General features: G+C 29.1%; 7 protein-coding genes, 1 long non-coding RNA gene and 1 other non-coding gene across 10 annotated transcripts; 5 read left to right on the top strand and 4 right to left on the bottom strand.

Annotated features, from left to right (window-relative positions):
* Positions 1-8: 8 nt before the first annotated feature.
* On the top strand, positions 9-973 carry LOC112694225. Its single transcript, XM_025569634.1, has 3 exons — positions 9-489; positions 559-731; positions 812-973. Exons 1-3 carry the CDS (start codon positions 299-301, stop codon positions 886-888), a joined length of 441 nt encoding a protein of 146 aa, XP_025425419.1. The 5' UTR covers positions 9-298; the 3' UTR covers positions 889-973.
* A 3607-nt stretch (positions 974-4580) lies between these two features.
* LOC112694223 (cytochrome P450 4C1-like) lies at positions 4581-35794 on the bottom strand. The gene is made up of 11 exons (XM_025569633.1): positions 35397-35794; positions 13426-13532; positions 13206-13296; positions 12956-13144; positions 12633-12702; positions 12433-12559; positions 12286-12346; positions 5792-5973; positions 5334-5502; positions 5044-5223; positions 4581-4972 (listed from the first exon to the last, which is right to left on the bottom strand). The coding sequence occupies exons 1-11, from the start codon at positions 35578-35580 to the stop codon at positions 4809-4811; spliced, it is 1524 nt and encodes a 507-aa protein (XP_025425418.1). The 5' UTR covers positions 35581-35794; the 3' UTR covers positions 4581-4808.
* On the top strand, positions 19123-33984 carry LOC112694224. The gene is made up of 3 exons (XR_003149548.1): positions 19123-19210; positions 19501-19610; positions 32762-33984. It is a non-coding gene; the product is annotated as an uncharacterized LOC112694224 (long non-coding RNA).
* Positions 35795-38205: 2411 nt separating the features above from the next.
* On the top strand, positions 38206-44552 carry LOC112694220 (rab3 GTPase-activating protein non-catalytic subunit). Of its 2 annotated transcripts, none has more exons than XM_025569632.1 (23): positions 38206-38517; positions 38601-38690; positions 38756-38837; positions 38984-39113; positions 39184-39388; positions 39794-40115; positions 40176-40250; positions 40326-40454; positions 40525-40704; positions 40771-40911; positions 40998-41236; positions 41298-41443; positions 41505-41703; positions 41768-41968; positions 42045-42158; positions 42249-42443; positions 42503-42889; positions 42959-43140; positions 43198-43431; positions 43491-43631; positions 43892-44044; positions 44116-44271; positions 44341-44552. In XM_025569632.1, the coding sequence occupies exons 1-23, from the start codon at positions 38433-38435 to the stop codon at positions 44482-44484; spliced, it is 3930 nt and encodes a 1309-aa protein (XP_025425417.1). In that variant the 5' UTR covers positions 38206-38432; the 3' UTR covers positions 44485-44552. The 2 variants fall into 2 exon arrangements, with proteins under 2 accessions (XP_025425417.1, XP_025425416.1); XM_025569631.1 differs by having other exon boundaries at positions 39788-40115.
* A 177-nt stretch (positions 44553-44729) lies between these two features.
* On the bottom strand, positions 44730-47850 carry LOC112694219 (uncharacterized protein C1orf131). The gene is made up of 3 exons (XM_025569630.1): positions 47812-47850; positions 46024-46231; positions 44730-45220 (listed from the first exon to the last, which is right to left on the bottom strand). Exon 3 carries the CDS (start codon positions 45207-45209, stop codon positions 44739-44741), a length of 471 nt encoding a protein of 156 aa, XP_025425415.1. The 5' UTR covers positions 45210-45220; positions 46024-46231; positions 47812-47850; the 3' UTR covers positions 44730-44738.
* Positions 47851-50193: 2343 nt separating this feature from the next.
* On the bottom strand, positions 50194-50265 carry Trnad-guc. The gene has a single exon. It is a non-coding gene; the product is annotated as a tRNA-Asp (tRNA).
* Positions 50266-53187: 2922 nt separating this feature from the next.
* LOC112694218 (mitotic spindle assembly checkpoint protein MAD2B) lies at positions 53188-55772 on the top strand. The gene is made up of 5 exons (XM_025569629.1): positions 53188-53848; positions 54117-54235; positions 54807-54991; positions 55065-55233; positions 55522-55772. Exons 1-5 carry the CDS (start codon positions 53827-53829, stop codon positions 55684-55686), a joined length of 660 nt encoding a protein of 219 aa, XP_025425414.1. The 5' UTR covers positions 53188-53826; the 3' UTR covers positions 55687-55772.
* A 1254-nt stretch (positions 55773-57026) lies between these two features.
* On the bottom strand, positions 57027-59088 carry LOC112694217 (electron transfer flavoprotein subunit alpha, mitochondrial). Its single transcript, XM_025569628.1, has 6 exons — positions 58897-59088; positions 58680-58826; positions 57851-58115; positions 57508-57726; positions 57293-57444; positions 57027-57223 (listed from the first exon to the last, which is right to left on the bottom strand). The coding sequence occupies exons 1-6, from the start codon at positions 58942-58944 to the stop codon at positions 57044-57046; spliced, it is 1011 nt and encodes a 336-aa protein (XP_025425413.1). The 5' UTR covers positions 58945-59088; the 3' UTR covers positions 57027-57043.
* Positions 59089-67652: 8564 nt separating this feature from the next.
* LOC112694215 (coiled-coil domain-containing protein 124) lies at positions 67653-69817 on the top strand. The gene is made up of 5 exons (XM_025569627.1): positions 67653-67887; positions 68077-68245; positions 68934-69062; positions 69125-69261; positions 69375-69817. The coding sequence occupies exons 2-5, from the start codon at positions 68087-68089 to the stop codon at positions 69565-69567; spliced, it is 618 nt and encodes a 205-aa protein (XP_025425412.1). The 5' UTR covers positions 67653-67887; positions 68077-68086; the 3' UTR covers positions 69568-69817.
* The last annotated feature ends 54472 nt before the right edge of the window (positions 69818-124289 follow it).

Below are 124289 nucleotides of genomic sequence, written 5' to 3'. Positions count from 1 at the left end.
AACAACTCAGACCGAGATATTAGACAAGTCTCACGTGTCGACTGAGACCGTTGTGTTCGACCAGTGTCACGCATCGGTTCAGACCGAAATATTGGACTCGTGTGATGTGTCGACTGAGACCGATGTGTTTGACCAATGTCACGCATCGGCTCAGACCGAAAAATTGAACCCGTGTCATGTGTCAGCTCAGACCGATGTGCTGGATTTAGACCAGTGTCACGTGTCGAGCCAAACTGAACTTGGATATGACCCTTTACTGATCGTCAACGAAAGTGCAGTTTCTCCCGGAGATGTTCCGATGTGCGAAAAAATCCACAGTAGACCGGCGATGGCATCAAACAGAAATGCTCATGAGTTATTGTCCTTTCCAAATGGTGGACCAGAGGCTGGTGACACGGACGACGGAACAACCGTATTGAACGTAGACCGTATGAGTTCGAGGACAGAACTCACAAAAGAAATTACAATGACGGCCAAACAACGGATGCGGTATTAATGTTTTTATGATAATACTAAACAAATAACCGATAATAATATCAACGTGTGCCCTCTCACCAGTAAAATCAAAGTAGAGAAGAACATCGCGTTGAAAGTGAACACGGATGCCGTATCTGCGCTACAAGAATTGTGTATGGCTCGATGGTGGAAAATACCGGAGTATCATTCATGCGTTAAAATAGCTGATAACCATTTTCAAATAGAATGCTCTTTAAGAGGGTACACGGTCAAAGGTACGGTCAGCTTTCTATGTGTTTTCACTTGGCGTTACGTGTAATCACAAATCGTTATGTAAAAATATGTGCTTATACAGGCGAAGGATGGTCGAAAAAAGAGGCTAAACGTCAGGCAGCCTACAATGTGTATATGGTCGTTAAAAATCAAGATTAGCTTCGTTGTATTGAAATTGAACGTGAGATGAGCGAGGATGTGATTTTTCGGCTGCATCCGAATTGGGTCCCGAATTATTTTAGGTACACTCAGAAAAATATCTTTCAATGTTTTAATGAAATGGAATCATTATTTTGAAGTTCAACGATTTACCTAGAATTAATACTGAATTATATTAAATTAATAAAATTTTCTTTAAAATAAATACATATTCAATACATTAATATCCATAATTTAAAGATGACTAAATCAAATTAACGAAAAAAAAATGTTTGAAATAATGAAATCTATAGATTCGTTTCAAGCATACATCCTACTTAAATGTAAAAAAAATATAATTAATTTAAAGAATAGTTTGATAGGTTTGAATACCTCTAAGGCTCTATGTTTTAATGATAATAAAACATTATTTCTAATAAATGTTTTATTCTAGATTAATACTAAATTTATGTAAAATAATGATTTTTTCTTTCAACCAATAACCAAATATATCATTAGTTTAATTAAATGAGTATTTATTTGTGAGCACTAGATTTGTCTTAAAATCAATACAATTACGTCTAGTGATGGGAACAATCGAGAAAAAATAATCTCGATTACTATTCGCTCGATTATTTTAATCGAGTGAATTACTCGATTACTATAATATCTCGATTACTAATCTCTCGATTATCGAAATCACTCGATTATTCCCATCACTAGAATATGGTACAATATGTACAACAGAAAGCGAAAAAATAACAAACACGATCACAGATATAATGTATATCTGTGAATGATATATTAATATGGATATAGCTATTAAACGACTGTAATACCTCTTATCTGAAGCGATAAAATAAAACGAAATAACACAGTATATTGCCTGTTGTATGTACATATAATTAGTAACTAATTCAATAACATGCAGGTTGTCACAGACAATTTTTCAAATGATTAATATGATTTTATCTTTAAATAAATATTGTTAAAATCATATGTTTCTAATAATATATCTATAACCATAGAAAAGCTGCAAGCCCATATTATTTTTATGCGGGGCCCTGGACTATAGCCCGTTGTATATTTAATAAATGGTTTAAGACAATAATTGTCTTGTAAAATCAGATGAAATATCATCTGGATACAAATTTATAAAATCATATGATGACACTGTTATGTTCTATTTAGCACATAATTATTTCAATATCTTATCATAATTATTCCTTAATTGATAGATTTGACAAATTGATTCATAAGTGTAGAAGCCCAGTGGCGTATACTTAAATTTTGTATGAGGGGGGGGGATTAGTTGCAAACAAATTATTATGAAAGGAAAATTTCTAAACCTAAGTACCTGCACATTTAAATAATAAACAGGGGCGTCATTTCAACTTTTAAAAGGGTGGAACAACGGATTAAATTTGCCGACTTCATAATATTTAAAAAATTATGGTTACCTATGTGTTTAAATATTTAATATTTATGGACGATAGACTATCAATAAAATATTTTTTTGGGAAAAAAACATGTAAGGATTAGTAATGAATAATGATGTCACGATGATAAACAAAGAACATGAAACGTTTCAATTTACCTTATTAAATAATAACATTAAAGATAGTCATTTATTTATTTACTTATCCTATCTAAAGATAACTTATAAAAAAAAATTAAAAAAATTATAATAAAATAAATACTTATAATTTTATTATTTGTATATTTGATTCTTTACAGAACTTATTTATAAAAACATAAAATTGTATCTCAAATATAATGCACCGTAGTTTGGGGTGAATAGAAACGATTTTAACGGTAATCTATAGATTATGAGCTCAATTTTTATGTTATATATATCATGATAACTATTTTATTTCGCGTAATAACGATTGTCATAAACTGGGGAGGAGCCAGTGTTTCCCAACTTTTAATAAACTGTGAACGTGTATTTAAAAGAGAATATTATCTGATTTCCAAGTACAAAATAATAAATAAAAATTTACTATTTACCGATTTTAGCATTTGATCATCGACAAAAAATTGCCGACTTTTTAAAATTTCTTAGAGTGGGGCATTAGTCATATTCTGCCCCCCCCTACAAATGACGCCCCTGATAATAAATAATAAAAGATATATATATATATATCTTAAGGTGTATGACCGTAGTAGGTGAATATTGACAGTCACCGGTGTATGTTGACATTCAGCAAAAATCGTAGCAAATGTTGACAAAATGGTCTTAACGCGTTCATACACCGGTGATTATTGACATTTACAATCAGATATATATATATATATATATATATATATATATTGAATGTGTCAAAATAATAATTTACAATAAATCCTTGCAATATTTTTTGTTTCCTTATAATTTCCTTACATTAAGAACACTATTTTATACAATTTTAAAAAGGTCTATGGGGGGGATCTGACCCCCACATCACCCCTTGTATACGCCCCTGTAGAAGCCATTTTACTGGAAAAATTAATCCCTTGCTTAAAAGGCCGTATCTGGGAGTAGTCCAGGGTGTCTGGACCCCTCCCCTAGAAATTTCTACAATGTTTTAAGAATGTTTAAAATAATTATTCATTTTTAATATCAACATAAATATTTTCAGTCAAAAATGACATTTCATTTTTTTTCTAATAAATTTATAATTTTTTCAAGTTAAATGCATATTTTTTGATTTTTCGTGCATATTTTAGAGTTTTAAGCGTTTATTTAAGAGCTAATAAGTAACATTTTTAGTGCTAAAACTTCCGAGCCCTGATTATTACGTACATTTGATGCTAACATTTCTATAAGCTCGTCTTGAATTTTTCAACTTAAGTATGTTATGTGTTTTTTTTTGAATCATTTAATAAATGATCAATACTTCCGATTGAAACATTTTCAATTTGCTCCAATTTAACAGTAGATGTAAAAAGAAGCAGGAACGTACCCAGAAATTTTTCGGGGTGGGGGTCCAAAATTTTAATTTATCTGTTCTCTAATTATAATTATAGTTTAACTCAATACCAACAAATTACTGTTAATATACTATAGTATGGTTTATAATTTATAGGTAATATAATATAATCAATATTTGTAATAATAAATAATATTTGTATATTGAAGATAATGAGAAATTAAAATATACTGTATACTATTATTATACTATTTACTATTAAACCGTTGAGTATATAAAAATTTTAATGCTTGGGGTCTGGACTTGAACTCCCCCCCCCCTTGGTTATGTACTTGGAGAGAAGTTTCTCAGAATATAAGAATTTACTATCCTATTAGATAATCGCCGATCATTCAATTTAGAAAATATCAAGAATGCCTACCTTAATTGTTCATTGTAATACATTTCATTAGGTTTAATTTTTATTTTTTTAGGATAATGACGTTTTATATTAAATTAAAAATTTTAGGGTATTTTTAAAGTATTAAAAACTAAAAAGGAATCTTTTTTTCTTAATAAAAATTATTTTACTTTTTTTACAAATACAATCATTTTATTTTATTATTTGACAATTTTCAGGTAATTTTTAATTATAATTTTTCATCATTTTTAGATCATTTATTCATACTTTTTTAAGCCATTTTTAAAGGTTTTTTAGTTCATCAAGTTTCGAGTCCTAGTTATTACTTATTATTTATATTGTCAAGTCTTATTGTAATGGGATTCAAAAAGGGTAAAAGAAAATAAATAAAATATATTATAGCTATAGAATCACGTATATCAATTATAATTTAAATAAAATACATTAGAAAAATGTATGGAAAATGTATAGAACCGACTTAATCATCGATCTCTACATATAAGTTACATCTACAGTGGTACATCACTAAAGGTATTTCTATGAACAGATTCATCTGTAATCAGTTCTTTCAATAAATTGTCTCTTCAATCTGAATTACCACAGTGGAAAAATTAAACGATAAGAAACTACTACTTTTTAATTCTGGTGATTTTGATGCCCGGTAATGATTCTGGTCGTAAAATCAATTGCGAAACTACTACAATGTCGTCCATGCTGCCTAATGTTTCGATTTTCATTTGTCTAATAACAGCCGAAACTACTGTTTTCATCATGTTTACAGCATATTTCTGTCCTATGAACAAAGATTTGTAAAATAAAAATAAAATAAATTATTTATTAAAATAAAACCCATCGATTACCTACCGATACAATTTCTTGGTCCAGCGCTAAACGGTATATAGGCATAAGGATGCCTACTACAATTATTTTCGGGTAAAAACCTATCGGGGTCAAAAGCTAATGGATTTGGAAATAATTTTTCTTCCCGGTGGAGTAAATAAGGTATCACTCCAATTACTGCCTGTGATGGAATCTGATTTTCTTCTTCAGATGTGAGAAGATTTTCCAATAACAAATAATATTGAAAAATAAATAAATTCGGTTAGGTTATAAAATAAACGTATATATGTATTTATTAATAATAAATAACTTACTAATAGTAAGATGCTGTCTTAGCTTTCTAGTGATAGCAGGAACACTTGGATATAGTCTTAAAGTTTCTTTTATAACTCTATCTAAATATATCATTGATCTAAGATCTTCTATTGTAGCCTCTCTTTCACTATCTCCAAAAATTGAGTACAATTCTTCCCTTACAGAGTTCTAAAATTAAAATTTTTTATACACACACAGACTTACATATTTTTACAAATAAGTATATGTCTTGAAAGCAGGCCCATAGCCAGACCAAATCATCAGATGGGACAAACCAAATTTTAGGAAGAAATTAGAATAAAAAGAACATAGTGTATAACATACCACTACATAGTATCTATGCAATTTTAATACTTGTAAAGGAGTAACTATTAGGTCCAGGAGGGCCATGCCTCCTTGTCCCCACCCTCCATAGGTACGGGCTTGTTTGAAAATTACAACATTTTTATTAATTTACTTGTATATCTTGATGTAATCCCAAAAGAATTAATGTCAATGTCATAGTAATTGACGAAGTATCGTGTCCTTCAAAAAGAAAAGTGTCTACTTGTTCTCTAATATCCAAATCAGTCATTACTTCTGGGTTTTGCATTGACAATCCAATTAAAAGCTCAAGAAATGATTGCACCCTTTTTTTCCCTAAAATAAAATTAATAAATAATTAATTAATTACCACGAGCGAGTAATATTTTTTTTGCATATATTTCATACGATATATATATATATATATAAATGTATGTATAATTATGTAAATAACTGTTTTTTTCGGAATAAAATATGTATGTTCTTATAATGTATGATAAAAGAGAGGTACCTAATAATTATTTTATAAAAAAAATACCAGTAAAGAGCGATCCCGCAAAATTCGTGGAATCGTGTACCTACATTTTCATAACCATTCATAAACGTAAACGATTCAGAAAATTTCGTATATATATAAATATATACTTGTATATGTATGATTCCATATGATCTCAAATGCAGCGTTGCCGTTTATAAATGCTTGTTAAAACATATAGACCAGGGGATGGCCACTAACCTTAACTTTGGGAGCCGCAAATTTGTAAAGCTAATTCGAGGCGAGCAACATTGTAAGGTGATGTTTATAAAATGAAGACATTATAGCTACACATACTAAGAGCACCGCCGCCGTTCCAATCTATACCTAATAATGACTAATGATAACAAAATCGACGGCAGTAAAAATACTATCTAATGTTTCTAACGATTCTAACAACATTTTATATTTATTAATTTTAGTCTAAATTTGGTTCAAGATGATTGATGGTAATAATGATTGAAAAAAAAAAAATATAAAAATGTTAATTTAATTATTTTGTTGCATGTGATATTTAAATGTTATGTTTATTGTTTATTGAAACAACATACTTTAACCATAGAAATAAAAATACAAAAACTGATCAGTATCACAATACGAATATTAATTGAAAAATGTAAAAAAAAAAATATTATTAATATTAAAATAAATAATAATAGTAGTGTTATATTGTAGAATACATTATATATATTACATATATTATATATTTATATTGTATAATAGGCTGTATGACATAAGTGTCAAAAGGTACAAAAATGACCTATTATTTGCGCCAAAATCTGTAGGATATAAGCGCTAAAATTAATATTATATATAAGTAGGTTCCGACGTAGGGAAAGTGGCGTGCCCATCGCCCAGTGTACTTAGTAAGTACACTGCAATAGCCCTATTCTGACCTTAATTGGTTGGAGTACACTGGTCCTCCAGGTTGGGGGTTTAGCGTAGGGCTAACAACCCTACCTTAGAAAAAAAAATATTGTTCAGGAACTAACAACAAACTTGCCTCGGAACTGTGAAGCTTTGGAAAATAAGAAATGAAAATGGAAAAATGGATTATCCTTTAAAACATGGAACGTTCGCACACTTTTTAAACCTGGAGCAGTACAATGCTTAGTTGAGGAGATAGAAAAATATAAACTAGGAGTGGTAACCCTACAAGAGATAAGGTGGGATGGTAATGGAACGATAGAGATTCAGGATACAACGATTTTCTACGGCGAATGTAATAAAGATCGTCAATTTGGAACGGGCTTCGCAATACATAAAAACTTAGTACATTCAGTAAGAGAATTCAAAAGCATTAATCCAAGAATATCAGTATTAACGATAGAAGCACTATATTTCAACATCTCATTCGTGAATGGGCATACACCCACGGAAGAAAGGCCGCAAGAGGAGAAGGATGAGTTCTATGATAACCTGGAACACACTAAACGAAATTCCACGTAATAGAATTAGAATAGTTTTAGGGGACTTCAATGCCAAACAAGGGAAGGAGATAATACTTCGGTCAACGGTTGGTATCCATAGCCTTCACGATGTAACTAATGAGAATGGATTCAGGCTTATAGATTTTGCAAGTGGTGGAGGGCTTATTGTAAAGAGTACGATGTTCCCGCATAAAGATATTTATAAGGGTACATGAAAGGCACCAAATGGTAGATATGTCAGTTAGATAGACCATGTTCTGATAAATACTAGGTTCAAAAATTGTATACATGATGTTAAAACAGTAAGAGGTGCTGACTGTGACTCAGACCATTATCTAGTTAAAGGAAAGCTGAGAGTTAAACTCAAGAAACTAGTACATAGCAAAGGAACGTTAGTGGATAGATTTGATGTGAATAAGTTAAAGAACACCAATATATGTGAATTTTTCAAGCAACAATTACATGAAACAATGAACAGCTTAAGCTTAAACATAAATCAAGAAGAGACAATTGATACCAAATGAAAAATGTTAAAGGATACTATAAAAACGGTTACAGACATGGTAATAGGAAAACAAAAGAGGACAAGGAAACCGTAGTTCAACAACCCCTGTAAGGAAGCATTTAATAGAAGAAAATAAGCCAGGACTCAATTGCTCAACGATCCTACTAATAGAGAGAAAGCTATGGTATACAAAAAACGCCAAAAAGAAGCTAGTAATGTATTTAGATATGAAAAACGGAAATGTACAAAAGATGTACTAGAAGAAGCTGAGTGTGAACATAGAGGAAATAAGACTAGACAACTATACCAGAAGATAAATTCAATTAGAGGAAAATACAAAAAACATAATAAGTTCCTAAAAAATGACGATGGTTCTCTAGTAACAGAACAGGACAAAGTACTTGAAAAATGGAAACACTATTTTGGACGACTACTTAACTGCGAAAACCCAGTAGAGACATTTGCATGGATGCCAACCTAATGACACTGAATGCCCGCCTCCAAGCAGAGATGAAATATTACAACAACTCGACAGGCTAAAAAACTATAAAACTCCTGGGGAGGACGGAATCCAAGGAGAAGTGCTAAAAAACCTAGATGAATTAACGATAAATAAAATACATAGTATTATAGAGAGCGTTTGACATGAAGAAAGACTTCCTTATGACTGGGGCATCTGCCCTATTCATAAAAAAAATGATCCACAAGAGTGTAGTAATTATAGGGGTATAGCATTACTAGATACAACGTACAAAGTTCTAGCATATTGTATACTGGATAGAGTAAGACCTATAGCAGAGAATTTACTAGGTGACTACCAGGGAGGATTTAGGCCCAATAGATCCACAACAGATCAGATTTTCGTTGTAAGACAGATCCTCCAAAAAAGCTGGGAATATAACAAGGATGTACACATATTGTTTGTAGACTTTAAAAAAGCTTATGATTCTATTCATAGGGAAAGCTTAGTGAATATACTCAAAGAATTCAGATTTCCAAGTAAAATCGTAAACCTCATTGGAGCTACCATCAGCCAGACAGATATAAAAGTCAAGATAGCAAACACAATATCAAAGCCCGTGGGAGGGTCAACAGGTCTCCGACAAGGCGATGCACTATCTCCAGTGATGTTTAACTTGGTACTGGAAAAAATAGTTCGAGAAATGAATATATCGGAAGGAATTGAGCTTGGTCAGGTGAAAATAGGGCTCATAGCATACGCAGACGATATTGCTCTCTTAGGAGATAATATTGAGGTGATAAAAAGTCTGGGAAAGAAACTTATCAAGACCGCGGAGAAAGTAGGCTTAACTATTAATGATGATAAAACAGAATATTTGGTTGTCAATCGAAGTAACAGAAATTATAGACTAGAACAACATATTGAGCTAGAAGAACATAAATTTAAGAATGTATCACAATTCAAATATCTAGGATCGATTATCACCCAAGATAATGAACTCAAGACAGAGGTTTCGTCAAGAATACAATTAGCTAACAAGGGATATTATGGATTAGAAAAAATAATAAAATCGAGGACACTCTCTAAAAATTTAAAAATAAGAATGTATATGACATTATTACGACCTATTGTCCTGTATGGCTCTGAGACGTGGGCCTTGAGGAAAGCTGAAGAACAGAGACTAGGGGTTTTCGAGAGAAAAGTTTTAAGAAAAATTTATGGACCGGTCTTTGACAGTGAAACAAATGAATGGAGAAAGTTACATAACGATGAACTCAAAAGACAGTTTCAGAGACCTGACATAGTTAAGGAGATCACAAAAAGAAGACTCAGTTGGGGGGGGGCATGCCTGGCGTAAGCAAGGATCCCTAGTTAGACAGGTAATAGAGAATGAACCAATAGGTAAAAGACCACTAGGAAGACCCAGACTGAGGTGGGAAGACTGTATTAAAAAGGACTTAAAAATGATAGATCCAGGAATCAGATGGAGAGAAGCTGCAGAGGATAGGGACAGATGGCAAGATTTGTATTTAGCGGTATGGTCTTAAAGGCCGAAACCAAGAAGAAGAAGAAGAAGATATAAGTAGGTAGTTAGGTATTTAAAAATTCCTATATCTTATAAAAATTATATTACATATTATATTAATGTAATTATGTCGATAATAAATTATAATATAAGATTATATAATATTATAATGTATAAATTGGTTAATTTTTCAATACCACTCTTTTCACGTATTCTATGTGACAATCTATTGTAATCAGATAATATATTAATTGATGATTAAGATTAAGCGTTAGGAGTTACAATATAGTTCTAAATTTAATATCTAATATTTAACCGTGGTTTACAGGTACCAACGATTTTGGCGCTTTTGTACGATATAACTTTTTTTTCTTATCTCGTTTTGGCGCTTATGTCTTTTACTGGTATATTACAACGAGAATCTCGTATTAAGATCCAAACAACTGAATGTAATAATTCATCGTCGGTGTGCATAAATACAAAAGTGATTACCAGTGCTACAACTACAAAATAGGAGGCCTGTGTGCGGTAATTATATTGGGCCACTTCCTTGAATTTATTTTTGTTCAGTTTAAGTATCAATTTTTTTAGGTTTTAAGACACGTTTTACATCAGTTAGTGTTTGATATATATATATATATATATATATATATATATATATATATATCAAACTAAATACCTATAACCAGTGGTGTATTGGAGGGTATACGGCGTATACTCAATACGCTATTTTTATCCATGGCGTATAGCTTATAAGAAATTGATGATACGCGGGTATACAGTCGTATCTAGCGTAAGCTTGTAATTTGACAAATATAAATAATAAAACATTTGGTTATATTTATGACGTGATTTGGTATCGGATATATTATTATTTTTTTATTTTTTTTTTTATGAAAAATTCAAATTTGTTTTCATTTAACAAGTTTTCATTAGAAAAGTGGGATCCCAAAGACTATGTGAATTCGTGGATGATAAATCATAGATCAGCAGAAGACAATAGAAGTAAATTATGTCACCCAGATGTAGATCCGAATAGTGAAAACAAAACAAGTCTTTGGAGAATACTAACTTAAAAAAATAAGTAACTATGATATATTTTTCTTTGATTACATTTTTTTGTCAATGTGACAGTAATAAACATGTATATATGTAAAGAAAATCATGAACTTTTCAAACGCAAAAGCAAGAATAAAACCATTTTGTTAGATAAGTTACAAATTTGTTGAATTTTTGGGGGGCTATAATAATTCAATGTAAAATAACCCGCAAGGGCTTTGCCCCTACACCTCCTTCCCATATATAAGTAAATATTGTTACCATTAGAAATGTAGATATGTTTAAATTGTATTAAAAAAACTCTAAATAACGTATATTTAAAAATAATTAATATTTTATTTTAATGACAAATAACTATTTGTATTAGCAAAGATACTTAAAATATCATCGCTTTTTATATTTTTCGATATATCTTTTTTAATATATAGTATTGAAAGATTGCTGAACCTATCTTGAACCAAAAATGTCCTTAGCCGAGTTTTTATTTTTATCATTACACTGAAACTTCTTTCGCAAGTAGCCAAACTATATAATTGGTATTGTTAATGCTATTGTAAATAGTTTTATATTATTTCTTATTTTACGATTTTCAAAAAAAATGAACAGATAATTATAAATAAATTACAAAAACAATGAATAAAATTTCTAACAAAGTTTCGATTTTGGGAGGGCTATTAAAATATTTGGGGAGTCTAAGCTCCCCCAAGCCCCCCTGATATCCGCTTATGTGACTGAATAGTTCAAAATTATGGAAAACACGAGTTCAGGTTTTAACAATCGTGCAACACTGCATTTGAAATCATGCAGAATCGTATGTAGCCAAAAATACTGTGATTATGTAATTTTATCTGAGAAAGTCTCTTGGAACTTTCCTTAGTGCTTTTGATAATTACACCGATATCGTTTTTATACAATATAAGCTATAACAATTTATATAAATTAATGTTATTCTACTAAACATTGTATCTATTAAACATAACTGTACATTATTATAATTTTCATTTCCAAATAAATGTATTGCTTTGTTTTGATTTCTAAAGTACATATACAATTCATTTGGTATATTAATTTAAAAACAATTTATATGTACGTAAAGTATGTTAATATATCCATTATTAAATTATTAATTACCTAAACTTATTTCTTCCATTACCAATGCATTATCAAGTTTTTCTCGTTTTTTTTTTATAACCTACAATTAAAAACAAATTTAAGATTAGTTGATGATACATCAATATTATGTTTAATATTATATTATATGTAAATATTATCACTGACATTTTCGGTAAATTCGTGTAGAATTTTAAGTGATTTACGAAAGTTTCTTCCGTTTTTACACATTTTAAAAATATAATTATTCCAAAGCCAAAATTTAAAAATTCGTTGAACCATAATATCAGTTACTCTAAAATAAGTGTTACAAATAAATTAACTATAGTAAAAATCCAAATTATTATTATCATGTAGAAATATCATACGTATATATAGCTTGAACATATTCAACAGATTTCCCCTCTTGAGACCGTAATTCAGTACCCATTATTGTTTCTAAAATATAAAAAAAACAATATAGTCAATATAGTTACAGTGCAATAATTTATATAAAATAACACTTCAAAGTGGACACCTTTAAATTTCGAAATAAATACTCTTGGGTAATATAATAAAAAAATTATTTTTGATTTTTTCAATGGTAGACGTCTTTAAATTTTCTATGAATTTCCAATAATTTAGAGGTTTAATTTTCACTTAAATGTGTATATATATATATATCTATATATTACACTTATTATAAACTTACCGCAAACCATGTCTAAAGCACAAAGAGTCATATGTGGATAAATAGACACTTGTTGATCGTTTCCGATCATCTTTTCAAGTTTTCTCATTAAACATTGAGCATGTTTATTAAATGTGGGAATATATGTTTCCAGTATTTGAAAATGAAATGTATTTGTAAGCAGTTTCCTTCTCGAGTGCCATTTTAAACCTATATAATTATAAATTAATATAATTTATATCGAATTAACAGTAAAACATCTGATAATTACTTCCACTTGTTAGAAGACCTTTATTCAACCATGGGTGAAGCATTGTATACTCCGGACCTTTGTTTATATGCTGTGAGCTTGATAGCAGAGCCTGAAATGTACATTTTATTAATTTAGTTAGTAAGTTATAAAACTGAACGATAATGATATGATTATTTTTTTGTATCTATATTTAAACATCAAAAACCAAAAACAATTTTAAATAAAAATATGCAAATACTTTTATATCATCAGGATCGTTTAATAAGACGTACGAATGGCCCAATATATTTAAATAAACCACTGGTCCATACTGTTTTAGGATTTTACCAAAGTATGGAAGAAGATCTAAAAAAAAAAAAAATTGAATGATTTAATATTAAAATTAAAATTAAAAAGGACAAAACTCTTGGGTGAGATTCAGAATTGAGTGAATGATATTGCTACATTTGTTTTTGTTCAGTTTTGCTTCGTTCATTACACCTACATAAGAAAATATTTAAAAACGATTCAAGTCATAACAAATTCTATTAATAAAATATTATTTTAATTTGTACATTTTATACTTATTATTCATACCTCAATTCTCCAAAGAGACAAATGACATCACGTTTATGATCAATGATTAAATCATTACTACCATATTTTTGCTTTGCCAATAGACTAGGACGAACCCAATATCTCTTTTTGGAAGCTTTTTTTACTTCTAAACTTAAAATTACACTAGCAGATGCAGCAATCACCACGTCATTCTGTACCACATTTTGTACAAAACTAAAATGTTTATCAAATATGTTGCTTTTGTGTGGACGTGCTTGTTTTTAAATTTTGTTGGTAATATTTAAAGAAACCTTTTGTCACCGATATTAGTGAAAAAGTCGACGACAAATTTTTCTTGGTCTGGACGCGACATTAAATTCAAGATTTTGTGTTAGACTTTTTTTTTAAAAAAAAAAAAAAAAATAAATAACAATTACTGGAACGTTGAAAAAAAAATTTACAAGATGACATTTTGATAAAATAGGATATTTCAAAGAATTTCCATTAGAGAATATTAGTTATTTAATTAAAGACATTTTATAGTTTTGAAATATTTCAAAGATGTTATTAAGCTATTCAATGCTCTTGAAATGTTTGATTTTGCCAAATTTTAGATGGTTTCTAGGGAAAGTTAAATTTTAGTTAAATATTGATTTTTTTTTTTTTTTTTAATTAGAGAATACATAATCTGTAATTTTTTTAATTTTTTTTTTACAATAAGCGTATGTTCGGGATGTTTGTTTATTTTTTTTTTTTTTTTGACATGATTAATGGTCGAAAAAAGAATCTACCCAGCGATGACACTTATACTTTATACTTGCTTAGTTATTAAAAACATAATTATGGTTCATGAGGTCTCTACATCACTGGCGAGCTAGTCGTCTAGGAGGATTTCCAGGAATATCATTTGAATTTAGTTGTCTGATTAGAGGTTTTTGGTGTTTGGCTAAGTGGAACCGAAATCGTTTATACAGTATGTCCCATAAGTCTCGTACCACCCTTAATATCTCCACGGGAAATCAATATATTAAACGCGGTTTTTTTTACAATACTTAGTGTGGAAATTTTGATTGAATGGCATAGAATTTAATTTTTTTTTATTAAAAAATTCAAAAATACAAAAAAAAAATGTTTTATGCATTTGAGAATTTTCAATCTTTAAGATAGCCATTTTCTTAAACATAATTTTTAAAACAGTTAAAAAAAAAATATTAAAATTAAATAAAAATTGACCAAGTTAGAGCAAGTTATATTTTTGAATAATTATAACAAAAAAATTAATTGTTTCACATTTCAATAATCCAGTGCTTTGGCAACCTAGGTCACCCAATTTAACACCAATATATTTTTTTTTAGTGGGTTATTTGAAAAATCTTGTGTATTCGCCGTGTTTATTGCCTGATCTCCGTAATAAAATTGAATAAAATATTCAAAATATTTTACCTGAGAAATAGAAAATGTTAAAAACGCTTGGGTCCTAAAACATCAGCTCTGTGTTATGAATAATGAAAGATACTTCAAAAATTCTTAAATGCATGTTAAATGCAATTTTTTTTTATTTTTGAATTTTTTTAAAAAAAAACATTGAATTTTATACCATTCAATCAGAATTTCCATACTAAGTTTTGTAAAAAAAAAACCGCGTTTAAATATATTGATTTCCCATGGAGATATTAAGAGTGATATCGGACTTATGGGACATGCTGTAGATAATATTAACAATATTAAATTTTTGTTGGTTTTTGCCATTTTCGAAGAAAACTAAATCATTTGAGTCACTTTGTGTGCGATTATATTCCTGTGCTATTCTGTTATTATTTATAATTAAAGGTGGTACAGTTTTCTTTTTCTTTTTATCGGGGCTATTAATTGTTGGTGCCATTTTAATATGATATGATTCTTAATTAGGGGAATTTAGATAAAAAAGAGTTGGGCCTGGCAATCGGTTGCCACGATGTTGCGTTACTGGTTAGGTGCGTATCTGAATAACTTACCAAAACGACAATGAATTATAGATTTATTCCTAATTAATTATTTTACTTTTTTAAGTACCGAAGGAGCCGAAGTCCTTAAGATGCGGTTTCTGTTATTTTCTAATATACGTAAATACAGAGGTTCGTTTGGTATACAATTTAATCTAATCACTTTGTATATAGTAGAGAGATAAATTAAAATTTTCGGATTTGCAAGAAACGTGCTCACGTGACGACCGTTCAACCGACAATAAAAAAAATAATAAAGTATAAAAATAATAAATTAGGTATATTTTTTTTATAAAAATATACGTGAGTAAATTCCTTTGTGCATCAATGTTTTCACTCCGATATCAGATATTGAAAAATGTAGGCAGGTACTTTTTTTAAAAAAAAATTATTTCTACATCATATTAAATAAAGCTGAATAAAAGATTTTTTTTTAATTTCATTAATTAATTAAAGCTTCTTTTCTTGTATATCGGGCCTAATCATTGGACCTCGAGTCAATTATTTCAGGGAGTAAAGATTCCATGTAAAATGTTGTAGCATATGGTTTCATTTTCGATGTCCAAAATTCGAATCTTTGAATATTTTGTCTACTATAAAACCTGAGGTAAATACAGAAAGCAATACATTTAAATTCGAACATATAAATAATTATATATTAGATTACTGCTATGTAATAGCCAGCTGGCTATGTATACAAAATCAATATCTTATAACCCATAGCGAGTGTTATCAACGAGTATAAAACAAGTACGAAATATTCATCGAACGTTCATTGTTAATAAGACTATACAAACGGAAACACTGTGAACAGGAACAGAATAAAAAATAAAAACGATCAAGAAACGAGGAATTCTCGACACCATCACGTAGGCGTTGTATCGTCGATCACACTCAAGTACTACAGTTGATGATACCACGTCAAAGAATCGCAATGATGAACTGTTCAGAGAGAATTTTGACCACCAATGACAACAGCCAAAAGTGCAGGCTGTTCATGGGCAACCTGCCCAAGGTGAAAACGGAAAAAGAGATATTCAACGAAGTAAACCGCATAACGCGCGGTCATTTGGTGCGTGTGATCACGTATAAGAACTTCGACGACCCTTCGATGCACCGGGGCTTCTGCTTCCTGGACTACGGATCGGTGGCCACGGCTTCGGACGCCAAGCGGGCACTGTCGAAGCAGAAGGTGTTCGGGTGCAAGACGTTCGTGGACTGGGCGGACCCGGAACCGCAGGTGGACGCGAACACGATGGCCACGGTCCGCACACTGTTCGTCAGGCAATACGGTAGCGTGCTGGACGAACGCATGCTGACCAAGAAGTTTGGCCGGTACGGGGTCGTGGAGCGCGTGAAGAAATTGAAGAACTACGCGTTCGTGCACTTTGAGCGGCGAAGGGATGCGCAGTTGGCCATGGATGCGCTGGATTGTTCCAGGGACGTGGTTTCGGGCGTGTGCCTCGACGTCTCGTGGGCCAAGCCGCCGGTGGACAAACAAACGCGACAGCGGATGTTGCGTAACCGGGAACGCCGGGTACGGAAATCTGCGGTCGCGGCCATGGGTCAACCGGCTTGCTACGCCCCGCGGCCACCGTGCCGCGCTCCCGGAGACAAAGGACGCATTGGCCCCCCTCCCGCCCTCGCCGCCGTGAAAGACACCAATTACGACCATCGCGGTTACGCCTTCGGACCGCTGCAATCGTGCAACCGATGCACACCCTCCTCCACAGTGTGCATTCCTGTGGCCAGGGCCACGTCCGACAAACGCAACAGTGACAGTGCACGCCGGTTCCGCTTCAACTTCGCGCGCACAGACCAGTGCAGAGCGGTTCGTCATGACGATGGTGATTGGAAGAAGGGTTGCATGAAACGTTGGACCAGAAACTGTTGAACTTGTCCATGAGAATGTTCATGAGCTACCCCAAAAACCATTGACGTCACCATAGTGTTCTCTAGCCGTTTACGATGTTTAAAAGATTCAATCTTTGTTTTATGTTAAAAAAATCCGCATTTTACGAAAAATAAAAATAAAAATGAAAAAAAAGTTGTTTCAAATAATTTAATCAACATGATGCTAGTGTTCAAACAATTGAAACACGAAGTATTGCGTTTTCAAACGTATTTTTAAGAGGCCACTGATCGATATCATGGCACCCGAATACAAAAAGCGCATCGGATCACAACGTGCGTAAACGATGTTTACGTGAAATCTGATTAGACATAATATTTCATTAAAGCGCGAGTCACGACTAGGATTACAATTCTAAGAGAAACCTTACTCCTACTCGAAACCGTTAACTTAAAACAACCAATGTAGGGCTTCGCACTTCAGTGGCGTATATAGGGAGGGCCTAGTGAGCTACAACCCCCTCGCCCTGAATTTATGTTTCAAAAAACTTAAAAATGATTTTAAATGTTTGTTATATTTATTAATGATGCTTTATGCTTATTTAAAATTTGCGTCCGACGGCAAATATAACCATGTTCCGCGTGGTCTGTAAAATTATTTTTGTTTTCTTGATATTCTTTTTTTTTATTTTGACTACCCAGAGATTAAATGACAAAAACCATTTAGTAATATCAAATATGTAATAAGTTATAGCATTGATTATAAATGGTATTTATAATTAATGGTAATAGCCTTAGATAATATTCAAATTTAAAAGGTCTTATGGCAGAATATATGAAACATGTAATATATGTTTCATATATTCTGTGGTTTTATTGTATGATTAGATGCTATTTTTAAATTAGTTTGAATTAAATAAATTAAAATAAATAAATTAAATAATAAAATAAATTAAATTAGTTTGAAATAAATTGATTATAATACACAATAATACATGGAAAAATAATCAATACCAATATTTATGTTGATAATCAAGTGATGTGCCCAATAAAAAAAATTCCAAAATATGCTGTAGATACTTTGAAAATTTGTCAGTCTGATTTATTTCCTATATATTATTAAAAATGTTATCTATCTTAACAATAACTACTGCATCAGTTGAGAGGAGCTTTTCAATTCTTAGGAGATTAAAAACCTACGTACGAAATCAATGCGGAAACATCCGATTAACTAGATTAGCCTTAATGACCATCCATCATAATATAGTACTTAACATTGATGATATTCTAAATAATTTTCGAACAAGATATTTAGTTTACTTTTTGATTTCGAAAAAATTACTTATCGTTGACGAGACAAAGTGGCGATTATAAATGTTGTTATCGACAAAAAATATTTAAAGATATTAAGGGGAAAATAATATTTCCCTGTATCGTATTTCTATTTGGCTATTTATATTTTATAATATCGCAATACGGCCACACCCCATATCCCAGTATCTCACGTACTCACACACTACAACACTATTCGTTATTGATCGTTAAAATTAATTTTTTAAGTTAGTCAATACTCACTACTCACTAGAAATTAATGTATTTTTTTAGTAATGTTTTAAGAATTAAGAATCTGACAACAACAAAGCTTAAAAAAATGTATTTAAAAGAATTTGATATTATTTGTATTTGTATTTAAATACATATTTATTAACAAAAGTATTTAAATAAATATTTTATTACTTTTTAATTGAAGTATTTAAATACCTATTCAAAATACTTTCAAAAATTATTTTTAATAACATTGCTTATTTTTATTATAATTATGATTATCGCTATTATTTTAATACGATCGGTTGTTTTTGTTGAGTAAATAAATAATAAAAATAATTTATAGTACATTATTAATTGATAATTGGATTTTATCGTTTTTGGGGTGTGTTTTGCAGGCGGACTTGGTGCAAATGATCGTTGTACCGGACCCAACGGCCGTTTCAGACCAGTGCACCGTGTTTCGGATAGCCGTGCTGGACACGGAGATTGTCAAAACCAAAATAAGGTCAGTACATTATTTTAATATATTTGTACAATAAATAGCGTGTGTACTCGAAAAAAATTAGCAGGTATTTAAATATTCATTAGATCCCGTAGAGGCGAAACCAGTGTGATTATAATCGCCATCATTATTTTAATATTGCCTACGGCCGAGGACTTATTTGTTTTTCGATGGCACAATAAGTATTATGAATGGTGACGACCAAGTGGAGTCCGGTTTAAAACGCGTTTTCATTCCCCGGGGTTATCGAATAGTCGCTATTTCGTCTAAGCGCAGTTGAAAATTGAAATATTATATACTTTTCATGCGGTGTATGGTTGTAACGAACATATTTAAATGTATCGTACGGGCGTATTTATTACGCACGCCAATTAAGCAAAAGAAATATTTCCAGGGGGAAAAAAACATTTGAGATCATTATGACTACGGATTTCGCAATGTTTTATTGACTACGATGATTATGTCCCTCAATCATTACTTATTGAGGAGATAAAAATAAAATGCTTGGAAAGTTATCCGCAACGACTTGAACTTGAATTTGAACTCAAACTCCCATGTTAATAAAATAAACAAGTCAAATTTTCAACAGACTTCTAGGAGTTTTCGAGAGATACGTAAAAAAAAAATCTAATGACCAACTCGTTGTTTTCGTAGCAAAATAATGATTCGCATACAATTGTTTTAATTTTTGTCTACTGGCTCTCGTCTTCAGAAAGTCTTTGAACATATGTATATATATATAGTCACCATTTACTAATGAATAATGAGTAAAATTCGAGAACATTGGGAATTCACACTTTAGTCAAGCCAATAACAACAGACGATAATGTGCGAACAACAAACGGTAGAAATTTCATTTAAATTCATTTCAATTCAAATTTGATATTATAATGAATTATAATTATATGTTTCCTCGGATATACATACATACATATATATATACTCGTATATATATATTAATACATCTAATTAGTTACGTTATATATTAATAAAATCGTAAGTGCCATTTTTTTCTAAAAATAACCCATATTAAAAATGTATTTTATTAGAAATATATGAAATCTTACAAAGTTAAATTTTTTTCTTCTTTTAAATGGTTACTTTAGTTTTTCGAAGCAAATTTGTTTCTGTCTGAAAAAAATAAATGTAATCGTTATAAAATAATGATTTTCTTTTTGTTTTTGAATTAATAATAAAGTAAAAAATATTAAATTTGAAGATAAATTTTATTATAAATCATAATTTGACATTGTATTCGGCTGTACCAGAGAGCTTTCTCTGTAGTTATTTTAGTTTAATTTATTTATATATACTTGTATATACCTAACCTGTGTATATAAATTAAAATGTTTAAGTTCTTATATTTTAAGTTGATATTAATAATAAGAGAAGTAACTGATAATCTCTTTGCTCTTCACTTTTAAAATTTACACGCAGAGATTGTAAATCGTACCCATCCGTTAGTACTAAATGAAAACTAATTAATAAAATCAAGCTGATTCGAAAATTTTCATTTATATTTGTAATCTTATAATTTTTACGCCGTCTAGACGCAGAAAAACGTGTAAAATAATTACTCGAATACTTTTAAACACTTGTTATTTTAAAGCTAAATGTAAACTTTTAATCTTCAAAGTGTAAACCGTGATTCAGTGTCGTACCTAAAAACACTATTTTCGAGATGTCAAGCTGTTGTATTTGATTTCATAGTCACGAGGGTTTTCGCTACACTATTGTAAGGAAAACGTATATGAAAAACGTAACCTTTCCACACCGTTAAAATTATTTAAGTACTAAACACTAAACGAAATAATATATTATATTAATATAAATTAATTGTAATTTATTGGTAGATGATATCGAACAATCAAAAATAATTATATTCCTGGATGGACATTAAGTAGGCACAACAACGTATGTGTAATGTAGTGATATACAAATTAATATGTATACGAATAAAAGTATAATAATGATATGTGATTTTGCCACGAATAAAAATCACGATTTCAACGGTTATGTAGTTTTTATAAATTTAAAACGTTTGGTTTAACTGTTGCTGGTGCTAATCTATAAAAACTGTGGTTTTTAACGCCCCCAAACGCTGTTCTAGTCACACCACCGGGTCATCCTACCGAAAGAGTTTTCAATTACGAACTCGATACTTTGTTATATTTAAAGCTGCGATTTTTTACGTACTCTAGAATATTTGTATTTGTATTCAATTTATCAATAAAATAATATAATAACTGTTGTATTTTACATTAAAGTTATTCGTAACAATTACAAATTAATATTGCATTTTTCTTAACGATTTGACAATGTTTTTGATTACGTTATATTTGTACGATGCATAAATGTACTGATATTAATACAAAACGAAAATTGTCCAGACAAATTGTAGTTTTTTCATCATAATATACGAGGTTGTGGATATTTTTTCCATGCATATGTGCATTTATACTAGAAACATACGCATTGGTTACGCGCAAATTCACGTATTTTAAATTGACATCGCTCAAGTGTTATTTTAAGTTAAGGTAAACATGCAACTAGTGTAATAAATCAGAAAAATAGTCATATACAGAGTGCGGAAAATCGCACAGTGCAAATTTTAAAGCTTGGTACTTATCAGTGTGGTGGGATTATAAACCTTGGAGGGGTCTAATTTTTTCGGATTGTCCTTGCCGTTTTCAATCGTGACCATAGTTTGGTCCGATAAATATCGGGGCTTTGCCTTCTTTACGTTTTTTGAAAATGGCCTACTGGTTTTACTGTACGTTCACTGGATTTAAGCATATGTGGCTTATTTTTGCGAAACTACTAGAAGGAAAAGATTTTTTTAAAACAACCTCACACCGTAGAAAAGCTCCAATGCCTAATTTAGGAAGAAATCGTTGCAATCAAAATTTGTCAAAATATGGCCGAAAACTTTAAAAATTGCCTTCATTAATACATTATAATTTTGATATTATTTTCAAGACGTAATGCATATAGCGGTATAATGTATTGAATAAAATAATAAAAATCTCATTACTTTAAATTTCATGGTTTTTTTTTTTGTTTTTTAATAGATATTCAAAACTTTTCTGTCTATTTTGTCGCACCCTGTACAATATAGATATATATTAATATATAAATGTATTATCGGTAAATATATCTGCAAACCATTCTGATAACAAATAAAGGTTTTAAAGCCATTTATTACACTAGGGCGTAACTTCTAAATTGACATTTTCTAAAATTTAACTATTTATGTTCATCACCTGTAGTATACAATAAAATGTACGTACTTTGTCTAACACTCCTCATTATTCATTATTTTGCGTTCACTATATATATGATACATATTGAATAATTTGAAGGATTGAAAAAAAAAAAAAACTGATCGATTCTGGTAGTTATCAGCACGGTAAAAGTATAAATTAACATAGATCAATCCATTATAATACGAGTACTAATGGTATTAATATTATTATTAATCTACTCGTATAAATTACAGAAAACGATAAAAGTATAGTTTATAAATTATTTTTGTTTGGATTCATTACGGTCCGAGCATATATATTTATGGTAGTTGTGTACAAAGGTCACTGAAAAATTTCAACCGGAAGTACTCTTATTAACGAGAACAAATGTACAATCCCTCAGAGAAAATATCGACTGTCTTTTAGACGTGATGCGAGACTAAAAGTATCTAACTAAAAAGTTTTTCATTATTTTTAACTAGAAATGGACTCAAAAATAATCACCAAAAGAGAGCAGAAACTTAAATAATTCTATTTATTTCTTTTATCATCCACCATCGACGTAACAAAGTTTTGATGAAAATTCGTCATCAACTCTGTGATACATTCAATTTAATTTGTGCTGCATACCATTTTCTGGACGACTTGTTCCTTTTTTTTTCAATCCGCTTTCAGTGGGTCCACCTATCAATTCACGGGAATCGTTAAAAAATATAAAACAATCGCCGTCTTCGAACCGTATAAACTTCAATAATAAATTAATCGACCATTGATTGGATCGACATGCAAAACTGTTGAACTATGGTCGGATAATGAGTTCTTACACTATACAGAAATTTCAGTTGCAAAACGTTGTCAATCGAAAGTTTAACTGCTAACAGGGTGGAATATTTTTCAGAATACCGTTATCAGAAAACAATGAGTGGTACGGATGCAGAGAAAAAAAGACGTTTAAATTTATGATCCCTATGCACTTCTGATAGCTACACACCTATTAAAATTCGTAAACCCGATGTGGAATACACATGGCGTTTAATTCTAACGATGTTGGTTTTCGAAGGCTCTCAATGATTTATACGTTTTATTTCGTAATACGCGTTGTATGAAACAGCCCTAGTATCTCGTAATCGAAGTCGAGCATTTCAAGTTGTGTTATAGAAAAATTATTTAATAATATCCCTAATGGTAGAATAGGGTATTTTAAAAAGAACGCAGAATTTAAATCTGTTATAAATTAAATTTGTTTCTTTAAAAATTATTTTGTTTAATATTATATTATTTAATTATTTGTTTCTTAAACAAATATATCATTCTCTTCAGGATAAGTTAAGGTTTAACAGCGAAAAACAATATCGGACATATGACATCTTTCTACTAGCTCTACAGGCGATTATTCGTTCTATAAAATTTACCATCACTGGATAACACATTGCCCCATCAAGTTTGTTGAGGACAGGATGAATTTCTTGTTAAAGTTCCAAGTCATTTTGAACTTTGTTCTGAAAAAAACTCGTGACTTAAGTGTATCCCTAAGAAAAAATCACACAGCGTCAAGTCACAAGATCGAGGTGGGTAGCTTTGTCCATGCAACGAGATTAGTCTCTCAGGGAACTTCTCACGCAGCAAACGGATTGTTTCTCTCGAAGTGTAACAAGTTGAAATCAAACATTTCTGATTTTCATTTGGTTCAAATAAGGCCAAAGAAAATTGCTGGGCTCGGTAGGTGTTCTTGTATGGTTACAAAAGACGGTGCAACTTGTTTCACTTCAAGAGAAATAATCCCTATATTGCGTGAAAAGTTCCTGGACAGACTAATCTTGTTGCGTGTCCAAAGCTACTCACTTCGATCTTGCGACTTGACGCTGTGTGATTTTTTTCTTAAGGATACACTTAAGTCACGAGTTTACCAGAACAAAGTTCGAAATGACTTGGAACTCAAACAAGAAATTCATCCTGTCCTCAACGAACTTGATGAGACAAAGTGTTATCCAGTGATGGTAAATTATATGGAAAGAATAATCACCTGAAGGACTAGTAGGGAGGGTCATATGCCCGATATTGTTTTTCAGTGTTAAACTTTAACTTCTCCTGAAGATTATGATGTATTTGTTATGTTTTTTTAAAAGAAATAAATTTAATTTATAACATATTTAAATCCTGCGTTCTTATTGAGACATCTAATATCTATTGAAAATAACATAACAACTCCGAACAAATTATAAAATGTTTACCGCAAAATATAAAAAAATAATCGTACATTGTGCTGCATTGATTATACCCATTCAAAAGTTATAGAAAATTAATTTTAATGCAAACAAAAAATATTTACCGCGTTAAATAATATAAAGTCGCACGAGCAATTGTACTGTATTAACTGCGTAGATCGAAAAATAATTAAATTTAAATGTTTATTTTTTTAACTTTTGATACGCGTTTTCCTTGTCGTCTTTCGAAAAGCGTAGTAACCGGGTTTTACTGTACATGTAATTTAAATTCAGTGACGTGGAGATGGAATATTCTAAAGACAACATTCGGAAAGGGGCTTGTGTAATGTAATGTAAACTCTTAAAGCCGAATGATTAGTGACTGTGTTGCTCGTGTAGTGCAGTGTGAAGGTCCTCGGTAGAGCGAAAATGGGTATTAGAAAATTAGTTGAAACGATCGACCCTGACAATTTCTTCGTTAGTCGCGTTACCGAATTTATTTATCTAACGATAAAATGCTTATCCGGTATAGGTTATTATTATCTGTACACAATGTATTACACGTTTTACGTATATTTTATTATTATTTATACACATATATATATTTTAACTATGATGAATTAATAATGTTACATAAATACATTACACTTGTATAACGTCATTAGCCCATTGAAAAAAAATGTATTACATCATCGTTTCATTCGCATAAAATTTGTATTGGACGGTTAAAATTTCTCATATGTTGTTTGAACGTTACCTATATATAGGATATATCCTATACAAGCGTGTTATAGGCAAACAATAATTTTTAGATGTTGCGTTTTGTTATTTTCGTAGAAGAAACGTGTTTAGTTGTGTATTTTTCAAAACTTTTATAACAAAAGTTTAATTTATTTATTAGGGACATTTTATTGTTTTTCTTTTTAATACTGTTAAAATTATAAAAAGTTTTATAATGTACATTTTAATCGTATATACACTTATGAGATTTTTTTTTTTATTTAATTTACCTTTGTCGTCAACATTACAACAAACTTTATGATTTTGTACATGCAATTGATTAAATTTTTATTAAAACAATAAATTAATAATATACAACATTTTACTTAAAATATGCTCAATGTATAAATTTCTTCTTATGAATATAATATCAATATTTCAAACAAGTACATTTTATATACAATTTTACGACGTAAAAAATCGTACTAACAAGAATAATTATAAATAATTAATAATTTCAACGTTATATAAATTTGAATTTCTATGGTTCCTAGTCCAAATTTCAGAGTGATATTTTTTCAATTTTATAATTAAGTCAATCTATTATTAAGTCAATCACTCTATTTTTCTTTCTAATAGTTCTTTCTAATAAATTTACAACAAAATGTCACCTTTGAGTCAATAATAATAAACTCTATTGAAAAAATGAAAAAATGGTATTTCTATAATTTATTCACAACTATTGATCAACGAATACAGGAGCATTTGAGTCAATTTTTGAGTATCAAACACACTAAAAAATTCATAAAATTGTTATATGTGATTACTTAAATAAGATTCAAATAATAAAAAGCAACTGTTATGTAATTCTTTTCAACTTTTTATAATTAACACAAATCGTTTAGAAAAATATTTGATTAACAACTCAATGATCCTTTTGAAGGTGTTCCGCCGATTAATCCGGTTGGTATACAATAATGGAATGCAAATTAAATACTTGATTATCATTACTGATTCCTACAGCATTTTAAGCCTTTAAAAAAAAATACAGTTGTATTCATTAAAAACATTTAAAATTGTTTCGTGAACACAAAATATAAAAATAAATACAGTATAACTCAGTTCATTATTTTTCTTTGTAAACCAACGTTTTTTATACACTTTTTCATTTATATACTTTTTATTTTAATCATACAATTTTTGAAGTTTATCAGACTTTCGAATCATTAACTGTTATTAATTGTAAGCTGGATCTCTGGGAGCCATGAGCATTTTACTGCTATTTAAACAAACAATGTTGTTTCAGAAAACCATTTTATATTTGATTTATTTTACATAACTTTCTAAATTTGAATTTTGATCCAATTTTCGTGTAAATTAATTAAAAAGCTAGTGTTTGACATTGGTTAAGTTCTCAAACTGTGCTCCGCGGAACCCTAGGGTTCCGCGAGAGTAGTCTTGTGGCTCCGTGGGCATATATTAATTATCAAAATTTAAATATTATTAAATGTCTTAATTATTGAGGAAAACACTGGTAACCTGAATTGCGCAACGAGTTATACGTTTTAGTGACACCAATTTTATTTACAACTAAGACTTCTGATAAAATTTGGTTATTATGACTTCATAACTTGGCTGATATTTTTACAAAATTAAATGAAGTAAATTTATCAATACAACGTATATGACCAAAGTTTTCACAGTAAATGCCAAAATCCGAACTTTAAAAAAAAATATAATTTTGAACTGTGTATTTTTCAAGGCTTTGCACCCGAATAATTTTTTTGGGTTTCGGATTTCGGGTCTTCAAACACCGCATACAACATTTAAACAAACGTTTGGTTGTTAATAACCGTTATTATTCGGGTTAATATTGTTTAATACAGGTGTTAAGTAGTCAAGGAAAAATATTATTTTTTATTGGTGGAGGGTGGTGGGGAGACTGAGCCCTCTCTCCATTAATGAAATATTTATATTTTTTGTTACCTGCCTATGTAATGAAATATCAATTTCTTATACAACTGTGCAACAGTATTTTAGACCAAACTATCATTATGTTGATTTCAAGCAATGGCGTAACTACGATTTATTTTCGAGGAAGAGGGGGTTATTTTATATGTTTATGAAGCTTATAAATTATAATATCTATTAAAATTAAAAATACTAACACTATGTCCTCCTCCAAGTTAGTGCGGGCATATCGCATTCGACAAAAAACAAACTATTTTGTATTTTGCGTTTGTGTTTGTGGCATAGGTGGAAATCGTTGGGGGAGAGCTTGAGGGGACTAAGCCCCCCAGAAATACAAAGTACAGGTCTTAGCCCCTAGCCCTAAAAATTGTTAAGTGACTAAAAATACAATAATTATTATAATTGTAAAATGCATTTTTAATAACTGAATTAAAAAAAAATATACTGTGATAAAAATCAAATCAAATTCGTAAGATTTTAAAAACTTCTTGTCATGACTTAGAACGATCGCAATTAATGTAATATTAATAATATATAATAATACCCGTATATGTTGTTTAATTTAATTAATTAATAATTTCTGTTTAGAATACCTACTCCAAAAATGTTTAAGATAAGGCACCTAATTGTTTTTTGTTTAAATTGTTGATTAAAAATGATATCAAATTGTCAAACTTCGTAAATTGCCTTGTTGAAATAAATAACTGCGCATAGTGGTATCTATAGGTGTAATAAGCAAATAATCCTCAGCCCCCCACAAATTTCACCAAATTTCCCCTTATGGTTTGTGGTGCGTGCACACACTAAAAACGCACTAGCTTAGACATAGACGTAATACAAAAATAATAATAATTTGTATTTATGAATATTACGATGAAATTATAACACCAACAAAAATTGATCATTCACGCCATAGATATGTGTACTACACGCTATACACTGAATAAATACGAATAACGTTGTTATAATACAATTGTTATAATTTACAGGAAGTATATAAATAAAAATATTTTAAATTCATATTATATAAATATGTGACTATAATCATAAAACTACTATTAGGATGATATTATTCGTAGCCATGTAGGAAATTAATTTCAAGAATAAATGTATATACAAGGTCAATAAAATATTATTATTCTTATGAGCGCATTACATTTTGTTATAAATTATTTACTTATTTTTACGTGTCTTGTAATATCGTACATATTACAGAATCGTATTTATCATTAAATTAATTAATTCTATAGTATATAGGCAAATTTTACCAAAAAAAAAAAAGAAAACAAAATTGTATATCAAATCGTTTAATTCGAATTAATATGTTATTTTTATTGTTTATGTGATAGTTGATTTTTCTGCCGACATTTTTATATTAAACCAAATTATAAGACGTAATGTATTAATTAATTTACTGATCGTTTTATTACTTATTTTAAAATAATATTTTAAAGTTAATTTAAAACCCATTTATCAGCAATTTATAATATAAGCTACCTATATTTACACATATCCTTGATATCTTTAAAAATGGACCATTAGTTAAAATAATTTAACGATGTTAAATTCGTGTAAGTTATAATAGTTGTTAAAATACATCTGTGGTAAATTAATAGTATTGTACCAAAAAAATAAATATTATAAGATAATATGATAAAATAGTCTGGTGATATACAATTATGAAACTCAGTTAATCACATTAATCGTGTACTAATATGAGACTCTAGTATTCAAAGTAGGTAACTTCATTGGGAGTCCTCCTAAATCGTGTCAATTTCCATGATAAAAAAAAAATATTTTATTCATTATAACTTGTTGTGCTTAATTGTATAGTTGTATAATCTATTGTTAAATAAAAAATATTATTGAAAATAAAAAGCTTATATAAGTATAACTAAATATGTGAACTGACGTTCCTTATAATTTTGTAACTCGGTGAAAATAGATAGGTATAATCTATTTATTTAATTAAATATCGAAGTGAAGTTTAAGAACCGAAGTATTAACTATAGTCAATAATGAAATTCCCAACCATTAAGTCAACTAAAAAGTTCTTAATATATTTGTTACTTAATAATTATTTATATTTGAAACCAAGTCAAACATTTTCGTAATGCTGAAAAAATGTATATCATTATTGACTATATCTAGATCAACTATCAAATATATAAAACCTTAAATCTGAGAAATCAAGGTTAAAAAGTATTGTGAATTATTGTTATAATTCGTCAACTATTTCTACCGATCAAATCTCAACATTTACATGAGTTATCAAATTTATTTATTAATTATATTAATCTATTATTACATCTGTGATAAAAATACTAACAGCCGAAGACATTAGAACAAAAGTATTTAGTTAATTTCATAATACTTCATAAACTTTGAAACTTTGGTGGTTATCAATACGTGAAACAAAAAAAAGTAAGAAAAAGTATGAAAATTGATAAATAACAAATGCAATTAGGATTGCAATTGAGAAAATTATTATACATTTTGAAGTTTGTACAGAATTTAATACAAAAGCAATAGCTACCTAAAGGAGAATTAGATATATATTACCTACATACATTTAAATGACAAAAATCAATCTACTTATAATAGGTATATGCAGTGCCGCATTTAGACATTTTGCGTCCCGGCTAACCCGGTGCAAAAAAAAAAATGGCGTCCCTCTAAGGGGCCTACCCACAGAAAATATAGGAGATAGATCCTCATGAACCTTTTAGATCAGTGATTCTTAACCTTTTTTTGTTCAGCGCCTCTTTATCGTCAGAACTTACTGCTAACGCTCCCCTCATTTAAAATTATATTTTCTTACTATAAATATAAATATTTATATTTATTTATTCATCAGTTTACTAAATTAAAGTAAAAACTCTTATTTTAAGAAAATAGTAATGATATTTTAATATATATTTTAATTCACTTAACAAAACAATTTTACTTTACTTTACAAAAAAATTTTACTTAACTTTGAAAAAAAAGTTATGAAATAAAAATTATGCCCCTCAATGATTGCTCTGAGTCTGATAAGTAGTTGCTAATGTGGGGATGTCTAGTTCGATATTAGTCAAAACTAAACGTAGATCAAACTTTGTTGTAAATGTTTAACCGATTTCTTTGTTTAGTCAAAAGCTAACAACAACGCTGAATTCTTTTTCAACTAGATACGTTGACGGGAAAGTTAAATGTTGGCGATGTATAACACAATGAACACAAATAATACCTGGAATGGCTTTTTTTAGGTGGGTTATGAACACAACATGACGACCGGTCGCATATAAGCATAGTGTACATTGTTAGAGAACCCAATGAATATACTGTTCTACGATTGGCTCTAATCCCAATGGAATTAGATAACCTTCGGTATCAATTATCTATTATCAGTTATCAAATTTGATTAATCACGGAAATTATATTTCCAAAAAAAAAAAATTTATTTATTAAAATATTTAATAAGTTATATCTAACAAAATATAAAATAATAAATGCTTTTATGTATTATAAGACCCTTAAGGTATATATAAAATATCTAATATATAAATTGGTATCTTTATTTGGTAGATAAATTTATATATTTTAAATTTAATATCAAATTTTTATTTGAGGATAAAACATTGTTTCAAAAAAAATATGTTAGTTATGATAACTAAAAATAAAAAGTAATAGAAAATAATTGTAAATCATATAATCTTATCAACAAATAATATTAATTAAAATTTTGTACAACTGTTCAGTCTGTAAAATCTAAAAAAAAAAAACTATAAAAGACTTTATTAGCATACAATTCGTTGGCCATTCGGAATACTGAAATGGTAGTTCCAATGATTAAAATTAAACTCCCCAAATTCAGAAGCCTAATTATTGATATCTTCCATGTATGATATGTTTGATCTGATGTTAACAGTATTTCCAATTTCTCCAACAATGTCATTTATATATTTTTTTGGAAATATAATTTTGTCAAATTTCAAATCCCAAATAAAAGTTAAAAGTTTAAAAGCATTAAAACGTCTTTAAAATATTCAAAATTCAGAAATTTGATAACAGATAATTTTCGTGATTTATGAATTTCAGATAATTGATAGCGAAGTCGTTATCTCATTGGGATTATAGCCAATCATAGAACAGTATTTTCATTTAGTTCTCTAACAATGTACACTATGCTTATAAGCCGACCAGTCATTGAAGGAACGCCATCCATGCAATAATATTAGTCAAGGAGACATTTTTTCTGGTAAAATATTCCTCCACCGTTTGAAAAATCGACTACCCTTTGGTATCAATGATCAAACTTGTATCAAACAATACTTCCTCGTCGATTTATTATTATTTTTAATCTTAGAGTTTGAAAAAGCTCACCACCCCCTCAGCGACCCCTTCAAAATTATCGCCCCCGGAGAAACCGAAATGCCCCTAAGGGGGTGGCATCGCCCCCGTTAAGAACCACTGTTTTGGATATTCTAAAATCAATGCTATTTTTTTGTAGTAGACACGCTACTGCACGCCACACGCGATAACATAATACGCCGTGTTATTATAAATAACTTATGTTTATTGATATTATTACAACAAATTTGGGAACTAATATTCATAGACATAATATATTATATTATATTATAGCAATATAGCTATCAGCGATCCAGAATATTATTAATAATATAATTATATTATGTCTATGCTAATATTAGGTACATTAATAATATTCTGGATCGCTGATAGCTATATTGCTAAAAATAAATTAGTTCATAGTTGTTTAAATTCCAAACAGCATAATATATTAACATTAATTTATGATACTATTATTAAAAATAAAAAATAAATAATAATTTCAAAATAATTTTAAAAGTTCAATAATTCACAAATAAGCAAATTTCCGACCACAACATTTTGGCACCCCCAAAAAACTAGCACCCGGGGCAGTTGCAGCTAGTGCCCCCCCCCCTAAATGTGGTCCTGGGTATATGTTAAATAAAATCCCGTTAATACAATTATTATTTATTCATTACAGATACCTAACACAAGTATTTGTTCATTCATATCGTCGAGAAGAATGTTTTCATCAATAGTAGGCTAAGCCGGCATCACACGATGACAGTTTTTTCATGAAGCAATTTTGAACTCGATGACATTTATGTCATGAACATTTACACTAGTGATATAAATGTTGCGACAGTTGCTGTCATGAAACAAAAATATTTAGGTATTATACAAAAATGTACGAAACTGTCTTGACAGAAATATCTCGAGTGTTCACACGATGTGTGCAAAATATTTCTGAATACGAACAACAGTCACATAACAACTTGTTTTTATAGTGCGCAGTAGTTACTTTACAGTACTCATATTTTGTATTTTATAATTATTATTATAAACCATGGTATCGAAGCGTGAACGAATTGCGGCTGCTATTATTATTATAGAAAGTTTGAACAAAAAACAAAAAAAGGCTAGAAGTGTGTGGGAACGCAGATGGCTTGAAAGAAGAAAATGCTATGGTGCATATGATACATTATCCCGAGAGCTGAGAATGGAAGATCCTTCACAGCTGAGAAATTTTATAAGGATGTTTGTCGAAGATTTTGAGGAACTAAGTTCGTGGATTGCACCAATTGTCCAAAAAACGGATACCAATATGCATGAGGCGATAATATAATGTAATACAGTTTAATGTTAGTAGTGAGTGATATTGAATGTTCTTAAATTTACTTTTATATATTTTTGGCTCATTCACCCGGCTTGACCCGAATTATATAATAATTTTTTATTAAAATATTAGAAAATTCAATATATATAAATTTACCACTTGAAGCTAGAAAAAATATTCAGCACAATCAGTAAACAGATAGTAGTTTTATGAATTACAATACTTTTTTGTACGTATAATAAAAACTACAATACTTCTTTTTATACTAAATTCACTGTTAGTTCTTGATTAGGTGCATGAATATATAAATTGTTTTCCGAGGTAACTGGTCACTCGATAACATGCGATATTAAATTGGCCATGAATAAAATAAGCATCTAAACTGTCCGGCATTTTCCATTACCGCACAAACATGACACCAAACCGCTTAAAATGCATAACACAGTACCGTTCATAAGTACGATACCGTATAGATATGTAGAAGCATAGAAACTAATTTCGCATTCAAATATTGTACGATATTAATTCGAAGTACAAATTAAAATCGTTAATTAATTATTTCACAGCATTTTTTATTATTATTTTTTTTTTTTTTTGCACACATTGTCAAATAATATTATATTATTATCAATTTGTTCCAAAATAACGAAAATTATTGTTGTCCAAATTAGGTAGTTGAATAATTCCCAAGATTATTTATATACAATATAAACATTGAAATTTAACGTAAAATGTTACGTGCAATGGTTCAGAGATATAGTTCATTCAATAATTTCAAAAACACTCGGTTCGCAATTTTAGTTGGCCCTACTAAGTATGATAACAGGTTTAACTATTTATTTTAGTTGAAATAGCTGTTATTTTCTAGTTTTGAAATTCAACTATAATACATATTGCTACTTCAACTATAATTGTTCAACTAAATCATATTAGTAACTTGAGCTAATTTTATAGCTGTCCCCCAGGCAACTATTTTTTTTAGTTGAAATAAATATAATTTCGGTTGACTTAACTAAATATTTTTTTCCATGTGGTTTGATGCAAAAAATTTAGAATAAAAAACTATTAGCATTTATTTTATTATAATTAATTATTTAAATGATTCAAATAATTTGAAGTAAACGTAAAACACGATATACTCTACATTCAATACAATCCTGATAACGATTTGATGAGTAGTTTTGAAGATTACCCTTGGCCAATAAAATACCACTTTTCATTTTTACCCTTATACAAATAAAAGTTAATATAATTATAATAATTAATAATAGTTAATTTTAATTTTAAACTAATTTCATCATAATTGTTTTTATTTAATTTATATTATTATAGATAAATTAAGAAATATAACGATTTTTTTAAAATTACTTTTAGATTCTGCTATTCAACGTATATTAAGTATCTATGTATTAAAATAATTAAATAATAGTTTAAAATATGGTATGTTTATATTATTTTACTATTAAAATTTATATATTGATTTAACCAACTTAATTACGAAAGTTTAAGGCATATGCTTATACTAGTAATATAGTAGTAAAAATTATTTTTAGACTTAAATACTGATACTCATCACTTAAAATCGTTTTTAGATTTTTCGAGACCAATGATACATTTATTTCAAATGTATAAGAACTATATATTTCATCTATATGACTATATTAGTCATCCGTCCCTTCATAACTCATCCAATTCCTGTATCTCATCCTTCGGTTAATAATATTTTTGTGCATTTGTTAGGTAGTATTGGCAGCTCATTATTTTACCAAAATACAAACACCTTTTTATAACATCGAACTATGGTAATTTTTCAACGTTACTCGGTAAATAATAACATGCTTCGATGTTCATCTAACAAAATATAATATCCGAACTAGTGAATGTTAATACACTTTTAATCAAAACCAACCAAACGTACACATTCTAACTGCAGTATTACTCAAAAAAAAAAAAAAAAAAAACGTTGGCGATCCGTTCTAGTACAATCCGTATTACTGACCTTTGGGCTTGAGCGTAGCGAGTCGAATGGACAATTTGAAGTCGGCCAGGTAACCACGGGGTATGGATGGCAGTTTGGCGCACATGCGATAATGCACCGCGGATCTGCGGACGCGGAAACACACGGAAAACAACAACGCTATGAGAACAACCAACACCGAGCCCAGCAACAATACCGCAAACATGGTGTCAGTGAATACAATATATTACAGGCTAAAACGACCGATTTGGTCGCACTCGAGCCGGCACTATGTTTTATCGACTGTACGCGTCCAAGTGGACCGACGGCGTAGCAGTAAAATTATTCACCTGAAACGGTTGTCCGCAGCAAATTACGACGGTCCCAATGTTGTGTCTACATTTTAAAGGAAGTGCCACGGTGGTGCTGTGGCGGGGATTGGCAATAATCAATCAGGAACAAAACATGGGTCGATCGCTGTGATCCGCGTTACATGGCCTATCGCCGCGCACCAGACGTGCTTGAACGCCATGTCCACAGGAATAGGTAATACTGGTAATACCTGTAGATTTGGATAATTTTTACATCAATATTCTCGTCGTGGAACGGAGTGATTCGCGTTTTTTATTCCGTCGAGTCGGTTCGATCACACCTACACTGATTGCTGAATCGTAGAATAATCTGAGTTAGATATCAATTTGTTTTAAGACGCAACGGATTGTTTATTTGACAAAATGTATATTAGACAGATTTTTGAAATTTTATAGTTATTTAGAGTATATTTACTCATTTTTATGTTATATGTGATATAAATGCATTCTAAAGGTTAACTTTTTTTGTTTTACTTTTTTATAATACTAAACTTGTTTTTATTGTAGGAAAAGACGAAAAAATTGAATTCAATTAGAGTAATATTATAGTTTTAGGCTTAAAAATTATCTACATTTAAAATTGAATAAATCAAATTAGAAAAAATAAACTTTAATTATTTCTATAAAAAAATTCACTTGCATATTTTTGCGCATATTTCATTTATATTAAATGCATATATGCATGCATATTTATTACGATTTGTTTGCAATAAGTCCCGAACCCTAATTATAAGCAATGGATTTTCTATAAATTTGCTAATATTTAAATGTATACCGATAAAAGGATCTGCGTTCGGGGAAAAAAATTGCACTGAACCCGACAAAACGTTGCGTCGGTTCTGCTCCTAGGTTATACAAGTGAAATTGTAGGTATCATTTTTATAATCAAAAATTATTTGTTTTTCTTTGTGAACTTTAGGGGAATGAAAATATGAAATATCCAGCAATGATGATATAAAAATTACTCATTTTCTAGATAAATAAGCTATTTATTTATAAAAAAATGTATAAAATAGGTACTATATTCATTAATGACGATTGATATTTTATAATAATTAATAATATATCAATATATCATAATTACAGTTCGGAAGTCATAGGAATTGCATATTGTTCTGTATGTTCTCGATTTATAGCAAACCAAGCTAAAAATCTGAGCTATATAATGTTGAGTTTAAAAATTGAAAATTAAAAATGCATATTTTGCGTACTTCGTTAATTTTAAAGAAAAAGTGCATATTTCGTTGATTTTCATTGATTTTCGCATATTTAATGTTTTTTAAAAAAATTAATTTTTTTCATTCTTAACCGATTTATTTTAAATAATGTTACATAACACAACGCTAATAACGAGAAAAACGTACATCATAGAAAACTCAATATTATTTTTCGTGGTTATTGATTGTTATTTTTTAATACTAACGAAAATATTGATGGTTCAATGCAATAACTTAACAAGTACTATACAACATATATTTATTTCGTATTTCACAAATAACGAAAATATATTTGTTTAACTATTTTTTCAGTTCAATAAAATCTCAAACGCCAACTAAATATGCGCCATGTTTTAGTTTTCAATAATACAATTTTTTTAACTATAGTTTTTTAAAATTTATTAATTAACTTAAATTAAATAAATATTTTTTTTTGTATATTTCACATTTTTTCATGTATATTTTATCATTTTTTCGTGCATATTTTGCCTTTTTTGGATCCTTTAACTTACGAACCCTAATCATAATACTTGGCTTTGTAAAATAGTTAGCTTAGTCCCAAGGGGAGGGGGGCTAATCAGGGGCGAATCCAGAGTCGGAGAACTGTGGGTTAAGCCATTTCAAGAGGCCATTTACTAGGAATGAAACTGAATTAGAAATGAATACCTTGTAAAAAAAAAAACAATATGCTCATAAAAGTGTAAAAGTATATTTATATTACATTTTAGAATTAGTGATACCACCGATAATGACTTATTTACGATTAATAAATATAATCTAATTTTATCAGCGCAACAAATGTACTGAATAAAATATGATTTTCTTAACTTTCTACTAAAACAATATAATTTAAAATATAAATTATGAATTGAAAATTTTGAATATACATGGCATTCAAGTAACTTTGATGGGCCAACTGTCCAAGAGTCCAAATCAAGGTCTAAAAATAGAAAAATATTACCAAGAAGCCAATTTTATCATCAAATATTAACTGTGGGTCAGCTGACCCCCTGAACCCCCCCTAGATCCGCCCCTGAGGCTAATGCCTCCATAGTCACCCTTGCTAGATTTACGTGTGTTGAACACCGCGAGTCCAATTCTAAACGATTTGTTTTCTTTTGTTAATCGCGATCAAGGTTTATAGATTATAGTGTATAAACCTTGAATCGCGATAGCCAGCTAATGTGTTATCTTTGAAAATATACATGTTGATTGTGGAACATATATACAATCAATGATAATAATAATATTTATAACCAATGATGTAAGCAATCGTAGATAACAAACAAACCAAAACAATAGAATCATTGCGAAAATGTTTCACGTACAACCACTGAACAACGCACTGTTACTATTCGTTAATTCAATGTAACGTTTGTGTGCGTTTTGCTCGCTTATCGTCGACCAATGTTCTCCACGTATAGAAAGAATCCAAAACAATAATAATTGTTCGAACTAATGTTCCCAATGTTCGTGTTAAAATATCTAACATGTCGGTTCAACTAAAAGGTTTTGCAAAAGGCGTTGATCTGACGAAAATTAAAAAATTTTTATTTGGATCTGATGATGCACAAGGTGGGTACTGACGAAACGACCTGTGCAATTTAAGAATAAATATTTAGTACGAATATTTACATTTATCTGTGCATTTCTTTCAGCCGATATACTCAACGACACTGTAAACTGTGTATCTCCCGGTGGTGAAATCATAGTATTTGGACACGTTGATAAAATAATAACATTTACATGTATGCATCTGGACTTATATTTAATTTAATGAGGACATATTAAATTAACTGTTTTCGTTTTATAGTAAAATGGATTTCTAATCCAACCACTGATGTATGCCAAGTTTTCCAAACCGTTTGGAGCAATACCATTACCGAAGCCAACAAGTGTGTACTTACATTTATATTATTAACATAATTTAGTTACAGTTGTATAAGTTCCTAGTTTGATTCTAAATCTAAAACAAAAATTATATTATTTTGAATTTACATGCTAAAATTAATAACACAATTAACTGATTATATTGTTTTAGCGAACAAATTACTTCAGTTATATGTCTCCCTATAGCAGAAGTCAATACAAAATTGTCTACACATTGTAGTCCTGATTGGTTTTGTATTGCTATTGGATTTTCAAGTGGATTTGTCAAATTTTATACTGAAGTTAATTTCTGATTAATTCCTATAATTTATTCAACTTCTTAAATAATAAATTATCTATTTTATTTGTAAGGATGGAGACTTACTGCTGTCACAGTTATTTCATAATAGTGCTGTTATGAAATTGCGTTGTCAAAGTCATCAGCCTGCTAAACTCAATCCACCAACTGTAGAACAACCTGAAGAAATTGCTATATTATACAGTACAGTTATTTGTACAATTGTTGGCACAGTTTTTATTAATAGTTTAAGATCTTGTAAAAATCAATTGGCAAGAAGTGAGTAAACAATTAGAAACTCATTTTTATGATGATGCTTTTATGAATAATTATTAAATGGGAGGTAAAATCCACTTATAAAATTTACTCAATTATTTAACTTTTATAATATAATAATATTGTCATACACGTGTATATTTTGTCTACCCAAATGGTTTTTGAAGATTGACATCAAAGAAAATTACTTACCAACCATAATAATTTAAACTTATTTTTTATAATCTTTACAATTATTGTACTAAGATTTTGATATTAAAGTTTTATTTGTTATGTAAATGATAAAGTGTACTTTTTTGTAAAGAAAAAATTCATTATTTTAAACACAATATATATATATATATTAGTAAATATTTTAATATGTTTATAAAATTTACTAATTTATTTATTATATTTTTTGAGTTCAAGAAAAATGTACAAATAATGTCAACAGCCTCACATTATCATTTAAAAAGTGGGCTTTCGACGTACAGAAAAAAATTAATGATGCTGCTGTTGGAGCAAGATATGATATCACTAGTTTCCAACATGTAGTAGCGGCCAATATATGTAAAGGTATTAGTGGTGATAAACAAAACTGTTTACCACAAATGACTCAAATCATAGCTGCTGGTCAAGAGCCTTATTTAGCATTTCATTATACGATTGGAGGACATGCTCAACCAACTTTAGGAAATATAACCAAAGCAGTTACTAGTAAATTGAAATCTTCTTTTACACAATCGTTGCCGTAAGAATGTAATGTTTTTATAATATTTTATTAATTTATACAGCATATTTACATTTATAGTGGTTGGTTGTCCTTTACTTTATCGTCAAATGAAACATTTGATACACTAGAACCACCTGAACAACTTGGATGTCGGTAATTATTAAAATTTAAATAAATTGACCTATAATTATATATTATGTAAATTATTAATGTTTTAATATTAATTAGATTTAGTTTAAATGATGTAGAATGTGAAGCTTTGAAAATTGAATTAAGTCCACAATTATCTATTGGTGTTCTTTCTGATAATCTAGAAAGGGTGATACTTTTTGAGGTCAATGCTGGAGGAATAATCCGGTAGTTTATTATCAATATCTAATTTGAAGCTCATCCTGATTTTTAAGAATAATAATTAAAAAATATTTAGAACATGGGAAGGATACAAAGATGTTCAATTTGGCTGGCTTGTAGTTAATGAAAATAAAAGTTCTAATTCTAAACAAGCATTATGTTTAGTAATATATATACCAAATAGAGAAGTAATAGAAATATGGTCAATGCAAAACTATGAACAAATATCGATAGTCAAAGTATCCAAGTTTGGGAGGTATTTTTTTGCAGTTTCTGTGTCAAACTTACAATCATTGCTGTATTTTTTTTATTTATATTTCAGATTATATTATACAAATTATGGACTACTTGGAGCTCTCAGTACTTCAAGAATGAACATATATAATGCTAATTACCGTTGTTATTTTGTAGATGAGACAGAAATTATTACAGAAATTAATGTACCTTATCACTGTATAGAAAGGTAAGTTAATTATATTATAAATTCAATAGATCATTATTTAGATTTTATAATATTGAATATTTTTTTATTGTTGTTTCTGAATTTAGTGGCTCAAATAGTCAACTCTCACGAGATATATATGCATTTAAAACGTTTAAGTCATTATGTAAAAGTGAAAATGTGAATGATGAAAAACTGTGTGAAGAAGTAGTGAATTTAGCTAATCATTTAATCACTGATAAAGTAAGACAACAAGCATTTGATTATATTATTTCAAGTAAACATATGACACAAAATGCTATTATTGAATTTTTAAAAACCTTACTGATTAATTTAAAAGAAAAAGGTAATATATTGAATGTTAATTATAGTATTTTAACCTAGTAATAAGTTAAATATAATTTTAGGTTCAAGTGAATCTCAAAATAATGAAAAATTATTGAAAAATGTTGACCGTCATTTAAAACTTATAAAATTTTTGACGTTTTTATTCAATTTCCAAGAAAAACATCGTTTTCAGCCATTATCAATGTCAACTGAAGACAAAACACAAGTATGTTTAGAATAACAGTGTAAATATGTATAAATTTATTACACTCTGACTTTTGTTCCAGGAATTATGTAAAACACTCCGTTTAACTGACCAGGATATGGACAGAATAATTTCTTTACTCCCTATTGAACCAAAAAAAAAAACAATTGTTATGTTCTGTGACAATATGAAACTGCTGAACTTAGTTGAATTAATTGCTTGTTTTGACACAACTGGTGAAAATGTGTCTTTAAAAACTGATAAAAATATTGATGAGTTGTGTAAGACTTATTTTAGTTGGTTTTAAACAAAAATTGTTCGTCAATAAATAAAAATATATTTTAGGTAAACGGTTATTTGAACCTGTTATGCATGTTGATAATGATATCGGTGAGTGGAATTTAGCATGGATAGCTAGTGGTATACAATTGCCAGATATGGTTTATTTAGCTGTTCAATACTGGCTATCAAAACCTCTCACTTTAACTGTTGTAACAGAGATGTTGAATTTTCACAGAGTAATTGATACAATTTGTAATACAAATGGTAAATATTATTAAATTATTTATTTATTGTTGTATTTTTTAGTAACAAAAAATATATATTTCTGCTTTAATTATAGAAAGTAAACTTGATTGGAAAAAAATACAACATCAGTTTTCAAATAGTTCAAATACATTTGCTTGTTTAACTGGAGCTATAATTTGCAAAACTATTGCATCTAGTAAAAAAACAGGTGGGATAATGATTGTAATTTAATTTGCATGGTTGTTGGCATAAAAATTTATGAATTTTGAATTCATACTTGTTGTATTTTTATTTACAGTTAAAGTTAATAACGAATGGGAATGTGTTTCCGGAGAAGATTATCAATGGAATTTATTGATAGAAAGACTTGAACAATTGTGCCATCTTAATGCAACATTGAAATATTGTTCTGAAGAACCTTTTGGAACACTTCATTGCATAAAATATGAGTATTCATCAATTACATTAACAGATTTACTAAAACATGGAAGAGGTAATCCTAGTTATTACATTCATAATAGTTGTATTATTTAAGATTTTTGTTGACTTTAGGTGGAGTGTCAACATTAGTTAGTAAATGGTTGGCTAGTTTAGGCCTTAATCCTACTTTAGTAATTGATGAGTTCCTAATGGAATTTGATAAAGAAACATCCATATCTTCAGATAAAACTCAAGTTATCATGGGTGTTCAGGAAGGTATAGCTATAAATACAGAAGCTGCAATTGAAGCTAGAGCTTTATCTATGGCCGAAAAAGAAACATTAGACATATTAAAACGCCTCAAATACTATTTTCCATACAGCTTGGGTGGTAATACATTACTGAGTAATATTTTTTGGGAGTATATATCTGTTTGGAAAAATTGTGTTTCTGATCTTAGACCACTATATGCAGCTTTAAATGTTGTTGATAAAATACCTTGTCCGCATACAAGACAAAGCAAGTTGTGTTCAATCATTATACTGTAATTATTGACTAACGTTATAATTATTCATTTTTTGTTTTTAGGTGTTTGTTATTTAGTATGGTCTACACATTTATCACCGGTTTTTGTGTCAGCAATAAAGCTCATTGATCGAGTAGGAAAAGTTCCTAAGGAAAAATTGTGTATTCAAGATGTTGGAATGCCAGATCAACACATTGTTAAATTATTCGACTTATGTGAACAATTTTTTGAAATCATTATTAAGGTGGTATTATAGTATACAAAGATTTATATTGATTTTTAATAAATTTGAATTATTTAGTCATCTTTATCAGCTGAAGAAGCTGAACTTGCTGAAATTAAACATGATTTATTTTGGGAAAATTGGAAAAATAATAACCAACATACACTTACTTTAGTTCAAATGGCATTAAATAAACCAAATCCTGATCAAAAAACTTTGTTTTTATCTCATCAATTTACACGAGCATTTCATATACTAGCTAAATTTTCAATATACATAAATAAACCACTTAACAGTTTGTTTGACTGCAATGTAAGAAAATACTAAGTTACCCGTGCTGTAGTTATTAATAATTATATATTTATTTATAGATACAAGAAATTGATTTTTCTAATTTGGATCAAAATACATTTAGTCAAGAAGAGCCAAGAACCAAAGTTAAAAAGACTAGAACTGAATTCCTGGCAAATTCAATTTATACAGCTATTGGTCTTGTACAAAAAGATTGTCAGGTATACTTAAAAATTCATCTTAAATAAAAAATGTTATCCTAAATAAATGTATAAACCGTTGTTATTAATTCGAAGTAAGGTCAATTTAATTTTGAAATTTTAATTTTAATATTGAATTGTTTAAAAAATAATAGCTCCATATTATATCATGAATTTCTTTGAAAAGAAAATCTTCAAAAATATATCCCACTGTAAAAAAAAAACAATTGTTTTCAATTAAATTGAGTCAATCTTATATATTGTGATGCAATTATTTATAGGATGGCCAATATGAATTTGATAGTAGGGAGTGTACATTTTGGATGAGTAAAATATTTCAATTAGCCATTGGCTGGCAATTAAATTTGGATGATCTGAGAATACATCAAGTTATGTCACTCTACTCAAAAGGGCATGATCGATTAGCGGAAGAAGTAATAAATATATTTAACTTAATCGTTCAAAATGCAAACTAAAAAATTATAATATAATTTGATTCTAATAGATTATACCTATTGTCAATAATAAAGAAAAACTTATAAAACATCTACTAAATGTTATAAGACACAGATTAAAATTTGAAGTATGCATTAGTGATTTAGACTATCATAACAAAATTGTACATTTTAGTCCAGAAATAGTTTCTTGGCTAAATGGCCCCGTAAGTTTTGAATTATAAAATATTGAATAATGAATTAAAAATAATCTATTACAAAATTTATGATTTTAGATTACAATTGATGTTGAAAAGTCGTTGCTGAAAGATACTCTAGAATTAGTACAAACTATAATAAATCTACTACCTGAAAATGACAGTCAATACGAATTTGTTACTAATTTAATGGATAGTATAATATCTTTAACTAGCAGCTGATAAATATATTTTTTAGTATGTACAGTGTTAAAAGTTGAACTATTAAATATTACAATGTAATTACTTATATCAACATATAAAATATGTTTTTTGTTTTTGATAATTTTATTTTTTATTAACAAGAGTTAGCTATGTGAAAAATTATTTTGTATTTTTATTTAATTTTACAATTGTAACAAAATTTATACTTCAGACATAAAAAAAATTATAAATTATAAAATAACTAGATTAACATACACCTAGTTTTAAAATTTTTATTTTTTATTTTTTATTTTTCCATAGTTTTTTATAATATCATTAGATAATTTATTTCTTTTCATTATTGGTCTCTTATTAGTTTTTGATGTCCTCACCATAGTTTTCGGCAATTGAAAAAGTTTTTCTTGATTTTTTTTAGTTTCAGCATCTTTACGTAGTTTTTCTTTCAATAGTTTATAATTTATATTCTCTTTTTTTCTAGGTTTTGCTCCTAATTTAATAGCGAGCTGTTCTTTTGCTTTGGAATTTCGGCTATCAAAATTAGTTGTAAATTTAAATATTTCATTTTGCAATTTTCTTAAGTTCACGTTTTCATTGATTTTTGAGTTTGAAGAATTTTCATTTAAACTTTTATCTTTGACAACTCGTTTTAATTTTTTCTTTGTTTTAAGATTAATTATTTCAACAGGTGGACATTCGCCTTTCAGTTTTGAGCATAATGTTTCCACGCCACAATTTATATCCATTATTATAAAATCTAGAAAAAAAAAAAATTTAAATCATATTTTAAATTATATAACATTTCTTGTAATAAAATCAAGGCCATAACTAAATAGTAAATAAAGTGTTGACTACAAAACATGCAATTCAATTTTGTAAAAAAAACTGCATTAAACAAATTAAAAAAATAGTAAAAATGAGGTACTATTTATTTTAACCAAATAAGTATCATACTTATTAAAACTTAAAACTATCTAATAACCCATTGTTTAAATTCATATATACTCGGTTTTTATGTGTTTAGATAATATTTTTAAAAATAATTTAATAAGGAGTGTTAGACCACATATTCACTTGGTGAAATTTTGTTATTTTGTTTATAATAGGGTTTACTTCATGATAACTGTAGAAATGATAAGAAATTTCAAAATATTTTCACAATATGTTCCTTTGATTGCCCTATATAATCAAGTCTAGTATTGAAGTCAATGATTCTTAAAGAAATTGCTATACATCAAGATATGGTACAGAAAAACAAATTGTATTCATGATGGGATTATTTAGAATAACAACAAACAGACAAAAATCATACTATATAATACATGTCTAACTGTAATAATTACAGTTGGAGTGTGTCGTCAATTCAAAAATGATTCGAATCCATACCATAATACAACACACGCGTGGTCAATAACTTGTAAGAAACTTCAATAAGACTACGATATAGAAGATTTATAGAAGCATAATGGATTGCATAAGAATTGTCTTCTAGACAGCGACTAGACAACAGGTTGAAAATCATATAAGCTGTGGGGACATCATAAAATAAAATGTACTTACTCTGAACCGATAGAACAGTAACAGGAATCGTCTGTTCGTTTATAACAGTAGTTTCGCAGCCACATTTATTGTCAATGCATTTGAACCGTTGTTGTAATACGAAATTGAAACGAAAACCTTTTGAAATCCAATAGGTAACGGCCAAGACGTGTAGAAGAGTGAGAAATGCCCATGCGGATTGCAAGTCAAGCTCATCGATAACTGATAACTGAAAATTGATAAGGCTATTAAAATTATTATTATTACAACACAGCAATTTCGTGCCGATGTGTTTGGGATTGCTCTCAGTGAAGTTAACTTTGCCAAATTATAACTTATGGAGTAGTTAATACTATGTACAATGAACTCCACTTTTATGTCATATTTATTATTTAGTACCAAGTGAGAAACAGGGTCATCTAGAGGGGAGGGGACTTTGAAACTATTTTTCCTCGGGCCCCAAACTTTTAGTGGCCACAACATCCATTGTTTTTTTTTTTTTTTTGATTATGGTAGAGGAAGCTAAGTTTCAAGTTATACATATTTATTAATATTTAACAAATAATTGAATTATACAAATTGGTAGTCACAAATAGTTTTTTTTTTAATATTTATATTTGCGAAGTAGCATTTGCACAAAAAGTACTTATAAGTTATAATTAATGATAATCCCTAGAAATGCGGCGCGTAATAGATATTTTATTAAGAATAATAATTGTTGATTATTAGTGCGACAGTGCGACGTAGCATCGTCGTGAATCGGCCGCGATAACCACAGATTTAAACAATAACATCAAACGTGGTATTTCTCCCATAGCAATATAAAATATTAATTTTGAGTATTGACTGCTGTTTTTGTTTCACTTTTCGATTGAAGACTAAACAAAAAAAACCGTATAATAACATAACTAGTATAATTTATACTAAACATTGTTCTTACCTAAAGTACTCATACAGTTGTACATTCTATGGTTGTACCTATTTAAAAAACTTAAGAGGCAAGAGTTTATAATGAAAAAAACGATATTAAATTATACATTTATAATTAAAGTTATGAGTTTTTCCAACAAATTACGTGGATCCTCTGAATTTTGATTACGTGTATTCTAAATGCGCAGTTTAAATAATATATGTGCATTTATAATATTTTATTTAAACCAATATAATTTTATTGTATTGAAAAGGGCTAAAACCCCACAACCGCCTCTGGTTTTCCACTGTATAGGCTTTAAGTTGCTTCAAGCCCCATTAAACTTAACGACGATCTTGGAGAGGAATGTACTTTTTCTCTTTCGCCTTTCTCCAAACTATTTGGGGTCAATTACCATTGTCCTAAACCTCCACTCGTCTCAATTATTTACATCCCCTACACACACCACAAACAACCCTCATATAATTCTCAATCGTATCGAAGTGAGGATTGTACAATTATATAATATTGGTTTTTTATAATCGAATTACTTATTGCTCTTGCAGTTCGATCCCATACAATAGAATTAAGTTATTAATTCTTCAGCTCAGTCCAGATGATTCAAATTGTCTAAAAATTTGATGTGATCCTGGTTCAAATCTGAACTTAATTATTATTTTCAACGAAAATTGTTGAATTATCAAAATATTTGTATGCATTTTGATAGTTAGAGGCAGTGGCGTATTTAGGAATTTTGCTAGGGGGGGGATGAAATATATAATAATACATCCTAACACCCATAAATTCGTACATAATATACATTTTTAAAATCCCCTAACTTGTTACCTATTGAGGTTAGTGTGGATCAAGGCAAAATAAGAATTAATCTTTATAATTACCTCATAATTTTCCAAACAAATTTTTTTATTTGTACTAAAATAAGAAAATAAAGTTTATTTTTGTTTTTGAGTATTACTCATATTGTCTTAAAACTTCACAGTTACAACTTACAAGACGCAAAAAATAAAGTCGAACAATAGTCAATTCGGCAGTAAGTCAGTACTCGGAATGGCGCGGCGTCGCTATCCGTCAACGTCCAACGACCGTACATATCTACTTTTAACGAATCACAATATCATACGATAAAATATATATATATATAGCTATACATTAGCCATAAATCTACTAGTAACAAATTTTCTAAAAATAAACCCGCCCGGCCGCCCTATGGTTAATCCACGGTCCTCATGGTCATTTTGTTTTGTTTACCGATTGCTTATCGGGTTTATTATAAACACTCTTGCATGAAAAATAATTCGCAGAAACGTACAAAATACAGTACAGCATAATATAGGTATAGTTTTTGTTGCCTGATAGTCGTACATGCCGCCAACGATAAACAATTAGTGGCGATTAGTATATCAGACTATCAGAGCGGTACAATTACCACGACTAGAACATTTAGAAAACAGAAAACATACATGCTTGAAAGTAATATCATATTAAGAATATTAGAGAAAATGAGACAACTTATAGCTACCTAGGAAAAAAAAAAGGTCAAGGGGGGGATCTATCCCCCATATCCCCCCCTGTAAATACGCCACTGGTTAGAGGTATGAGATATGAGTATGTATAGAGGATAATACTCATAGGTTAGAGTCATTTTTGATGTGTAAAAATATAAACATAATATCTGAAACATAAACCGAATTCTTTAACTTGTATTATATAGGTAAACATTTTATAATGATAGATGCAATTTTTTATTCTTATTCGAAATGTAATTATTCATGAATTTATATTTATACAAAGTTAAGCAGTGCTCGACTTGGCATAATTAAAAAAGGGGGACTCTATTTACTTTAAAAAAAAGAACGTCCCCAAAACTGGCTGAGCATTATGATTATAGCGTAATAATAGTAGGGGGACGTTAACATTTCTAAAAATTAGTTGGGGTACTCCGACCCCCTGCGTCCCCCTCAAGTCGAGCAATGAAGTTAAGTAATTAGATACCTAAACACTGGGTTGTTCTTAAGATTTGTGATTAATTCAAATCAATTGCCGACACAAAAAAATACTTGAGATGCAATATCATAATAAGTTATAAGTAACGTCTAGATTTTTATGCAAAAAATATTGTTGAATATGCACAATGTGCAATGCATTGCACATATTTATACATACCTACAAAAATTCAAAAAAGTTCTTTATTATATGTTCAAAAAATTAATTAAAAATAGGTTTTACGGAATAGTAAATTATTAAATAAATAATTATCAATCAACTATATAAATTCAGAATTAACAACAACAAATATTAATTTTGGAACAAATACCAACACGGAGTTACAAAATTTGTTTTCAGATTTTTAAAATGGAAACTTTTACGATTTTCACGTAGCATAGATTTTTACTAAGAAAAACTTCTATCTATGTCATAAGACACTATTACTGCATATTTAAAATAAGATATGTCTCAGATAACAATTCTACAAAGACTTCATTTTCGTTACTTATTTCTCCGCTTAATATTCTACAAATTGTTTTATTTTGAAAATACCCTGGATTTATGGACAATATTTGTAATAGTATATGTTTAGCATAAAGCATATATATATTATGCCTATTATTATGTCTATTACTCATTTTTTTTCAATAGACTTAGTTAAAATACTTTTTATTTATTATTTAAAAATATGGATTTTTTTATGCAATTAGTATAAAGAAATATTCATTGTCATTTTTACTTAAATATGCAAAAACAAAAATCATCCATAGGACTATATACAATTTTATAATTACAATTATGTAATCAAATTATTTTAGATGAATTGTAGAAGAATATGCATTCGCATAAAAATCCGAGCCCTAGTTATAAGTAATAACTAAATATATATAAATATTTGAATCATTTTCAAACCAAAAAATTAGTGATGAGTCAAATTGAATCGAACCAAACACTAGATGTTTAATAATAAATGTTTAAATTATGTTTAGTGATACTATTATAAGATTAGAATCACCGTTTATCTTCAATTAAAAATGTAATTGAGCTTAAAAAATAATAGTCAAGACACAATATCGTAAGATGCATTAATTTTTAATTTTTATACCAAAGGCTTTAATATTGTAATATTAATATTAAAAACATTTTTCGTTGTAACTTTCAAAATTTATCATTAATTTCATAATGATGACATTTTTGAGAATATTTTGAATATAAATATTTACGTGATATACGAATAATGTTTATTTAATTTAAAAAAAGCTCAAAAAATTTTCCTCCCCGGCGGGGAATCGAACCCCGGTCTCCCGCGTGACAGGCGGGGATACTTACCACTATACTACCGAGGACTGTGCTACTTTTTAGAAATTTTGTACGTTTTGTGATCAGAGGCTTTTACTGATAAAGTATGATACTATAATTTAAATTTTATACTACATAAATAAATATACATATTAATAATATTATCTTAAAATATTATTTTTTTTGCAAGAAACTAACGATTCGCTACACCTAATAAGAAATGTAAACCTATAATTCTAATAAAGTGTAAATATACGTAATAGCCATAGAGTAATACTATTATTCTATGGTAATAGCTTAACCTAATTAGGTTAGGTATAATAATTGTTATTAACTGTGTTTCTAATAAAAGTATTAAGTATAATTTAATAAGTATTTTTTTTTAATTGAAAATAAAATTTACAATAAAGAAATTGTGAATAAATTGTAATATAATAAATATAATAATATACAACTTATTAAGATACATATGAAAATAACAATTATATTTTAAAATTAAATTTATACTAATTGTAATTTTTCACTCGTAGCAGTATTAACAATTTCATATTATTCATTGTTGTTTAATAATATATTTTTAAGAAAAAAATTCGTCAAAATAAATAAAAATTATTTTTTTCATTGTTATACAATTAAGAACATAATATTATACATTTTATGGTACCTACCGAGATATGCGTACAAATTCAAACGCAATGGCTATTTAATATAAGCATTGATTTTATATTACACTATTATTTATGTATGTATATTATAAAATCAATAGTACAAGGTACAGCAGTAGCCATTTATTTGAAATCTGATAACCAATAGGGATGTGTAGTTCATGAGCTAGTCGACTTAGTGAGTCGACTCTTAAAAAATGAACTGGACGAGTCAAATCAGTTTTACAAGAGTTGGGACTCAGTGACTCAGTTAAACTCACAACTCATAATTGCATTACTGTAGATACACAAATCTCGACTCCCTTGATAACGGTTTGCGAATCCAAACGGAAAATGTAATACCAACTTAAACAGTAGTTCCCTTTGGATTTGCTTATTAATATTTCTATTGTTTCTTAAAACAAGATTTCTGACTTTCTGAGAAAAATTCGTAACGTTTACGCTTATAGTCATAATTAGTTTGTGAATCGAATCAAGAGTCGAGACTTGAAGAGTTGATTAGAGTAATGGTAATCTGATTCAAACAAAGAGTTGAAGATTTAAGAGTCGATTCTTTGATTCAACTCATTACACTAAACTGAGTTGAAAGATTCAGTTCAGCAGAATGAGTTGGAATTCCTATCTCTAATAACCAGTGAAACGAAATAAATCTCATATGGATTCAATGTAAAATTTATATTCCCAGCGGATAAATTATTACATTAATTAATTAATAACTTTCGTAATGATTTCATGAATAATAGTCGTATCTCCAATGAAAATACTTGACTGTTGATTGGATTTCCTTAAAATATTAAAAATGTGGATATTATCAGAATAAACGATCCAACATAAATAAATGAACAATATCTAAACCATTAAAGCTAGAGATCTCTAGTCATCATGGCCCAAATTATTCATGGGTACGACGTTATTGACGGTTTAATTTTTTTTCGCTAGATAGCGCTTATCGACATTGGTCAGAACATTCTAGATTATTATTGTTTAATCATAACCTATTAGCTGTTCGATTTGTAATTTTAAATTTTCTCATATAGTTGCCCATTATAAATAATTATTAAATATTTATATTATATGCAAGACAAATTTAAGTTATTAAAAATTGTTTGGTATGATGTAGTTTAATGTTACGCTCTACTTTTTAGGATCTTTTCATATTTATTATATATTGTGTGGATATCTCCTAATGAACTAGCATCAGTAGTGGTTATAACTTAACCATTATTACTCATATGATGAAGCACGTTTATGAATTAAATTTGATTATTCTAAGGTGCGCCTTGAGATCTTCTCCAGAGGGTCTCAAGTAAATTCTGATGCTCCTACTGATGCTCATTATTGTTAAAGAAGTACTAACTACAATTTTAATATCTACAACCTATCTTTTTTATCATCATTATTAGAACAAAAATTGTTTTTTATTTTCCTCTTGGTCATTATTACTTTATACTTTTTTAATTAACATATAGACATTGTATTACGACAACTCAATTTCGCGTTAAGTTTTATAATTCACAATTTATTTAGGAACTATAATTTTTACCAACGTGGCGTAATCTATAGTTGATTATATTATTACAATATTATATAATATATTATTTATTAAAAAATATAATTGTTAATTACGTGTATTATGTAATAAATGTACTTGTAATAAATTATAATATTAGAAAAAAATTATTCATATTATAATTGTACGAACTTTGGCAAAGAGATTAAACAAGTATAACCAGATACGAACAAGAAGGTACTCAACCAATAATCAATATCATATTTTCACACATTTCAAATTGGTAACAGAATACAAAAGAAAAGTATTGAAATTGTTATGTTTCAACCACTTGTAAGATCTGAATTTGCTATCATAGAATTTATTGAGTTGAACATCAGTTAAACGTTTTGGGTAAAAAAAATTATACCTGTCCATAAGTTTTTACTCAGTACTTATCATAAATATATAAATATATTATACCTTAGAACTTCATCATGATAATATACAGTATACACTACAGCAGCGTTTCTCAAACTGTGGGTCGCGAGTCAATTTTTGGGGGGTCGCAAGAAGTTTTTTTAATTATACAGATTTAAAGAAACAAGCATATTTATCACATACGCCTAATTATTAATTAAGTATTATATTATTATTATTATAAAGTAGTGAATAAGTAATAAAATAGAAAAAATTTGTTTTTTGAAATTATTTTTATTGATTCTGTAAATGTAAAACTATGGGGTCGCGATAGATTTTTGGAAGAAAATTTGGGTCGCGGTCCTAAAAAGATTGAGAACCACTGCACTACAGTTCTTTTTATTCTTGGTATACAATATTATGTAGTACAATAATGATTTAAGCATTACTTATACAATAACAATACATTAATAAATTCAAACTAATAATGTGATAACAAATAAAAACATTGACTACCATGCATATGGCTTTCGAATGAATAGTAATAATTCGTTAGTTAGTTGCTATCCAATATTAATGCATATTTTTGTGGAACACAATTATATAGTAGTCACGGTCTTAGAATAACATAATCTTAGATTGTAGATAAGAATGTACGAAAAGATGATCAATACTATTATCTACAGATCAGATTATGAGTTATGGCTTATCTTTATTCTTCATGGTTAAGATATTAAGTATTTTAAAAGTAAATTTTATATTAAATCACTAGTCCGTGACCACTGATCACTGCTAAGCTGAAGAGCAACTGTGCTATATTTTTAAAGTTTTGTAATTGTCATAGACAACACATTTTTTTAATTGTTCTCAACCATCTAGCCAGTAGACTGAAAGTTTTGTTAATTATTCATATTGTTTCAAAATATCCATATATTTTTTTGTTAAATGAGTATTCCAGGAAATACCGTTCCTTGTTTGAAGTTTTCATTCGTCAGGATTCCTATGTTGCAGTTAAAAAACAAGTGAGATATGCAATGAGTAAAGAAAAATTTTCAGGTACGATTTATTAATTCACTTACAATGATAATATATGTATGATCCTATATTTGTTACGTACCTACTCCCTTTAAAGTTGTTTTTCAAGCTTAGCTGTTTAAATTTATTAATTATGTTAAGTACAACAGTTTATTGTGACATACATTTTAATGTATGGTTTAGTTGTTTCATAATTATACGAAAAATGCATCATACCTACCAATAATATTTTTATTTTTTTTTAGTAAATATTTTTGAATCTACTACTTTAACTCAACTTTTGTTATAGATAGCGCATCTGTACTTATAGAACTTTTAGAAGTTTCAATTCACTGTATACTGTATGCTAGGAAAATTTATCCTGAAGGTATTTTTGAACTGAAGAAGAAATACAACGTTCCAGTACATGTAAGAGTTTTGTTTTTATATATAAAAATGAAGTGTTTAATACCATTTAAGCTTTAAATAGTAAATTAATTGTATGACAATTTTACTCAAGGACTAGACTGGTTGTGAAAAATTTTCAAAAACATTTTTAAATATATTGGCATATTTAAATTTTAATACAAGTTTACTGTTATCCAATTCAAAAAAAAAAAATAATTAAAAAATTACATAAATTGTGGTTTGTTATAGTAAGAAATAATTTCAGTTTTACTTGAAGTCAATCAATAACAATTATAAGTGAATAATAATAAATAAATTTGAATCATTGGTACAGTGAACGTTGCTTATATGACCCACTCTGAGACCAACATAAAGTGAATCTTATAATCAAATTAATCTTATATGTAAGGTGGATAAATTATAAACAAAAATTTGAATTAATTATTAATTTTATTTTGCTTTTACTATTTATTAGATATGACATATGTATTATAAAAAAATATATTATTATATACATTTTATAAATATTATTATAATTTATTACAATTTATATTATTCATTAAAAAAAATTCTGATTTATTTTATTTTTTAGGTTTCTATTTATCCAGAATTGAATTCATACATAAATGGGACTCTCAATGCTGTTAAAAAAATATTATTATTAAAAAAGTTATGCAAATTAGATGTTTGTTTTTATAACAAGTTTGGAGTTGCAGTTGAACGCTTTGTGTTCAAAATTCATAATGTTGAACTTGAAATGGATTTATCAGATTTTTCGTAAATATTCTTTGTTTAATTGTGTTTCTAATGAACAATTATGTTTTTAGTGATTATATATTTTTAACTTTAGGAATCTAAGAGATCCATACTTGGTAAAATTAGAACAAATGTTGAGAGCTTTCTGTTTAAAATTAACAGTTAGTGATACTCTCTTAAATCCTTTGCCTTTTGGTTGTACATTTCAAATTCATATTCATACAACTGAAACATGTTCTATTGAAATCCAAAAGGATACAGAAGTATGTATTTATAATATATTTAATTAAAATTATAGATTACTAAAGTGTAATGTGGGCCAGATAGTAAAATAGTTCAAGTAAAAATTGATTTTCTTTTTGTTTCTTTATACAATGTGAATAAAAATAAAAATTGATATTATAATGTTATTAGAGTAATTTATGTAAAAATATATTTTTGTCCTATTATTTTATTGTAAAACAGTAGGTTATATAATAATTTACAAGTTAAAAAAAATATTATCAATATATTAATTAATGTAATCTGACAAATTATATTTTAATTTTTAGGAATTTCCGTTGATACCAAGTGAAAATAAAAACACTTTGTTGATATCACCTGTGGTAGTACCTTTGCGTAGTATTGAATGTGAGCATTTGAAGTTGGAAATTTATGCTGAAGAAGGAAACAAGGAAGATAATTCAAATTTATTTACTCCAAGTCCATTAATTTAACTCAATATTCAACAATAATGAGTATTATACATGCCAAACTTAAATCTTATTTTACCCTTATGTGTATCATATAAATAATAGATACAATTTTTTTTTAAATTAATTTAATTTATAGATAAATATTTTTCTGTATTTAATGTAGTACAATTTTCAAGTTAATAAAAAAAAAAAAAAATTTAAGTAGTAAGAATTACAGCAATGCATATTAATTGTTTATCATATTATAATATTTTAGGCCTATTATGTTTGTATTCATAGTGCCAATGCTATTATCCTGAATTGGGTGTACACATTGTAAAATGTCTAAAAACGTATTATAGTTTAAAAATATAATTTTTATTATTATCTAATTTATTATTTCTGTATATATTATTTTTCTTAATATATTTTATTACACATTTGAAATGTATAAAGCTATTATTGATTATATTATTATATATTATTATAATTGATAAATATATTTATAAATAAAATAATATGTTATTTCACTTTATAATACACATTGTAATACACTAATACACTATTTTTTTGTAGTTGCTTGGGCTGTCATTTTATTCTTCTTCATTGTTATAATGAAAATTATTTTAAATGTACCTAATCTATTATTTATATACATTGATCTAGACAAAAAAAATATATGTATATATATATATATATATATATATAGTAACAAAACAGGTTATATTCAATACTAATTTCAAGTCCAAATATGATCAGAGTGAATTTTTTTAGTATAGATAGAGCAAATAAGTTGAATGAATGTTTCAAAAAATATTCAATACAAATTTTAATTAATAAGCGTAAGGCAGTATTAATATTAACTATTTAAAATCTAAACATATAGATATGAAACCATTAAAAATTAAATCATCTTTTCACATTAATTATTTCGAATTCACAAGGAAAAGATTAATGACAGTCTAAATATAAATATAACATAATTTTTGATATAAAGATTCATTGAATTTTGAAAAAAAAAATTTAAGGATAAGGAATTCCAAAGTTCAAAAGTAGTTATTGTGAAGAACATATCATTATAAAATCGGTACATCTGTTTTATTCAATAGAATCTGAAATTAAAAAGTTTAAATAATAATTTTTTATTTTTCCATATTCTATAATAATGAATATAAAAACTAAGTTTTACTAATATGGTTGAAGGATTTGTTAAAGTAAATAATATAGGATATTCAAATAAATATGTATTTATAAAGTAAAATGTATATAATTATTTTCTCTTATTTATATTTATATTTAATGTATTTTAGTAATTTATCACGACACCAAAATATAATGATTTTAACAGTTAATAAAATAAAAACAAATTATAACATAACATAAAAGCAGTATAAAAATGTTATTTAATTTTCTCAATCATTTCGGGAACAGCTTTGAATAAATCAGCAACTAATCCATAATCCGCTACTTGGAAAATTGGTGCATCAGGATCCTTATTAATGGCAGCAATGGTTTTAGAATCTTTCATACCAGCCAAATGTTGGATAGCACCAGAAATGCCAATAGCCAAATATAACTCCTATGATAAAAATTGTTTTAATTCAATATATTTTGATTAACATTATCTAAAAAGAATATTATAAATTACTGGAGCAACAATTTTTCCAGTTTGTCCAATTTGCATGTCATTTGGAACAAATCCAGCATCTACAGCTGCTCTCGAAGCTCCTACACCTGCACCCATTTTGTCAGCTAGATCATAAATCATTTTGAAATTTTCCGTAGATTTAACACCTCGTCCTGAATAAATAAAAAATGTTATCATTTTACTAAGATTTATAATACATAAGAACATTAAAATACCTCCTGACACAACTATTTTGGCAGATGCCAAATCTGGTCGGTCATTTTTACTTAATTCCTGGCTAATCCATTCGGAACCAGTTCCTTTTTCATAGCTACTTGAAGGTACAGCGTCTTCAACAGTACCAGAACCACCATCAGGAGCAGCTTCAAAACTAGTACTTCGTACAGTAAGTACTTTGACAGAATCCAAAGACTTTAAAGTCAATACAGCATTTCCTTATAAAAACATAATTTACAAAATTAAATTAAGTTTTTATTTAATCAAAAATATAATACAAATAAGTGTATGAAAATGAATCATGTAAAAACATTATTTTAATTCAGAAATGATAAATAATACCTGCATAAATTGTTCGCACAAAGGTATCAGGAGATTTGATGTTAATAACATCAGTAACTGGAGAAACATCTAATAATGCAGCTACTCGAGGTAAAAGTGATTTGCTTTGGGCACTGGAGCCAGCTAATACATGGGTAGCATTAATTTGTTTTTGTGTGGCTAATACTAGGGGAGCTACAATTTCTGGTAGAAAACCTTTAAATTCTTCTCCTTCAATTTTAAGTACTTTATTAACACCAGATACTTTGGATACTTCTTCTACTACCTATTAATTAATAATATAATAAATAAACCTATTGTTGAAAATTTATAAAATATAATGTACATTTTAATTTTAAATATACATAATATACCTAGGTATTGAGTATGTAATCAATTTTTTTTTAGAGATATGTCAAAGATCTTAGAATAACTAAGCTTATAATATATTAATGCTTAATATGATAAGGAATTTTGGTTCTATATATAATAAAAACTAAAAAATAATTAATAGTATTGTAAAATTAAGATATTAAACGTGTTATAAAACAGTATAAATGTAACAAAAAAAAAACAAAAGTAGAAAACATTACAATACAAGAATGATTACATAATAAACTTTTTAAAGTATTTATAGATGAAATACATAACCTAAGAACTTAATATGGATTTAACCTTGATACAGTTGATCACTGAGGTTATTATGAAATATAAATAGATATAAATTTGTATTGGAAAGGTATATTAATTAATGTTGAATTTAAAAATAAAATGAGAATTGACATAATTTAGTAAAAAAGTTAAAAAGCCAATAATTTTAAAAAAAATTTAAATTTATATTCAAACATACAGATCCAATTTTGGTACCAGCAACAAGTACAGATACTTCACCACCAAGTTTTTTCGCAGCTGTCAGGGCGTTACGCGTTACTGCAGCAAGTTTTTCGTTGTCATGTTCGGCAATGATCAACGTACTCTGAAATCTATGACCATTGATCTTGACAAGAAAAAAAAATTAACGAGTGTAAGTAAGTATAAAAGTGTTAATAATCTAGTTAAAATATTACCTTGGAGCTAATGTTTTTCGAGTTCCTTAAAATTTTATTTAAAATCATTTTTACCACGGTAATTGCTGTAAGATTAGAATGAACTAATTGGGTTTGTGAAAACAGAGTAAAAAAATAAAGCGAGGGCACAAGACTAGGAAATGTAATGACTTGGCTATCACAATAGGAAACGTTAAAGATATTACCTGATCAAAGGGTATTGTAATTATGATTAGCGTTATCATAACAAGGGGTAACCAAAGTAGTCATGCCATCGAATAAGTTTATGGAATATATTACTCTATATCACCGTAGTATAGATTAAATATGACTGAATATTTTTTTAAGTATTAAAATTAATTTAACTATATTTTCATTCCTTTAATAAAGTAAAATTTATAATTCTTATAAGCTGTGATTATTTGTTTTTTCAGTATTTAATACATTTTTATGAAAAATCATATTTCCCCAAAAAAAAGAATATTTATGTTTATTAAATATTGTTTTGATGAAATTATAAAGCATAAGAACATCTAATTTTTAAAATCTTAAGCGCATATTATTTCGGTCTCTAATTATAACTGTTGGTTAGGCAAGGGCGCCTAAATGGGGGAGGTAAGGGAGGGACATGTCCCCCCTGGAAAATGTTTAATATGATTAGAAAATATTTATTTAAATAGAATTTAAAAATTTAATTTAATATATGAAAATCAATAATTTGATTATGAAAAATCTATTTATTTAGTTTGAAAAATCAGGTTATCAGCTATAAATAACAATACGCTTTTTTGTTTCTATTCTATGGATAATTATTAGAGCAGAGGACTTGTAGCATTTGCATATTTTTTTTTGCATAGTCACAAAAATAGCAGAGTGCGAAACAAATACGTTTCATGCTTTCACAAAACTAGTTTTGAAATTTTATTTTGCATATAAATGCATATTTTGTGTTTTTTTGGTTTTTAGGGCATATTTCTTCCATTTTATACTTTTAGATGCATATTTTAAATAATTTATCATTTTATTAATATTTTTTCGTCGACATTTTTATTTATAATGTTTATACAAACAAAATAACGTTGAATTTAAAATTATTTTAAATTTTGATCATAATATTAATATGGTTTTTGAGTTTTCCCAGACCCATCATGGTTTTACTAAAAACACGTCTCAAGAGTTGTTGTGTGGTGACGTAAACAACGCACCGCGAATCGTCCAAGTTGTTTACAATATTGTCAGTGGATAAGGGGAAATCCCATGTTCTAGAATATGCGATGATTATCTCGTTAAGGTAATTTCGAGAATGTTCTAGATAATCGATGCCGATATATATATACCGGCTGATTAGACGCTCATTCAGTTAGTCAGTCCGTGAGTACAATCCGCGACACACCGTGAATTACACTCCTCGATATATTCGGCAATTCCTCCGCAATTGTAACGCGTATCGATATTTGTACAAGATAGTAAGCTTGAAGAACTCGCTGTCCATGCAGACAACATCGCGGATGCATCTGGTCCTTTGCTACCTCAAATAGCAGAGACATCGAGAAGTGACACTCTTGAAACCATGTTGAATCTTAAAATTTCTCAGCTTTTACCTTGAGTATAATTCAGGAAATTGCGACGTTGAGAAGTGAAGTGGCAGCGATCAATACTCGTCCCTCGCGTAATCCGGACTCAAGTACTTACCGCTCAAAATCTCGATCTCGGAGCCGTACTCTCCATGGTGCAAATAGATTATGCTGGTATCACTGGCATTTTGGATCACAATCGCGAAAATGCAAGGAACCTTGTACCTGTAATTCGGGTAACGTGACGAGTCATCACTGATGACGGCCAGTGAAGCCAGTCCGTCCCCGCGCCGTATATTCATTACTGATCGAACTTCTCAAATTCAATTTCTCATCGACACGGGTGCCGACCTATGTGTTTATCCACGCAGTGCTGTTCCAGACCGTCGAGTAAAATCCGATTACGTCTTATCAGCAGCCAATGGCACGCCTATTAACACCTACGGTACTATCACGCTCAGCCTCAACTTCGGACTTCGTCTAGATTTCACTTGGACATTTGTGATTGCGGAAGTATCCTAACTCATCATTGGTGTGGACTTCTTGAGTCATTACAATCTATTGGTAGACGTGCGTAATCAATGTTTTTTAGACGGTGTTACATGACTCACCGCTCATGGTCACGCTGCTGAATCCTCCATACCATCCATAAAGATTGTCGTGGGAGAAACGAAATACGACTGTTTACTACGGAAATTTCCCGAGATCACTCGACCATATGGAGCGCCTAAAGACATTAGGCACAGCACCAAACACTATATTCAAACGACACCAGGACCCCCAGTATCTTGTAAACCACGACGCTTAGCACCTGATAAGCTCAAGGCAGCAAAAAATTAGTTTGAAGCTATGATCCAATTAGGCATTATTCGACCGTCCCAGGGACCTTGGGCATCACCATTACACTTGGTATCAAAGAACACAACGGACGCCTGGCGTCTTTGTGGAGATTACCGTGCTCTAAATGCTCAGACTATTCCAGATCGGTACCCGGTTCGTCATATTCAGGACTTTGCACACTTTCTCCATGGTAAAACGATTTTTTCAACAATCGACCTAGTCCGAGCATATAATAAAATGCCTGTAGCTGAAGAAGATATTCCTAAAACCGCAATCGTGACACCATTTGGACTTTACGAATTCTTCTTTATGTCTTTTGGGCTTCGAAATGCAGCACAATCGTTTCAACGATTTATTGACGAAGTACTTTTTGGACTTGATTTCTGTTACAGCTACATTAACGACATATTGGTGGCATCTGTTTCTGAGGAAGAGCACATCAAACATTTACAGATAATTTTTGAGCGTCTACGCGAATTCTCTCTGGTTGTCAATCCAAAAAAATGCGTTTTTGGACAGTCAGAAGTAAAGTTTTTAGGCTACATGATTTCTAGAGAAGGAACACATCTTCTACCCGACAGAGTCACTGACATTTTGAGCTACAAGAGGCCATCGTCCGCTAAGGGTCTACGACAGTTCTTGGGTATGATAAACTTCTATCGTCGTTTTATACCTGGAGCTTCAGACGCACAAGCACCACTAAGTGATCTTTTGATACCCAATTTAAAAGGTAAGTCACCTATTAACTGGACACCAGAGGCTATTTCGGCTTTTGAAAAATGCAAGGAGAAACTCGTCACAGCCACGCTTCTCGCACATCCATGCGAGAACGCTCGACTGGCTATTGTAAGTGATGCTTCAAACACCGCAGTTGGTGCAACTCTCCAACAGTTCATCAATAATGAGTGGCAACCTCTTGCCTTCTTTTCCAAGAAGCTCACAGCGACCAAGACGAAATACGGAGCCTGCGATTGAGAACTGCTCGCGATCTACCTTGCTGTCAAGCATTTTCAGTATATTGTGGAAGGACGCGATTTGGTTATATTCACTGATCACAAACCCATCACTTTTGCATTTCAGCAGAAATCGGATAAATGCACACTACGACAATTCAGGCACTTAGACTTTATCTCACAATTCACCACGGATATTAGGTATGTTCCAGGTAAGCAGAATATCGTGGCTGATACCTTATCTCGCGTTCACGTCTTGTCAGAGACAATAGACTACACTGCATTAGCGATATCACAACAGGGAGACGATGAATTAAAAAATACGAAAAAGAAAACACTGGACTACAATTCAAGCAAGTTCAATTACCAGGTACAAATGTCTTGGTGTTCTGTGACGTATTAACTTCAACCGTCAGGTCTTTTGTCGCAAAGCCATTCCGACGTAAAGTTTTCAATAATATACATCGCCTTGCACATCCAGGCGTCAAGGCCACGACGAAGCTTGTTAAACAGCGATTTGTGTGGCCAGCAATTGACGCAGATTGCAGACATTGGGCGAGGGCATGTGTAGAATGTCAACGAGCCAAAATCACGCGCCATGTCACAGCACCTCTTAGTTCATTTTCTTTACCGTCTCAAAGATTTGAACATGTTCATTTAGAATCTAATTCATTATTCTAATTCAATCTAATCATTATGCCTTATTCTGAAGGATTTCGCTATTGTCTCACGTGTATCGATAGATTTACTCGATGACCTGAGGTAATTCCATTGGAAGATCAAGAAGCGGCAACCGTAGCACGAGCTTTCTATACGCTTTGAATCGCAAGATTTGGTAACCCTCTTCGTATCACAACAGACCAGGGAAGACAATTTGAGTCATGCCTTTTCAAGCAACTTAATAACTTGACTGGCACGAACCATCTTAGAACCACGGCCTATCATCCGTCAGCAAATAGCATGGTGGAACGAAGCCATCGGCAGCTTAAAGCCGCCATTAAATGTCATCAAAATAATCGATGGACAGAAACTTTTCCGACAGTCTTATTGGGCATCCGAGCAGCTTGGCGCGACGATCTTAAATCCACCTGTGCAGAATTAGTCTATGGAGAGCCACTTAGACTCCCTGATGAATTCCTAACGTCAAAAGATAATGCTTCCAAGTTCGACGACGCAGCTGAGTTTATCAAAGATCTTCGACATCACATCAGCAGATCCGATCTGTCAATGGTACACGACATGGCGAGAAGAAAAACTTTGTTTTCAAAGACCTTGCAACCACAGAGTACGTATTCATTCGACATGACGGACCCAAAAATGGAATACAAATGCCCTATGATGGTCCCTATAGAGTCATAAGTCGAAATAAAAAAACTTGTCATTGATATAAAGAAGAAAAAAGTTAGAGTAACTATTGATAGACTTAAACCGGCCTACATCATAGTAGACGACCATTCTAAGGAAGATATTTTGAGAGAAATTCAGATATTTACACCGAATACCATTACAAAGGAGGATCAAAGGACACGTTCCGGAAGAAGAGTTCGTTTTCTAGACCGTCTTCAAGTAGGTTATGCTTGACTCCGTCACTTGTAGGGGAGTGATGTGGTGACGTAGACAACGCACCGCGAATCGTCCAAGTTGTTTACAATATTGTCAGTGGATAAGGGGAAATCCCATATTCTAGAATATGCGATGATTATCTCGTTAAGGTATTTTCGAGAATATTCTAGACAATCGACGCCGACATATATTTATATATACCGGCTGGTCAGACGCTCATTCAGTCAGTCAGTCCGGGAGTACAATCCGCGACACACCGTGAATTACACTTCGCGATATATTCGGCAATTCCTCCGCAATTGTAACGCGTATCGATATTTGTACATACATATTTATATAATATAGTGTCAATTTTAATTAAATTAAATTGCGAGTGGTTTTTATTACTTAAATCCCACAGTTGATTAGATTGATTGTCGGGTTATTAATTTTATTTATACAAAAAAATAGACAGATGAGATAATATTGTTCAACGCACAAATGTTGATTGGGCCACTGGGACGGCGGTCACCGACATCGGACACATTCATATTTCAGCAATCGCTGTGTTTCTCAATGGTTGACAGTCCAAACACGTTCTATTTACTATTTATTATAAAAAATGCCTAAAGTAAGTATCCAGATAATAAAACTCATAAAATAAACCCAATTAATTAATTGTAACTTGTAAGTTGTTAAATAAAGTTATGAATAAAATATTCATTATAATAAAAACATACAGAAAAATGCTTATTTTTTGTTCAAAAAAATTCATTTTAAAATGCATATTTTTTATATTTTAGTGCATATTTGGTGAATTTTTAGAGCTACAAGTCCTCTGCCCTAATAATTATCAATTCTTAAAATATTGTGTATTTCCAGAAATACGGTAAGTATATATGTAAATACGGTGTGTGTACACAACCATAATATTTATATAATAGTTGTAAATTAATATTTTAATAAATATAACTAATGTGTCCAATTTATATTATTAATTAAATAAAAATTTCAATAAATTACTTTCGTGGTAATTTGGTTAAATAATTTTTATTTTATAGTCTTTCAGTTTAATATATATAACGTAATAGTATAATGTAAAATTGTAAGCCCCTCCCTATATCGTGGGTTATTCCTATATATGAATAGATTGATAAATTAAAATGTTGTCTCCCCCCCCCTTGAGAATTTTTCTATGAGTGCTCTTGTGGTTAAGTCCAATATTATTACTAACAACAACAGGTGAGTGCACGACAACGAACAGGAACACAGAAATAGATGCTGACGACATTCAAAGTGTTTTAAATTAATTAAATTTGTCCGTTGGGCTCTTATTGTAATCTTATGCTTTTTCTCTCTCACATTTGCCATGATTTAGCGTCAATTCGCTATTGTAATTATGGCAAATTTCAAAATAGCCGTCTAGACGACCAATGAATCTAGTTCTAGAAAATTCGATTTCGACTTTCTACTACTGTACTACATTTTTGTTATAAGACTGTAAAATTATAACTTGCCCCCCCTCTTCCCATCCTAACCAAGGCTCTAGAGCCACTCCTGAATTCTTCTCTATCGTCTCTAAATATTTGCTTGCAGCCAGTCAGCCTGATGAGTCTGCCCTTATTGCACTTTACTTGAATGTACAATTGTTTCAACAATTTAAATAACAGACTCGAAATTTGAAAGCGTATTGGACGTATTGGCGTGCGCATGGGGTTGCCAGGCATCTTCCAAAATGTTGTAAATGACACCCTACAATTTAAGTCTTAAGAGTAAGGGGCCTGTATGTCAACTGGTGTTGCTCAAATTAAATGCAATTTTTTTTAAAATATTTGGTAAATAAATAAATTATATTTCGTAGTAAAAAAATAAAACATTATGTAGAATAATTTAAAGTAAAAACTTTTTATGATAATATAACAGCTAAATTGACTAATAAAGTACAAATCATACAAATTGAAGCTATTCAAGAAAAATGTACAAGATTCAAGAAAAACATAATCACTAGGACTATATATATATATCGCATATATCACTATATATCACAATATTTAATAAAAAATTGAAGTTATATTTATTTAATTATTTATACATTATAATTTATTAAATATACCTACACGTTTTCACTGACGCAACTAGACACTCGAGGGTCCTTAAGTCCTGGCACGGATCCAGAGTAAAGATCTGGGGGGGGCCTCTACAATTTTTTTTTATAGGTATTTTATTCATAATTTAAAAATTCTGTCATAATAGTAGGTAGGTATAGGACATAGGTAATCAATGTAATAAATAAATTAATGATTATTTAATTATACAAAATAAACCAATTTAATTAAACCAAAATAATTCTAAGAACTATTTTTTTTTTTTTTTTTTTTAATATCAACTTTTAATATAAAATCAGTTAAACAGGAATAAAATTGGATATTCCAAGTATACTATACTTGGCTCCTATTAATTATTTAGCCATAGTAATAATTTTATAATATTATTAAATCAATAATTTGTAGTTTAATATACCCCATAGGATATTAAAAATAATAACAATAACAGTATAATTATAGCAGAAATATATAATTTTAAGCAACATATAGATGTTTGAAGCAGAAAAAAAAACAATCACTTGCATTATTAAGGGGCTCCAAAGTTTCACTTTGCCAACTTATTCGCTAGTTGCGCCACAGCAAATAAGTTATGTATTACATTGTACGTATATTTATACATGCGGTTGTGGTTAAATAAAACGATTACATTCAATTTGTACACAATCGGTTTATTCGATAGTCGAAGTCGATTGGTGAGATTGGTATTTTCAGTAGAAAATAACGTTTGTACGTATTTATTAACGGTAATCGATTCGTTTATTTTTATATGGACATTATTAAGGGGCCCTCGATAAATCAGGGGCCCCAAAGTTCTATTTTGCCAAATTACCCGCTAGTTGCACCACTTCACGTTTTGTTAAGATAGGACCCGAAATAATTGAGAAATCGACGACGAGCAACCATTAGTCGATATGCGCACAGAACTAAATGCGCTAAAGTGGGCTAAAGTGGGCGCTAAGTGGGCTAACTCTTTTCGCCCAAAAATGACATTCCTCTTTTTGCCCACGTCCTCTTTTCGACCAAAAATGAAAAAACAGTTTCCTCTTTTCGCCCAAAAAAAAATTGTATTCTTTTCGCCCATGGTTTCACGTTTTACATTTTGGAAACCATTTTCTCAAAATTAATAATTTTTAAAAAAATCATATTTGATATTCGATAAAATCACGTTTTTGATTGTTATTAATATAGTCAGTCGAGAAAAGTGTATAAAGGTGCCGACTCTTCTATCGAAATATATAGTTTAAAACACTTTAATAAACGTCATAATTACTTAAAAGTCATAATTAATATGAATATTTGTATTATTTTACAACAACAAAACAAACTATTTAAGTAGTAACCTGATCAAATTACTTATTAGTTATTTTACATCGATAGCACTATTTTAAATACTTATTTTTAACACTTATTAAATTATTATTAATAATTATATATTTTTCTATTTTTTTATTTGATTATTATATGATTTTTTTAAAAATTGTTAATTTTGAGACAGTGGTTTCTAAAATGTAAAACGTGAAACCATGGGCGAAAAGAGGAAACTGTTTTTTCATTTTTGGTCGATAAGAGGACGTGGGCATAAAGAGGAAGGTCATTTTTGGGCGAAAGCAGTATCGCCTGCGAAAGTAGTATGCTCTTTTTTTGTGTATAATATTTATTTTTTTCCGTGATCCGGTGGTGGCACTGGTGTTCCTTTAGCTCATAATATTATTATTCTGATCCCGTAAGAGCCTGTGCGATTTCTTATCAGTGTCATTTTTGATCAAACCACTAAAATATTTAACAATATATCGTTATCTATAGCTAACTCCGGTAGACTTACTCAATCTATTATCATACTATCAGTCAAAGTAAAATACAATCCGATGTTCGCAAAAAAAATTTGTTAAGGTTGAAAGTCCAACTACAGGACTATTGAATTAAGTACAGTTTCTAGTCTTTACATAGTTTCATTTTCAAGTTGCAATTAGTGCAAAGAATCTTCTAGGAGACAACTTGGTACGATTGAAATAATATTTATATTGGTTATTAAAGTTAATATATAATTAGTTAACTCAGACATTTAAATTAAGGACCATTACCAATTTAATTTATGAAGTTTTACATTTTTTCCAATACTATTGTGGGTTATACAAATACATTTTAGACAAATATTTAAATGTCAATATTTTTATTTTCTAATCGTAGTGTGTTCAAAATGCCTAAAAAATTTGTTGGTATGAATTCTAAAGCCTTGGAAGCCAAAGCTCGCAAAGATGCTATTAAGCAAGAAGCAGATTTAAAAAAAAAAAAAGCAATTGAAGATGAATTGTGGAAAGATGATGACAAAAATGCTGCCAAAAAACAAAAAAGGAAGGTAGGTTTCTGTATCAAAGAATAATTCATCGTTCCTTCACATGGGTGTCTCCAGAAATTTTTTTAAGAGAGGGGCAAAATTAAATGAAAACTTTTACATTTTATACTTACATTTTATTATACATTATTCTTTTTCCTCAATTATAAGATATACAATAAGATAAAATAATCCAATTATTATTAAAGATAGTTTTTTCTATGTACCTATAATATATATCTTATATTAAAGTAATCTATGTTTATTAAATTGGCGCATTACAAATAATGCTTTGGAGAAAACAAATTTAAAATTCTAGGGGGAGGATAAGTTCCATATCTTGACCCCTCCCCTCCCTTGGGAATGCCCAAGATTATATAACAACCACTAAAATTACATATTATTGTATGCATGTAAAAATTATTGATCGATAAACTAAAGAACTTATGGAAAGTATGTCAACATAATTTTTAGTTGGTGATACGTATTTATCAAGTTTTTGATTTTGCATAAATAAATCAATTTATATCATATATTATGTTTTAATCAAGTATAAGAAATTATTTCACATAAAAATAAATATAATTAATATTTTTATTAATTTATATATAATATAAATTAAATAAAAACATAACAAATCTACCTTACCAAATTTAATTAGGTAAATGTATTTATTAACTATAAACTTACCATAAATATTAATTAAAAACAGGAAGAAAAAGAAAAGAAAAGAATTGATCAAATAGAAAAGAAACGAGAAGCACAATTACTTTTGGAAGAAGAACTTCGTGAAATCAAGACAAAACAAATCAACCAAAAAATTACTAGACACGAACTTATGGTATGTAGTTTTAAAATTATAAAATTATCATATGAGATTTTTATGAGTAAAAAATAATTTAGAAAGAACTCGATACTCCATCAGTTCCTAAGATGGAAATGGCTTTAAATGATGAAAGTCCAATTGAAGAAAATTTGAATCGTTTGACAATGCATGACGAAGAAGCACGGACAGTTGATGAGGCTCTTAATATGTTAAAGTAAATATTAATTTTATTTGATTATTAAGATTGTTTAAAGATTGTTACTAATTAATAAAAAATATGCTCTCTATATTTACTCACCATATTTACCTGTTGATATATTGTTATAGCCCTTCTCAAAAATTTTTGGACAAGCATCCTGAAAAAAGGCTTAAAGCAGCATATACTGCTTTTGAAGCAGAAAATTTACCAAGATTACGTTCTGAAAATCCATCCATGCGTCTATCTCAAGTAAAACAACTGATGAATAAAGAATGGATGAAGTCACCAAATAATCCTATCAATCAGAGATATATTAATTAAAACCAAGTTGAATCATTTATGATGATATTTTTTATGGTTATACTAAGAAAATTACTTGCAATTGTTTTGTAATACCTTGAAGTAATAATTGGATTAATTTACTGACTGAGAATGTAAGTTTATTCAATGTTATTGAAAGTTGTGGGTTTGAGATTTTAGTTCAAACTTCCGTAATAGCTATTAAGACACAAATAAATAAATTTAAGAAGAGTATTAATTTGTGATTTTATTTTAATTATGTAATTTTAGTCATTATTATTTATACAATATAATATATGTATTTAATATATATATATATATATATTTTATTTTATATATGATATATATATTATATAGTATAGTTATTCTATCTTGATTATTACTTGGGCTTGTTGCAGCATTTACATATTTGTTTTGATGATTCTGATTATATCTATGTATATTATAAATTCATATCATGCATTTTCTAAAAAAATATATTTGACTATTTTTATATTTTTAGGATTGTATTATGCGTATATTGTCACTTCAAAGTAGATAAATATTAATATAAAAAATAGTCTTTTTTAATATTAGTTATTTGTATTTTTACATTCAATTTGACTTTTTTTTGTATATTTCAACATTTTTTATAATCAAAGAAGAAATTAGTATACTTTATATCCCTACTGCTGATGATTTTTTAACAAAATTTTGTTAAATATATGTATATATCAAAAAATTATAACAATATTTCAGTTGTATATCATGTACATATCTTGATTTTTTTATGTTTACAAGTTATGATCCCTAGTCATTACATACACAATTTTGTTTTGTTACATGATTGCATAAAAACAATTAAAAAAATATCTATGTTACAGTAGCAGTTTTTAGGGAGTGCGAAGGAGGTGCTCCCCCTTTAGATTTTTTTTACGGTTTGTATATTCTATTATTTGATAACAAAGGACGAATAAAAATTATCAAAAAAATACAGACCTACAACTAGAATTAATAAGGTTATGCTAGTCGGATTTAAGCGGGTTTTTCAGATAATAGTCAAATTTATGGACTTTTTACTATATTTTATACTCCAATAAAATTAAACTATTTAAATTATGAAATAAAAATTAAAGTTATGTCATTTATAATAGAATTATAAACAAATTGCATACCTTGTTTGATATAGATATATAATTATGGTGGGGGAAACAAATTGAAAATAGCTCCTCTCCTTGATGTTTTAGGTTTAGGTAAAAGAAATAATTATTGTAATAGAATTCTCCCAAGAGTCTGTGAAATAATTCTTTAATATTGATTATTATCTTGGATAAATAAAATAGGTTTATCATACATAAAGTTATAGCATTGATATAATGAATCATGGATATTTAATTATATACTCAAATATTACTATATTACAACTATTTATAATATAATTAATTGATTTTTAAAATATTTAAGTGATAGGATACTGATAATTTTTATTATGTATATCTGAGTTATTTAATAAGTTAATAGTACCTAAGTTATTAATTATTTATCAACATAAATACTAAAGAACAATTTTAAAAACTAAATAATAAAGAATGAATTACTTTTCTTGATAATTAATAACTAATGTATAAAAAATTTGAAGAAGACAAATGCAGCAGAAAAAAAGGAGTATATTATATTTATAAATGATCACTTATATTTTATATTTATTATTTATTTACATTTTGTATAAGTAAAACGCTCTAGAAAAGCAAATAACTACCTACACGCAGTGGTGTATCGGTAAATATATTTAAGGGTATATGCACGAAAAAAATGGATATTTATCTCAAAAAAATGTTCTCACTTCATTGGACATTTTTCTTCGCTACTTTGAAACAAATTAAATGCAGTGGCGCATTTAATATATATGCGCCCCGGGGCAAAATCATTTTTCCGCCCTTCCTACTTACCAAAAAAAAAAAAAAATATATAAATAAATTCAAAGTTAAGCAACAAAAAAATTAATTTTATGAAACAAATTATAAATCAGTTGTTTTGCTATATTGTATTAGATAATTTTATAGTAATACATATTCTAACGTTAACCTAATTTTTTTTTTCAGTAAATATTCCTTTCTTAAAAAAAAAAAAATATATATATATAATATACATAAATAATATATATATATATATATATTAAATATAGAAAACGGAATTAATACTTATTGTATACACAATGATTAACAATACATGGATTTTATTAGATTAAATATATTATATTTATTATTAATTATATATAATAAAATAATCGATAGCTTATAATTTTTTTCTTGACTTTTGAGAAGAAAAATGTTCAATAATATCAATAAAATTAATAGTTTTCGTTAAATCAGCTTAAAGTTGAGGGTTGTTAATTAATTAAGACGATTTTCTTTCGTTGTTGATGTTAAATAAGTTTTGTCCTTTTTTAATGTAGAAAATGATTTTTCTGTTGAAGGGGTACATATATAGTAGCATTTTTAGAGCAATATCAATATAAGGATATACTTCAACTAAACTATTCTCTTTTATAAATGCTAATATACATTGAACACTTTTAGGTACAATATTACTTCATTTGTAAACTTTTTAAATGTGACCTTAAGTGAATATCGCGTTTTGTGTACCCGAGTATTTATTATAAACATTGAACGAAAATATAATATCTTATCGAATAATAAATCTAATATACCTATTTTGCTATTTCACTATTACCTAGGTGACTAGGTATAGTATAATTTTTTTAATTTCTTATTAGATGCTCAACAATATTTCTTAAAATACTAAACAATACCGAAAAAGGTGTGAAAATTAAAAAAATCATGAACACATCAATAATAAAAGTTAGAATATTTTGCCATTGGGGGCATTTGCCCCTTAAATACGCCATTGATTAAATGAATCCCTTACATGTTTATAACTTCTATTAAAACTATAAAATACAACCTTACGAAATACACATTTGTCATGTGTTATAAGTTACATGCAGAGTTATGATGCAGAGTTAAGAACCATGGGCTGAATGTCCATACTTCACATATTTTATAAAATGTTATTTACTAAATTGAACCATTGATTTTATAATATAAAGAAAGCCATCTTATAGTTAATATTGGTAGCGGCTACGTGCATTTGGCCGCTAGACGTCGTTGTTTTTCTCTACATTCAAGAAGGGTATTATATGGGATGGGTAATAAACAGGTTTATGCGGGTATTGATTGTGTACTGTACAATATATTTTCATTGATAAATATGATATATCATTTATATACATAGGCGCAATTTGGGGGGGATTGGGCGTGCTTAGCACCACCGAATGTGTTTTTGTTAATTTACATTTAAATACTTATTACTCATTATGTATAGAAAAACATAATAGTTTTTGAGTTTTTTTGTATAAATATATACATTTTTATACAACACAAAAAAAAATATGTACTTTATAATTTTGTAAATTTAAAAAAATGATTCATCATTAGTATTGTACCATAGTACAATACTATCTGTATATAATTAAATAACTTACTAGGTTTTTGTCAGTATCACTCAAATCACAATTTACAAACAATCAATATCATTTTTCCGTTGAAACCCGATTGAGCACAGTCCCTATTTTTGAAAAACCCGATTGAGCACGGTCGATAATATTTAATAGCCCAATTGAGCACAGTCAAACGAATGCAGCGTTGCCAGTTTTTCTATCCGACTACAACCGAGCTACAAGCGTCTTTTGAAATACTCGTATTCAATATATATTCATATGGGAGGTATTTAACCGTAGAGCATGGTGATTATTTTCATTCGTGGTTTCCCATCTCTTGAAAAGCGGCACGAGTCTAAAGAAAATCGATAAATAATATAAAAGTTGTTTAGGAAACGACATAATCGTAAAATCAAAATATGTACATCTATACATTGACGATTACGATTTTCTATTAAATTGGATATTATTTGTTATCTACACAAAATATAGAAGCGAGCTTTTGTATTGTTAGCTGTAGAACTTAGACTCAGTACTATCAGGTGTTAGTAGTTAGTGGTTGTTCGTCGTTACAAGTTACACCGTTTTATTTTAGACATTTTAACTTTTTTTATATACATCGAACGCGATGGAAAATAATGAAATAAAAGTTATTGTATCAGAGCGAGGAAAAGAATTAGCTAATGTTGGAGCTTTAAGTATAGACTTATTGGATTCATAAAAAAAGGCGAGTTATTAAAATGGCGATGCACGAAAAATATTTGTACAGCTATGATTTATTCTGGGCCAGATAAAAATATTGTTATTAAATCAAGTGGACAACATAATCATGTAGGAAATTCACCTAGTAAATTAGAAAGGCAAGTATTACGTGAAAATTGTAAAAGACGTGCTGAAGAGTCACTGTCAACTCAACCTTTAAAATTAATCAGAAACGAAATTTTAAATAATTTAGAACTGTCTTCAATTGTTCATAAAGATTTAAAAACAGTTCGTAAGGCTATGTATGATAGACGACGAAAAATACTTCCCGAATTGCCGAAGTCACCGGAAGACGTTTTTTTACAGTTGAATTTAATGAAAACTCAAGAAGATTTTAAGTTCCATGGACAACCATTCATAAATATTCCTGCAGACAATAGTTTTGTATGTATTACTTGTGATTTCAACCTACAATTTATAATTAAACATGATTGTATTGATTACTATATACTATTCATGGATATAAAAATGGTTATTATTTGTCATTGGTTTATTTTTTTTTATTTGAAAAATCAAAATATATATATATAAAAAAATGTGGATATTCCTACAAGACATATGTATAAAATATACAGGAAGTCAATTCATATTAAAAAAATTATACGTTGACTTTGAAAAGGCTGCTCACCAAGCCGCATATGAAGTTTTTGAAAATGTACAATTAATAGCTTGTCGATTTCATTTAGGCCAATCATGGTGGCGAAAAGTAAGTACAAAATAATTTCAAATCAAATAATCATACATTAATTGTATTCTTAATTACTATAGATAAACAGCGATTCTATTCTCAGAATAGCCTATAAAAAAGAAAACGGTGAACTAGGAAATTGGATAAAGAGTTTTTTTGGGTTAGCTTTTCTTCTCAGTCATGAAGTAGCTGATGCATTCGTCGAACTCATGAGTGTCTGTCCAAATGATAGAGTCTGCTCAGAATTTAGCGATTATATTTTTAATAATTATATAGATGACGAATCTCCATTTCCCCCAAATATGTGGGCTAAAGAACCTATGTTCGATCCAAGGTAGATCATCTAAAATCTAATTATTAAATACAAAAAAAATGTTAATTTAATTTCAATGAAATGTATTTTTTATAGAACAACAAATGCGGTTGAACGTTTTCATAGAACTTACAATTCACAATTCTACAAGTCTCACCCACACATACACTTGGTAATTATGGTTTTACAAGAAACTCAAGCTGAAACGATGACGAAAATTCGGTCAATTGAAACTGACTGTTATAAAAATATGAGTTTTATTGAAATGCAAAAAATTAATGCAACTATTATGGCTTACAATGAATATTTAAAAAATAAACATTCTAAAGATTTACTAAAATATTTATTAAAAGTGGGAAATAAGTATTTAGGGATACCAATTTTAAACGTTGACTTATAATAAAAATTGTATAACATAATACAAATATTATTTATTATATTAAGCATTTTTTATTTTATCATATGAATTGTTTTTTTTTATATTCATTTTTATTTGAAAAAATGATATTATGAATTACATTTAAAAATTAAATTTTAGATTAATCTGTGTTGGACATAAATTATATAAATATATTTGTAAAATTATTTAATTTTATAATTTTATACTCTAATAAATTCTTTGATGATTATTATAAAATAATTCTCGTAAATATTTCAATAATTTTTTAAATTATTATTCTATTGTGTGGTACGGGAACGTTGAACGTATTTTTATGCTCAATCGTGTTACATTTTGGATTTCTATTGTTTAATTGTATCTGTGCTCAATCGGATAGTGAAAAAGGTAAACTGTGCTCAATCGGGTTCCAACCCATTTTTCTTTGCTAATGAACATGTCGTCTTAAAAAAAATTATAACATAATATTGTTTATAGAAACATTAGAAATCCATAAATCGGAGACTTAAAGACTCAGATAAGTCAAATAGTCAAGCATACAATTTTTTTACTGACCAAATTTACTGTGTCTGTATGTTTTTGTTGAGTTGGTGCAGGTTGTGGATCATCTGGATCTGAATCGACAACTGACTTTATACTTTTATTGAAATATGAAAGTAGAGTATTATTTTTTCTTTTATTACTCATGTTTGATTACTATATAAAGTAATAACTAAATAACTAATATTATAAGTTATAACAATGTTATAGTTACCAATAGTTCAATGTTTAATAACTTTATTATTTTTATTCACTGCCGCGTGTAGCTAGATGCTAGTTGGTTTGAATATATTGTGGACCATGTTTATAATCATGCAGTAGAAGTTATAATTAAATTGTTTTCAATTTGACGTATTATTTGTATTCAGTCCGCACTGACTGCAATAAGTAATAACGTAAATTTGATCAAAACTGGATTAATTGATGTAGTGTTTTATACTCGGTACCTAATCGAAATGTTGCATTGATGTCTGACGGCTCTGCTACTTTTGTAAATGTAGGTACAATTTCTCCACGAATCCATGATAGGTTCAATAAATTATCAATTATCCCGTGAATTTTTTTTTTTTTTTTTAGATTTCAGATAAATAAATATAATGTACTATGTATACGCGGTGAACTAAATTCGTAACGATAATGATCTCATTTTCTTTTGTCATAACTTACAACGATAGTATTCGATAATATTTTAATCACGGACATTCAGTGGTTTCCCATTAGCCAATTTAGTCTAGGTTATATACATATTGTTATATACATAGTATTGTCTCTATAAATAATAAGATAAGCTATAATAAAATATAATCATAGTCGTCATTGGTATTTCGACCAAAATACCAAATAAACATTACTTTGCTATAAATAAATGAAAATAAAATTATAATGGTTTTCAGTATTAACTAAATTGTCAAAATTCAATAGCTCGATAGATTTATATCATAAAATATTTTTTATAGTGCTTACTATATAATATAAGGAAAAACAAAAAACAATTAAATAATAAAAAGCTAATGGGGGGATCTGATCCATACGTCCTCCCTTGTATACGCACTGAAGCCCAGTGTTGTATTGAAGGGTATACGGCGTATACCTAACGTGACCATATTTTTTTCTTCAAAACGGGACACCTGTAAATTTTAAGAAGAAAATCATATCATTTTGCGAAGAATAACAATTTTTTTATTGGAAAAAAAACAAACTATTTGTATAAAAAATGGCAACAGAAAAACGGAACTAATATATTAATAAGTATAATAATAATAATAATAAATAATAATGTAATATATTATTCGGCTGGTTTCCTATATTTGTCGGATCCACAAATCTGCTTTTAAGTAGCCTGTTTGGTTTGTATGTAAGAATGGAACTCTTGACATGATTTGTTTATGTTACCCTTTGTTATAAAAATGGCTTTTAATACACAGACTCCCAACTGAGTTTTTTCACTTCTCCATATTTTATTCATATGAGAGAACACTCTTTCAACTGGAGCGTTACTGCCTGGCAGACACAAAATGTATTCAACAATTATAGAAAAATTCACGTGTGAGAGATCATTAGCATTAAAGTGCGTAAATACTTCCACCTAACGATTTTCAGTAGGTATATTCCCGGTGTTCCAGTCGTATATTTTTTGAGCTGTTATATACTTAGAAATTAGTGAAAACTCGTCAAACACTCCTGTGTCTTGACTGCTACTTATAAATTTCTGTTCAATAAGTAAGTCCATCACTTTTTGTACGTCTTCCCACGAGGGAACCTTTCTCAGATTTTCCCATTCAAATTGTTTTACTTCTTCGTTGAACTGACACCACTGCTCCAAATATTCTTTGCTTGTTTTATAAAAATTAGACGCTGCAGTTTTTACGTTTTCTTTATTTATATCACCAGTTTCTTGTAATTTTACCATTATATTACGGGTGGCGTGGGGTAGATAGCATGAATTTCGTTTTTGATCTAAATTATTTTGAAGTTGATTAATTTCATTTGCGGCAGCTATTGCAGACACGTTTTGGCCCTCAATCTTTAATACAGCTTGATGAAAAGTAGCTGATTGTGCGTGCATAAAATACAACCATAATTCAGAGCTGGGATTTTCAAAAAATTCTTTCAGTATATTTGGGCATTTATCAATACTCAAAAATAATTTTTTAATGGCTGAAACATTTTCAAAACTCTTTCCAGTGCAGGCATCAATGCAAGCCATCTAGTTTTACTATAACCAAGAAGTTTTTTGTATTCTGTGTTAGCTTCATTACAAAATTCTTTAAGAGCTTCAACACAAACGCTATAAATGTAAAAAAATGAATATATTTTTACAATTATGCATTCAAAATCAACAGGTAAACAATCTGCAGCTGTTTTAATTGCATTGTGGATTATGTGAGCTCCGCATCCAATTCCTATGCGAGTCCTTCCAAGAGAAGTGTTCAATTTTGCATAAACGTTATTAACTCCTTTTCTATTTTTTCCTTAAAAATTGCAGTTAGTATTGTCCCCACAAAACGCCACAATTTTTGACGTCAGTTAATTTTTAGTCAATACTTGTTTTAAATAATCCACAATTATATTTGATGTTTCACCCGGTTGCTCTTGAAATTCTAAAATCTTTACTTGCACTCCTTCATACGGTAAAAAGTAATGAACTAAGACAGGGAATAATTTTATAAAACCATGGTTTGAAGCATCCGTAAGTAAAGTAATGCAATTCGCTTTACGGAGATGGTCATTTAACTCATGTATTGCCATAGGCGCCAAAACATTTACAACAATAGCCTCGGACTTAGCGCGAGCACATCTAAATTTTTGCTCAAAATATGTCTGTATTAATCTTGACGCACAATCATTCGAACGAAAGCTATGACTTTCCTGCACAGTATGATAAGCCCAAGTGGCTTCTGCCGCAGCAACTTCAAAATCCTTAGAAGAAGGTGAATCCGTTTTTTTGAAAAATGTGTGCATTGATGAACTTGAAGCAGCACCATGGTCGGATAATTTGTGTTTTTCTGACCGTAAATGTTTTTCAATATCACCAGCACCACCATGTGCAACACTAAAATCTGTACGACACTTTTCACACGTGACGTCGGAAGGATCACTTCTTTGTTTCACAAACGCATAATTGGTTTTTAATTTATCATTAAATGTACACTTGCGTTTGGGTATTTTAAAAACTAAAAGATCACGTAAAGTCGTAAAGAACGTCAACTAACTCGAGGTACAGGTGTACAGCGCGTGACAAGGCAACGGAACAATAAGATAATAATATTATGTGTAGGTGTTCGGCCGTATTCCATTTATCGCCGATTCCCATAGTTGACGCGGTGGCAGCGACAATAACAATAAGATAGTTATTTTTGTACCATTTTTATCTATGGACTATGGGTTTTAGTGTTTTACGTAATACATACATATATATATATATATATATATTACGTAGTTATACTATACGTCTATAAGGCTATACAGTATAATAGTATAAATAATGTATGATTGTGATTTGTGATCAATAAATACTTACCAGAAGTCGACTTTTCTTAAAGCGGGACATTTTTAGGTTCTTTGGGGACAGCGGGACACTTAATTCGAAAGTGGGACGTATGGTCACGTTAATAAGTACAAAAGTATAAAATTATATCAGGTTTTTAGTGAATACAAGCAGTGCCGCAAAAACCGGGTGCGTAGAGTGTACTGCGCACACGGGCCCCAAGGCTTACATAAATTTAGGGTCCCCCTAGTCCCAGCCTGAAATAAATTACACTTTACAAACATTTAATTATTTAATAATTAAAAGAAAATTTTTTAAAATTCAGGTAAGGTTGTTATAATATTCTAGAATAATATAATATTTATTTAACAATGAGTCCATTGAGTATTTGAGTTGGCATACAACATACCTACCTAAACTATTTAAATAAATTTACTACATAAATATGTAGTGAAGTATAATATACAATAGTTACAGGTATTTAGTTTGATATGTATATACATATATCATACACTAACTGATGTGAAACGTGTTTTAAAACCTAAAAAAAATTGATACTTAAATTGAACAAAAATAAATCCTAGGAAGGAGCCCAATATAATTACTGCACACGGGCCTTCTATTTTGTAGTTGCGGCACTGAATACATGTAAAGTGAATATTGTACAAGCGAGACGAGAAAAATTTTTTTTTGGTTCCTACCATATGATAATTACTACATGAAATAAGTCGTATACCTATGATTTATTTTAGCAATAGATCACTATTAAATACTACGAGACACTCGATGTGCTAGATCAGCCAATTGATATTTCTTTCGCGGATGATTTCATAAATCTTGCGAACTGTTCGCGGCGGTAGCGTACCGTTAACTGCGTATTCCTCGAGTGTTCTGTACACTTTTCCAGCCGAAAACTGTTTGGACACCTTGCCAACCTGAAAACAACAAGCAAAATTATGCGACACATATTTCCTGCAAACAATTTTTTTTTCTTAATCAGACAATAAGAATGACGTTATGAATAAAATTAATAAAAAAAACTTTGAAGACGGTTGTTTTCCGAACCATTTCAAATCTTGGTCCGATTATATGCAGCAGATCGCACAGGCACTCCAGACAATGCGCGTCGCGTGAATCGAGTAAATCGTTGACTGTTTTCTTCATGGTGTGGTACATTTTGAAATTGTTCAACATAAACAGTCTGCCCATAAATCTGCGTGGAACAATACGATGGTTTTGGTAAAAAAAGGTCAAAACATTTTTTTTTTTATTTAAATAGAATTTACAATCTATACTACTTGGGCACAATAAGTAAATGTGGTATAAATTAAATTACATACAAATTATCAAGAACACATTAATACCCCTGACAACATTTATATAATACATGAAGAAATCAGTGGAATGTAGCCATCCATTAGTATAACTTTCATATGGTTTCCATTTTTTTTTTCAATTAATTGATTAGTTAGTTAGTTATTAGTTTAGTAATAGGGTGGGTATCCCTTCATGTATTTACGAGCATATGATATTTAAACAATTCAATTAATTAATTAATCGCATGCATTGAAAAATTATATAATATACGTATATGGAAGACAGGTAATTGAAAGGAGAAAGTAAAATTCTATAACAGGGGTGGTGAACCTATGGCACGCGTGCTAGAGGTGGCACGTTGACCAAATTTTAATGGCATGAGCAAAAATTAAAATTATTAATAATTTTACAAAAAAAAAAATTATACTGTTTAAAAAATGTTGGTTATAAGAAATTCAAAGAGACAAATTATATATATTTTTATATATAATTAATTATATAATATTATAATAATTATAATTATATTTTATGTATTTTAAAAATGACAATATTCCTTATGCTATATATTATTTGTCTTCAGCTGATGTTTGTGAAAGCCATAACGAATTAAATAAAATTGAAGGAAATACATTTTTTGATCAATGAAACGATTGTTGCTTGTGTTTCACTAGGAATTAAAAAAATTTAATAAAAATAATGTAATATATCTGTAATTTTATTTTTATTCTTAGAAAATATTATTTTCTTTGGGCACGTGGACAATTTTCAAATCCTTAATTTGTAAAATTTGGCACTTGAACCAAAAAAGGTTCACCACCCCTGTTCTATAGTAAAATAGAATAGTTATATACATATATAACATATTATGTAATAAAAGGAAGGAGGTAATGGGTTCTTTAAATAATTTTCATAGGATTTGAAATATACTTGCCACGCTACCGATTACAATACCATTTACATTTTAACCATCTAGGAAGGGAGTTATTGAGTGGGATAGCAAGATTTCTGATAAGAGGATTGGAAAGTGATAAAATGCGCGTATGGAAACGTTTGTGTAATATAATTTAGTTTCTTTATAAACTAAGGAAATTTTGAAATCGGAATGGATTGTGTGGTTTGAAACGTAATAAGAGGCATTTAATAGTTTACGAAGAGCAATGTTTAGGAATGATCGAAAGATTTTTTCTTTGCGTTCCCCAGAGCTGAAGGTCGTATAGGTTCAAGGGACGATTTATAAATAAAAGTAGTTTAGCATGGATATGTGAATATATGGTATTGATGAGATTTTTTAGAAGGAGTAGGCTTAAGTTAAGATTTAATCCTTTGGATTTGATATGTGCTGAGTCCGGGTGTGAAAAAATAAAATCGAACCCAACAATGGACTGCCGCAAAGGGTACGGAATCACCTGCACGTTCTCAGGGTGCGGACGCGGACCTTCTTATTCGCGCTGTACGATCGAGAGGCCGTCGGTGGATCGTAGGTCCAAGGCAAGTCGCTCAGAGCGCTGTTGCACGACATCTTCAACTCGTCCCTGAACGTGTCGCGCACCTCTGCCAACCTCGGTTTCTCGGACGCCATCGTGACCGTCTCGAAGCACAGGGTCGCGTACAGATCGCTTAGGGTTGGGTCACGGATAGCCTACGAACACAGTTGTTGAGGTTTTGTGTAATATATTACATTCGCGTTGTCCCAGGGCTTATTTTAACGTACGTTTGAACATATTTTGTGTAACTCTTAATGAAAAACGTACTGCTCTAGTTCAAAAAATGCGCAGTTGTAAATAAATATAATTTCTCACAATAATAAATTATAGTTATCGACTTCATGGCCGAGTGCAGGTAGAGGGTTCGTCCATCATCAGATTAGGTTTATTAAGACTGTGTTATTATTATTATTTTACTTTCACAATATTATTGCATGACCGCAGTGGGGCTTATAATTATACAGAGGGAGTAATATTTTTGAAATTATGGGGAGGGGGTTGAGTTAAAAGTTTTGCGCACTTCTAAAAAAAACATTAAAATAAGCCTTGTGTTGTCCTATGAGTGCGTTTTAGCGTAGGGCCGCTTTGAGCTCCGCTCGGCGTACCGTTTCGACGATCGAGTCGGTGATCAGCCTCAAGTATGATTGGTCGGTCTCGTACGCTTGCACCAGAATGCCGAGAAGCACGTCGGCGTGCTTGGACAATTTTTGCTCCGTAACCGTTGATAGCACGGCGGAAACTCTCCGAACAAACATCTGAGAACAAAAACGGAACTTTTTGTTAAATAAACTGAGAAAAAAACCATCACCACTACTACCACCACCACCACCACCACCACCACCACCACCACCATCACAACCTCAAACGTACGTAATAAATATAAGACTTGGATTCACCAACGTTTGCCTATATCGTTAAAGGATACTCATAAAACTGCTGTATACATTTGTTTTATGCAACGGTGATTTCAAGTATGAAATTTTACACTGCAAATGTGTGCGTATTTTTAGAGTTTTAATTTTAAAATTCTGTTTGACTTGAAATGAAAAACCCTTATATTTCTCATAGTTTTTTTTTTTTTTTATATACTCGTATATTTACTAGTTCATAAAAAATTATTTAATAAATACGAATTTTTAAAATTATTTACAAAAGAAAAAGTACTCCGAGTTTTAACGGTATTTTTTGCTTTTTTCATGTTTTATTTTTGAAATATATTTCATAGTACGCATTTCAGTAATTTTTAGAGCTATAAAATGCGAGCGTTAATAAATGATCCGCAAAAAGATTTAATCACCTCTTGCTCTTCGAGTTCGTCGAACAATTTGTTTGGCAGACCACTCGATTTCAGTGATGCTGCCGCAGAAATTTTCGTCGGATTCGGAGCTTTGACAATTCCGCCTATTCCTCTCGTTTCTAACAAGTATATTTTTCCACTCCATGGACTTTTGCTCGGATTATTTTCGCGGAACGGCTCATTTTGAATAACGTCGTTCTGCAATTATTGTATATAGTATGAATATTTGGTTTTTCTTACGGATTAGTAAGATATTATTTATATTATATAGATTTGAATAGAAATTACCTTGATAGCGTCAATGGTATCATTTGACGTAATAATGGTGGTCGACTCGTCACACGTTCCCGTTATGGTTTTCAAACTTTCTTGACATTGATCTATCACTATCAATGGTGACCCGTTTGATGCGTATTGTTCCTCATTCGGTTCGTTCTGCGGTTAAATATAATGTATTATTTTTATACATAAGTTTGCATAAATTTCGTTTGTAAAATGATTATGGTCAGGCGTTATAAATATTTAAACGAATACAATGTTATGTTTTCATGCGTTATACGAACGTTGACTTTAATTACATTTGTGTCAGTTTCGAAGATTTCTTGGAACGTGATGTTTGCAATGGTTGACTCATCGCTTGGTGAATCAGTTGACTCGTTGTCCGAAGAATCCAAAATATCGAAAACAGATTCTTTAGGTGTATTCATGGTGTGATTTTTTTCAACATCACGCAGTTCAAATTTTTTGATTTTGTCCTATTTTAAACATATTAGACACACTTGAGTATCTTAGTTACTTGACAAATAATATTTGTTTTACTAACTTCAGGTTCTGTAGTATTGAGAACCACGGCTTCTCGATCGGGTGTATTCGCATTTGTGATATCGTCGAGGGGGCGGAGAAATGCTCTTAATAAGTGTAATAATTTAATTTTGCACAAATGCATACATGTCTATAACACATGTGTAATTATATTATATTATATTATATTTATAACATTCTTATATGATCTATAATAGATGAGTAGTGTTGTACACTTACCAATTCTGTGGGACCATTGAGCGAAGCACGATAAGAATCAAGTTCGTAAGTTATTTTTACTTCGGTTTGAAAATAGCATATTTCTAAAATCAACGGCTTTTTGACGATATTCAATAAGTTAATTGTTTCTTCGTTTATCGATATCATCCCAAACGGTTTCGTTCGATCAATGTCTTGGTCTACTAAAACTATTTCATTCGGTGTATTCATACCTGTTCTAACTGCTTCACATTCAATTCCTTTGTAAAGTTCGTTCTATGAAATATGTGATTAAAAGAACAAAGTTAGGACATTATATTTATTATCATGTATAGCATGTGATAGGGATTTTTCTTACATCGGAATAAATATCTTTATTTTGACGTGTCTCAATTTGATAATTTGAATAATTACAAAACTTTTTAAGATTGCGCAAGATGTTTCGCTTGCATTCAATTACACATTTCTAAGAAAAGAAACGTGATTTAATTGAATTGTATTTAACTATGAGTTATATAAAATAGCTAATCGGTGTGGTTTATATAATACATATTGTACATACAGATTCGTTCAATCCTTTGACCGTCGCATATTCCGGCCCAATAGTATACGTCACTTCCAGTTCAGCTTTCTGGTATGTGATTTTAAGTTTCAGTAATGTATTGAACATATTCGAAAAGTCACGTAATTGTTCATCAACAGTTCGGTTTTGTATTGTATATAAACAGTACCGTAATGCCATACTTTTAATTCGTTGATAGTCAGTCAATTTGTATCCACAATCATTGCTGAGTGAATCCATTGTGGTGTACAAAAATGGCTTTGTATTAATAAACCTAAAATATGTATATAAATTATATGTTTATTATATACAATTTAGTAATGTTTTTGGTAAATAAAATAGTAAAAAGTAAATAAATAGATAGGTATCTTGTATGGCTATGTTTTACCTAGTTATAAATAGATATTGATATTAACGATTATTTTATTTATGTGTTACACAGTGGTGTAACTATAAATTTGGTTCCCCGGGGCAGTATCAAGTGTTGGCCCCCATATATTTATATTACCAAAATTAAAAAAAAAAAAAAGAATAAAAGTCATTATTTATTATAAATATAGTTTATTTACGTCATATGTACAAAACTGTCAAAATTACAAAGTAGCTATTCAAAATTTTTTTTTTTAGATTTCATCTTAGAAAATGTTTTTATCAGTTCTTTAGTGTCTATTTGTTCTGCTTCGTTGGCTTCTATGGCTAAGACTGCTAAATCACTGAGGTGTTCTTCTTCTTGGGTGTTTCTTAAGTAATTTTTTATTAATTTTAACTTTAAGAATGATCGTTCGACATAGGCTGATGTCAGGGGCGGATTGGCAATTATTTTCGGCCCAGGAAATATGAAATAAACCGGCCCATGAACCACAAATTAAACTATTTTACCCCTCCTCCCTCTCAAAAAAAGTTTGCATAAATTTCAAAATTTGTTTAGTTTCACCCCTAAATTAGTAAAATTTACATTAACTTTACTATAATTATAGCTATAATAGTTTTGGGTAAGTTACATGATTAATCAGTTCCAACTTGAACTTGAATTTTGATCTTAATACATTTTTAAATATTTATTTTTTTAATGATTTTCATTTATTTTATAAAATAAAACTTTTTTTTGGTAATTATATAATAATATAGAGCGGCCCAAACAAGAACTGGCCCATCGAGAAGATTCCCGATTTTCCGATAGGCCAATCCGCCCCTGATTGATGTTACTGGTAATGTTAAAAATAATATTAAAGCGGTTGCTACTTCTGGAACACTTGAAGTTAGTAATGGTTGTTTAAACTTTAAAAATTTTAAATTTTTTAAAAACTTTAAAAAAAGAACTTTAAAAATTATTTTATCAAACTTAACTTGGCTTACTCTTCTTTTATAGTAGTCATTAAAACTAGCATAACTAATTGTAGGGGGAGTTCAGCTGATAAATTGTTACTATATTTTAATTGTAACTTTTGTGAATATTCCATTATATCTTTTTCTGGAAAAGAAATTAATACACTAGGGCTCAAAAAATTAAATAAATTACACACTTCATTCATTTCTACAAAACGGTTATGAAGCTGACAACAAACGACATCTAAAACTTTATAGAACACGTTAACTTTGAATAAATGTTCATTATTTTCAAACCTAAAATCTTGAGCAAGTTCGTCAAAATGGTTTTTTGTAATTTTTCTCCTTTTATTAGAAAATTCTGGGTTGACATTCCATTTACTAGCAATATTTAGAGCATTAGATTTTGCGTTTTCATATTAATTTTTAAATTTTTCTAAGTTATTTTTAGCATTTTTTAAATTGTCTGTAGCTTTTAAAAGATCCACGTTTTTTGACTGCAGGAGTTTTGATACCAAATTAAGTTGAGACAGAATTTCAGTTAAAATTATACAAATGAAATATATTTTCAATTAATATAATACGATAGGTACATTTTAGCTGTTTAGTTGTACTTTTTTTTGTCTCAATAATAGTACCTGTCTCGTCAATTTTAAAATAAAATTCAAATGTTTGTATATAATTTTTGAATAATAAAAATTGTATTTACGAGGGTCGAGGGCCCCTCCGGGGTCATCCAAGTCCAAGGCCCCGGGGCATTTCCGTGCCTTGCTATCCCGTAGTTACGCCACTGGTGTTACACTAAAGTTGGTAATGGTCCCATATACCGATAAGATTGTGTTGATCTACATGTTGTGTTATCTCGATTATTGTCGTTATGGACCGACCATATAAACTAAGTTTATACTTAGTTATATTACTTAGATTTTATGGTCGAAGGTTATGAGCATTTAATTTAATTTTAATTTTATTCTCCAATACTTACTATCATTAATACTTGTATTTATTGTTCTCTATCAGTTCCGATTTCATTCAAGTGCGCTCGTTTTGTGAATTTTGTGAGTTTTATTTTGTACGTGTGAATTTTTACTCAACAATCAACATGATATTTATTATTAGTTACCTATATAGGCACATTATTAGAGAAAGGAAGTATAACTGTGGTCGATTACAAAGTGGGGACCATCTGCCATTAAGAAAAAAAAAAATAATTTCAATAACGAAGATTCTGACAAAATGAAATAGTACACACAAATAAAAATTACATGAATCGTGTAGTAGGTCCATTGGTATTTAGTATTTGTTGGAAACGACCAGATTTATTATTAGAACGGCGATTTTTTATCGTAGAAAAACGGGATTGAGAAACTCTTTTACAAATTATTAAAAATGAAATAAAAATTGGAACGACAATTTATAGTGACCCATGGAGAGCATATTCAACATTAAATCATCATGGATGTATTCATCAAACAGTTAACCATTCAGAATTTTCTGTCAGCTGATCGCACACGGAGGCAAAATGTCATCGTCGACCGAGTTATGTTTTGATATTTTGCATCGATGTGTCGTGTTTTTTTTTATTTTTTTTTTTTTTTTTTTAGAACCTTTACTTTTAGTTATTAACTATTACAGTTCAACAATTACAGATAGTGATTACATAAATTAAAATAACATAGAGGCAATAGCAATTGGTGATAACTAAATGTTAAGTATACAAAAGGTGTTGATAAGAAATAATGATTATTAATTTGGATTCGGGAAGATATAATTAAGGAGAGACGGTATTCTTAGATAGTAATGAGTTTAAGAGTGTAGATAAAAGTAAAATTAATGGAGTAATGAGGGAATGTAATTGTGTAACATATTGAGATAAAATATTTGATATAGATTCGTTATTAGAATTGTTTGAGTTGCTTGAAGTTGCTTCTGCGTATGTCTTGGCCCTGGATTTTTCTTTGTGTCTAGTGTGCGTAGACAGGGGTTCCACTGTGACTGGCAAGACCATTTTTGAGGGCACTAATGGTGGTACAGGTGGTGTGGTTTTGAGGTGACCATTCTTATGATTCTTATGATAGGTGTTCATAAATTTCTTTAATGAAGGACAACCTTTAAAGTTCGTGGTATGTGCATCAGAACATAACGTACACTTTGCAGGTAGTTCCGAAGATTTGACACAGTCCTTGGTGAATTGGTTGTTACCACATTTGACACAACGTGGTGATTCGCTACAGTAGGAGCGAGTGGGACCGTATCGCTGACATTGTTTGCATTGAGGAGGGTAACGGGATTGATGCGAATTTTCGAAAACTATTTTGGAGTTAAGGAGGGAGGATATTTGGAAAATACTCTGGTTAAAATCCCTTGCTTCTAGGACAACGGTGAATAGTGATAGAGCTTGTTTGCTAATACGGTGGCGGACGTTTAACACACTTATGATTGAGAAGCCCAAATCAAAACTACTATAAAGGACTAAAAACCTCGAGTAGGTTATTAGCCACGGTGAGGGAAGCGAACCGATTTGACGACTCATAAGACTTACTTTTCTTTAGACTTCAATCGAGATTTGATGAAGAGGAGGACGACAAATTCCGTTTGTTCGATTTCAGTGTAGTAGCGCGGGACATGACAGACGGGTCTGTGTCATGTTTTAATTTCGATGTTTGCTTTATCTCCGATGTTCAAGGATAATACACAAAATATTTTTAAAATTTTTATTATTTAACAATTATAGACATATTAAGATCTTAATAGGAACACAGTTATCAATTTGATATGGGTTTTTCGTAGACAAATTAATAATTATTTTATTAAACATTTTTATTATTTTATTTTATTTTATTAACTACCTATATTAAGTTGAAGTAGAAAAAATGGGTTTCAAGTGTTCAATAAAAACTTGCAGAGAAAGCACACAAAAAACAGAAAACATAAAAATGCATGGGTTAGTATTTATTTTAAAATTATGTAGTAAATATTTATCAAATACTTATCTATAGTACTTGATATTCTTAATTAAGAATACACATAAAATTTATGAAAAATTTAAGTTATACAACCTGTTTTTTACAGTATACCTAGATCATTTTGTATGATGGAGAAATGGGTGAAAGCTATTCGTCAACATCAATCAGACTTTAATGCTACAGATCACTTTAAAATATGTAGAATAATATCTTAATATGTCTATACAAACAATAAAATGTACATATACGTATAATTATCATTTAATATTAATTTGGTAAGTAATAAAAGTCAGGATGACTGTATCTTTATGTTAATTCATAATAATATAGTCTTATCGCTAGAAAAATAATATATTAGCCTTGTATTTCTATAATACCTAATTATAGAAATAAATTAAAATGTTTCCCAAAAATAAATAAATAAAACCGGTTATGTGGAAAATCGGCATCAAAATTGATTTTTTTAACAATTTGGCCGATCAATTTTGGCTTCGATATGAATGACAACATTGGTTTCAATTTAAAATAATATGTAAAAAATTTTGTTATAACTTACGAATTTATTATGATTATACTTGTCTATGAACTGTATTTATTTAATTTAAATTTAATTTTCTTGCACAATATACGAAATAAATAATCTTATAATACTAGAAAAAAAATGTGCGGAAAATGATTAACGGAAAAATAATATTTTTTTATATTTATACTCGTGTAATAAATACGGTAGGATTTTGGGAAGTTCAATGTTCACCGGAAACATAAAAGCCCCGAGTTTCTTTTCGCTTCCTTTTCTCGATTGAGTTTGATTCGTGAAAAATAAAATATAAAGTAATCAAAAACATTTGATAATTTATTACAATTATCAATAACAAAAATTAGTAAACAATGTACCCAATTTCATTTTTTTTATTAAACTGTAAAAAATAGAATAAGTAAAATTAGGTAGGTTAGTAAATATGAATTGTGTATTTTTTTTCCATTACAAGTTTTATATTGAGTAATCAGCCTATAAATAATATTTTCAAACAAAAAAACACCAAAATAATATTATTACAGACTTTCGTTAAGAAAAAAAAATGTCTAATTACTATGGTAAACTACGATATTATTTTGTAAATTTTAATAATATACTTTGAACAAATGTTGATCAGATTAAAAAAAAAAAATATATCATGACAATCTTGACGTGAAAAGTTTTTTCCGTTTAAGTTTAATCTCTTGTCTTCTTTATTATTTTAATTTAAAAAAATATTTGGTACTTATCTGTTATAAATAAAATATTATAAAATATTATATATTGTAATGTTAATTGAAAATAAATACTGATTACTTTATTTTCAGGAATAGTTTTAAACCATCGAGTTTTACTGCAACGTTATATTTTACTTAATTATGTGGATTAGCTAGATGTCTCGTCAACAAATCAAGCAAATTATATGAAAATGTATAGAAATTATCGTCATGTATAACTTGCTAACTCAGGGAATGAGTTAGGGGGGGGGGCGACCTAAGTCTCAATGATATAATGTTAAAACTGAAAAAAGTTATAGGAATATATATAATTCTAATATTATATCTATTATATTGACTATTATTTATTATGATAGATAAATAATAATTTAGTCCATAGATAATAAATTATTATTATTATCAGTACCTTTTCGTAATAGCTATTTATTTAAAATTTAGATATTAATTGCATTAGATAATAATTTAAAATAAAATTATTACTAATTATACAGGGAAGGGTGCATATTTGTTTATTCACCCAGGGCGTAAATAATCCTACTGCCGGCACTGAAACAACCTATGCTGTTTTTAAATTGATAGGAAAACGGTGAAAAATATTTCTAACACGTCGAAAGATCAATGAATAGATCATAACAATTTTGAACCTGCATACATATCTAGTCGTTATATTTAAAAGGGGCCGTATAACTTGGCAGATCTGGAATGGCAATGTGTGGAAAAAGTATTTTATTGTGACAGTCTAAACTATTGACCATATTGTATGAATAGGAATGCCATGACAAATAAAATAATTAAATTGTTTGTGTATGGTCCAACAATGGAACACGATAATCATTAAGCTCGAAATTATTTTGTCATTATATTTTTAGTTCTCAAACAAAAGTTAATGGTGCTAAAGTAACGGATCTCTTTGATTATTACATTTGTTTTCATAAATCAAATGGTGTTGTAAAAACCCTCTTAGGCGACCTATTACTTCTGTAACTTGTGAAAGTATTCAATTATCGATTAGGTTACGTTCACATATAGTTTATTTTCATGTCAGTTGTCATTGATATTATTGTTCTGAACAGTAAATCGTACATCAACTATATACGGGAAAATTATGTTCTGGTGGTTACGAATTCTATATTTAATCTCAAACCAGAAGGTTGTGTATCTAACGCTTCTAAACTTAGATTCTGAACTTGGAGATAGGTACCACATTTCATCCTTGTTCTTTGACTTGACTATTTTATCCCATCTATTTATTTACATGGTTATCCATTTAATTTTGTTAATACAGCTATTGATTATTTTATACTACTGAAAATAATTGTTCATGAAACAGATTATACGGTAAACGCCCATATTAATGTAAAACAAATAACGGTTAAGTGGTTTAATTTTACTTAAAGATATATACATACTATAAATTTGAACAGTACTGTTTTACTAAGTACGTATGTTGTAATGTAAATATATAGTTAAAATAATGTAATTGTTATTTATTTCATTATTATTCGTTTTTTTTATTTTCAAATTATTGGTAAATAATCTAATAAATATGAATAAATCGACGGATGCATTTTGAATCTGGTAAAATGAAGCACCACGTATAAGTTGTATTAATAGTTATGCCACTGTGGACACCTGTATAATAATATTACATTTACAATGGTATTATTATTATGGTATGGTATTATTATTATGTCCCGTATTTAATGAAAATGATTTTGTTACTCAGTTTTTAATGTATATCTAATCATATTAAAATAAAAATATTTTAATAATAATAATAATTTTACTATAATATGTAAATATTAATAAATAATAATTAAATATCATAAAAAAAATCTTGGGGGGGGGGGGAAAGTAGAAACCCCTTACACCCCCCCCCCCCCCCCCCCCCCCCCCCCCCCCGTATCTACGCCACTGCATGTTCAACATAAATACTATAGTATAGTACATGCTCATAATAATAAACTATAAATTAATGGATAGATGATCAGATTAACATTTAACTTTTACAAAACAATAACAGGTATTTTATTTTCGGATATAAGCATCGCGTCTTAATTCCATTGTTACCCAGTGCTGGCCCGATGTTTTTCGGACCCGGTGCAGAATTTTGAAGTGCCCCAAATATATTTATTTAATTTCCTTCATTTTCATATAGTTTTATAAAATTTAAGGTCTTATAACAATAAATAACCTTTTTGAGGTGACAATATTATTATGAGATAATAAATAAATAATATTATATGAGTATTATTATAGAAAAAATGATATATTCGTGATATATTGTATACGGCACTAACTATGTTGATGAGAAATTATACTGATATAGTTTCTTCTTAATTACCTTATTATTTTTTAAAAGTCAAGACTAAACTTGAACGATGTATTTTATTATATTATTATGATCATTGCAGTTAATAAACATTATTATGGCAATTACTTTTTTTATGTTCTAAGTTAAATAATAAAAATAAATTTTTTGTGATTATATCTATACACAACGAGAGTTTTTACTCTTAAAATTAATAATAATATGCGTTAAAACTTTAAAAGTTGTAGATAATCACAGTATCTTGTTAGATTACTATTTTTTATTTGATTTTATTGGTGAATAATTCAAGAAATAAAAAGAACCTGAGTTAACCTAAATAATTTTAAAAGTTTTTAGAAAATTATAGTTTATTGTTATTGTAGCAAAAATAAAACAATTTTTCGAAAACATCTACATTCATATTGTGAACATCAATGTTTTAAAAATGTTTTTTTAAGGTGTATCGGTTGTAATAAAAATTAATTTAAATGTATTGATTACATTTAATAACTTATTAGTATAAAATAATTGACAAAATATTAGATAAGAGAAAATAATTATATTCGTTTGGTTCACCTTATCTAAATTATTAAGTTCTTTTGGGTCCTCGATTTTGTCAAAAACTAATCTACTAGCGGTACTAAGATAAAGAAATTTAAAAAATGTGTTTATGAGGTATTCATAGGTATTGATTTCCTTTCTTGCGTAAGGAAATTTAAATACTTTGGTGGTTTTTAAATTAAAATTTTTAGCCGAAATACTGTTGATTTAAATTCCATTCCATTCCTTTAAAAAACCTTTTAAACCATGACAACTTTATGTATTCAATTTTAAATGAATAAGGAGATTTTACATTACAATAAAAGGTGGGGAAGACTTATTTAATCAAACATGTAAATTATCACTTAATAAGTAATCAAAACAATTGGTGGATTATAATATTTATAAAAAACAATAATAATCGTCTCACTTTACTCGTTTACAGACTAAACATTTAAAATGTACAAAGACGTAACAGATATTTTTGGTTCGGTAAAATATTATATTAAGTTTATGTGATCACGTTGTACATTTTGGCATCACATTAAATAGCGAATATTCAAACTCAAAAGACCGTATCTTAAATAATAAAGGAAGAAAGATATATACGCATTGATTATAAAATATTTAAGTTAGCCATATTTAGTATATTAATATGCATATCAATTTATCGTCAGTTATAATATGGCATAATTTTTAAAACAATTGATAAATATTTTCTAAATAATTATGATAGACCTATGGTTGGCAACTATTTTAAACTTTTGGGTTTTACATTCACAAAAAGATTTTTCGGTCGGATGGTTGGCAGTATTTCCGGGCGGTCTGGTGTTCACTGGCCGGACGTAGTCCGTGCCACGCTGGAGGCGAAGCGGCTGGGCTTTCCGGGTCTTCGATCGTCAACTCCGCGTTCGGGCTTGGGGTCAGGCATTGTCCGTTGTTGGTCAACCGTTAAGTCCGGGGCCGTTCTTAGGTCGAAGAACCGTTTGACGTCACACCGAGAGGGTACGTGGGTGCACTTACCTATACCTATATGTATACGCGATTGCACTTCGAGGACGTTCGCTAAATAGTGTTATTTAGTAATCAATTAACCCTCAGAAGTGTAATCCAGCAGACGAAGTCGTGCGGTGTGACGTGTATGCAATATACCGTCACGAATGATTGTGGCGGCAGGTCATGCAAGTTCGTTGTAGTCGGTGGGCACTGTTTGCTTCCGTTGCGGACGATGCTTATAATCGTAAGTAAAGGTGTTGGGCTTTCAGCTGCGGCGGCAGTTCCGGGCCTCTGATTGGATGTACAGGACCGCATGTAGGATCATCGCGGCTGCTGGTATCTTAATAAGTCTCTTCCTTTTTAAAATTCAATTCAGTTCTTTTGTATGGTTTGATTGATGTCTTGAGAGTTGATGTGGAAGTTGAAGAAGTTGAATTGGTCGGCGGTGGGTTAACCCCGCGGGGTGCCGATATATAAATATATTATCGTACCGACTAGTGAACTGTTCGCGTAATCTGTTTATTCGGTGTCTGGTCGCGTCTACGTTTCTGGCGGTAGCTTCTCTCCCCTTATTTCGATTAGGTCGTAGGTGGTGTTTATGGATAGGTATTTTTATCCCCTATCCGATGGTGCCAACCCCGATCTCTCGTTATTTTATATCCTCTTCGTTCTTTTCCTCCTTTCCTCTCCCTCGGTCCGTCTCATATCCTCCGTCTTATGTTGATCGCAGTATCCTTCTCCTTCAGTGAATTTGGTGGTATCCCTATTTTCCTCCCCTATCCATTTATATCACCTCCTTCACCATAAGTTGTACTTTGATGGTTTTTAGTGTTTTTTTAATAACGGCCTGTGATTGGTCGATATTTGTTCTTGTTGTTTGTTGGTCCTGAGAAGGACCGTTTTACATTTGTGTATGTGAAAAGTGTTATAATTACATTATTATGCTTACAATATATAAGCCATATAGAATAGTCTAAATTTATATTTAGTCTAATTAAAGTATTATTATATATACAATTATTATTATTTTAATTATTATTTTAACATAAATTTTGAATTAAATATCTTTAACACAATATTATTATATAATAATAACAATTTATTTACAAATAATTCTAAAAAAAGCAAGGGTTCCACGATGAATGTGGACATCAAAAAGGGTTTTACGAATAAAAAAGTTTAAGAAACGCTGGTTTAGATCTTTTAAGCCTGTAAAATGCATGAGTATGTATCAAGTTATCAAGTAAGTATCAAGGTTAGATAGGAAGGTATACCGTTGGTATGCACTTTTTTATACTTACAGTGCAGTCACCACCCTAGCTGGATGATGTCTCCGAAGTAGCACCAACAATATTGCGATCGGTATAGCTGTAAAACGAATACTGAGCTCCACAACGTACTAAGTAGAATTTTTCTATTTCAATAATAGAGATTAAATCTTTATTATTTTTATTATCTTTTATTATCTTTTCATCTTGAAATTTTCAAGATGAGATCGTTTAGTGTAGAACCTAACATATAATTATTTTATATATTATTATATAATTATATCGCATACTCGCAACAGTCTCTTTTTCACAAATATAACGCATAATATATAACAATACAAATCTATATTCATTTAGTTATTATTATTTCTTATTTCATCCTTTTACATTGTGACGGAAACTTGATGATTTTACATCCTGAGTGATATAATATTATAAGTTTTAACACTTATTTATATTTAATGATTTCCGAAAGTTATCAAGGATGTCTCTATTTCCTTGTCTCCGCAACAAAGTACTTGCTCAAGAAGCGTAGAAAAGAGGTACAGTTAAAAATATAATATTATTTAAAAAACTGTTAATAATTGACCAAAACTCAATATATAAAACATGTTTTATAATTTAATAAATGTTAATATTATTATACTGATCAATTTAATAATCACTCTACATTTTATTAAACGTCCGAAGGAATTTTTGTATTATCTTGCATTATTTGTTATATTATATTGTGCAAATACTTAAAAATTAATGAAATCAGTTAAATTGAAATTAATATAAGTCAATAATATTATATTTAAAAATAGGTGAGACCTACGGTCGGGTGAGGTATAGGGAAAGGTGCACGAACTTGCTGTATGAAGTATTATTAAGTTTTTTAAAATTTGAAATCAATATACCGTTGGAAGAAGTCGGGTGGATCAATTTATTTTTCTATAGAAATTGATTGGTATTAAAACCAAATTTCTTAATAAAGTAGGTTAGAGTTTTATTAATAACTTTGTAGCAGATGATTGACCAAAATGTAATAAAAAAATATTTTCAGCCATAATGCATACAGTAGTGTTATTATTGTTTATATAATGTTATGCAGCGATCCACTTATAATGGGTAGACATATATATATATATATATAAGAGTGAGATGTTTTACTGCAGCAGAATAAATAAAGTACGTAATATATTGAAAAGAGTGTTAAATTTGTGTTGTCTGTGCACGGTTTTCATGATGACAGTTAACAATACTACCGGATGTTAATGGTGAGGTTAATAATAGATAAAATTATTGCCCCTTGTCCAATCGACCTGACAGTTATTGAAAATCCTGATTTATCCGAGTGTGATAGACTCTTATTATAGAATTATGATTTTTAGTATGTATGGATAAAGTTTGTTAACATGTAAGTATATATATATAAAAAAAAAACTTTTTCCATTTCGTATTTGTTCTGTTAATTGTACTTGTACACTGTAGTTGATATTGAATCATAAGTTTTCGTTTACTTCTTAACTCTTTACATATATTTACAATTGGAATCTACTTCTAAAGTCATAAACTTATTCTTTCAACGTTCATTTGAAGTGAGTTAAACATTCATGAGTCGCATCTTCTTAACTTTCATGTATTGTTTCCCCAAAACCAAAGATCGTCAATGCACGAGAACTTATTGTAAGATGAATAGTTGTAAAATATTTTCTTGAAAATATATTGGTAAAAGTACGGTAAAGTTGTATGAATGTATGAAAATTTAAAGCTTGGCATAATGTTAATCGCTAGTATTGAAGTAGTGCAAATGTCATATTTGAATGTTAGCCGTTATTTTTCTACGACTCTTTTAAAGAGTTGGACACCAGAAGGGATGTTAGCAAACTTAAATCTTTAATTTCCTGTGAAAGAATAAAAACAGTACACAAAAGCACTGATGCAACTAGACAATTGGGAGCCCTAAAGTCAAATATAATCATAAAATCCAAAATAATTTTATAAGCTAATTTCTTTTAAATATTATAAACTTTTAAGGTAAAATCAGTACTAATATTTCAAGAGCTCTTTGTAAAAAACCTTTAAAAAATGATTGATCTAGGTTTAATTATTGCTAATAGTAACCGTCCTAGTGAAATCACTCCCCCTAGTTCGCAATAACGAATTTCTATAAATAGGAATAAAATTAGATATTTCAAACACTATACTTGGCTCCCATTTATTATTTATTTTTTTATATTTCATGAACGGGGAAAAACGCTCTTTATAATAACATTATTTAATAATTGCAATAATTAGCAAAAGAACTTAATTATATAATAAATATTTAACAATTTTAAATGATATGGCTAATGAAAATATTAACAATTAAATAATAATAGAATAGTAACAATACAATATAAACAACATATTTAATACAATTAGGTACATTATTTATGAATTAGAGCGTAGAACCGCTATAACACAATTTTTAAATCGTTCACGAGACATCAAAAAAATTAATATTTATACAAACAGAATTAGATAAGGATAGAGCTCTGGGGAAAAAAGTTCCTGCTGCAAAATTAGTTTTAAATGTAGGTACAAAGAATAATAATGAGAATCTAATAAAATGAACTGGAGCATATATAAGATAATAATTTTGGACAGTCAATGTTGTAATTAACAAGGTCATAAATGAACATTACGTCTGCTAATTTACGCCTAATTTCACATGAATTAAGATCAATTAGATTCGAAATATATGTGACTGTAACCATAGAAATTGTAAGTTTCAATTTAAACGATAATGTTTTTAAAAATTTATACTGAATATTTTCAATATTTAAACGATGAACTGAATAATTAGGAGACCATATTTGTGACCCAAACTCTAAGTGTGATTTGACCAAAGAATAGTACAATGATTTTAAACAATATTTATTATTGAATTGAACAGCACTTCTATTTAAAAAATCTAGCATTTTAAAAGCTTTGTTGACAATTATATTAAAATGAAAATGAAATGTAAAATTAGAACTGAAAAAAATACCCAAGTCTCTGATTGAAGAGACTCTATTTAACTGAATACTTGATATATTATAATTAAAATTTATCAGATTAGTATTTCTAAAAAAAGAAATTATGCTGCATTTATCAATATTTAAAGGGAGGAAATTCATTATACTTCAATCAGCAAAATAATTTATGTTATTTTGCAAAAATTGACAATCATCAAGTGTATTAATATTTGTATACATTTTAGTATCATCTGGAAATATTAAAACATTAATACTATTATTGAAAATAGAAGGTAAATCATTTATGAAGATAAGAAATAATAAAGGATCTAGATGAGAGCCCTGTGGTACACCAGAACAAGCAATAAAATCCTCAGATAAGGTATTCAATAATTTTACCTGTTGCGTTCGATAGTATAGATAAGACTCAATCAATTTTAAAATAACACCATGAACACCACAACAATATAATTTAATTAATAACAGCTTATGATTAACTTTATCAAACGCCTTTCTGAAGTCAGTATATATGCAATCAATTTGATGGCCTTCATTAATACTATTTAAAATATCAGTTTGAAATATTACAAAAAACAAATCACCAAATATAATAATTTAGAAAATACCTACAATATTATCATTAATAATTATCATTGTGTTTTTGATCCATAGTTGAAATAATAGTTTTGAAATATCCTGGAAAACAATATAAATGTTCTGTGTTTGTTTAAATACTGGTTATTTGACAAGATAAGTAGTGTAGTGAGCCGGTCTGATCAAAATTCACTCAAAACGTTTTATGACGAAGTCACCTCTTCTTGTAGTTAATTACATGTCCGTTGAAGTAAAATAAAAAAAACACTGTTTAAGTTATAAATGTGAGTTTATTATATTACTGAGAAACAACATAACGGTAGACCGATAAGTTAACAGTTGTAAGTTTAACCGTATCGGTCTACTCTTAAATCTGGTTATATTGTATCTGATTAAGTATTGGCACTACGTCCCTATTTGTACATAGATCTTTAAACATAATGCGCAATAGTAATTTAGGACAAGAAAAAGACTCAAGACTTTTTGTTGTCCGTTAAAAACAAAAATAATATTAATTTTTTAAAACTTATATACAACTATTCCTTTCTAAGCGGTTAGCTAATAACAAAAATAATATAAATATTCTTAATATCTAAAACCCATTTTAATCTTGTTAGCTAAACCCGTCTCCAAATATAAAAATATGTTAGTAAATAATTGTTTACGACCACGCTCAAGGAAATAAGTAATGGAAAGGACTATAAAATAACTAAGTCGTAGTGGTGACCTCAGTTACTACAGTAGGTTAGGTAAAAAATCCTAACCTATTTTATTTGTAATATTATTGTTAACAGTAATTTTTGTGTATTGTTTTACTTAAATTATTTTGCATGGTGCCCCGCAATTTTTAATACTGGTCCTGGTTTTAGTAGACACGTGATATTGTTCATGTTTTGGCAACTTTTTTTTCCAAATCTCTTAAGCCCTACCTGACTACACTTATCGATATATACCTGGGATATATGTATGTATTCATATGTAATTTATTTTATTTACTTACATGGGTAGTTTATTAATTTTTATTGTGATATCCAAGAGATATGGTAGAGCGCTGAAAGACAAATTAGAAATAGGATATATGTTAATTTAAAGATGATTATTAGATCGTGGACAATATACGATTCTCTAGTACGCGTAAATAAAAAAAAAAGAAGAGGAAAATTGGTTGTGACTATAAATTCTGTCATAGATTGATACATCTATTTAAAATTCGAGATTTATGGGCAACATACGTTTGAGGTAAATTGTAATATGACATTTATTATTTTACCGGACTCAAATTCCAATGCTTGGAATAGTTTATTTGGGTTGATGTGGATTGTGTTTAATTTTTAATTTTTTGTTTAAATTGCGGCCTGTTAAAATTATTTTTTGTTCATACGTATATACGCACTATATATAAGTTCAAATTCATAAATTCTACCCTAAAACTATAATACATACTTGAGAATTAAAATGATTCTTCAAAATATACTATATTCAACTATATTCAATATAATATTTATAATATACATAGCCACCAAAAATATAGACATGTTCCTTATCTTAAATATTAACTACATGCTAGTATTAGTCAACTTAACTTAGTTTCAAGTTGAATAAGGGCTATTCAAAATGTTGTTCAAAATCAAATAATTTGCTAAATTGTTTATAAGTATATTTGTTAATGATTGGTTCTATTCGTGATCAATAACAGTCATTTAGTAAACATAAACACTTTTTTATAATTTTTTAGTTCAAACGAGAAATGAAACTAAAATAAAATAAATTTTCAATATGATCAAAATGTAGAATTATAATAATTTTTGCCTAGACTAATGAAAAAAAAATGCTGTATTAACAGTCGTTGGAGCTCCTTTTGTAGCCGCAATTTTTCGTCGACGACAGCGACGGTTTTTGCAATTCGGTCGATTACACAATCTACGATTTGGATTTACCGATGGTGCGGCAGTTATGGCCATTGATCCGGTAGTTATGGTCAGTGTTGCTATGGTTTTAGCCAATGATGCTGTAACTGCGAGCGATGTTAGTATGGCTAGTGTTTTCCATTCAATGGCCAGTGGTGCTTTTAAAATGTTCGTTGCGGCTGCGGCAATGGTGGTAGCGGTGTTTGTTGGCTGAATCGTTCTTTGAAAAACGATTGGAAATGGCCAACAGTCCACCGTTACCGCCGGCGACAGTCGTATGTACAGTTTTAAAGTACCAGCGGTCATCCAAGTAATCTTCAATTTGCGGTAGGACCGTTGGAATTGGTTGAGATGCGAAAACCATCCATTGACCTTGTATGCAGTGACAGCCTTTTCCATTTCCATCTTATCGTCCACTTGATCTTCGTCTTTGTTCGGAATGACTAGTGGTTTCCATTCAATGGCCAGTGGTTTCCATGTAATGGCCAGTGGTGCTTTTAAATCAATCATTGCGGCTGCGGCAACGGTGGTGGTGGTGTTTGTCGGCTGAATTGTTCTTTGAAAAACGATTGGAAGTGACCAACAGTCCACCGTGACCACCGGCAACAGTCTTCTGTACAATTCTAAAGCATTAGCGGCCATCCAAGTAATCGTCACTTTGCGGTAGCGTCGTTGGCAGTGGTACTGGTTCGAAAACCGTCCGACGACCGGTTCTGTGGTGATGACGGACTGTTCACCTTTTTCCGTTTTAACGTCCTCTTGGACCACCACGTGTTCGTCTGGAATGGCTTTTGAGAAAAACACAGCGTTTTTCAACCTTGGCCATTTCACAGGTGCAACCGCTACCGGCCAAACGTTTTTCGTTTTGGGAGCTACGGTCGGGCGAACGGTCAACGGCCGCATGTCCGGCGTAATGGTCGGCGCATCACCGGCGTTTTTCGTTTCGGGCGATTCGACCGAGCGAGCGATTGCCGGCACCGAATCCAACGAGGCCTTCAGTAGTGGTTGGTCGTTCAGTTCCAGGACACAACCGGTTGTCCGACCGCGGCCCGCTTTGCGGTAGATCCGTCGGCAGGGGTGTTTCAAAAATTTCCCGACGGCCTGGGCTATCCTGACGATCGAGTTATCTCCATCTGCGTTCACTGTAGCTGTGGTTTCGATCGTGCATCGTTCTACCGCGCGTTCGTCGACTTCGCTTTCGAATGGTCGACACCGACGGTGCCAAACTTTCATGCATTCTGCAAGAGAAACAGAAATCAAAAACGGTTAGTTCAATTGGTATAAAAACTTTGAGCACGTGCGGTAACAACCGTGCATACTTACTGATGCAGCCCACAGCCTTTCACCATGGCCACTTCAACTGTTTGCATCTACAGCATTTGCGAGTCCACTTCAATGTTCTAACCAGAACGTGTTCGCACGGATTTCTAAAAATGAAAACACGAAAACGATGTTCCGTTAGATTAAATAACTACTACAGATTATTGTGATTATGGTGTATACACATAACTGAGGCGCATTCTTGTGAATGCAGTAATTGTATTCATTTTGAATTATTTTTAACTACTAATGTACAGCACGTGATTTGCGAGGCCTCTATTACCGTATTGGGGGTATTCATTTTTTTTAATTAGGTGCAAAATTATGCATTTTTAATGTTTTTGAGAACAGATTTTCATCATTACCGCTGTTTAATGACTATAGAGTGCATATAAAACCTACAATGCATCACAATTTTTTTTTATTCAAAGAGTGGTTTGTTTTTTCGTGTTTATAATTAATAAATTTAAATAAAATACCTGTTGGGATGTTTGAACAATTTATGAATAAAACAAAAATTTAAGATTAAGAGTAAAATTTAATATTAGCACAAGGTACAGTATGAATCTGTATTTACATTACAGTTATGGTTACATATGCTTTCAAAAATAAACTCTTCTATTTATTTCTGACTTAAGTCTTTTATCAAATACTCAAAAGATGTAACAAAAGCGTTATCACCTTATAATACAAATAATAATTACCATTTTTTTCATTTTCTTATCAATAAAAAATGTTTGGTCTAAGAATTATTTAGAAAATTATTTGATATGTATATGACTAAATGTTCTCAAGAAGTACAAACTCATTATAAAAATATTTTAAATTCTGAATGAAGCCAAAGATTTTATGGTTTTACAATGATGTTAATTATTTATTTTTTTCTGAAAAAATTCATTACGCGCTATCGGCGTAATGTTTAATTATTATCTAGCATGTCCAAGATTACGACTACTTCATGATAAAATTTAATTTTAAGTATTTGACAATAATAATCGGTGTTCGAGTTCATACTTGTAAATTTGACTCCGGGGCCCCGATTTTTTTATAGTTAATCGTGAATTAACTACTGATTTTTACTCGACGTTTTGTTAACTGTGGGGCCTCAGAAAGCGCGGGGCTCTGTGCGACCGCACAACTCTCACACCCCTAGCGCCGCCACTGCCTCTATGTCTATTGTGACTTAGGACTCGTGTGGTCGTTTAGTCTGTAAAAATGTTACAATATACTGTAGCATGATAAAATGATATCCGTGTCTTCGTTGTGATTATATTTGTATTTATGTTGATTGTTCGGGTTGATTGCATGTTGCAATACATGCATATACATGTACTCATATGTGGTTTTATTGATAATTATTATCTCCTATGATCTATATGAGGCAAATATTATAATTGCGTTTTGTTGGTGTGTGTTTATGTGCGGGATAGCATTATTTTTTTCTAGAGAGAACGTATCTTTTAAGAATGTAAATGTTATTTAAATGACGTTGGCCGAGCCGGGCCCCAAATTTTCTTTGGCCTTACGGGACTGGTAACGTGTTGTTTGGTTAGATGTGCGAGCCAGAGCTTATTATTATTATTATTTTTATTATTGTTCTTTTTAAATACTAAATCCTATTGTGGTTCGACCTGATGGTCTCGCCCTGTAGGTTGACGACCCTCCTTAAAAGGGAAAGTCATGTAAGTTGATGACGCTTCGGGACCTTACAATATCCACCTATCACAGTTGTCAGTATCAAGTACAAAATATTCTTAAATTTCTATTTTAAACTAATTGAAATAAAAAATGAGATAATCTCAAGTTATATTTGGAATTATATTTGGTCAATATAACCTAAAATAGTAATTTAAAGTCTAATTAAAAATTATTAAGTAGTTACTTAAAAGCATTTGATTTACAAAATTATTACTATATATTTTTCATATTTTATTATTATTTATTTATAAGTGTGAAATTTGTTAACTTTTTGTTTTTTAAATAGGTATATAAAAAAAGTTATAAGATATTATAAACATACATTTTTGAATAAAGTATTTGAAAATGTTTGTATTGTTGTTTTATTAAAACAATTTAAATCTTAAAATTTCTTATAGGAGAGCGAAGTAAAATGTATGTAAGGAGATGCTTTTAATAGTTTTTACGATATGATAAAAATGTATAGTAGCAATGTATTTGAAATTATAACTATGTCTGTCATTTCTAAATTATTTGAACTAATACAGTTTTGAAAACGTAGTATTATAGCTACAAATATGTAGTTAAAGGTACTTACCTCACGTTTAAAAACAGTGGTATTAGTATTTTTAAACAGTCCAATTTGCAATTAAAATATTTTAATATTAAAAATATAAAGTTTTCATCTCAGTACATTGCAATAATCATTATATTTTTAAGTTAATTATTTCAGGAGAAATTAACAGTTTAAGTCGAACTATTCAAAATTGCATCTCAATTACCCTACTTTACTTTAAAATATAAAATAATATATTATTTTATGGAAATTTAAAATTTATCAAAAAAGGACAATGAATGAATAGACTAAATAAAAATAAGTTAAATTTATGAAAAAACTTTTGAAATATGTTTATTTAAAATTTGAATGTGTAAAAAAAAATTACTATTCAGTTAATAAATATGGTGCAATACACAATTAAGTCCGGTTCAAAGCTGAACATTTAACATCGATTTTTGTATTATCTAGACTAGCGTTTCTTAAACTGTGTTCCGCGAAACCCTGGGGTTCCGCGAAGATCACTTCAGGGTTCTACGAAGTTTAATTAATTTTTTAAAACTTTAAAAAAAAATTATTTAAAAATGTCAAACTAAAGATTATTAATGGTGGAAAAAATGATTAGATTCTAAACTCCATCTTAGACATAAAGTTAGAAAATTTGTGCTGTATTTACAAAATGCAATTTCCGAACAATGATATAGTAATATTCTAAATTAATACTTACAATTCGATATCAAAAAGTTCATCCATAGTATAAGTCTTAATGATATTTTTCATGAAAAAATTGTGTGTAGTAACGTTTTATGTTGCGTGCTAAAACAGGAGTGAAATATCGAAATAATAACAAACAATACAATTAATCCGTTACTGCGGACAATTTCGCGAGTATTGACTGTCAATAATATTTCAATTTCAACCAAACTAAAAAATATTATTTAAATTTAATTTATTTAGAAAGATTAAATCGTTTTTATATCTATCCATTTATTTTATTCAATTAACATTACCTCAATGTTTCACATATTGCACCAAATGCAATTGTTATTATCACAAATATTTTCAATCAATACTTTCTATAAAATAAAAATAAATAATGCTCATTGAATTTAATATTATTTGTATATACATAATGGAAAATGATAATAACAAAAAAAAAAATTTGATGTGTGTCAACAGAATTGATTTTAAATAATGTTTATAATGTAATATAAATTACGTTTGTTAATTGTAATTAATTCATGTGATTCAATATGATATAATTCACAAATCTAAATCGAATCAATGAATATTAATAATTTAATTTAATTAATTAATACAAATCATAAAAATGAAAATATTAAAAGCTTGTCGCTGTTGAGGGTATTTCTCGAAGAAAAAAGTTGGCAAAACATTACTGGTGAAATTAGTTTCCAAGTCAATATATTATATTGCGTTACAAATGTACACAATAAGCGTGCATATGTGAATTTTTATTTATTTGCTATATTTGTCCGTTTTTCTACTACTATAAATCAAGGGCGTATTTGAGTTGTGGCCATGGAGAGGGGGGGGGAACTAATTTTTCTTTAATACAAACTTAAAAATAATTTATAGTTCATTACCTACAGCTCATATTTCTGTTATAATGATAACATTATATTGATAGACTAGTATCTATATCTAATAAACCACTGAACGAAAATATTGAAGTTTAGTCCTTAAACCTCTGACATTCTGATAATTGACATGGATATTTAAAAATGTTGGCTATGATGAGATTTAGTAATGGTAATCTATTTATAATATTATTAAATCAATAATTCGTAGTTTAATATACTCCATAGGATATTAAAAATAACAATAACAGTATTATAGAAGAAATACATCGTTTTAAGCTATACATTAGATGTTTATAGCAAAATATAGGAAAAAAAACCAATTTTATTGTTTGTCCCCCGAGCAACTACTTGCATTATTAAGGGGCTCTAAAGTTTTACTTTGCCAACTCACCCGCTAATTGCGTCACTGCAAACAAGTTACGTATTACATTATACGTATATTTATACATACGGTTGTGGTTAGATAAAATGATTACCTTCAATTTGCACACAATCGGTTTATTCGATAGTCGAAGTTGATTGGCGAGATTGGTATTTTCAGTAAAAAATAACTTTTCAAGTTATTCAAAAATAAATTTATTTTGATAGCGTTTTTAAGATAATAATAATTGTTGAAACACTTGAAAGACAACGTTATTAAACATAAAACTTAGATTACGATAATCTTATATGTCGTATAAAGTTATCGTAATCATAAAATAATATAACATGGCAATACAATCTAACGAGCATTTCAATTAAACATGGAAACCTATAACTTCTGTTAACTCGTCGCCATATAATAAAAATTATATATATATATATATATATTAGGGTGGCCCTTATATAGTAATAGGGGTTAAGGAAAGTTAAATATTTTTGATTCCTCACCCACCCAATTTTTTCATTACAATACGAAAGTTATGTGGGTTAAATTTGGTAATGATTAATAACCCCCATTAGGTGCCACAAGAGGGTTGAATATAGATAAATAGGGTAGTTTTAGGGTTATTCTGATTTAATTAATTATATATTGCATTTAGCATAAAATTGTATAGAACCTAAATTGTAGATTCAAGTATTTTCTATAAAAAATATTCAGACAAAATTTCTCGTAAATCTGTTATTTTCTGTGAAGATTAGAATAAAATAAAAATTATTACCTTTTTCTGAAAAAAAAAATTGAAATTTTCAATATATTTTCTATATGATTACTTTTACGATAACATACTTACAAATCTTCAAAGATGAAATAAAATAAAATTGTTTAAAACTAATGTACTAAAGCTTATTTTACAATTATTGTTCTATATTAAGAAATTAGTCTTTAAGTATACAAAATGTTAACTTAATCTAAAAAAAAATCGTTTACCTACACAAGTATATATTGAATATTGATGTCATTAAACATAAATAGGTAGTGGTTCAATGGAATAATACAATGTGAAAATTAGATACGTTACATTCAAATAAAATATCTATTAATTATGAAATAATCAATGTATTTTTTTTACAATCAGGGTAATTTGTTTTATAATCATTTACAACTTGTAATAGAAATTGTTTTTCTTGTATTGTTGAATTAACGTATCTTTCTGCAACATCATTTATGACTGATAACTGTTAATATATTAATTCCTTTTTTATACCTAGTCTTCTCTTTGCTTTCAACTATTTGGGTGGAAATCTATGAAGTCGACTGATTCTGGTGATACAAATTCATGTTATTCATGTTTTCTTTGCTACATCGGAAAATATGCTAATTGAGATAAAAATCTAAAGTTTAATAGAGCATGTTTTTGCATGTTTTATGTGTATTGGCATATTTGGCATATAGTTGATTTTTTTTTTGAGTAATTAGCGCATATTATTTTATGTGAATTCAGGGAAATGATTTTTTGTGGAAGTCAAAAAAAAAAAATTAGATAAATAAATGCTTGAATTTATTCTTATTTTCTTTCCAAACTTGTTTATAAAATCATAGTATTTTATCAATATTTTTATTTTTTAATGACATTAAACTTTATAAGATAAAAGCAGTACCACGATAACAATGTTATTGCCCACCACTAAAACTCTCTTCTTATTAACGTGTCCATTGCAATCTATCTATTTTCGTCGCAACGTGTGTTCATTAATTGTAATTTTAATAAAATGTAACCGAAGAAAAAATATAACTTTTTAAAATATAAATGGATAATTTTTATTATTTTAAAAAATCCTTAAACGTTTTTTTTTTTCGTGCATAGTTAAGGATTTTTCATGTATATTTGATCAAATGTTAGTGCATTATTGCATGTTTATTTATGCGTTTTTTAGTGCAAGAACTTGCAAGCTCTAATTATAACTGTATAGTGTATACTGTATAAAAATTTTTGTATACTGCATATTAAAATAATACAAACAAATAAATGTCGAACTTTTCGAACATAAATTTAAACATCAATGTTTATTCGATTAATCGAAAACAAATCGTCAATGTTTAAACATCGATATATTGACCTAAAACATCGATGTTTTTTGCCCATCCATACTACACAGAGTTTTTCATCTACACTTCGGTATTCCATGTGTCGTATGTCCTTCTGTTATCACAACTAAATTTTTGATTCGGCAATTGGAAGAATCTAGAAGGACCTTAAGTGGATGTTGATATGAAGCACCCAGAATAGTAAGAGACCCTGAAAATATGCAATTAATTAAAGAGGCTGTTGAGCAGTCACTAAGACGCTCTGTCCGGTAGCACGTGGTTGCTTTGGGAAACTCAGATCGTTTTTTAAAAAGAATTACGATGATTTGTCATTCCATCCCTATAAATTGATGCTTGTCCGGGAGTTAAATGCTATCGACCATAGCAACTGTAAAAACCTCTGTCAGGAAATATTTCAGCAAATCTCTCCGACAGTAATTTTTTTTCTATAGTGACAAGGCCCATTTTCAACTTTTAGGAACTGTAAATAAACAAAATTTACGACACTGGTTTGATAATAACTCATGACAGCTCCACGATAGATCACTCTATTCTCCCAAAATGACAGTTTGATATGCTGTGTCCCAATTTGGTGTGAATGGGCAGTAATTTTTTGAGGAAGAGAACAGGACCGTCGCCGTTACTTCCACTCATTCTGTTATGCTGTTGGAAACTTATCTGCAGCACAAGTTGGAAGAAATGGCTGATGAACATGACTTAGGATATGTATGGTTTCAACAAGCTAGGGTACAGTCGAATTTCACTTGCTGTTTTGTGAAAAATGTTCACTGGGCGGTTGGTCTTTCTGAAGGGTGACATAGACTGGCCAGCACGTTCCTTGATTTGAGCATTTGTGATTTTTTTTCTCTGATGGTATCTTAAGGATAAGGATTTCAGACATTAACCCTATACCATAGAAGGCCTAAAAAAGAAAGTCATTGAAAGAAATCGTGGTCATACTAATCGAAACATGCCGCAAGTCATTCGAAAACTTTAGAACTCGTTTACAATAATGTATTGATACCGACAGCCACCATCTTGAAGATATGATTTTCAAAAATATTTGTAAAATTGGGATATCCTACTAATTTTATTATAATAAACTGTCCTCCGTGTTTCCGTTAGTCGGAATCATCTTGCTTTGAACTGTATTCTATTTGAATCAGTAGATAAATCATTTTAATTTAGTTTCTGTAAAGTACAAGACTCTACGGAAATTCATGGAACTACTTTTTTCGCATCGTTAAAGACTCACAATATTAGGTTGTAAGTAATTAAACTTAGAAAACTCTTCCGTACCTACCAAATCCCCACCACCTATTTTTACTCGCGTGGTTAATGATTACAAGGCTTTCTGTGACAACATTAAGCAACTTACGAATGGTGAACCCTTCGTATGTAAAAGTTCCATAAAAGGCATAAAACTCTCTACAAGCTCACCAGATTCGTATCGTTCTGTCATTAAATTTCTACAATCCAATAAAGCTGCTTTTCACACTTATCAACTAAAACAAGACAGAGCCTTCAGAATAGTTATTAGAAATCTTCACCACTCTACACCAATTAATGAAATAGAGAAAGAACTCTTAGCGCTCGGGCACATGCCTCGTAACGTCACAAATGTTTTACATAGAACCACGAAACAACCTCTCCCGCTCTTTTTCGTTGATTTGGAGCCTGATATCAACAACAAAGATGTCTTTAAAATTGACCACCTTTACTATACTAAGATAAAAATTGAAGAACCCCGTTCAAACAACCAACCAATTCAATGTCTCCGTTGCCAAGGCTTCGGCCATACAAAATCATACTGCAACCACCCGCCAAAGTGTGTTCGCTGTGGAGACTCTCATGCGTCTGAAAGCTGTGTAAAATCTGCTGACCAACCAGCAACATGCGCACTATGTAGTGGTGCCCACCCAGCCAATTACAGAGGTTGCTCTGTGTTCAAAAAAATTCAAGCTGTCCACCATCTCAAAAGATCAAACCCAACTCAAGCTAACCTGAAAGAGATACCTTCTAATGTAAAATTCACTAATGTAAACTCTACTTCCAATATGAACACCCAACCCAAAAAATCTTATGCTCAAGCTACAACAACCGATTTACCGAGCCAAGACATCCCCACCAACGCATCCCAAAATCTCGACCACCTAGCCCACCAAATGGCGCTCTTTCTCAAAAACTTCCAATCCACCATTAATCCATTGATCTCTCTACTTACTACTCTCATTGAAAAACTAATTTTGTCTAATGATAAATAGACAAAATAATATTCCTCACTCTATCTCAATCCTTCAATGGAATGCTAACGGACTAGTGCGTCAAAAAAACGAACTTTATGCCTTCCTCTCTATAAACTCCATTGATATTTTACTCATCTGTGAAGCACACTTGACACCAAACTCTTCCTTTAATATTCCTGGCTATACTACATATCAATGTAACCATCCCGATGGCTCTTCCCATGCCGGTTCTGCAATATTATTAAAGTCAAATATTAAACACACCATTCTTCCCCCATATCAAAATAACGTCATACAGTCCACTAACATCTCCCTAACACTAAATCATATTCCTACCACTATCTCATCGACTTACATCCGTCCAGGCACAAAATTAAATCCAAATGATCTCGAGCACTTCTTTAATTCCCTCGGTACTCACGTCCTGGTAGGTGGGGACTTCAACGCCAAACATCCCCAGTGGGGTTTTAGTCAACCCAATACTAGAGGTCGAACTCTCAACAGATTTATCCATGATCACAATCTTAAAATAATATCTCCTCCTTACCTTACATATTGGCCCTCACATGCCAATAGACGTCCCGACGTTCTAAACTTTTTTATCACTACGCTCCCTAACCATATAAAGTACACTATTACCAATTTCTCAGACCTCTCTTCTGACCATACACCAATATTACTCACTCTAAACGATACTTCAACTGCTACAAAAAACCGCCCAACTATCACTCCGGGAAAAACCTGGAAAAAATTTAGTCAAACTATAGAAAATGCCATCACTCTCAACATCTCCTTAAAGAACACATCTGATATAGATACTGCAGTTCACTCTTTCACAAATATCATTCAAGATGCTGCACTCGATGCTTCTAAAAACAATTCTTCCTCCACTCACACAACCAATGTTTTACCCTCACACATAATACAACTCATTACAGAAAAGCGTCGAGCCCGCCGTATATGGCAAAGAACACACTTGCCGAGTGATAAAAAGCATTTCAACACTCTCAACAACTCTTTAAAAAATATTCTTCGAAAATACAATTCTGACAAATTTCACAATTATTTGGAATCTCTCTCTAATACAGACAACTCTCTTTGGAAAGCCACTAAAAACATCCTAAAGGAAAAAAGTAAAATACCTCCCCTACGGTACCCCGACAACTCCCTAGCCTCGTCAAATCTTGACAAAGCAAACTTATTTGCATCAGATCTTGAAAATAGATTCTCACCACATCCAAACTTTCTCACTAGAAGCCACTACTCTAATATTGAAGCATCAATCCTAAACACTCTCCCAATGTGTCTCCCTACAAAACATACCTCCCCTTCTGAAGTCCTAAATATCATTAAAAACTTAAAAAATAATAAATCCCCAGGCCACGACCTGATAACCAATACTATTGCTAAATACCTGCCTAAGAAAGCAATCTTACTTCTCACTTATATTTACAATAGCATTCTTCGTCTATCCTATATCCCTCCCATCTGGAAACACTCAGTTATCATCCTAATCTACAAGCCAGGAAAACCTCCTGACCAACCTTCCTCATATAGGCCTATTAGCTTACTTCCTACCTTCTCAAAAATTTTAGAAAAAATCATATTAAAAAGAATTTATCCGATACTTAACGATAAACAAATTATTCCAAACGTCAATTCGGCTTTAGGAGTAAGCACTCCTCTCTTCACCAACTACACAGACTAGTCGACACTATTGCCTCATCTCTTGAACAAAAAAAATTTTGTTCTGGAGTTTTTCTTGATGTTGTTCATGCGTTTGATCGGGTCTGGCACGAAGGACTACTGTTCAAATTATTATTTTTACGCACTCCGTTATTCCTCTTACTCAAATCCTTCCTATCAAACCGTACTTTTTCAGTAAGATGTGAAGACGAAACTTCTGACCCACATCCTATAAAAGCAGGCGTCCCTCAAGGCAGAATTCTTTCCCCGACTCTCTATAATATATATACAGCAGATCTACCACAATCTATCAACACTACTCTAGCTACCTTCGCCGATGACACAGCCATAATATCAACCAACTCCGAAATAGCCACCACTACAAACAATCTCCAAGATCACCTAACCCAACTACAAGATTGGTTCAGCTTATGGAAAATTAAAGTTAATGAAAATAAATCCACTCACATTACTTTTACCCTCAGGCCTACAACAATTCCTCCAGTCTACATAAATAACCAAACAATTCCCATTGTCAATTCAGTTAAATACCTAGGACTCCTTCTCGACAAAAGACTAACTTGGGCTAATCACGTCAAAGCTAAAAGAACTTCCCTTTACCTCAGGCTTCACAAATTAAGACCACTTCTTCGATCCAAAATCTCTTTAAATAACAAAACACTAATATATAAACAAATATTACGTCCAGCAATGACTTACGGAATACAGCTGTGGGGTACCACTAAAAATTCAAACCTAATCACATTCCAAGCATTCCAATCAATATCTCTGCGTGTCCTCTCTAATGCTCCCTGGTATGTCAGCAACCGCACCCTACATCATGATCTTAACATATCATCAATATCCACTCTTGCCTCTTATCATTATAACAAATTTCATAAAAATACCTTTAACAATCCAAACCCACTCATATCTAAACTCTCTTCTTGCACAATACCTGATTTGCCCCCTCGTCGCCTCAAACGCAAATGGCCGCGTGATTTATTAAATAATGTCTAGTGCTATTATTATAAAGTTACCTCCCCACTAAGTTTAAATTGGAAGTAGTGTCACTGGACACTCCCTTCCCTCAAGATTTTCATGTCCTGTAATATTCATCTCATCATATTTACTTATTATATAAATTGTATATAGATTGTAAATTTTTCTTAAATAAAAAAAAAAAAAAAAAAAAAAGTAATTAAACTTTATTGGTCATTTCTTTAACCTCAAGTAAAATATACTATATAATCTAATAATAAATAAAATCTACAATTACAATGATTATAATAAAATATCAATCAAAAAATGGAATTCGTTGAAAAAGTAAGTAAAAAAAAAAAATGCATAATGTGTTTTCATTTATCAATTCACATTTTGTATACCAAATTAGCTAAAATACTGGAACCACAATAGAAGGTACCCGTGCTTAATGTGTACTGCCACTGAATAAATACTTGGGGTTTCTTTAGTTTCGATTAAAAAAAAATGGCGTCCTACCAAAACATTTTTATTCAAATAAAAAACATAAAGGATTTCGTTCTGTCAACCCATTTAAAAATTGCTTAACGTAATTTATAGTTTTTTATTGTTTTATGTAAAAATATTTACTAAAGTTTTATTGAGTATTTTATTTTCAATTAAATAGGTAACAAATATTTCTTCTAAATAATTATACTAAGTCTTCCTAATAAAAATGTAGTTATAGCTATTTATAAATATTATATTAATGTATTGATAAATACAGTATTTTATTTTTTTTTTGAATATCTTGAAATTATAATGCGTTTTAAATAAATATAAGTGAATATTATCTGGAATTATTATTTGTTTTTTATGAGAGTTCACAATAATACTAATAATTTGTTTAAAAAATTTAAGGAAAAACCAATGATTATAAATTTGAAATTTTTTCGTATTACTTTTTTTTTTTTTAATAATTTTAACATTTATTTTTAATATTTAATAGGTATTTATAAATGATTTTATTTGAATCTTAGAATTCAAAACATACTTAAAATAAAATAATAGATAATAAACATATAAATATTTATTAATTAGATATATTATATATTATTATTAAATACAATATACAATATTATTTATTGGATATATCTTGGAAATTCACTTAAAGGGCATCAAATTATATTTTATACTTTTTATCTCCGTTTTTCATGATTATATAACTTGGTCTCCCGAGTAAAACTTTTATCTAGTCAATGATAACAATGGTAATCAAAACCCTTTAATTTAAATAATTTTTCACGCCAGCATTTATTTTTCCTAAATACATAGGTGTACACATGCTTGAATGTAAATCTAGTACGACGGACCATATTTTTTTCATAAAATAATAATTTTATGTTTTAAATAAATAAAAATACTACCCTCTAAATGAATTCAACAGTTTTTGAGAATAATTATCAATACATTAATTGTTTATCGGAAACTATTTCTAGCACTATTAAGTCCTAAAAAAATGTCACCAACTTAATAAAAAATGGATTTTAGCATGAAAATAACATTCAAAATAATTTTAATTTTATCCTAAAGCCACGTCTACACTAGTAAAAATTTATTTTGTGTGTCAAATATAATATTCGCCGTAAATATTGATGCCGAAATTATTTTTAGAAACAAATTTTCATTTATAATTTATGAATTCAAATATTTACGATGTGCGCTGTATGACCGTGATCAACAATAATTCTGCTTTGATGGAGATGGAGAAGTTTCATTCAAAAACGCTTGGATTTTTTTTCCCTTTATTTTAATTAAATGGTGTATAATAATGAAAGTCACACATTTTTTTTTGACATTATAACCAATGCATCAGACATAATGTACAGTTTAGTTACTATTTATGATTATTTTTGAAATAGAAAAACACAAATGCACTAGAATGATGTTGCGACGCAAATTTATGTTGCGCCGTAAAAAAACCATAGCACGTCCATACACACACACACACACATTTAGTGCTGCACGAACAAATGAATGCCGAATACGACGCGCGACGTAAAAATTGTTTACTAGTGTGGATGTGGCTCAAGAAATGACACACCCAAAATTTCACGATAAAAATGGATTCATTAGTACGTGTCGAGGGTAAAGTGTTGAAATCGAGTAAGGCGTTTTATGGTGTTTATAGATTCCTGATCATCATCAAGCCAAAGTTACCGGTCAAATGCACAATATGTTGATAAAAGACGATTTGGGGTCCTTTAATACAACCGGAAATCAAAATAGGCTCCTAGTGTTAATTATCAGAATGCGTCACACGGAACCATCGACAACGGTCGGTCGGGTCTTTATTTTAGATCCGGAGCACTCAGTCCGGGTGCTTGTTATGTACGGCATAATTATTGGGTACAGAAATCAACCCTTCCTTGTTTTTGACAGAAAATGAACAGTGAGTAACGGGACACAAGACACCCGAATGTAAACAGAATCGATCTTTTTGTTTTCGACGTAAAGTAGATGTTGTGTACTACGGTCTCTGCCTTAAATCGGTATGTTTAACACATAATCTATGTTTGATTGTCCAGATTTACTTTATTTAATCAATTTTAAAATTAATTCCTTTAACAGCAGAAATCCTAAGCTTTTTTATCTTGTTTATTTTGACAAAAACTATACTTATGTTAAATTGTTCTGCTAATCTGTTAATTATTGCGGGTATTAGTTATACTTTAGTTTTCAACTAGTTATGTTTATTTTTATATTGTCTTACATCACATTATTCAATTGTATTTTATAACTAACTTGAGTTTCATAATTAATATTCATAATAATTTTTGTATACTTCTCATTGTGTACCAGACCTATTTTACTATCAATTAATTTCTTATTGCTGTAAATTAAATCATTTTGTATAAGGACTCCGACCGTTTAATTATTATAAATAAATAAATAATTTTATGCATGTACATCACTATTTAACAAAGTCTGTGTTGAGGTATAAATATTTCAGAAATAAATAAAAAACTTTCCATTTCGGTGATTTCATAGAATTACAAATGTATTCAGAAAACTATGTAATTATTTTTGCAATTTTTTCAAATACATTTATTTTTTTTTGTACATTGACTGAGTTCTAAAAATTCTATGAAATATATAATTTCCATATTCCATAAAAAAAAACACGTTTGAAATACAAAGTAACTAATTAGTACAAGTGTACAAACTACCTATGTAATTTAACTGGGAAATTATACGGGAAAAAGATAAAATGAAACGTAATTTTATTAGGGTTGATGATTTCGGTTAATGATAAAAAGCCAAGAATTACTATTGGACATTTTGGAATAGGTTATACCAAAGTAGATCATTATTCAGACTTAGTTCATTATTGTTATATAATGTTAATATTTGTGTTTTTTTTTAATAGAAAAATAATAAATACTACTAAATAAATCGCATTAAGTGATTCTTATGCTTTTATAATAAGAACACACTTTTTAAATTATGTAAAAGCTTGTACATTCCAGTTAGTTATAGCAAAAGTAGAATAATTACCGAACAATTTTTAATGTTTGATGAAATGAAAACATTTATAACAGCTAATGACCAATTAAAGACTATTTCTTTGTCATTTTCAGAAGTAATACATTTTATTCTTTTTCTTCGTAATTACTTTGTGACCGGTATTGTAAAGAATACTTAAATTAATAAGTATTTAAGTAAATACTTAGATATTCTTGCGAAACAGTTTTTAAGATGCTGTATACTATATTGTAGATATTTATAATTTTTCGGTTTATGTACTTGAATAATATTAAGATGTTTATGATAAGTATTTGAAAAAATTCTTAAACCCCTTCTTGGTAAAATATTATAAAAATAATTATGATCAAACTTTGATAGGTATTTCTACGTTTGCCTAATTGCAGAATTCCAAACAGATAATATATAAACAAATATGAAATGCAAATTTCATAATATCAACGCAAGTTATAATAATATGTGTATAAAATTATTATGTTGATAAATCACCTGTTCGTTTTTATTTAGTTTTTTTCAATACGAATACATAATTTAATTATATTTAAATTTTTAAACCCATACACTTGAAGTAACTAATGCTAAAAAGTGAATTAATTTTTAAAAACCTTATACTTGAAGTAAATATTGTTTATAAGAGAAATGAAAGTGGTTATCGGTTAACTAAAAACATCGGTATTTATTTTTCATTCTAAACATTTATTTTATGTATTACGCAGTATATACAAACTTTTTCGCATTACACATGATACATCTGACATTTTATGTTGGTGTCTCGTATTACATAACGGTTATGTTAAGACCGTCAAATCGTCAATATTTTGGTAGTAAGTCGCAAAAAGTAAAATCTTCTGAAAAAGATTAAATTTGAAACCAAAATATATAACTTTCTAGGCTGTGTTCAAAATCTTTTTTGAAACAGTATGATTAATCGCTTTTATATTGAAAATAAAAAACAAGGCACCTTTAATACGGGCGCTCAAAAGATTTATCCAAAAGTAAATTTCCATAGGACTAAATCTCGAGAGGAGCGAAGCGAAACGAGTGTAAAACATAGGACTCTCTGTCCCTCTTGCTGTACACTATGTACTACTTATTCTAAAAGTTTTTAACACCATTTGAATTGCTAATATGTTATATTCACACATTTTACATGTCAAAAAGAAAACGTTACTGTGCATTTTGCTTTATTAAAATATACACATTCGAATAAAATATATAAATGATACGCACAACGATGGTTAATCGTAAGTAATTGAAAATCAAAATAAAATTACAACATTGGTAATATATTTAAATCATATTCATTTCAATGTTATTAAATTTTTGTTTTATTTTCAGTGTTTAATAAAATATAATATGTATAAAATACTGATACTATATTTTGTTTTAATTAGTTCTATAATTTATGCAGATCAAAATTATTTAAATTCAGAAGATATTTATTGTGTTAAAAATAAAGCTTATACCATATAAGCTTTATTTTTATATTTTTATAATATATCATATAAGTTATATGATATATAAGTCTGAACACTGAATCCTTGAAGGATAATCTGGATTCAAGAACCAAGAATCATCAAGAAGTATCAGTTAATTGAAAAACAATAAATATTTTCATATTAGATTAACTACTGAGAAGTTTGTTACTGGTATTTTAAATTTTTTAATTTATTAGACAATCAGTCGATATTCGCCAGGTAACTATAAAAATAACAATACCTACACATTTTAATATTTTACTAAACCAAATTAAATTAAAAATACTTTCGAATTTGAAATGTCATGAAGTAGGTATTTCAAATGTTCGATATATGCTATTATAAAATGTGTATGATAAAATTAAAATAATTAAGCCACTTACTTGGAAATTCTTATAACGATTAAATGTGAGCTTTAAATTGATGACATTCATTTGGGTTTACCAAAAAATTATTGAAAAAAAATAATATATTTTAAGTATTACATTTATTTGTTTCAGATTTCTGATCTTAAAACTTCTAAATTTACTTTAATTTTAACCATTAAAAATAAAAATAATTCTAAAATCAATATATTCATTTATTTACTCTGGATCTGCAATTAACAAAAGCGTATTTATTATACGAGTATATGAAATTTATTTTTGTTATCAAATAAATTAAAATGTTAAACTACTTAAATACTTAAATAAAAAGTAAAATATTATATAATCATATAAATTTTAAAATTAAACATCAGGGAAACGTAATATATAATAATTAATTCATTTTTTTTTTCTATTAATAATATATAAATTTAAGTATGTGACACTTTTATAATAATGTTTTACCTTTGTACTTATATTAAAAAATATATTAACAATAAAAAAAAAAAAATTATAATTAATTAATATTTGATGTTTAATCAAATTAGAAAATTTTTTCTACATCTATAACTCTTGTGCGGTGTTGTTCTATATTTAATACAGAAATATTGGACAACCGTTCTTGCCTAGTTGCATTCCCCAACTAATTTTTAATTATTTTAAGCTTTGAAAATTATCCTTCCGTTGCTGCAACAGTTACTGGTAATAATAAATATGTATTTATTTCATATAAAAATGATACTGATGAATGTCTGGTCTCCCAGCGAATAGGACAAACTTTTTTTTAGCATTTTAAGTCTAATTATTTTTGCAGTATCATCAACAAAGTTCATTTAGGACTACTAGAACTAAAAAAAATGTAATACAGTCTGTATCGTTGAAAAAAAAATTGGAAGTAATTTGTGTTGATTTTCCTGCATCACAAATAACTAAATTGAGGTTATGAGCGCACCAGTGTACATAATGAGCAATTGACATGATGAAAGATATTCTTTGTTGTATCCCGGAATAAGATCTACTTATTACTGCGGCACCATCATAACTTTGATCTCTACAGTTTTGAATGTCTATATTTTATTTTTTCAATAGATTATAAAAAAGATTTTGTAATCAAATGAACTATGTTTTTTTAATTCAAAAAAAGAAAAAAAATCAAATGTACATAATTAAAATAAAAAATAACTTCAAATGTTATTTTTTTCGTAGTTTTACAACAACATAAAGAAGTATAATACTTAGTTGATTAATTTATGCAATAACTTGCGTAGAGTTTACTATGATTCAATAATATTTAAATATTTTTGTTTAATTTGCTAAAATATTTAATACCTATGATGATATCAAGTGAATTAATTGATAGTAAATTTGCTAAGTTAATAATTTATTTTACTATTTTCGTTATTTAGCAGATTATTTAGAACAGGATAAAATTATGCCATTTCTGCCATTGGCTTCTTTAATAATTTGATATTCTATTTATTTGTCTACAGTTTAATTTTTTAACCAACGCACTCGGACTTCAATGGCTTTAATGTACTATCGAGCAATGTGATGTGTCACAATTTTTTCTCAGATATGATGCCAATCATTAATTTGTAATTTTTAATTAATTTTAAAATTGCTACAAATTTGATCAGCGAGGAGCCAACATACTTCAAAGTAAGCACAATCCAAAACTACTGAATAACATAAACATAATCGGCGTATATATATATATATCGCGTATTTGCGGTTTTGTAATAAAATTGTACTGAAAATCGTCTATGAATTCTTTTTACATCAGAGTTGTATGTAAATTCTATGTTGGTAGATTTGTAGGGTTCAATACTACGGTAGAATACTTCTCTTGAAATTTGATTTTACAATAATCAACTCATTAAAGTGCCCCCGGTCAGTAGGATAATCATTTGTAAAATCCAAATCGACATAAAAAGTTAGTAATTAAAATACATTATATAATACAAATTAAAAGGTTCATAATGAATATGGAAATTAAAAATTATACTAATTTATTGATTTTTTAAATTTTATAAATTTAATTCAATCATTTTTAGAAACATATTTTACCAGGTTTATCATCTATGTCTGATTCAATAAGATCACAAGTCACAGAGGATTCAACTTTAACATTTTTATTAATTGTTTAACTTGTATTATAAGTACAATTGTCAATTAAAAGAAAGAAAAATTCTTAGGTACCGACACATACTTAATATTATTTACAATTAGTATATTGATAATAAAATAAGTTATAACTCAAAATGGAATAAGGGACTTATTTCAATTATTTTTAATTAAGAAATTTAAACAACTATAAATTCATTATTTAAAAAGTAATATAAAAATATTTACCTGTATTTTCCTAAGTTTTCTTCACAACAAACATACCTATTTAATGATCCTTTTAATTTATTTATTCTTTAACTTTTTTTTAGTTTTATTTTTCGTTTTTCACCACCACTAAGATATTTTGACGACATTATGGAAAAATATAGTAAAATTTACAAAATTAAAAAAATGATTACTAATTGATAATTTTCTTATTTAATAAACAATATTGATACATAGGTTATGTAGTTAAATTGATAAATTATCAGTTTGTAAATAAACGACAGTATTTCTATTTTATTTTAATTTTTAGTGCTAATTTTGGTTTATTGCTGTACTGGTATGGTTATATTTTATTATGGTAAGAAACTTAAGGTATGTTCATCGGAAAATTTGGGAGTATTCTTTGTTACCAAATTTTCTATTCTTTTTTTTCTTTCTATTTCATTATCAATTTTTGTTAATACATTTTTGAAAATAGTGATTAATTAAAAAAAGTAAAATAATAAAGTACCTAATTTTCCTCATTGTCATTTTTTTTTATCAATTTTTTCAATTTACAAAATTTCTGTTTATTATCTAGTTAAATCTAAAAATTTCCCTCAAAACAATTATTTAGCCCATTTTACAGGTCTTTGCCCTGCTTATCTGAATGGTAATCCCGGCAGTGCTTATACTTGAATTAAACGTATGACGTCAAATTAAGTAATAATTACGGCCAAATCCATTTAAAAAATTACTACAAAATTATCTTAATAATAATTTATCAGTCAAAAAGTATATATAAAGTTTAGTCTGAAATTACTTTAATACATTTACACATAAAGTGTCAAATTAATTTAAAGATTCTAATATTTGTGAATAGTAAAATGAAAGATATTACATTTTTCACTACTTTATTAAAATGTTTTAAATTAAAATTATTTTACGATTAACTAGTTTAATATACTTAATTTAAAGTTATCACTTTTGAGATTAATTATATTTTAGTTTTGACAGTCATAACCTTTTTTATTTGTTTGTATATTATGCAAATATTAACATTTAGGTGAACGCATATACTAAGCTGAGGTTAATAAATTAGTTCTGTAGTTATTGTTTCTTCAATTAGGTATTCATTGTTTTCGAGTTGTAATTAAAAAAGTTCACTTAATAAAAATTTCAAAAATGATATAATCTACTCGTACTACTTTAGAGTAAAATCGAGCTAATTATTTTTCTTGATAAGTTAAATTTAAAATACTGTTCGATATGTTATTGGCGGTCTCGTCTTAATGTTTATAGTGTATATTTTATGATACAATATTAGCGTAAAGTGTATAGAATTGAATACATAATTTGATTAATATTACTCACCACCCATAAGACATTTTCGTATCCTACCCAGAAAGAGAATGAGTAGATAAATGATTTGATTGTAAGTTAGTCACTCGGACTCTATGTATTTTAAAGTGGTCATTGATTAAATTCGTTTTATTTTAATAAAGAATATCAATAGGTACTTGATGCTGGCCAACATAATATTTTGTCAAATTTTTAGTATGACAAAACGTTTTAGTTATACACATAAATTATGTATGTTAAAATATATTTTTTAATATATTTACCTACGAATATACGTATATTATTTACCCGTACTATTGTGTGCATGCTGTTTTATTCTAATCTAGTAATATCAAAAAACATTTTTAACTCTAATTGTCTGCTTTGTTGAATGTGTTTAATGTATAGTTGTCTCATTTTATTTGTTTTAAAATTCTCTAGTACCCTTATAGTATATACTCTTGCGTTTAGCATACGATATCTGTCAATGTCTTAATGATATGTCATACCTGGATAATTATGATTACGTAAAATTAAATTTAAATTAATTTAATTTAATTTAATTAATTTAATTTTTAATTAAAATTTGGTTTTTTCCTAAAATATTTGTTAAGTATATAACAGCACTAATATATTAATAACCTCATAAAATCTGTTTGTAAATTAAAATGACCTTTGCTGCCGAGGGTTATTAATTAAATAAAGATACGATAATAATAATAATAATAATCTACTAGAATATGGGTACATTCAAGTATAAATTCATCAAACCGGCTTTATTGATTTGTGGTTATCATGGTATAGTGACATGTTAATCAATTATATATTATCATAATCATAATTATAATTTTTGAATTATTTGATAATTATTCAGCATTTTATTTAAATAAATAATTAGAAGTAATATACACAAAAACAACAAAAATTCAACTTATAGTATAGTTAATTATACAATACAAAACATTTATTTTTGGTTCAATTACGAATAATAATTTTCGTGTATGATGTATGTAGTACTTTAATATTTATTTATAATACGGTTTAAACTTTAAAGTATAATACTTCAATAAATCTATTAATTTAAAGTGAAATTGAACAATACTAAAAGTTAATTGGGCATTGTTTTGTCGGTTATACATTTACTAATTAGGATTAAATTGTATCTAGGTAGAAATACACAATGATCAGGCACTTGAATTATGAATATATTATTACTACATCATTGATTTCGAAAACGATCAAGTGCCTTGTGAAAATGACCAAATTTCATTAGTTCATCAATTCGATCATAAATTTAGATTAAATTAAAATTGAAAATACTATTATATTTTATAGTCATATTGATAGCTTAAGTATATAGCATAAATAATTAAATGTAAATTAGTATATCTAAATATGTTTTAAGTAAAAGGGATTCACGTTGAAAAATTGTCATTATTTGTTTTTTATTGATTCAGCTAATACTCATTAAAAATTACAAAGAATTATAAGTATCAGCAAAATTCATTAGTTTAAAAGTAAAAGTAACTACTAAAATATTCTGAGTTAATTTACTGTAAAAAAAGTAAATAATATTTTCATACTTATCGATTAAAATTTAATGAACTTGATGTAATCCCAAAAGTCAATATGTGTTAACGTGGTTGCAATACAACATTTGTGCCATAAAATCAACTATCTATTAACTTAATTGAAAAACAAAAAAAACGATTTTGAATTT

The sequence above is a fragment of the Sipha flava genome, unplaced genomic scaffold (assembly GCF_003268045.1).
Source record: "Sipha flava isolate LNK unplaced genomic scaffold, YSA_version1 125_pilon_pilon, whole genome shotgun sequence".
In the NCBI taxonomy this organism is placed as follows: Eukaryota; Metazoa; Arthropoda; class Insecta; order Hemiptera; family Aphididae; genus Sipha; species Sipha flava.
Note: the sequence above shows the minus strand (reverse complement) of the source record. Positions and strands in the feature narration are given on the sequence as shown.

Coding starts and splice junctions, on each gene's coding strand:
- LOC112694225 (XM_025569634.1), top strand. CDS start 299: ATGTGCGAAAAAATCCACAGTAGACCGGCGATGGCATCAAACAGAAAT. Junction 490..558: donor ACGGCCAAACAACGGATGCG/GTATTAATGTTT, acceptor CCCTCTCACCAG/TAAAATCAAAGTAGAGAAGA. Junction 732..811: donor AAGAGGGTACACGGTCAAAG/GTACGGTCAGCT, acceptor GTGCTTATACAG/GCGAAGGATGGTCGAAAAAA.
- LOC112694223 (XM_025569633.1), bottom strand. CDS start 35,580: ATGTTTGCGGTATTGTTGCTGGGCTCGGTGTTGGTTGTTCTCATAGCG. Junction 13,533..35,396: donor CGCTACGCTCAAGCCCAAAG/GTCAGTAATACG, acceptor TTTTTTTTTTAG/ATCTTCTTCCATACTTTGGT. Junction 4,973..5,043: donor TGGACCAAGAAATTGTATCG/GTAGGTAATCGA, acceptor CTTTGTTCATAG/GACAGAAATATGCTGTAAAC.
- LOC112694220 (XM_025569631.1), top strand. CDS start 38,433: ATGTCGGTTCAACTAAAAGGTTTTGCAAAAGGCGTTGATCTGACGAAA. Junction 40,705..40,770: donor AAAGTATCCAAGTTTGGGAG/GTATTTTTTTGC, acceptor TTTATATTTCAG/ATTATATTATACAAATTATG. Junction 41,969..42,044: donor TACAATTTGTAATACAAATG/GTAAATATTATT, acceptor CTTTAATTATAG/AAAGTAAACTTGATTGGAAA.
- LOC112694219 (XM_025569630.1), bottom strand. CDS start 45,209: ATGGATATAAATTGTGGCGTGGAAACATTATGCTCAAAACTGAAAGGC.
- LOC112694218 (XM_025569629.1), top strand. CDS start 53,827: ATGAGTAAAGAAAAATTTTCAG. Junction 53,849..54,116: donor GAGTAAAGAAAAATTTTCAG/GTACGATTTATT, acceptor CTTTTGTTATAG/ATAGCGCATCTGTACTTATA. Junction 54,992..55,064: donor ATGGATTTATCAGATTTTTC/GTAAATATTCTT, acceptor TTTTAACTTTAG/GAATCTAAGAGATCCATACT.
- LOC112694217 (XM_025569628.1), bottom strand. CDS start 58,944: ATGATTTTAAATAAAATTTTAAGGAACTCGAAAAACATTAGCTCCAAG. Junction 57,727..57,850: donor TGTGCGAACAATTTATGCAG/GTATTATTTATC, acceptor TGTTTTTATAAG/GAAATGCTGTATTGACTTTA. Junction 57,224..57,292: donor CTGGAAAAATTGTTGCTCCA/GTAATTTATAAT, acceptor TTTTTATCATAG/GAGTTATATTTGGCTATTGG.
- LOC112694215 (XM_025569627.1), top strand. CDS start 68,087: ATGCCTAAAAAATTTGTTGGTATGAATTCTAAAGCCTTGGAAGCCAAA. Junction 68,246..68,933: donor CCAAAAAACAAAAAAGGAAG/GTAGGTTTCTGT, acceptor AATTAAAAACAG/GAAGAAAAAGAAAAGAAAAG. Junction 69,063..69,124: donor TTACTAGACACGAACTTATG/GTATGTAGTTTT, acceptor AAAATAATTTAG/AAAGAACTCGATACTCCATC.